Source organism: Galendromus occidentalis, unplaced genomic scaffold (genome assembly GCF_000255335.2).
Source record: "Galendromus occidentalis unplaced genomic scaffold, Mocc_1.1 scf7180000076543, whole genome shotgun sequence".
NCBI classification, from domain to species: Eukaryota; Metazoa; Arthropoda; class Arachnida; order Mesostigmata; family Phytoseiidae; genus Galendromus; species Galendromus occidentalis.
Window position 1 is genome coordinate 366,599 of NW_003804532.1, and position 133,874 is coordinate 500,472.

A 133,874-nucleotide genomic window follows, 5' to 3' on the forward strand; every position below is an offset into this window, starting at 1 on the left:
AATTCGGAGTTTCTGTCATGTGGTCACGTGCGTCTGACTGAGCCGAAAGTTTTTGATCGTCAGTGATCGGGAAGCATAGGACATCATCAATTTGGCAGTTTGTGTGATCTGTGTCTCCTTGAATCTGGAGGGAACGTGCGTCTGATCGAAGGGGAAATTCGACATCTGATTGGCAACTTGAGCCAGATGAATATCATATACTGCCGAGTGATCAGGAAGTTTTCGCAGAAATTCCCTCGAGGGAGAGGGAATTTTTCCCAGGAGCGCGAATGTTTCTCTTAGACCCGTTGCTTATCTCATTCGAAGCGAAAATCGACGTGAGCTGGATATTTTACCCACTGACTGACTCAGTGCGGGACAAACACGACACGCAGAGAGGAGCAGTCGAGTCAGTCAGCGAGACCTTTGTATAATACGCCGCTCCTCACGTCCATAACGATTCTCCTTTCCCTCGAGAGCACCGGGACTTGAATGGGCGCCCCCAGAAAAATGCCTCCGCCGTTATTAGGGATCATTGAGCTTCTTATTGTCGTTCTTTCTCTCAAAGGAGAATGCCTTCTCCATTCAATTTACACCATTAACATTTTTCTCACATGCCTCTCAAAGTCGTCAAGTTCCGTTGAGATCGGTACGATCCTGTCGACCGGAACGGAAGAGGAGCTTTGAGAAGAAAATGGGCGTTTCCAGCCTCGTGCTCAGACTCTACTCTTACTCCCGAGCGATGACTTCATCCGGAGACTCGAATCACTTGCTCCCTCGTCGGCGTCCGCGGTGCTCTCGATCTTGAGCAGTCTTTTGTGCCTGCTCACGAGAAAACATCGAGTGGGGCCGCCCGCAGTCCGAGCATATATTTCGTGTGCCTCCCCGTGTTCGCGGACAAATCCGGTGCTATCCGTGAGAACCCCCAGCGGTCGTTGGAGTCTGCCAGTCTATCCGAGCGAAATCCCCGAACGTCGGACCGTCAGTATACAGTCGATTCCCATGCCAGCGGATTTCGCGCCATGCGCGCATCGGGATCCGCACAGCCCAGTTTTGCCTTTCTCGTCTCGACACGGTGCCCGACGCGCCGAGCGTTGTGAGCTCTGCTGCCATCGGGGCAGCCGTGTCGATCCTCTGACATCTTTCTTATCGAGGAGTCTCTCCGTGGGAGTGAGGCATCCGTCTCGCCACCCCTCCAGCGAGGCTTCACGGCACTTTCTCAGCTCGGAGGCGCGTGGTGCAGCTCCTTCAGATCATCAAGGGCTTTCACCTATTTTCCCTACGACGCCAGTTCGCTTCGTTGATCGCGAGGCGCATGTTCCCGGGTAACCTGACGGAGCCTAACGACTTGTTATATCTAGCACCTGCAGGGAACGACGGCTTCCTAACGGGACCCCTTTCCTGGTGGGAATTCACTCACGGGAAATTGCTCACTAAGGCTCGGTGAGTCCGGGATTCGGCAATCGGTGCATTAATTCGGCGTCAAGTAATGTCGCTGGAAGCCTTCCTTCTACTGAATCCCGTCCACCCGGTCTCGGACCGAGATCGCTACGAGAATTGTTTTCCAGCCCAGGAAGTTGTCAACAGCCCCGAACTTATCTAGATTCTTGATCGCTTCACTCGGGAGAAAGGTTTTCGAGAAGCTTGCTGACATCGGACGGCTCGATTTCGGGAAAAATACACAGGACTCTTGAGTTGTAAGAGGCGGGTTCCCCGATCGGATTGGAAGCTCGTAGACTCGGAAGTTTAGTACTTCATAGCAACGGCGTTTGGACTTCTAGTCGGAGGCGAACGATAGAGCTCAGTCGATTTGATCGCTTTCTTTTCAGACAAGGCCTGAGCGCTCGAGCGCTGGGAGCGTCCCGTGTCCAGCTCCAGGCTGGAAGTACGAGTGAACGATCTGAACGTCGCGTGCACTTCTCACGCGAAAACTCGCTTCAGAGAGGAATCAATCATTGGATGGTCGCTGTGCCGACCATAGCTGTGCATTATCAGGCCACGGTAGCATATCAATTATTCAGGACAGACCATGTTCGATATTCGTTGAGGTGAGCTCTCAGCGTATGCATAAGACATCGGAAAGGAAGATGAATAGATGAAGGTGCCGGCGTCGTGCCATTATCCAGTGCCAATGTCGTAGACAAACATCTGTTTTCAGTTTCAAGTATTTTCCAAGAAAGGCGGTCGCTCGTCCGTATGTGGTTTGCGGGTCTGCGGGATCCTCTCACCCATGCCGTTTAAACCACGAGTTGCAAGTCATTATAAGCGCTCGGCGAAGAAGAGATCCCATAGCGGTTATCGGTGTAGCGACCGTGCAGGTCCGTGTAGCGACAGAAATATCACCGGTGTAGGGAACAACTTCAATGGAAGAGACCCGATAAGGTTCGCCCTCTTCCTCATCGCTCTCTGGATCGACTGATAAAAGGTGAGCAAACCGGTCAACTACATCGGCGCAGGGCTTTTCTAAAGGGTAATCCATACTAGAGAAGTAAACTTCTTGATCCTCTGTTGCTTCCACCTTGTGGTCAAAAGCGGTCGAGGACAGCCACTTCCGCCGCAATGCCTGTCCCAGGCCGCGCATCACGCCTGTCGAATCGGCGAGCCTTCCCGAATTGTCGGACCAACGAATCTCCCAACTGAATCGGACTCCGAATCTCAATAGGGGGGATCGCGCGGATCTGGAAACTACGGCGGAAATCGATCGTCGGCGAAGGTTTTCGAGCGAGTCTCGTTCTAGCGCATCCGTTCGATTCGATTGCGAAGACAGCCGATCTTGTGAAGACTGTCACCTGATTGCTCGATTCCCATCGGAGCTGTCGACGGCCATTCCTTGATTTCCTAACCGAAGCCTCAGCTATCGCATCGAGAAATCGTTGTTCCTTGATATTGTCAGCGTCGGACTCGTATTAGGAATTCCGCTTCGGTACAATATTCACAGCAGCGACGTTCTCAGATTGAATTCCAGCCGTGGGAAGGTGTATCGATTCTTCTTTGCGCGCATTCCGCAAAGTCAGACGCGGAAGCACGTGCTCCAAGCCGTCATCTTCAAACGACACAGACGCCCCTTTCTCCTTTCGATTCCCCCGCATTGCAGGAGAACCATTACTTCCAGCAGGAGAGCGCGGTTTGGTGGCAGATCGAGGATCAACCATCTCTTGAGATATCAGCCGAGTGGGATCGGCGCACGCCCTACCACGAGGTCCACGCTCAAATTCTGTTGGAGTTTCATAGGAATGGAAAGCCATCAAGCAACGGTGGGAAGCGCAGATGGTGCAGATCCAACGGTTGAACGATGAAGTCCCCAAAAGCAGCGGATTCCAGCAGGTGAATTCTTCTGGATATTTCCGATCCCCCGGGTCTCCCACGTGCCTTGCCGAAATAAGACGTGTGTGCCCGACACAGACAACGAGTGAGTCGTTCGGGGAGGCCCACCTGGAGTCGGAACTCCCCGGCACATACGGGATTCTTTTCTTCGATTCCGGGGATTCTCCAATACCGGGGATCCTCCAATACCATCTCGATTGCAATATTTATTTCGACTGAGTAAGGAGGACGCCGAAGACGGTGAACGCAACGAAGGTCTTAGGAACAAGAGCTCACCATGTCAGCGCCGAGAGATGAATTCATGTCGCGTCCAGAAATTGATGCCTCACACCGGTGTATCGTCCACGTTTCACACTGAGAATAATTCGCTGCTCCTGGGAAACGTGTCTGAAGTAACGCGGCATAGCCTAGAATACAAGCTGTACGTCTATTATAAACTAACCCGTCGACTTTCCCAATGGGAAAGGTCCTCCGTTCTTTCCACTCCCATCTCCTTCCAAATGTCGGAAGCTTCCTCGTGGGACGCAACAGAAGGCGATTCGCGTGCAGTCGCCAATTCGCTTATTTTCGAGCATCTACCCCATTTCCGGGTCGCAGATGGACTCACTATGTGTAATGACAGCACCTGTTCCGAGAGTAGATAGGAGGCTGCTGTGTCTTCGGACAAGCCCTCGTCCATCCCGTGTCAGATTGTATTATTGAGCAGATCTGTGACATGTCGAGCGGCATCCTGATTCAAGCCAGGATCTGAACGAGAGTATCTGCTCTCCGATCCTCTCGGAGATCAAGTTTCCAGCGACGCTCTGTCGGATGTTGACTCTCGCGACGGGGAATGGAACTTTCCCCATAACTCTATCCCCGATCTGGCTCTCGTATCTCCCGTAAAATCCTGAACACAGATTTTTTCTAGCTTTCAGGAGGATTTGCCTGGAACCCAGCGCCGCGCCTCATGATTGAATACCTTCATGCACAAGGCTCGAGGGGATAACAGTCCATGGCGAGGATCTGTTCAGGTGGAGAGAAACTCAATTGCGGCAATTGCCAGTAAGTCGGCTTCCATGAGCCTGGGAAGCATGGACGACAGAAAGGATGAAAACCGCAAAGATGTGATCTCAGTAGAGCTCTCGATTCACGATTATTCTGATCACACAATTCCTCTCCTGCACCCCGAGCTTCATGTTCGTGTGAGATCCATCTCCCCCCTTTGCTTGACATCGTAGCGTACACGCTTCTCCGTCACACAATGAGTGCGGCCTTGGAACGCCACTGCAAGCTTGAATGGAAGGGAAGTTAAGCCATTCATTCTTGGGATCAGAAGACACTTACTGGAGAGGCTTCTTCGCTGGCACCGCGAGTTCCCTGCTTCCTCTCGTGCAGCTTCTCCGGTCGCTTAGTTTCCAAGTGCTATCATTCAAGTGCGACTTCAATAAGAGAATTCTTTACCACCGCAAACGGCCCTCTCGGAGCGCAGCGGAATATCCTCTCTGCTTTTTCCAAGGGGTTGCTTTCGGCAGCTTCGAATCGATGGCTGAGAAGGGATGTTGCTTTCGAGCTCATGAGACAATGGGATCTGCGACTCTGACGTGTAACGAATTCTTGGATTTTCTCTATTGAAAAGAGTTCCTCCGGAATCGACTCAGCATTCATGAAGGCTCAGGTTCCTCAAGGGCCCGCCCTATCGGATGAAGCGTGAGACTTCGCGCGACTCCCTCGCCTCATCCACGGATCAGACGGATTCGTCAAGAAACGGAGTTTTCAACCCTTACGCCGAGAATCCTAATCGGTTGCTCAACTATCGCTCGGATTTATTATTTTATTCACATTTCCGGCTTCATCTCGATACAAATAGAGACACTGTTTCAAAACTGGATTTATCATTGAAGCCATCCACTCTCAAACAAGCCAGAGTCGACCTCGGTAGGGTGCCCATCTGACTCAACGCTCTCGGCTCTCCAAGCATCGATCCCATCGGTGAGTAGGAAATTGTGAATACTTCTGAGCTTTCGGGGATTTGATGCTCCATGGGAACACTAGTGAAAACAAGATCGCTGCGAATCGTCCCTTTCATCGAGGGATCATAAATAAATAAGCGAAGGCTCCGCGATGCCGGACGAATCTGACAATATTAGCTTCGCATTGCGCGTGCGGAATTCCACATGGCAACCGATCGGCGCTAGTTCCAGAGATGAAAAAGCGGCCGTACGATTGGTGTCTCAACCCGATACGGCCCCGAGACTCCGCTTTCTGTTGCGAAGCAAGGCTTTCGAGATTTATTTGCTCAACACACTTGGCTGAATGGTCAGGCGGCGAAGATGGATGTTGGTATGAATGCAGGGTGTGTGTTTGGACAGATCGTCGAACATAGGAGTCGCGGCTGGATAGCTTCCAATCATACCGCCTTTGAGGGCTGGAGGAGTCTTCCTGCGGAAAATCAGTCGTCTTTCTCCCCTGTAGCGGGGGCGCTCCGAGTGTCCAGTCGCTCCCACACTGGATCTGAATATTCAGTACAAGTCCCTAAGCGACTTGTGTCCGTCGACCGTGTCGTTGAGGGAGATTTCGACTAGATTGAGTGAGTCGGATTTCCCGAGACGCCGCAATTCACGTCTCGAGTATGGAGCACTGGAGTCTGGTATTGCACGGGCCATCGAGATGGACTCCGGAACCTTCGACATGCTTCCGCGAAGGAGGGATGAGCAATTAGCGGGACTCTTCTGATTCGGCATTCAACTCCGAGATACGAATGTTCACGTCGCCTCGAGAGACTTGTCATGCGTTCTCTAGGATCCGTGCTTCGCATCAAGCATCTTGGAGCTCTCTCGTATCACAGCTGCACGCGAAGCTTTCAGCGAAGTGCCATGAGCACAAGAGCAAGACCCCCACCTCGGTCCAGAAAAACAGCGAGGAACTACAATTCCGGTAAGTATGTGCTCGCCGCTCCCGAGTGCTCATTGCTGTCGCCCAGAAGGATCAAGGGTGGCATTGCGTGTTTTTGGTGTGCTGAGCGTTTCGACAATGGTGATTCACTCAGGGCCTTCTTCCTTGAGGACGCATCTCGTGAGCTTCATTGAATTGATGATGGGGGAACTTCGGATACGCACAACTCGAGAGTTTCGACTGGGTGCCACAGTACACACTCGAATGCGTCATCCCCGACTTTATTCCTGACGAATATATCAACCCCATTGCTTTCCCCGCTCAGAAAGCTTGAAAACTCGATTATACCACCATTGATCATCCATAAACATTGATTGCTTCGAATCCGGTCGGATCACCCTGAGGTCGTCGAAACTCAGGGAATATATGTCACCGCGGAGACTCAATGAAATGAGACAACATCTCCGCGGTGCCCGTACGCGAGGACGTCGCCCAGAATGACTTCCGTTTCAAGGCAAGGGTCCTTGCCGTGTAGCTGAGAAGGGTGATGTGTGTTTTATCCAGGCCAAATGATTATGGATTAACTCGGAGTCATCAGCAGTTTGGCAGGAAGAAATCTCCTGCCAGAGCGGAAGCGGGAGCCCGGAGTCGATAGAGCAGGGCCGAACCCGAGCATTCTCGACTGTCTCGATTCTCCAGCCACTGTAGCAAAGGGTGGAGAATACCGGCCACCTGTGTTGCGGTCGGTATTGGGCGAACTGCAGTATTCTTTGTCAGACTTCTCTGTAGAACATTCCCCGATATTCGATCACGATGAATGTAGGAATCTTCGATTAAATCACAAATGTACAAATATCAAATGACCTATGGAATGTTTCTAAATATCGAAAGTCCGGAGGGAGATGCACTTAGGTAATCGAATCGGATGAGTGATGGTGATCGGAATCCCATGGAGCTCTACAAAAACCTCATTATATCACCGACTCAATTATATGACTATTTTCCGACGGGGTTTCGAGTGTACACTGTATTTTGTAATCGCCGCGAGGGGGGCGGGGCGAGCCCTTTTTTTGAATCGAGCTTCTGCGATACAGAGCAAAGGCTGGGCTTACAATAATTATTGTCATGGGATAGATGGTCTCCCTGCCGGGCATGATAGAGAACGGCCGGAGGTGAGTTGCGAACGAGGGTGAGAAGCGGAATATTTTGCATCGGTTGACGCAGGATTGTAGCCTCGGGGAACACGCATTCTCGGAGCTTCATGGCAGTCCATCAAGGCCTTCAGAAGCTGAAGGAAAAATTAATGATGAAATCGCATCGACGATAGCAAGTACCCAGTAATGTAGTATCCAAGGAAGCTCCTCCGCCGAGCTTCTCCATTTCCTAAGGCCTTCAACTCATTGTAAGAAAATTTTGCGCACACCCGGAATTTCCACTTTCACTCTCCGTCTCCCCCAAAAGCTCCTCGCTAGCATCAGACGAAGCTCGGTATGAGTACTTCGAGAGTGAAGAGCAGAGCTGTGCGCCATGAGATTTTTGTCGGCGGCGGCGGCGGCGGTCTGGAAAACGGGCGTCGGCGGCGGCGGCGGTCTGGAAAACGGGCGGCGGCGGCGCGTGCCGCGGCGAGTACGGCGCACCGATGAACCCGCGGCGCGCCGCGAAATAGGTGGAACGCAGATTCGAGAGTCCTCCGATCGCGTCTCCGAAATTGTCGGGGATGTAATACTATCAGGAATGCGCGATACTCCTACGGGTTCGAGCTTGAACGATCAGTCTGAGCTCTCAACGACCACGGAGTAGTAGATCGAGCTCCACTCCGGAACGTATCGTCTCATCCGAATTCGATGTCCCCGCATCCTCGTGGGCGCTCAGTACCTCGGACAGAGTTTTCAATCCCCCCGTGACTTCCTGTCACTGATCATGGGAATCGGGCGCGGCGCGCCGGCGTTCCGTCGCGTCGTCGTACGCCGTCTGCAGGTTCCGGCGGCGGACTCAGGAGGTCGGCGGCGGCGATTGCCGGCGAATTCGCGGCGCGGCGCACAGCTCTTGTGAAAAGCGAGCACCGCTGGTTATCTGTTCCGGGTCCCGGCGGGGTCCATTCACCATTCAGGATGGTCCCCCTTCATGACCATTCCGAACGAACGTTACCTCTGGCGATAGTCCGGAGCGCAAACCAGAATTCATCCTCTATCCTCGGATTGGGTGCGCACCATCGGATAGCTCTGTAGATCGGGAACGGGGAGTGTACTCAAGACGCGAGAAGTGTCGCGTCGGTATTAACGGGAGTCAACTTAGATCGATAATATCTTCTACGGAGCAAACCATACATTTATACAGACAGGAAGACGAGGATCTCCTCGTCGCGGATGCTATTTAGTGGATGTGGCTTTCATTCTGATGCCGGCGAGAGAGCACCCACAAAGTCAGGATGTGAACTGGTCAAACATCGTCAGCTCGACGAACTTTATTCTGGTGAAATGCACGACGTAGGTAAAATAGGTCTAGGTTTGTAGCGATAGCTTCCGAGCGAGATCGCAGATTGATAAATAATAATCGTTTCCCTCGATGGAGTGACCTCCGACAGCTCGGTGTGCTACTACTTTGTATATGCTCAGGAATCATACATACAAATGTACCCAGTGCCGAATTCAGGATTTTGCCGCGTTGAGGCTAATCTCATGCGGCCGCCTACTCTGATCAGGGACGGGAAGGGAGGCTCTCTAGGAGGATGTCTCCAGAAATTTTGCCACCCAAGGCTATAGCCTCCTCAGCCTATAAGGGAATCCGACACCGGATGTCCCTCTCATGTCGTCCACATCCCGCTGGGACTACGATTGGGCTAACACAACGGCGTAACTCTCTTCGGGTCCAGTGTAACACCGTGTTTGTAATGAGCGTGGAAGTGTTCGAAAGGATCGTAAGGTGGAGGCCGGCGGTAGCTGTTCCGTGGGAAGAAGCGATTCAAGAAACGCACACAGAAATAAGTCGTCAGAGTCGTCAGCAGCGCAAAGATGAACAGGAAGGAGAGTAGTATGGCGTTACTCTTGGCCGCGAGGTCCGTCGGTGTCAATTCGTAATTCAAAATGCACGATTCTGTGGAGCGAAGGAGGATCATCAATTGCACGCGAATCGAAAGCACACGGTTCGAAACACTGGAAACCGACCCTCATGGCAGAATGACTGACTGCTTCATGAGATCGTCAGAGACAGTGGCGGATTGATCGACTATGGAAACTTATTACGTTACTACCTTTGTATGCGCAAAGGCTGTATTCGTGGATGGACGAGGGTAGTTCGCCCTCGCAGTCTATCTCATACGATGTCAAGTCAAATCCTGAGGGAAGTCCGATCGGTTGACAATCAAAGTCGTAGGCTTCTTCGGGTCTCTTCGGTACCTCTGTGGGAATATTCCGTGGGTTTGAATTATGCAAATATTCACCTTATCCGCTTGATCGCTCGTGGTGGCAGAGTACCTACGCATGATACTCCGGGTGAGAATTTGCAGCGGCCAGCCGCAAGACCCCCAGGAGATTTGGGGGAGGGAGATCAAATCTTTGAGGTCGAGTGTGGGGAAAGAAGTGTGCAACCTGCCATCAGACCCTCAGGCCACTTCCGATACATTGACTTGAAAGTGACTTTGAGGTAATCAGGAAAAACTCAAATCTTTCTATCTCGATGTTGCATAGTGAGTTCCGCTTGCAAGTTCCCGAGAATAGAAATCGACTTCTGGTGAGAATGCGCGGAGGAAGGGAGGGAGGGGGAGAATGAGCGGAGAAGATTGAATCCGGGCCGAGTTGAACCCCTGCTCCGCAGTCCCACAGGCACTTTGGGACAGATTCCTGAGGGAGAACTATCACGAGCCCTGCGTCGAACGCTCAGATGCGACTCAAAAACTCCTTGCCGGGTTGGTGATCATGGCAATACAATCAATGTCAGCGGAAGTTTCCGCAGTCTCGTCTCTCGTTCAACGATGATAGGTCACGGAGCTGCTCAGCATCATCGCTTTCCACAGTTACTGTGGCCGGAGGGAGGGGACGCGACACTTTCACTCCACATCGAAATCCCGCGAGTCGAGAGTGAGTGGGTCCGACGTAAGAGATCTAAAACTTTCAGCTAAGTCGAGGGTACCTTGGTTTCTACGAGACGTCGGTGTTTGTTCAGTTTCCCGTAATGATCGTCAGGCCTATGGAACAATGCTTCGAGCGAGCACTCCACTATGCGGATGCGATTGGAGGAGGCCACCGCTCAAGAGGAAATCAGTACCATGATGCACTCCAATTCGACGAAGCAGAACTTCGCAAATTATTCCCAGTGACATTCCTACTCACGATGCCGTTTCTATCCATAGGATAAAGTCGTTCTCCTCCAAAAATCGGAGTCATGTAATGGCACGATTTAGGGGAACACACCGCGAATTTAGTCCCAATGCGCGAATAGGGAGCTGTTCTACCGATAACATTTGTCCCCTGCTGGCGACGTGCTTATTCCAGTGGACTTTCGAATGAAAACGAGTGAAACAATGGGACTGAGAGGTTCCTCGTGATAAATTTGCGGATGCGTCGGCTGTGTTCAACAGGCTCAGCCACTGAAATGTATCGGAATAGCTGTCCTAGGCGAATAGCTAGTAATAACACTTATGACTGAATGACTCATAAACTTACGTTTAGCGAAGCAAACAGCGGCGTGCATGCTTCGTACGCAGTAATCTCCTATACATCGCATTTGGGGGCCCCGAGTGTACGGATAGTGACTGGATCTCGCTCCCTGTATTCTGTCGAATCTGAGAAGTACGCTGCTGATGTCCTGGTAGCCCTCTTTACGCATGCAACGACAAAAGTCCTTAGGAAAGATTCAACCCTATCGGTTTCTGAGGCCTCGTAAATTCTCCTCGTTGATTCATCATTCATTCTATTTTTCTATTCTATTCTATTTTTCTCTAAATAAACCGAAAGGTAATCCATTCTATTGTTCAATATACGTGCCTAAATATTACCCCTACATGCGACATTTTCATAACTCGATTATTCGTGTACGAAATCTTGCTGAAACAGTGTTCCGAATCAGGTATTTCGTCACTACAGTATAATCGCGCGGGAAGTTTTCATTCCGCATTCGATTTTCATCTTGATTATTCAGATCGAGGATTTGAAGCGGAGCTCTGGGCACGATGAACTATGTAGTACATAGTTTGATAATAATGAGCCCTTCATGATCTCAATCTGGCAGGGAATGATTGCGATCCTAATTGCGGGTAACAGAACCTGCAGCATGATTCAATCAATAGCGCTAGCGGAGAAGAGACTTGAATTTCATTCGACCGAGCGAACTCTGTTCCAGGCGCATTCTTAACGTCGTGTAAGCGATTGAATTCATGCTGGCTCCGCTCCCACCGCTCTCATGGCCTGCACATTCTCCCAAGCTAACACCCGTACTCCGACAAAGAAGCCTACTGCGCGGCAGAACACACGCTAATTTCCTTGAAAGTTTCAGTCTTCGACCGGAGACAGTCCCGGTCGTTCGAATTCCTGCGCGCTCACTACTCGACTTCCAAGCGATTAGACTGACATCAGGCTCCCTGCCTTCCAAGCGATTCTATTATGTGCTCGGAAAAACCTAGTAGCTCTAATAGGCAAAGAATAATAATCGATACTCATGTAAAAAGTTAATACCTGAACATTTCGCAGGGTTGAAAAGGCCACCTTGCGCGAGGGCGAACAACGAAACAGCACTGAACAATGAAAACGTCAACATGACTGGAGAGCCCTTAATGGAGTGTGAAACACGAGTAGACGATCGGTGTCCTAAACTTCTGCCTCGACCTCGGGGAGCCAATCCCGGACTGTCGAAGCTGGCTGCTCGCCTGTCTGTCTCTATGACTGCCTTTCAGTCCGCGCCTTGGATCGCTCGCTCGCCGGTTCTTTTGACGTTTGATCGCTAGGCTGGCCGTAGCGAGGGCGAGTTAGGGAGTGCAAGGCGTTCCAGCAACAAGCGTCTGGCGATAATCTGGAATACATATTCACGATTTTTCTATTCGTGCCGAGTACTGGCTTCTCCCACTTGGGTTTGCGGCCACGCTCTAGGCAGATGGAGTATCAGGAACAGATCAGCTGAGCTGAGAAGTTCTGCTCAGGCTCTCACGATGCTCAGAAGTCTGGAAGTCTCTCTGGCGGGATGTGGAATCTTGCGTGAGTCGTGATTCAAGCTAAAAGTTACGAGAACGAGCTCAACCATCGATAAACCTCCAGCGCTGGGGGAGGTGATGTCAGTGATTGCGATCCCTGAATGTACCCGATACGAGCTGGCATCCCTCGTTGAACTGATGATCGTGGTCCCGGCGAGGTGCTACATCAGTAAACTTTCGCAGGCATCTCAGAGGGATGATTGCCTAACGCCGGAATGCACCCGAGGTCTGGATGATTCGGCTATGCGTCCGGACGGACGCAGTGCGGAATGGAAACACCCCTCACGTAATTCGCTGTTTTGCCCTTGGACGCAGCCTTGCGGGTCAGAAAAGTACGCTCGGAATTCGATCGAGACCCCAGCGCCAGTGGCGAAGAACTGTTTCCCGAAGAGATGAGTAGCTAGGCTCCATTCCGCACTGCGTCCGTCCGGACACATAGCCGGATCATCCAGACCTCGGGTGCATCCTTGCTGACGGTTTCGGAATCAAGAGGACATCGATCTCAAACCACCGAGAGAGATTTGTCCGCTTCGCTCCGAGTTGATCTTCCGAGTTGATCTCGAGGGGAGTCCAACAGGAGGGAGAGAGGATTTATCAGGAGAAATATTCCGGCGCATGAGCGCTGTGGAGCGAAATCGGCGGCATGATTCCGAGCTGAGCAGAGCAGCTCGCCACAACACCCCGAACCCGCACACCCGAGTATCTCGGTATGAGCCTCAGGGGTCGCGTATTCCCTCGGGTACCGTCTACAAAGCAAAGGTTTCTGACGCTATCCGGGCTAGATTCGACCACGTTTCATAGAGGCACTGAAAAATCTAGAATAATCGGAATCTAGACGTACAGCGGGGAAGAGTCATCCGCCAGCTCACCGTCGATCATCAACGTGAGCAGGTTTTAGGACTTGTTTGCTCACAGCGGTGTCTGTCTCGGCGAGTGCCGCGGAAGATGCACACACGGGATATTGCCTAAAGTCATCAGAGCTCATCGTTGTTTGACAATGCCACGATCGTACACTCACCAGCGCTCAGATGATATTGTATACCCAATTCGGTGCAATATGAGTTTGCTTAGGGCCGCAGTGTAACTGCATGCACGCCTCTATAACAAATCTCCAGCAAACTCGATAGAGTGGGATGCGATCCGAGGGAAGCTTGATGTTTCTCCAGAGAGCAACTCTCCCCTCAGGGGATCAGCGCGGTAAACGGATATCCGAAAGGGGCTCAAGTTCCAGCTCGAAATATTGGCGAAGTACCTCGATAACTCAGAGGCGAATTCTCTCGCTCTCCTCTACATAGAGCTCCGACGAGTCTCCGTAGAAAATCGTATTCCTGAATTCTCGACTGACCACTTCCTCGATTCTTTCCGGTGCAAACCTGATAACAACGTCCCCCGATTTCGAAGCGGCATCCCGGGAGCGGGCGACCAAGAGGAACTGATTGTCCCTTCCAAGGGCACGGATATTCCACATATGAAGAGGTTGAACCCTTCGGCTCACGGCAAGGAAAGAGGACATCATCGAGTACATCGGGTGTTGAGCAGAGAAGCACGAAGTCACCCGTGGGCAACCGTCAACCGTGTCGCCCGAGGTCCTTCACAATACCGTGGCCAACTGGGCGTTCTCAGACCCCGCCACTTCCGCGGCGAGTCTCCCGGGGTCCGGCTCAATTGTCGGGCGTTCGATTGGGATTCTGATAGGAGAAGAGGCTGTCCCTGAATTCGCACAGGTGTCTCGATTTTTTCTTCAGTCCTCCCCCAAAACGGGAGCGGATAGAGTTAGGAGTAACTTGGATGATCTGCCCTGTGGAAGTCTCGCTTGCGTTGCCACGACTGGTGTTCCATACTCCCCGCGAGCTGGTTGAAGTCCCGAACTCCTTCCCTTTCTAGCGGAACAATTTGGTCCAACTTCGTTCTCGATTCTTTCCCGAGAAGGGTTCGGATCGAGAGAATCAAAGCACCCCACGGATCGAGCTCACCATCCATTATACTCAGGAGCTTGTCGCCATCTGTCCCTTTCCAGAGGTCACCGTTTCGACGATTAGAAAAATAACGGTTCTCACCTTCCTCCTGGAACATAAACTTTATTGATGACATCATGGTTAACAGGCCTTACATTTGTTGAATAATAGAAAAAGAGAAAAAAATGGGAGGAACACGCAAAGGTTGCGGTGAGCATGCGTATACGCAGTCCGAAAAGTATAACTTGACCCAACTGAAGTGATTGGGCATCGCTTGATAAAAGATTGGAGTCGCTTTGGAGAAGCATTGCGCCTACAATAGGTCCGGTTTCAAGGCACAGATCATTGTCCAACGCGCATTGAATCATTGACAATCTTGTGGACTCTCTTTCAGGCAGGAATGTCTTTACAACGATCTGGGCTTTGAGACCAAAGAGGGAACAGACGCATGCGTAGGGCGATGAGTCGGCCATCGCCGCTCTTCATGGCTCGAGATTCCTCGTCCGCCGGATTGAGCACGTTGGGAAGATGGGTATTCACTATGTTGCGCGAGTGTCCGGTAAAGCCGAGAAGAGCTGAGGCAAAGGTCTCGAGAAGTTCCCGGGACCGCAATTTGGGTTATTATCTGAGACGCACGAATGTGATCGGGATGCGGGAGGGCCCCTCCCGAGATCTCCCGGCAGCCCTGTCCACGCACACTCGCTGCTGGCGAAAGTGTGGTTTAAAGCTATAGCTCCCAGTCTGGGAATCAAGGTTTTCAGGCGAAATCCATAGAGAGCTGTCCGTGGAGAATCGGGCGGGGGAGCGCGATGAGTGGTTCTGAACGATGAGAAACACGGGAAGGTCGACTATCTATCGGTTGGAAGGATCGAATGAGGAAAGAGCGGGGGCCAGATACATATTGTGGGAACGCGCGGCACTAGCTTATGCGTAACTGAATTTTTCGTCGTGTTTTATTGGGCAAGACGTCGTTGGCGAAATTCGAAGGACTGCGGAGTCTTCGTCAAGTTTCGGAGCCGTGAATGAGTGTAACGAAGTCAATAGCAGCTCGTCATAGCCATTGTTCCCTCCATGCGAGTAAACCAAAATCGACCATTCAGCGATCTGACACTGATACACCGGCATTGCCCCCATGATCACTCATCGAATTTTGATATTGTCTCCGAGGTGGACTTCGAAGAAGTAATGCAGATCTCGGGCGAGTCGAGTTCGGATCACGGAAGCAGCAGCGCGGCGTGTACGGCTACGAGAGCTAGCGTGCCTCCCTCCATGAAAAGCTTTCTTCGAGAAAAATCAAGGGAGGACTCCGATTTGGTTTCGGATACCAACACCAGAAATTCCAAGAGCTCGGCGTGCCCTAGGTGAGGAGGAAACTGATCATTCGTATCTTGGGGTGTCGTACGACGTCCAAGTACGACTATGGATTTAATGCACTGCATGATTGCCTTGCCTATACCTCGGGACCCCGAGACTCGGAGAGATGTCTCTGTGGAGTTCATCGTCTACGGCGATGTTCACAATCATTTGAAAAGTTCGAGTGCAAAAATTAATCTATGGAGGAACAGAAGCACAGCGTTATATAGTATGGCAACGAAGTAGTGAGTAGCTACTTTATTAGGCGCACAATATTTGCTCGTATACGCCCCGAGAATCATTCGGACTCGACGGAATGTCATAGATGGATCACAAGAGAGTATTCGCATCATTTGATAGACGACGTCACCCTCCGTCCCTCCGAAATCCGTGAATTGAATCGGCGGGAAGGCTTATCACAGCTGAACATTAAATATAGTGGATTGACGAGATGGAGATAAGTTCGGATCGGGTTCTTCGAATGAGATCACTGTGACGCAATAGGGACAATCCGATGCTGGCTTAAGATGGTCGCTCGCTCTGACTGAGCAATGCAACATTTGCAGAACGTTTATAAATTCTCCGATCAGAAAGAAAAGAAGGAATCACGCAAGCACGCACCCTCATTTGTGGCGAAATGCTGATATTGTTACATTCGGAAAGTCGTTCCTCTATTTCCTCATCCTAGCCGAGGCTCGACCACTACCTGGATCCGAATATCACCAGCGGAGTAGTTTCCACAACTCATCTATCTGTTCCCTGCGGAGCGTCTGTGAATGAGATCTTAATGAGCAGAAACCAATCCAATCCATCTGCATTCTCCGACCTGAAGCCACAAAATTCTCATCCAGATGTCCTGAGGCGGAAAAAAAATTCTCGCTCGGAGGCGATATATCTTAGGTATATGTATCGCGACCTCGTCCGATCGTCGGAGACGACAGAAAAGGGACAACACCATCCGACTCTCGTCTTGAAAAGGAGCATCCAATTCTAGACCAGGAGCTCAGTTGCGCACGTGTTCTAGTTCCGATCGAGTCTCTCCTTCTTCTCATGCAGGTATCCGTAGACGAAGGGCAGTAGTTCATCGATCTTTGGGCGCTGCTAGGAGGCTAAAGCTTGCTGCTATACGACCGAGTGCCTGCTTGCCGAATGTTTTTTTCCCTCCATGCGTTTTTCTCTTTTTGACACCGCGCGAAGATTACGTAAAACGTGCCCTCTCCGCCAGAGGGAGCTGAAGGCGACCAACCAGCCGCTCGATCGATCGATCGAAGTGCGTTGCCTCTGCCAACCCAGTAACCGAAATTTGAGCAAGAGGAACGAACCGACGATTCGAAATATGTTGAAAACGACCCCGTCTCACTCGGGTTCTGGCTGCAGTACAGCCACCACCTCCACCGCATCAGCTGTCTATCTTGGTTCGGTACCTGTGGAGAGGTGACATTGGTTTCGCAAAGGATCTCGCTCGACCGCAGGGTCCTCGAAATCAAGCCGGACATCTTCACTACGCCCGCGTCTTCCAGTCTGTTCTCCAGAAATCTTCCGTTGACACTTCGCCGCAACAGAAGTCCAACCGATACCGCAGCCTGTACCCTCCAATCGTCCGCGATGGGAAACCACTACGACGATAACCCACATGAAGTGTAAGTTTCGTCCTTTCAGAACAGTGACAAGATCGGATGGAGAGCCGCCATTCTCGATCGCAATCTGACGGGTCTGTATGGAAAATTCTCTGTGTGCTCGTTAGACTGCGTGACTCCATGGGGATTGTTTGACTATTTACATAGTCGCGCGCGTTTCCTCCTGCCCGTATTTATTTTTCTGGGTGGTCTACGCTCCCTGATTGCTTCAGAATGACTCGCCGGCTCGCCAGCGGATCACTTGAGTGTTGACATCCGATTTGGAGGCATTTTCCCCTCGATGGTGCATATGGCTGTAAGCAGAACGGGGCGAATCAGATTCTGATCGCTCAGCTGAGGAGGCTCCCCCGGCAAGGGAGAGAAGCCATCGTGATTTTTTTTGCGGGATTGCCATGCTTCCGCCACACCGGATATGGCTAAGACAACGTGGACTCGATACGTAGGTAATTCAATTTTCCGGAACGATAAACCTAGGAGAACTCCCCGGATCGATTCGGCAAGTATAGCTAGGCCCTATCTTTCCGAAGTACACGATGGCTCGCGAGGGATCATGCCACCACCTATGTCTCGGAGTGGAATGTCGGAATGTCCAGTTACTTGGACGCTTGTTTTCATCGGCTCGGATCTAAATAAGATCGCTGAATTAGCTGCAACAGCTGTTGCCGCAGTGGTAACACTGTGGGGTGTGTCAGCGGCGCTCCGTTATATGAACACCGGAACCAGCGACCAGCCGGTTTCACCACTGCACCACACCGAGCATAATAGGAAAACTATGTTGACCCGCACTGGTCTACTTGTCGAATTTGTTCATTCGTTCGCTTCTTCGTTCGTAATGGCTCGCCATCAAGTGCCGATTGGTAGGCAGATCAAAGACATCCGAAAAAAGAACCCCAGCACTTGTTTCTCGTTAGATCAAGTTTCACGCAGCAGCAGCGGCATCCTTTCGTCATCACAGTCTGACTGACTGACTGAGAAGGCGTTTCCGAAGGCAGCGATATTCACTGCCTCTTTCGGTCGATCTTACGTCACCGCCGCCTAAACTCATCAAGTATTGTAAGATGCCATTCCGAGCGAGAGCGTCACCCTCCGCGGGTCGACTGTGGGTCCTTCGGTCGGATCGGGTGGTCCTCGAATCGGTGTTGAGATTCTACGCGTCTAAGTACACGCTCTGTCAACCTCGCGACGTCTATGCTCTTAGCGTCACGGCATTCATCCGTGAGCAAGACGCGCATACAAAGTAACGATTCGGCATTCCGCGCTGAAACGGAACCGCTTCCTCCTACAAATACATTCTATAGGTAGGGTGACAAGTCATTGTCGTTCGTAGCCCGAAGTCGGCACAGGTGTACATACTCGTCCGCGCTTGCCACCTGAAACTCAACTCCGCGAGTTCGTCTAGCGAGCTTTAAGTTACTTTTCCTCTATTCGTGCATTGCGCTGTCACCGGCGGTTGCGGCGGATGTCACAGTCGAGGGTCCGAATGGCAGGAAAGGCAAAGTTTGGTGAAAGCAAAGCCTCCGATCGGCAAACTTCCATCGGCCTTGGGATTTCCACAATTATTCTCATGACAAAAGCCGCGGAATCTGTTTCACAACACTGATGCGGGGGAACACTTGCTCGGAGAGATTCTGCCTTGAATCCCGGGCTTTCCTGTCGAATCCCGCGTACCCTTTATCATGAGCAATCCATTTCAATGTGCATTTTGACGAAGCCTCCGGCCTGATACCACCCGCAACAGTCGGACTCTTCGGGTAAACTTGAGGGAAGCAAATGACCACAAGCAGCACTATTCCACGTCTCCGTTCTTGATGCATCATGTGCAGCCGACACTGTTGCATAGCATCCATAACATCCATACGTCTTGACCTATTTACCGAGACTGGATTGCATATCTTTGGAATTATGCAAGGCCTCCACGGTCGAAGCCAACTAGTCGGGAAGGCGGGAATGTGAAGAGGGAAAGACGGGAAACCTGGCGTTCAACTGAGAAGCTCACCTCGAGGATCGTATGCGTATCGTTGACCTAAGAGATATTGGCGGACCGATTTACTCCGTCGTCTCGGGGACCAATCTCGGATTTCAGTCGATGCGCTCATCTCGATCCGTCGGATTCCATTCTCTGGTTATGCAACATCCATCTCTATCCGTCGGCGTTCATTTACGGCGGATCGGTGAGATGGTCGCCTATCGTGCCGACGGCTTTGTGAAGCTATATCAGGGGCCGGGGCAGGGAAGACACACCGAGATGACACACGAATACAAAACCAGTATGCTATATGCACGTGAGCGGCGATCACTTCTCACTCGTCAATGTACTTGGATCGTCGATGACAGTATTCAGCTCGGGCAGACACATGCCAGGCATCCGAAGCAGGCGTTATCATTCGAGCACAAGTAATCAATTTGCGCTCTGAGCATTGGGAAAACTGCAGCATCCTCGTCCTCCGACTTCATCTCCGTGAGCGCTTTGGGGTGGTCGTGCATTAGAAACTTAGGAAATGCAGGGTGGACCCTAAAGTTATCTCGTGATAAATGGAAAACGAGACAAGAGAAGCTCAAGCGAATGCTCGAGGGGAAGAAGCGATCGGCGGGGGAAATCTGCTGCCGATTCCTCTCACAGAAAGCGTCTCCCGCCATGATACGATCGTTGCCTCCGATTTCGTCGCGGATCAGATCGTCGCTTTTCGGCGAGAACGGGATCATAGGTTATCTCTCTGTTTTTGAAGAACCTTTCCAGGGCTGCCTCTTTCTGCTGCTCGTCTATCTATCTTTCTGTCGGTCCGTCGATCCGTCCGTCTGTCTGTATTTCTGCCAGACCGCCGAGGAAGCAGCAAGTCCGTCGATGCCATTTCTCAAGACCAAAGGCAGGCGTCTGGCTTCGCCACGAAGACAAATAGAAAAGGAATCTGTGTTCGAGAGCAGGCACCTTTTGTGCGGTCTGCCCTTCATTTCCCTCCTCTAACTGACAGTGAATGGCTTCAGGCATCTGAGTAATAGGGATTCTCGTGGACGAGAAATCATTTCTGTGTATACATTGTGCGCCGCAAGATTCATCAAAAGCTGCGCAGCTCTAAAGCTGTTACTGTCGGAGCTGCCGGGAGTGAAGCTCGACGGGGAGGGAGCGTCTACAGCTGTGGATATCTACAGGAAAAGGAAGACAAGGACGGGCAGAAATCTGTCGCCGGGAACAAGACATGGCGCTCTTTGCGGAGGCGGCATTCAGCGCTTCGACGAGTCAATTGAACGTGCAGAGCGAAGAAACCTCCTGTACCGGTGCGGACTTCGTCAGCGATCTTCAGTCTCTGATGATCTCAGAACTGCCCAGGTAGACGGAAAACTAAGTTTATCGAATAGAATTTGACAAGCTAGATCCCCAAAGGGATTAGGAGCGACCAGGACCGCCATGATCGCGGATATGCGGAGAAAAATGGGTAGATTCGGTTTTTTCAGCGGAGACAAGGAAATTCTGCGGTATGACAATCGAGAAGTCTCCGTTAGTGATCCCATGATCTTTCTCGGACTTGAGCCCTGTCCTAATCAGCACGGCTGTTTTTCATTGTCCTCTCCTCCGAAGAGCCGGAGAACAGAAATTTTTCCCACTCAGCTGGCACCTGTTGAAGAAGGTGCCGGAGCCGCGCCGTATGGAGGAGAGGCCAGATGAATCTATGAGAATAGGAGAAATCGACAAGCCCAACCATGATTATTATTGACGGCCACCGTACAAACCAAATAAGAAAGCCTCTGGAAATTTATGCTGAGACGAAGCTTGGGAAGCATTCGGTGCGCCATGTGAGGAGGTGAGAGTCAAAGGGACCCTTTCCTTTTGGGGGAGCGAAGTTTATCCGAATGAGGAAAAATTGTGTACAACTCCGGCGCGCCGCAGTTCAACCGACGTGTAGATGATGTACTGCTAAACATTCATCTTTCCGTGCCTGGATCACGTTGTTTGTTTTCGTGTCATCACAAGTTGTTGTGTGATCAATTGCGACCAGAGACAGCAACAGCAGAATGTCAAACGCGCTGCCGTCACCGGGCCCGAAAGCGAATGCCACACTCACGTCTTTGTCCACATCCTCGACGACGTCCGCGACGACAGCACCGTTAACATCATCCACATCAGCGATGACGACGACCACGACAGCAACAACAACAAAATTGACGACGACCACAGCGACACCGACGTCAATAAGTTCGCCCACGATTACTGCTGTTGAAGTCGGAGTCCAAAATTCGATCCGTTTCGCTGGCTTTCCGAAATGGTATTTACCGGGTGCACAGAGTGTTTTAGGATAGAGTATCGAGTTACATACTACATACAAGGCTTGCATTTTTCCGGCGCCTCAGTTTTGGCCCTGTGCGAAGTCGAGCTGTCAGGACCCAAGAATCGAGCGTACCGCGAGTGACATTGGAGTTCATCTCAGATGCGGATCTGGATGACGTTCTATGAAAGCACAGGACGACGGACTCGGTCTAGCGCGCTCAGGGTTTCGGGAACCCGATCGCTCTCACGAATCCAATCCTTAGCGGTATAGAAGTCCGTGATACCTCGAATGCTGACCGAACCGGGGCGGAATCGTGTCCGAGTTTGAATTCCCGGGACGATATCTCTGATTATGAGTCTCGGCTCCGTCTACACTACATCATTCCTGCATGATGTCGGATTGAACGCGCGCCGTGTGCCGAAGCTCGACGGGCCTCGTCCGTCATTTCGGTGTAGCTTCCCGTGAGCTATGCCCACATAATGTAGTGACTTGGTGGACTCGAATTGCTAAAGCGACAGCGATTGCAGCATCGACTCGCAGAACGAGCTGATCAGTTGCTCTAGGGCTAGGGTTGGATCTACTTCAGTCGGGAGCGTCTTTAGCGATCAAAGAACTATCTCAGATCAGAGCAATCAGAAGGCAAGCTTCCGAGTCACAGAGTGATTCACGGAGGCGTGCCGTCGCTCCAGATTGTTCCAACCTGGAAGGGATCAATCCACCGGTATCGATTATTATCCCTCTGGCCGCGATCGAGTCGGTATCACCTTTCCAATTCATGATCAGTGATCAGCCTCATCGAAGGAGCATCGGAGTGCAAGTCAAGCAATGCCATCTTGCTCCCGAATGATCCTATTGAGATGAGGACCTGAGCAAGATTCGGCTTTTGCTGTATCCTCAGACGTGACTCTCGGCATGATTTCATTGCCAAAATTCGGATAGTTTCGGGGAGATGAAACAGATTAGCCCGATAAGCCAGCTCCGCGCGCAGGGATCTCGTCGATCTGAATTTCGCGATAATATGAGCGCGATATTTCGTTTGCCCGCCAATCTTCCCAGCCGGCACAGTTATTTAAGATCGACCGCCTTCTTGATGTCCATCAACGCCGATCCTTCCCTGCTTCGAGCTGTGAAAGAAACAGCTCCAAAGATGCGGAACTCCGACTAAGCTTTCGTTCAAAACGATCATTTCGTCGCAGGGGCTGTTCTCGTTTATCGCTCATATAAATTATATTTTAAATAATCGCTGTGTTCAGTGTAGTTGTTCGAGGAGAAGTGCAAGCCCCTACGTTTACGGGCCCGGAGGCAGCCGTAGATGATCCGTTGCGGAGCCTGCTTGCCCGTGGCTCTCATGATATTCCAAAGCGCCCAGCCGCACTAGTTTGAGCTCTTGTTTCATAGGGGCCTCTAGTTTCCGGAACACTGTGAGTGGTCCCTAAAATTAGGTATTATAAACAAACCTCGGCATTCTGGACGAGGAAATGACAAAATTCGGCTTCCAGCCCGACGGCTATATCTGACGCCGACGACACGGTACAAGCAGCTGCATATTCATGAGCGATTGCGAGCAGGGACGTTCTTACAATGTGTGCCTACCGAAAACAAGACAATCTTCCTCGTCTCAAGGGAACGTGCGGATGGCAGGATGAGTCTCTCGATTCGAGCTCAGAATCCCTTACAGGTCGTGCTTTCGGAGTTCTCATCTCTCGAGCTTAGGTGGAAGTCCCCGAGAGACGTCCCCTTTCTGTGAAGGAGCATTCAAATCTCTGCGAGAGATTAGATCGATTCCCTCGTAATATTCAATCCTCTGCTCGCTCGTCTCGGATTTCCCCGACGAACGCGCAATTTCGCTTCGTTCGACTAATTAGCCGTCTCGGTCTCGCGAGATTCCGATTTTCGACTTGACGCAACATTGAATTGATTTCGGGAGCATATAGGCGATATCAGACGCGATTCCGAGTTTCCTCGAGATCTTCCCCGAACACTGAGGCTGTCAGCGAGTCTTCCCATTAGATACACGGTGTCGACTCATGGGTCGCCGGGCTTGCATGAGGTCTAGCTCCGCCTACACCGAGGGCAACCACGAGAGCTTCCGTCCCCGATTCGGATTCGAGTCGCTGACGGAAATGGAAATTTTCGCGGCTCTGGGAGCATCGCTCCTCGGGGAGGATGTGGCTCCTTGGAGGAAACGGGCTCCATCGCTCGAGCGCAGCATTTTTGATGCGAAAGAGTCATAATGAATTTTCTATGAGTAACAAGTTGGGATGAATCGGCTACGCGCTCGGAAGCCGTCGACAAAATCAGACTCGTGAGTTTGTTTCGACGCGCACCGCGCGCGAACAAAGCTCAGGTATTCGCAGTTTCGTAACTATGGACCTCTTCAACTGTCAAATGGAAAGTGAGGACGCTCATGTTCGCGAGTGTGTGGGCGAACTAGATTTGACAATGGGAAAGCGAATTCGACGATGGCGGCGGACGGGCGGGGACAACAACAGCGGCTGCGGTGACGGGCATGAGTTACAACAATACAGCGATGGGGAGAACTTCTCGAATGCTTTGCGAATGTCGTTACGAGCTCGCAAACTCCAGTCAGTGGGTACGCACCCCTGGTCATGCGCGCGGCACATCTTGCTGATATGCAAGGACCGGAATCTATGAATTCAGTGCGAATTCCGAGGAGCGACCCCCAGTGCTGAGTAATTGGAGGAACTTTCCTGAAACGATGCTCGAAAAATTATGCATGGAATTCCTCAATTCATCAAGGACTCTGATTCGAGATTCGCCTGATCATGCATACGACCTGAGAAGACCGAACGATGAGCCGAACTTACTGTCTGAGCACTGTGCACGATTCATTGATCTGGTTCCCGAGACAGAACTGTGGGAGACTGCATCCGCTCATTCGTGGGTAGGTAATTTTGATAGTGGATAGAAGGAGTTCTGCTTCTCTCCGAAGCTCTGAGAGCAAGCGTTTCCTCTCGAAAACCGAAATTCAGCGGTCACGGCGCTCGATAGGTCTCAACTCAGAGAGACTGAACTCGGAGAGAAATGGTTGACATGACTCTTCCTTCAATCGACATCGATGGCTCCCGGCTTGTTCGGAAAAGCTCCCTCGTCACGAAATTGAACGCTCGATTGTCGAGATGTCTGTACTGAGCTCACGGCAGACGTTCGCTAAAATCCATCCAGAGCGCCGCTCATTCATTCGTTTTTCCGTACGGACTCTTGTGAGACAGCCAGAGCCTGACTGAAAAACGATTGCGGAAACTTGTTCCGAGGTCCGAGTCAGTCTTCTGCTGCTCCTAACGCAGAATCAGCAAGCCTGGGCTAGTGCAACTTCTCAATACCGTACGAAAGTCGAGGCCTCTGGCCTCCATTATCGAATCCTAATCAGGCTTTTTCCGCTCGAACGAAATACTCGCATTCGTTTCGCTGTCATCGGATGCCAGGAATGGACGCATCAATAGGCAGGATGCATGTAGCATTTAGGTTTAGAATTCCTTACTCTGATGAAACTTCATCTTTGTGATGATCAGGAATCAGAACTCTCTATCGAATTACATGCCGATCAGAAGCGATAGACATTAGCTTCATACGCAAAAACTCTTTCTGTAGGACCCCTCGTAGACTTTGAATCGCGCTCCTCGAGATGGGATTACGCTGAGACGATGGGAGTGCATCAAGGCCACTACATGATCGGGGCGGGATTTAATGAATGGTCTGCAGGAGATTTCCTCCAGGCTCCCTTCACCAGTGTTCAAGGGTCTCGGGAAGAGGGTATCCCGTCCTCCTCGCATTATTCCTCCCGCTTCCGACGCGGATAAGCGTGGGGGGATCTCGAGCTTTCTGATGCTTATGCGATGTCGCGATTTCACATTCCGATTCCCATGTGGCGGATTCGAGTTCACATCTCTTCATCGCATTGCCCTTCGCAACGCATTCGATCTTTGGAGCATATAAGAATTCCACGTATTCGAGCCATGAGGGCTGATCTTGCTCTGGTTCAAAGCAGCAATTCTCGGAAGATCGACACCTCGTTTCCGAACACGGAGCATCTTCGAATGTCGCTCTTAAGTTTTTCCGGGGAATCTACTTATCACAAAAGGTCCCATGGACGCCAGATTCGGTCTCCGACCAATGATCATCTGAGCTCTCTCAACGAGCATGATCATTGGAGGATCGGACTCAGGTCTCGGCAGAGCGCCGGGCTTCAATTCCATTTGTTGGGCCGAGAGTGTTTGAAAACTTCCCCCTGATGGAGGCTAGATATTTCATTGGAGAACATTACCTCATAATTAGGTCATGTTGGTAATAATTATGTTGACTCATAATTATTATGAGTGCGAATGGTGCGGTGATCGGAACTTAGCGCGCTCTGCTGTCACCTGACGATCCGGGACTAGGCGCTTCCCCAATATATTATACTGCCGTCAGGGCCGTTTGTTTCCGTCCTATATCGATTTCTTGAGTGGTTGACAGCCGTGAAAAGCTCACCGCCTAAGAACGGCGTCACTCATTTAGTTTATGGGATCTCGAATATGGTTGACAACTAACCTTTCGCCTCAAGGTGTGTTCGGAACGGGACTCTCTCTGCCTAAGTGAGTTTTGAGTCCGGCTTACCGAATTCGGCCCGAGAACGACGCAAAAAAATGGAAGCAAACTGGAGATCGATCGACGATGCCAGAGGATAGTTTCTTGTGTTAGTTTTGAAAAAAAAAGATGGCTGACTCGAAGATTAGCCTCTTGGCGCGAGAATGCGACTAACTATGTGGGCCTGCAACCCGAGCTCCCGGCATCCATCGAAGTAGATTCAGCCCGAGTGATCCGGGCAGGGAGCAGGAGTTGCGCGGCCATGACCAATCTGGTATCCAGAGCTCGTGGAGATACGCGGAGCTACGTGAACGAGCTTATGGAGCGCTATAATCAAGCGATGCAACAATAGACTAGGGATCCCGTTCCAGAGGGGTCCTCTACCCAAAAAATTGTAGGGTAGAGGACTTTGACATTGACCGGTGCCGGACTCTTCCTCACTCCTGCTAACATTCGTCCCCTTAAGCGGGAGGATCCCAGAAGTGGCTGATTTCCGAATTATTATCGAACGTTGATATCCTCACTCACGTGAACGATGCAGGAGATCTGCGGTAGAGGACTTTGTTGAATATGCACAGACCGCTTCGGAATGAGCACGACCTGTGACGAATCCTTTTGAATACATTGCGAGCGCTCTGAGAAACGTCCCATTGACATCGTTTGCCCTTTCTGATTTTACAGGCACTCTCCATGGTGGAATCGGCGTACCCGCACTGAACGGACCCTGTGCGGTATAGCTTCAGTAGCCGTCGCGATGTTTGTGGCAATGGCAGTTGCCCTTGCGGTCGTCGGGAGCCAGTATCAGAGTGCACTCGGTGAGTCTCGATGGCTTCAGAAATTTGACTCGTTCCTCATTTATCCAAACACTTTGATGAGATATCGCTCGTTCCCCGCACCTTATTTCCGCCATCCTAGAAATTGGATGCTCGGTCTGTGTGTGAGAGATCATTTCGACCGCGACGCCGAAGCCACATGCTCGCGGATTTGTGTCTTTTCGATTTTTTGAGACTATAACTTTCATCATCGCGGCCGGAACTCCGGAGAATGTCGATGTTCGAAGCCGTTGGTAAGCCATTGACATTTCAAAAGGCTTCCGTACGATCTTGTGGGAATGCGGTCTGGTATCTGCGATCTCGATAAGGAGCCTCCATAAAATGCGGGATTTTGGTGGCTATGGCTGTGGGTCAAACCCGATACCAACCTCACTCATCAAGCAAAGAGCTTGTATAATTTTCTGAATCTCCGGACCGCTTGCGTTCCTTCTCCCGTTCGCGGCAGACTTGACATCGCGGAACTTCGCTTGGCTTGAGATAACAAGTTGCTGTGGCAGCTGCTGCTGCCGTCGTTGTATCCGAGAAAGGGAAGCGTTCCGAGAGTACGAGAACAACATGCGATGAACTCCACAGAGCCGGGTTAGGGGGAGGGGCTTCTGAATTCGTATTTCAGCAGAGTGCTCCCTCAATCTTCAGCGCGCCAGGCAGCCAGCTAGCTCGAGACCGGCGCGGCCGTCTAGCTACTCGACAACGGTGCAAGTTTGAAAGAAAGACGTGACTTAATTTTCTAAGTGACCAAGATAGCGGTCCAATGACACCGACTTAGAAACATTCATGAGAAGCGTGCGATCAAGCGAGCCCAGCCGAGTTGCATTGCAATTTTGCAAATGAAACAAACACTCGCGAGCACGATTGGTAGACGGCTCCGCGTGTCTTGTTCCCCCTAGCGGAGTGGAGGAGCTGCAAGTTGACGATTTGACGTAATGTCCGAATAAGTGAAGTGTATGTACTCGTCAGCTGCGGACGTTTTTGTAACGTGCGGATGAATAATTCGTCGACGCGCTCCATTATTCACGGAAGCAGAGAATTATTATGCTCCGGGATAGGTAACAGTTTTTGCTTCAGACGGGCAGCATGTCTCGGCGGAAGAATTCGAATTATTTTCCTCCTGTTCGTTGAGCAATTCGCGAGAGAGCAATGGACCACTTTGACTATCAAATCAAGTCGGTGGATCTGAAGGATTACTCATTCTTTCGAATCCGCTCGGGTTGCGCAAGCGAAGCGACGGACGCGCTCCCGAAGTTCGGGAAGACGATAGTCAACGTTGTGGGATTTCGAAGTTTCGGCATTAATTTGTTTCGAAAAATTTGTTTCAGCACGCCGATCGGTTCCGTATACCGTTGGAGCTAGTAGTCTAATAGCACCGCCCGCTACTAAAAATCGAAACTTCGAAGCTCTCACAAATCATGATGGGCTTTGTCTTACCGCTGGCTGCGTGAAAGCTGCCGCTCAAATTATCGAAAACATGGACGCAACGGCAGATCCGTGCACTGATTTCTATCAATTCGCTTGCGGAGGCTGGGTTCAGGTTAGTTGAAAGGATCTTCTCCGAAAATCACGCGCTGCGATTGTTGATCGCCCGCATCGAGATGCTGGGCTTCGCCCAATGCGAGAATGACCTAATCCGAAAGGAAACTATTGCGGAAAGCGTCGTCGAATGTGTTTCAAGTTGGAGAGATGATGCATCTGGCCGTCCTTGTGTGTCGTAGGGCGTGCCTGTGGTGTTCGACGGAAGTTCTATCAGCAAAGTTTGATCCGTCTCGTGGCTTCCGTTGCCAAGTCGGCCCCATGTTGCGGCAATAGCTCGTCGAGCTCGTCATCATTGCTGATTTCTCTGGGACCGGCTCTTAAACGAAAACATATTTCTTTCAGAGACAGAATATCCCTGAGGACAAGTCATCCCTCACGCAGTTCTCGCTGATTCAAGATGAGCTCGACGCTAAACTTCGTCAGGTTGTCGAGAAACCGGTTGATAAAGCACGAGATCCTCCCTACGTTGTGAAACTCAAATATCTCTACCAAAGCTGCGTGAACACAAGTGAGTGAAAACTTAGGCGGCATCTACCCCGCGGAAGATCAAGCGTTCGTTGATCCAGGGGATTCGCCGACTCAACCAGACTGTAATAATGAGTTTTTGCTCTCGCTATATCTCGCAGCCCATCTCGACAATCTCGGTGAGGAGCCTCTGCAGAAGATATTGCGAGACCTCGGGGGTTGGCCCGTCATCGAGGGCAATCGATGGAACGAATCAGCATTCGACTGGCTTGACATTATCATCAAGTTCAGGGACCTTGGCTTCTCGCACGATATTATTTTTGACCTCAGTGTTATTCCCGACTTCCGAAACAATACCCAATACCTGATCGACCTGGACCAAACTTCTCTCGGACTCCCAGAACGATCCTATCTTCTCAAAGGTCTGCTAAACTTCCTCTCCCGTCTTTCCTCATGAACTTATCGAGATCGTCCGTAGACTCATCTAAAAGTTTAGTCGAAGATCGGCATGAATGCTCTCCACGGAGATAAGCGCTCGTCTTCTCAAAGCATCCGCTGAGTTTCTGAATCACCCCCAGGAATTACTGATCCTGCTGTGCGAGCCTATTTCAAACTGATGACAGACGCCGCCGCTCTCCTCGGCGTCAAAGATGGAGCTGAAGCTCGAAAGGAGCTCGAAGAGGCTCTCCAATTCGAGACCACTCTAGCGAACGTGAGTTCTCGAGTCGAGAGAGATTTGCGATGAAACCGGAGCGGGAGCTATTTAGGAGCTTAACATAGAGTTCGAGGGAACACAGAGTTCAAGCGCGCGGACGGTCGGGAGTAGAGTTGGGGAGAAGACACTGTTTTTTCAGACATTCGATCGACTGTCATTTCCCCCAAATTCAACGCCATGACGGTAGCGGGGCATCGCCGATGTCGTCCTATGAAAGATACACGCCTACGCTGGAATAGAGGGAAATAGGAAGGGAGCTTATTATTATTCATCAGCTCTTGTCAAGCTATTAAACAGACGGTAATGACGGAACAATAAAACGTCCTCTCGAACTGTAAGCAGCTCCCGATAAAAAATTCATTGCCACAAATGCTGAACGACCTCTGTACGATGCACGTGCGTGCATCCAGGCACGTTTAGTGGTGAATTATCCACGAAGAGGCTTCCGCAACTTGTTGAACGAGAGCTTGATATGAGCTCCTTAATCGGACTATCTGAAACATGGATGATGATGATGATGGGAGCAGGGGTGACGACAATTCCGCGCATGCTTCCGACCTGTTGACGCATGACGTCATGACTGTTTCGAGTTCGGAACTCAGAGGCCTTTGTATTCCTCTACAGTACTCGATTCCACGAGAAGAACGTAGGAACATATCAGCACTCTACAATAAGATGACATTGAGAGACCTCAAGAAGCTCGCGCCTTCCATCGAGTGGGACACGTGAGTATTGGGAAATTATTCGGCACGAGTCTCGCCTCGAGCTCCCTCTCCGGCGAGCTCTCTGAGTGTAGCATAGGAACGTAGACTTCACGTGTAGTTATATTTCAGCTACTTCAACAAGCTCCTCGTGGATCCCATTTCGGACAATGAGCAAATCAACGTAGCCGTCCCTAAATTCGTCGTGCAGGTAGCAGATCTGTTGAATACGACCGACAAACGAACCTTGGCAAACTACATGGTGAGAGAAGATTAAGCACTGCATGTCAGAACCAGCAATCGTGACCTGCGATAATTTCCTTCTCTGCTCTGAAGCTATTTCAAACATTCGGATTAATTAGCTGACATGACACAAAGCGAAGAGTAACCATTGCCGGTCGGAATGATTCTCACGTTACAATTCCAATGACTGCAGATCTGGCGTGTGGTACTGCAGTCCTATGCAACTCTTGGCAAAGCATGGCGTGATCGACTTCTGGAATTCAATGCTGCTCTCAGCGGAAAGGTAGGCGCTGGCAGTGACGGATGATGCGACAGAGGAAATTTCTGTCCGCTCAGGAAGAAAAACAAATAATTTCCTCGGAAAGCCGATTGGCTGATACATTGAGCCAGAACTTACCTTGGAAATTTCTTCCTGCCACTTTACTAGACGAGGGAGTCGCCGCGATGGGAACAATGCATGACGTCACTGACCGGATCGATGGCCCTATCTTTGGCAAATCTCTACGTGAAGAATTATTTCCGTGAAGATTCCAAGGACTCTGCGCTAACCATGGTCAAATACATCACCAACGAATTCTTGAAAATGCTGAAGGTGATTTCGAGTGTTTGATTTACTGTGTCACGCTGATTCGATCGATCGGATTTTTCTGTTCTGCTGCCGGGAAATTATTCATCTCCTCTCCTACTTCTGATACAGGAAGTGCCATGGATGGATCCCGACACTCGCCATCGTGCCAAAGAGAAGGCTGAAGCCATCGTTCCTTATATCGGTCAGCATCAGGTTTTTCCTCATTCCATTGTGAACACATTGAATGTTTCTCTCAACTACGGCGGTTTGCGCTCGAAGACAAGTACGAGGGAAACTCTCGGGAGGAAGATAAGCGCTGTTCTGACTGAGATTGGTATTTTCGAGAAGTGCTCCCCGCTTGAGGGAAAGTCTGAATTGATTTGCGAGAAAATTGCAAGTTTTGCTGTCAGCATATGCGGCCGACGGATTTGACGACTGAAAAGCAGGCGTTAGCAAAAGCTAATTCCCGTCACTTTTCCGCCGGAGAAAGGGCGAAAATTCCGCCACCATCAACAGAATATTGTTCTACTCGAGAGCAACGAATGAAGAGAAAACACTCCGCGCATAGAACGTTCGAACCCAGTCCTCACAAAGACCAAGTCTGCGTTTCTTACCTCCGGTGGCGAATAGTCAGACGTGAACAATCACTCGCTGGCGTACGTGTCCTCGAGCCTTTTCCGCCCGGACTCCAAGCAGTTTCATATATTGCTCATTCTTTCCGTTTCAGGCTATCCATCGGAACTGCTTAACGATACACTGCTCGTCGAACACTATGAAAATGTTACAATGGCGCCTGACGGCTACTTTTCGAACGTGATGCACCTGCGCAAATGGTCGACGGACTACTCCTTTGGCCAGTTGAGGAAACCCCACATCAAGGTAAGGAACTCGAACAGTATTAGCTGGCGGCGCAAAGCATAGGCGAAGCCGGCTGGCGGTAAGCCGTGGCCTCGCGAACGACTTCAACAGTCTAAGTCCCGCCTTGACGTATGAATACCGGGCTACATGGCCGATGTTTATTTCGCTCACAGGGCGAATGGAAAAAGCATTCCCAAGTAGCCGTTGTGAATGCTTTTTACAACTCTCTGGAGAATTGCATCGAATTTCCGGCCGGCATTCTTCAAGGCGCCTTCTTCGCGAGGGATCGCCCCAACTATCTCAATTTCGGTGCCATCGGATTCGTTATCGGACACGAGATAACTCACGGCTTCGACGACAGAGGTCGTCAATTCGATAAGGTATTTAACAAAATTTCGAGAATGTTCTCAGGTTGCTTAAGAAAGTCGTATCGAATCAACTACAGGTTTCATACTTTCTTCTGGTAGGACGGGAATAATAAGAATTGGTGGGAGCATGCGACCGATGAGCGATTCAAGGAGCGCGCTCAGTGCATCATCCATCAGTACGGAAATTACACCGTTCCCGAAAGCGGATTGAACGTCAATGGAATCAACACCCAGGGTGAAAACATCGCTGACAACGGAGGGATAAAAGAAGCGTTCAGGGCATATCGACAGTGGGAGAAGGACAACGGACCCGAGGGCGCCCTTCCGGGTTTGGACTATACCCCTCACCAACTGTTTTGGATTTCGGCAGCGAACGTATGGTGCGGAAAATACCGTCCCGAGGTCCTGCGGCTCAGGTAGGGAGATTCAACACCATTCAATGAAATGACATCCATGGATCGCGTTTCTTCCTCTGAGCATTTCTCTGTCATCTCATCTTCAGCACTCAGAATTTAATAGTTCTTCCGTTCGCTCTCCGCAGGATCATATCTGGGTCACACAGCCCTGCGGCGTTCCGAGTCATAGGGCCGATGTCCAATGCGCCCGAGTTCGCAGAACAATTCAGCTGCCCTGTCGGCTCCCCAATGAATCCCAAGCAGAAGTGTACCGTGTGGTAGACTTGGCCAGATCTCTGAAGCACTCTCGAGGGTCAGCTGCTTGAAGAGAGAAATCTTTGATCCAGTCTATTTATGGAAGTAGAGGTTCGTCGAATCTGAATTATATCTTCCCTCTCTGTAATTATTTCCGTGATTCTACGATCGCTGCCGCTGTGTGGGAGGGCAGCGATTTTGTGACAGTCCAACAAGTGACAGCCGAATCGAGACAGATGCTAATATTGTAGTATATGTTGTACATAATCCTAGACGACTTCATCGATTAAAAAAGCGTGTAATATCGACGATGTGACCGATGGAACTTGAATAAAGAACGCGTCATGTCCACCAGAACTATACGCATGAACCGTGAAGAGCAATTATTTTTCCGACGAGGGGGAGCCGGATCCCGGTCGCGGTGTCTCCGGGATTGGAACGCCGCGTTCGTCTCCCGGGGACTCATGAGAGGACTCTTCGAGCCAACCTTCGCCGGGGTCTAGGCGAGAGCTGGATCGGAGATATCGAGCTTTGAGTCACGATCATGGAGGCTCTACAGTTATGAAAAAATCAGGGACGATACGTGCCCTATGACTCCTGAGCCAGTAGACGATTATGAATGTTGGATTGTGAATTACGAAAATGGACACCATGGATGTTGAATGTCGGTTTCGTGTGATGTCGGAGCAATGGCGCAGCACATATCCATGTGAGCACACGAGCCCCGTGCATCGTCACGTGAATCTGACCAGGCATTGATCCTAATGGAATACGATCGCGGTTCCGAAACATGATTCGAGCCAATCGGAGCAGTGATGACAGCGCGTGAGATGAGAGCTGGGAACGAAAGAGAGTTGGGGAAAAATGTTCTTCCGCGTCCCTCAGCTGCTCTCTAGCTGCTTTCAAAGCTCCTAACCGTAAGACCTTTTCTCTCAAGGCTGTACTCGACGGGAAATGACGGATTCTAGCGAGAAAGACTCCGGGTACTGGAATCAGGCATTCTGCGCACGACGAGGAGTTGAGTGAGTCTTGATGGACGTCTAGAACAAATCCACTCGAGTCGGGAGCCCGAGTCACCCACCTCTCATGATGGGATGACCTTTCGTCACCACTGTAAAAAGTGACACCATTACCGAAGTCGGAGTCGGATAGCGAGAGGGCATGCGAACCTTGCTGTCAGTGAAGGAGAACCTTCACTTATCTCGAAATCCGGCAGCGAAGACTCTGACAATGATCCTTAATCCGGGGTCTAGTCTCGAGGTATCAAACATATTCGATCCGCGATATGAAAAACGGAAGTCGCTCAGATGTTCATCTGGGAGGCCAAAGCCACTAAAGCGAGATGGGTTGCCAGGTCCGGAGTCTAGCCCTGTTTCGGAAGCTCTAGAGGCGCCCCTCCCTCAATATATCGTCGCATCAGTCGGGAGGGCTGAGGACTGAGAATGTCTAATCAGAGTCGTACCGGCCGAGCTCAGCGTGTGTCGGCAGTTGGAGAAACTCGGGGCTGCGAGAACGTGGGTCTCTTGTGCTCCGAGCGGAGCCTTCAAGGGAATCAAGCTCCGGAGCATCAAGCCGAGCATGTCAAGTGGATATCTGGTTCAGATTGCCCGAGACGCGAACCTGAGCCTCTTCTTGACGTACGTGAAATGATAAAGCTCGCGGGAGAAATGGAAAGCAAACAAAACAGGCGATCAGGATTGAAGACATCTTGCGCATTCGAAGAGCGTCGCGATAAGAAAGCTGTCTGGTTCCGCTGGAAGAAGCGTATCCAGTTTGGCTTTGGGATTGAGCTCTAGCGCCCCGTCAGGACTTCCGTCCGTGATGCTGAAGAATCCAGAAGTTTCAGTCTGGGATGCGATAACCCAGCTCTGCTCTGGGGCTCGATAACTCAATCTCACGTGGACGCGGAAATATCGGTATCGTCCCATGTGTTATAGCGGGAGCGCTCCGGATGCGGCGCGGGAAAAATCAGTTTCAATGTCTCCAAAGCATCCTCTGGCAAGGGTCAAATTCATGTGGGGAGAGGATGGGGGTGACAAATTCGGAAGCTCGTGAAGCGAATATCAAAATCAATCAATCAAGCTTGAGAGCTCGACAGAACTTTGTCAAGCTTGACACAGCTTGAGTTCAAAAAGCGACAAACGCGTTCAAAACGCAACAAAGCTCCAAAATCCAGCCAAGGCTCGATGTCCATCCCCAGTCGATGCGATGAGAGCACACCATTCAATCGAGGAAAATCGGGCTCTCCCAACACTCATCCAAGTTTCCAACAACCTCGAGGCTCGTTTGAGCAACCTAGAGCTCATCAACATGGGAGCCACTTAATCAGCATTAGACGTGTGCCACCCTGCAGAGAGAGCTTCCGAAAGTGCTATTAGTTGTAACTAGGCATGTCAAAGAACCGCTTATTTTGAGAAACGCGCCGGGAGAGCCGCGGTTCAAAACCGCAAAGAACCGCGATTCCGCTACCAATCGATTTCTACTGTTTCTCTGCAAACGACGCTCTCGCCTCCTCAGAGGAGACGTCCGTGCGTGAATGAATAGCAAAATGTATCGCTTCTAGGATGAAGTCTCTGTCAATGAATTTTATGATGATTCACGCCACACTATTCGGCTCGAACTTGATTCCTTTCACAAACCTTCGAATTCGTATGCTTTCCGCAGCATGAATATGCTGTCCAGCGTACTCGGTTTCAACCTCGCGCGGTCCTTACCTAACAGAAGGCGAACAATACTAAAATCGCGATCCGGCTGGACCGAGGTTGGCAGGACAGCCGATAAAATCTTGTGGCACAAAGTGAGGAGATAGAGGAGTTTGAGGCCTCAACCCCGTCCTGATTGACGTCACGGAGCTATCGAATCGCAGTACTTATCTAATTCGAAAGGAAGAGATGCTATAGGATGGAGACGATGGTCGTCTTTATTCACGATTTCCATCCCTGAAACGCACAAATTCAGAACTTGCAATTGTTCGCAACATATACTTTTCTCATGAAATTCTCGAACGATGTCTTCCCTAGGTTTATCGGGACTCATTCGATGCGTCCGACGGTTTCTCACACTCAAGCACCACGACCCACAACAAACAAAGGCAGCTGCCAAAACTTTTCCCCGCTTTCGCCAACGTATCTCTTCGCACTCCGGGTGCACGTAGCCTCGCTCTGCGCGCCGCGAAGGATCCCCGGCTGATACGTCGAGGACGATATATCTGTAGGCCTGCCTACCAATAGTTACGAACATGTCGCTCTCGACTCGGTCCCGAGATCAGCTTCTGCCCGAAGCGGTTCTCGCGGTTCTGGAACCGCAAAAAAGCCGTTCTAGAACCGCAGAGAATCTGCGGCTCTAGAACCGCTGACATCCCTAGTTGTAACGTCCGGGCATCTCCCTGCAAGGGAGCTAAGAAATACTATGTGAAGAGTGAGCAAGTCAAGCGTGCCGTGGAGGAAATGTTCTATTCGAGCAAAATCTTGCGCTATGCAGTCCCTCAGCCCCAAACCGGAAAGCTCCGAGTCATCCTGGCCGGATTCTGTCGCACCGGCGTAGAAGAATGCGTTTTCCACAGTGACAACAAGCAGTATACGAGTCTCGCGCACACTCCAGGGCGCCGCCTCATGAAAACGTCGCTGCCGAGCAGAATCCTTGTCAGAATGGCTTCCCCTAGACTATTGATGTTGACAGATCAGAGGAATGGTTCACAGCAAGAAATCAGCTCGAACGCCGCCGTCGGCGACGCGTCGTGAACTTCGCTCTACGCGAACCTCTTGACGGCGAGGCATGAGCAGGGCATTCGGAGGAGCTGTCCCGCGAAAGAGCGGCGGAACGCGACGCGCTGATAGGTTTCTTCCGTAGAGACTCGCGATGGATTGTGTTTTCAAATCGGAGCTAGTGTTTTCACTGAATAGCACTCATTGCTCGTTCTTCGCGATTCTGTTCTGAGTCGATAGACGTGTCATTATCCGTAGTCCGACGTGGAAGCCGTCACCGGAACGGCAAAAGGATCGCGACTAAAACAGAATGTATGCTGAACGATCCGAGTCGACAATCCGAGTTGCGATGCACTGTTGACTACAGCCGGAGCCTTGCCCGTAAGCAACTTCAGAAGGACCACGTCCACCCAATTCGACAGGAGTGCCGTACACAGTGAAATATGCTCAATCGACCACTCGGATGATCGGCAAAACCGCGACAGTGGTGAAATTTCTCAGTGCCGGAAAATCACCATGCCTTTAGCATCATTTTCATCCGCTCGATGGTTCTAGAACCCGTTCGAGTGACCAATTCGTTACTAGACGAGCTTGAACAGCGCTGCTTTTGAGAAACGAGCGTCTGAGAGCATAATTATTCAGGGATGAATGATAACCAGGTTTTGCGAAAAAACGCGAGTTCACCTAAGACCCGCGGGATCCCCCCCTCAATACCCCTGGAACCGCATTGATTTGCGGTTGTTGCTGTTCGGAGTAATTCCTTGGTCCTCCCGAACCGACGATCCCCGCGAGTGCCGAGACAGGTCGAGGAGCGCCCCGATAGGGCGCCTCAGCTGGCGCCCAAACCATCCTCTCAAGGATTCGAGGTCTTCAGGTGTGCGGAGTCCAGAAATCAGTTGACTATAAGTGTAGGAGTGGCGTTGTTGAGATCAATTGCCCCGCAGCTCGCAACGCTCTCAATCTTGTATCTGGGCACGGCGGGCGAGCACCGGAGGAGAAAAGCTCTCTCGTCTTCGCTTACTGAGATTAGACGCTGCGCTTCTGACACGCGAAATTGTGAAAAGCAGCTGGTCAGAACACTGAGTAGCCCAATGGCCTTTTTTTGCGGGGCCAGGAATAGAAATGCGTGTTGCAGACCGTGCACAGCGCCTCACGGTACTGTGGGAGTCGCAAACCCACTAAAAACCTAGTGGTTCCCCAACCCCCGCTTCCGGGCGGGGGCGCCGCTCTCATGGACGGAACTGGGTTAGCAATACTTCGCCCAATAGACCTACCGGCCCAAAACCAACCGGGCTAGAGACTGGACGGTCGGAAGGGTGCTCAGACTCGGTCGGAGCTTTTCCGACGTTTCGAATCGCTAACACGCAGCAATTCAGTATGGACAGCTATGGATAGTCATGGATTTTCCTAGATTGAGGACTAGCTCACTCAATTTTTTTGCTCTCTAGTCTCCTGCCCAGTTTGAAGGTTTTGTCCGAGTTCGTCCGTTGGCCCAATGGATTTTAGCCCATTCATCCTCCAGGAGCAAGACCCCGGCTCCCGGGGAAGTCTCACGTCTGGGGCGTCCGCGTGCGCCCAGGGGCGCCAATTCGGAATTTTCGTGTCCTGATCTAATCTTGATTCTTCTGGATCACACATGGAGACAATCGGATCCAACATAGATAGCGCGGAAACTCGCCAGTGGATCCGAGAACTCGCTCATGCGCGCCCTGCAACCAGCGCCGTTTTCGAAGCAGCCGCTATTGCGGCACCGCTCAGCTCTTAGCGCGTTTACCTTGAGGTCGAAGAGTTCCATTCGACAACACCGTGAATTTTCGCAAAGGTCAGTTTCCTTGATTCGTTGGTCTTTCTACAAAAGACGGTCATGTCGGTCTCATTAGATGGAAGTCATCCGGACCTGGATTGAGAAAACTTGTCCGATCGAGGCTACTGATCTTTCGTGGAGCTTCGGAACTATTCGCGCTGCGGGGATCGTTCGATCGTCGGGAACCTGTCAAGAAATTGCTTATATCTTATGAAATGTCACTGCTCACAAGGCTCCGGGTCGCCCCATCCCCGACTTCCGTCATAGCTCACATTAGCTTCTTCACAGATGGGTGTGATCTGGCAGGGAACTAAAGCCGCACTGTTCTGTGGAGCTGCTTATACCCTAGCGAAGGCTGACGTTTGGGGCGACAACAAAGCCACGATCGAGTACGTGAACAGCAAATGCGAATCCAGTGACAGGTAAGACGAGCAGTATTCGTGTTTGAATATCCCGGAGATACTTAGTACCAGAATGTAGTACCTGACAACGATCGCCGGACCTCATTCGAGAGTCATAGCAGATCCAACTTTCTCAGAATCAAATATTACAAGATGATGATCCCGAGCTCCGCTGAACTGAGAATCCGGTTTGCGGACTCATGGAATAATGGTGTGCGTTCGGTATTCTCCTTTGTTGACAATCTCCCAACGCATACTGTCAACGCGGCATGTTGGACCTCGACTCAGGTATGGTTGCTGCAGCATCTCAAGGAAACCGTGTATTCCCGAGACCCGATGGACTTCAAGCATTCATGGATGCCGCCGTCGAGATCGGTCTCAGAAAGCCTAAACATGCTTTTTCTTATCGCTATCAGATTCAACAATTGGCCGCGACCGTAGGAGAATCGAAAAAAGAATCCTCAACAGCCCCGGCAGCACAGCAGGAAGCTGCCAAAAAGAAGTGAACAAATATGTTGTTTAGTTTTTCAATTGCGGAAAAATAAAAGAATTCTAGTGTCTTACGTGCTACCTTCGATTCGGACAAACGCGAAGAGATGAAAAACAAAGTCGATCGTAGAGCTAATGCTCCGGAGAGCCGTCAACTCATTAGCGCTCCCTGCTCCTTGAAGCCCCCGACGCCGACGTGACGACGTAGATTGCGACTGTGGGCCAGTAGCGACTGATTGACCGAACTCAGCGAGCTCTTGATGGATCGACTCAATGAGGAGGACCGGCGTCCCTCCATTCTAGGCACCAGATCGCGCGAGACTCCCCTTCTCCATCTATATATATGCTCCCAGCAGTTGCTAGACCAGGACACTCGGCTCGATTTCTGTGTCGAATAGACCGCAATTTATTCTTCGGAACTCGACCAGTCCTTATTCCGGAGGAGTGCCAACCCCCCTTCTTAAATACACGTACTGGAGTTGACGCGCTCCGATCGGGCGCAACGGATTAGTTGGAGTCCCCAGCTTCCTTTTGCTCCTTCAACGCCGCGCATAGTCGTTTATGCGAGGGCCAATCCAGTTTCTGACATTCTTTATTACAGTAAGTAACCGCCTGAAAGCAATGACCGGCATAAGAGTGTCTTCTCAGGCAGAGGCTTCCTCCATTTTTGCCACCGTATGCATCGAGTGTATTTTGTTGTCGCCTGTCCAAGAATATTTCTTTGGGAGCCAAGCAGCATAAGGGCAACTCACTTTGCAAGCGGAGCAGCGGCTCTCTGCTCCTGTTTCCCAGCAGGTGTTGCAAGCCCCAGTATCTCTCGCACCTGGATTTTGAAATATTTCTTGTTGGAATCGTTCCGCCAATCGTGCAAAGATTCGTGGTTACGGCTTCGTTACGACTCGGAAGAGAAGAGTTGCATAAAGTTCTCTAACCTAGGCACAAGGCTACGGCCCCGTCATCGGTGACAGGGGCTGTCTGCGAAGTGTGGGCGAGCGTCATAACCATCTGACGGAACACCGAGCTCTCGTGGAAGGGATAACTCCGTACGCAGCTCCGCATGAAATCATCCAGGTTCAACTGGTTGGGAGAAATTCCTCGATCAGAGTATCAGTTTTTTCCCGTTCCCGTCGGGAAATCATTGAATCCTGAGCTGAAGACAAACCTTGAAACCGTCAGCTGGACGAGGTTTCAGCCAATGCTTGAGTACCAGGGCCGGTTCCGTATTGCTGACATGCTCCACAATGCATTTGAGAATGTGCAGCTTGCCTGACAGCCACTCATTGCAATGGGTGAGGAAGTAGGTATCACTTAAGGACTTCAAAACGGAAGCGACCTGCGAGTTGGACAATATCTTGGTCAGAAATAGTAGAGGAGTGCAGGAAAAATTGTTCCGTGTGAGATGGGATCCGCAGAGGTTCTACAGAGAGACCCTATCCCTATAGCGTGATCTCTCTGATTTTCAGACACTCGCAGAGACGAGCTCGAGGAGAGAGCGCAGAGTCAATCTCTACTAGACTCCATGGGTGCGTGGGCAGGGATGCCCCGTAATTCGAGAGGATATTCGAAGATCTGGACTCACCTTCATATTCATCAAGGTGGTATCTCGTAATCTTAAAACTACTTTGACAGGATGAATATTTAACTCTAGAATCAAGGAACGCAGCGGATCTATCTCATCCACCGCGAGTCGGGCTTCTTCGACAACACCTGCGGGCACGAATAGATTCATCAAAGGATGAGTGTAAATGTTTCGTCAGCGGTCGGGGGAGCGGGGGTCGGATGGCTAGAGAGACTGCCGACCAAAAGCTATCGGAGTCACGCGAGGAAGTCTTACCCTGGGGCTTAGCGAAACGTTCGATGTCCGCTCGCGGCACAAAACCCTTGATGACTGACACAACATCTTTGAGGCCAACGAATGCCGCCATTTCAGCCGCCGTTCGATTGACCTGATAACAATCACACAGGACTGAGTTCTGTTTCCCGATTATCCCTGCCCTGCATTTTATGAAAACGGACCAGAGACAAACCTTGTTGACTGGCGTGATTTTTGCACCGGCATCGAGGAGGGTTCTGACCACCTCGAGATTCCCTGATAGGGCTCCAAACATCAATGTGGTATAACCTGGGATGGAGAAACGATGGTGAAATAATTATTCCTGTTCTTTGCAGTTATGTTTCTCTGATAGGGTCTTTTCTCCACCGTGTTCTCCATCCATGATAAGTTGATGAGTGGTTCTTACCCTCGGAGTGATTCGAAGTGTTGACGTCGGCCCCATGTTTCAAAAGTAGCCGGACAAGATCTGCGTTGCCGCGAAACGCGGCTTGCTGCAGAGGCGTGACTCCGTGAGAGTCAAGCTCTTCGAGGACTCCCTTGTCCCCTGTAGCGAGAGGGGAATCGGATTGGGTTCGCTTACCTCGGGCAGAATGCTCGAATGTCTCGACGATAATTTCGCTCATATTCAAAGCATCAAAATATTTGTACGCATACCCCCTGCCAGCAATTCCTTAACTTCTTCCAAATCGGGATCCTTCTGTTGACATAGAGTGTTCAAAGACATTTTCTCTCCGGTCGATCCTGCGTCTCGTGGATTTGAAGCGTGGTCTCCTTGAAAATTCTCCTCATTGTGATCACATGCTCCTGACTTCATAATGGAGCTCGTGGAAAGATCCAGAGAACGGATACTATTCCGATATAGAGTCAGAGACTCTGACGGGTGCGACCGATCGCGGATAGGAGAATCGGGACGGGACTCGGCTCAGGACTACGATGCCGTGTGATTTGAACTCACCTGAATTTCAGAAGAATAGCCGAGCTCTTCCGTTTTTTCTGTCGGAAAATATCTCGAAACAAGCGAGCACAATGATGAAGCAGATGATCAGACTCTCTGGCCGCGACAGAGAAATTTCGAATGAACGGGACTACGGTACTCTCAGTCTCCTCCGCGTTGCGAAGTAAACAGTGCGCGAGCAGCCCATCGAGCAGAAATCCCAGACCGAGACTCCGATTCAAAACTATAGGCGCGCTCATACTGACTGAGCAGCTGAAATGCGGCTTTCCGAAAGACAAAAGAGCTCCCGACTGTTGAAACCATATTTTCGCTAGTCGTTTACGGGAATCGTCCGTGGCAATCATGGCCGAGGAATTGAAACTACCTAATTGACACTCGAGGCTGGTCGAAGCGTCGCACAGTGGGGCAGAATGCGAAAATAGGTTGAAAAAATTATTTTGCTGTTTTTTTCAAATCGTCCAAGCTCACCGATAAGGGGGTGATGATGAGGGCGACCAACCCTCGCAGTCGGCGGGATGGATTCGAGGCGGGCCGTATGAACCAGGGTAATGATGGGGACATGACCGAGCCACTTGGCGTTCTTCTCCAAAAAAATTGTACGATTACGACAACTTCCGTTGTATCTCCGGCATAAGATGGATGCGTGTTTACTCAAAGATCGTCTTAATGATGGGGAGTCCTCAATCTCGAGTTCCACTCGGGCCAACAAAACCTTCTCGAGGAGATCTAAGTTCCTCCCATTCTCGCAAGCAGGCCAATCATCGAAAAATTCGAAGCGAGACACCTTGATTTGTACACCTGCGAGAGATTCCAGGACTCAACTTCTGCATCGAAAAGCAGGGTTTGAGAACTGAATCGGGAAGAGGAGAGATCGGAGAGCATTTTTCAGCTTCTCCCTGGAGGAAGACTCAGGAAGAGCGTGTACTTCTACCGATGTGAAAGTTGACACATATCCCGAAGAAATGACAAGTCTTCATGAAATTCCCTAGGTATCTTAAAGATCTCATATTGTCCCCGGATGTTGCATTGAACATTCATCTCGACTCAATCAAGCTCACTGGCAAGTTCTTTCTCCAAATCGACAGCTTATCTCGTTTTTTTCCGCGGAGCACTCCAACGACCACTTCAACGTCTGGATCGGGAGGCGTTTTCAGAGTCACTTCAGCTGTTCGTTACGCACTCGTGGATCAAAATATCGACAAGATTGATGTGCCTCCCGAGTTTCAAGGAGTCGATGAGGATGTTCGGCGCTCAAAAAGCGGAATCGCTGACTTGAATTTTTTCCTCCTATTTTCGCATTTTGCCCCACTGTGCGTCGTCGATCGCCTCAATCAGAACCCCTGATAGGTTCGGCTTCGGACAACAAGCGATCCCCGTTTTATTCAACGCTTTTGCATGTTTGCATACAGAATGCCAATCAGATGAGCTCATCTGATTTTCGCTCTCTCACGGGAAGTTCCGTCGAGTTAGTTTCAAAGCTGAGAATCGAGAGAACGATCAGCTTGATGAACGTCTACATCCAGAGCCTTCTAGTGTATCTTCTCCTCAGTGTTTCTCCCCAGCTGCGCTCTCAATCAACGAGATCAAAGTCGAGAGCTTCTGGGAATTCGTCTCCCATTCGTATGGAATGATCATCTTCTTCCTCGACATTGTTCGCGGAATCTTGTCTCTTCTCCTCGTCATCTCTCTCTTCAGAGCTATCCCCGAGGATTTTATTGACCCCGCGCGGCCTGGAAACTCCGAACACGTCTCCTGGTTTCGGCAGCTTGACACGGATCAAATCGTGCGGTATGTCTAAGGGAATGAAATCTGCGAAAGCAATCGGAGGAGTTAACAGAACTTATCAACGTTGTCGATCCCCTCTTTCGGCATACAGCTCGTGCTGCTGGAAGCGACTCCGGGTTTAAAATAAATTACTAATGAAAATGGAATACCCACGCGGCTTTTTGCGCACCGGCTGAGGGACTGAGTTTGATATCTGCAGCAATTCGTTCTCTGTCAACTGTCCCACCGGAATTTCTGCGGTATTCCTTTTAGACGACTGCATGCGCAGTCTGCGTATTTCTTTCAACTGAAGCAGCAGATCGCGGAGCTCCGTGTCGGGCAAGCCATCCAACTCATGGAGGAGGGATTTAATCCTCAACGATCGCTCCGACTCATCGGAACCTTCCGCCGCCAGCATGGCTCTGGTCGCACCACTGGCCGAAGCCACATGACACAGCACAAGGAAAGAAACCAACAATTCTTTCATCACCTTCGCTTCGGATTTCGAATTCGTAGATTGACACTCTTCTCCGGAGCACAATAATCACCGCTTTAGCTGACCCAAGGAATGAGTATTTTCGTTCCGCGGGGACTTTCCGCGGCACGCGACATGCATGTGTCGAAATGTGCGCTTGCCGTAGCACGGCCTTCCCACGAGGCGACCGTCTCCAGCTCCCAATCGTTGACCCTGAGGTAAGCATCGGAGAACCTTTGCATCCAGACAGATATTCCTTCCAGGCTGCTCGGAGCCTCTCCTCCATCGACGAGTGGCGACAGAATGAGTATTGATGAGAGTAGTCTTCGGAGGTATAAGTTTATTCGGGACAATAAATTTCAAACTCGAAAACATCGTCAGAGTCGAGAGTAGGTGAGAAGATTTGCAGCGTCTCACGCCCGGAGCGGTGGTCGCGCGTTGCAAATAGAAACCGCTCGGAATCGAAGTTGCGCTTGTGTTCGTTGCAAGGGAGTAACGAGCCTCCACGGAGATATCACGAAGTGTATAAAGCTTTGTACAGTTATGACCAAAGTTCGGTGAAGCTATCCGACCGTCTACCCGGATCGACGTCAGCATTTCCAGATCGTGGGCTCAAGGTTTCACATGTTGCGATTGGCACTCGAGAATAACATGTTTCACGCCGACAACCCATTGCGATACCTGAAGACATACGGAAAGACTGAGATCGGAAACAAGTGTCGGATGCTGAGGGAGAATCCACCAGAGACATATTTCTCACGTTCTCGAATACGCGAAAGACTGACCTCACAAGAATAATTGACAATCAGGGCCACTTGTATGCGATTCGCGTCTTCGTAGTCGCAGGCACGCAGTCCTAGGAGAAAAAAACGTTACTTCGTGGCTTTTTCGTGAGGTTTTTGAGAGCGTCTTCAGCTTGGTACGGGAGGCGTCGAATGCCGGCCAGACAACCCGCTGAACCTCGAGATCTCTTCCCGCATGTGGTCCCAGGGTCGAAGATGGGAATCCACTTTAATGCGATACTCACTGGTGACTAGGAGGTACAGTAGTTTTTTCGTGGGTTCAGAGAGTTTGCCCTCATTCCATTGAGATCTCATGATGTCCAAACGTTTCCTTATATCCTCAAACTTCCGTTCGCTGACTTTCTCCTGGACTCGGCTCAACATATCTGACAGGTCAAAGGCATAGTGTGTTATGAATCGAGAATTCCATCCTCCCCTGACTTCCGACTGCTCTCAATCAGAGCTTTGATGCACTGGAGCGATTGGCTCTTGACTACGATTGACAGGACAGTGGAGCCGACCGATACTCACGAGAGAGATCTGAATTCACTTTTTCGAACATTTCTGTCGAGTTCAGATCGGGAAGATCGCTCGTGTCAACCTTCCCCGATGAACTAGGAGGACTCCCGCAGGGAGGCGAGCAACTGGCGGGATGGAAATCCGGGGGTGTGAATACTGAAATCAGACGACTGGAGTCACGACGGGACCTGCACTAAGACTATTCCCAATTCTGCCGAGGAGATAAGCTTCGACCGCTCCTCACCATGGATATCGCCCGTCGAGACAGGTGGTGAACTTGGGATTGAGATGGGATTGGACGAAGCAGGCGAAGTCGGAATCCCCGGCGTGTAAGCCACTCTCTTGTTCAATCGAGTTCTCGCACGGGGTTCGCTGGCTGCGTACGCGGATTGAGGAGGATCGTTCCATGCCCTCTCGTGATTTCCTGGATGCGGGAGGGATGAAAAAATCAATCGTTCGAATCAGGAAGCCATTCATTCAACTAGCGGAAAGTTTGACTGAAATCATGGAGCAGAAGAGCTGGCGTCGGCTTCCGAGCCCATACTACTCTATCAAATCATCATAATCATCATTATATGTCCAGGTATGACAACCGTGAGTCATCGCCACCTTGAAGCTGTTCTAGCCCTAGCCGCTGTCGCAGCAAACGTCCACAGTCCGCCCGCACAGAACCGATACGCATGCAACTTTTGCTTCTATCCGCAGACATTAGTATTCGAACCATTCTCGCATTGAGAATCCGACGAATAGCTCCCGCCTGTCTGATATAGGAGCCGGCTGTGGCCACGGACGGATGCGATGAAAAATCACAAAATATCGCATTCAAGCCTGAGCTGTCGGTCGAGAAGCAATCGGGACCGGAAGCGAGTGTTCCATTCAGTAGCTTGAAAAAAAACGGGGACCGTGCGTTCTCTCTCGTGACAGACTGATCTCACAGACGACGAAAAACAGTCAACCAATCGGTTCATCTCCCCGGTATACGTACGACTCGGCAACGATTGTGCCTGGAAGCTAGTCTGAACTCGTCGATGGAATTGACGCACTCAGGAACTTGAACACGCTCCGTAAGACTCACCACACTACGGCGGAGGATGAGCTCGAAACCGAATCAACTCACCTTCCCGCATGATCGACATTGGAGCGTAGAGCCCAGAATTGCCTCCAAATGGATCTGACAACGACGCGTCGTGTTGCCTCTGCGACTTTTCTGAATTCTGGTCCTGTACAGTTCGACACCCTGCCGGACAAGTTCTCCGGCAGTTTGATGATATTTTTTCTGTTGCAGCGCTGTGTGGCTTCCCCGGTGGTATGGTGAATGCTGGAAGAGCGCGGGGAAAATGTTTTCGTCGGCGCTTACCCTCGCACATCCCTAGCCGAGGCAGTTCGCCCAAAGAGCAGACGAAGTCCGTGCTCGTGAGACAGTGCAGCGCTCTGATCGGTACGACGGAGCCGACTCTTCGGAGAAACGCGGCTGAGGGCTTTCAGATATTACGGCGGAGGAATGAAAGTCGAGTCCCACGAAAAACCTCACCCAGGAGCCGATGTTAGTCACACGTCGTCCCGTTCCCTACAAGTTGATGGCAGCAACGACCACCTGCGCCGAACTGCCTCACCTCGCCGTGGGACGGATAGTTCTTTCCAGCTGACTCCCTAGGGCTGTGCCTAGACGATCGGCAACATCATCGCCACCATCACTGGCAGCGAGGAGACTCAGCAGCCCAGCTGTGGAACGTCGTCCGTTTTTACGGCGGCTCTCCATAGAGAAGAACGTCTTCCACCGAGTCGTGTCTGTTCCGTCCGTCTGAGTTGATCTGAAGTGTTGGAGCCATGTAACGATGTTCTTCGATTCGGATTTTGTTTCGACTAGCTAGGGATGTACTTCGGTGGTGGCTGTTCTTCCGAACACCAGTGAAAAGGTCTTTTCTGTTCACCGACTAGACGTACAAGTTTCTCTACAGAAGGCATCGCGATGAGGAAATTCCTGCCAATGGTTCTGCTTCTTCTTCTGGCGGCTGTGCGCTGCCAGGAAGCTGGGCCTGATCCTGAGGAACTTTTCAATGACACTGCCTGTGAGTACAACGATCGGCTTTCGAAGCGTGATTTTCCGTGCTCTCGCATGTACCCGGTGTGGACAGCCTTGAATCGATAACATGTGATGATTCGGAGGGGATTTTTTTTCCGAACTTAAGGTTCTCCATTGTTCGAGTAGGGAGGATTCCGTTTTGGTTTGCGGTCAGCCGCGAACGTGAATACGAGGCTTTTAGAGAATAAAAACTATTTTCACGAACGAGACCGAGCATTTAGTTGGGTCCCTTTCGCCGTCGAGCTTTCATGAGACGCGGATGACAGCTTCGGCGAAATTTATGAAGACCATCGCCAGACTAGTCTGATCCGCTGTCTCGGCTCCGTGTATCGGCTTCGGAACCGGAGGTGGCAGAGCTACGTGTACTAACCGGTGTCCGCGTTTCGTGAGCGCCTTTCTTCAGTGCGGCTCTCCCGGGCTTGCTCACGGAGCGGAGAACTCACGAAAGAATGGACTAGCGAAAGAAATCGAGAAAAGCATCTGCCCCAAAGTTCGAAGAAACTAGAGAGGCGTCGTGATCGGTCTTTGATGTCGAGTCACTTCTTTGAGAACTTCTGCGAGGGCTCGAGTCTAGCTCAGGGCGAAAATGGATTTGGGAGGGCGGGCGTGTATCTTCCCCCCGGTGTTTGCCGATGAATTCCAAAGCAAAGCTTTTACGCCAAGAATCGTCACGAGATGTTTCAATGTTAGTGTTCGACGGAAACGGAAACATTTTTCTGCAGCGGCGGCGTTCGAAGCGACGGTGGCTGGCGCCGCCGCCGCTGTTTCTGCGGCTTTGACTTCTCATTACTCGATCTCGTCTCGAAGATTCTGCTGAATGGATTACTCCGAGCGGCTAAGCCGCTCCTCTGAATCCATCGGAGCTTGACACACCTACACGGTCTTCGTTTATGAAGGCTCTCAAGTGAAACATACCTGATCCGAAGATGGCGTATCGGCAGACCGTCGGATCGTCGGGTTGCTCTTTCAGGAGAAAGTAATCTGTCCATTCCGCACGTGATATGGACAGGTGCGAGTTGTTTTTGTCTGGATCCATGCTCGTGGAGAAGGAAGAATAAATATTTGTGGATCGCGCATTCACACTCCCGAGTCGCTGAGCGAATTCGGATGATGCTCGGAACGCTCATCGGAAGTTCTCCGCTCTTCGGCCTTTCTCTACTCGGACGGAAATATACCTATTGATGCATATCGGCTTGGAGTCTCAAGGCAAGGAGGACCAAATCTGAATGAGACGTGGGTCAGAAGAAGGACCGGTTAGAGTCGAAAAATGGGAATTACTGATTGAGAAGCTAGGAACTCCCGGCGAGGATAGATATTCCGAATACTTAGCCGATAAGCTTCCAGCCTGCGAAAAAGCAAACGACTTCTGTTTGAGTGTCCCAGAGCATCGTCTATCTTTATGGCTCCGATGGCGGTAGATGCGAGCTTCGAGCGTTGCTGTTTCTACATGAAACCACACTCGAGGCAGGCAACGCATGCGATAGGAAGTGGCAAAAGAATTCGAAACGGTCGCTATGAGAGCGAACTCATACAACTCATAAACCTGTGTGATCGCATGAGTGAAAATGATCGAGAACGAGCGCCAAAGAGTTTAACGTCGTTTGTTTAGAACGAACATCAAGTGGAACTCGGAGCGCGGATTCCAAGGGATCCGGCTCTCGATCAATTTGATCCAATTCGAAACGAGTCCATCCCAGCCGACTGAGATTCCATTCATCACTACGGTAATTACGTCGGTGCCGAGTTCAAACACAGAGACCCGCGGGGCTTCAATTGGTTCAATTACCGTCTCATCAGGTGCAATAATCATGGTGATTAGAGGCGTAGAGTCAACACCGATGCTCACACGACAAAACGGGATGTCTGGTTCCTGCTCGACGATTTGTCGAAAGCGCTCGTGAATTAATCCAAAAATGAATGCAAATGCATACTGGCCTATTTCGAACCTCGGCACCGAAGCGTGATGTATGCTGCCGGTTCTGCATCTGTCACAAGCCCGACTTACAAGTCAACAAGATCGACTTGAGAGTCGACTACAAAATTAAGGATGGCGCTTACGGAGGTGGATGCCTCACATTCCTCCTCTACATAGAAAATTCTTATCTCACTGTCCCGGATACCTATGTTTTCCCTGCCGTAGGACGCTAGATGTTCGATGCCCGGGAACCGGCTCTGAGTCATCGCGGTGAGCGCATTATTCTCCAACCGAAGCTACGATGAACTACCTCATTCCTCATGACCGAAACTATGATATTGAATTATCTGCGGTCGCACCGCTCCGGACCACTTTCGTGTCTTAATTCCAAGTCCGCCCCCGGTGCTTCGGGCGCGCTCAAGGATTACCTCTGCAGAGTGTCGGACCGCTTTCTGCACGAGGAAGTGTCAGCGTGATTGTTCGGATATCGGTCCTCGGAGTCGACGTCACCTCCGCGGCACGGCAATGTTCTTGGGAACTGCCCGACGATATTCATAGATTTCTATTCTTGGTCGGTTTCATGCAGAAAAAACGCCTCTTGATTACTCTACCCTCGTCGAATCGTCTCATTCAGCTCGACCGAGCTAAATGAGCGGCTGCGTGCGCCCGCGTACAACGCTCGTATGTACGATTTCGCCGTTCTGCATCACATGTCAAAGCTGAGAAATCTTTGTGCGCCGCGAGCACCTCATCGGGTCGGTGTCCGGACCAAATGGTCGGTCGTCCGAGCTCGAGCGGCTTGCCGGCCACAGACCGGCAAGTTTCTCAATGCCGGCGAGTACAACCTTTTCACTGCGCCATGCGAGATCTCCTGAGCAAATCTGCAGAGTTTCCGCTTAGAGAAGTGTCTACATTCCGTTGTATCAGATTCTCCGTGACTGTTCGATCATCTCGGGTGCAGTGTTCATGAAAAACCGCTTGAAATATGGGTCGAATCGCAGTCTTGTGTATTCTACGCCACCACCGACCAGCGGCATCGGCAGTCGACACCTAGTCGACAAACTGTCCTCGCAGAGAATGTTGTCTTCATGAGCGCCGCGGGCTTAGGAAGTGAGTCGCGCTCGAGCTTCTCCTTCAGACGAGCTTTTCCGTCATCGCTTCAATGACTGGTCGATCGGTGATGTAATGTTGTATCCGAAGATCGCGCCTAGAATAACATTCTTCACGTTGCTCCCGGAAAAGCTTCTGGAAGTGTTACTCGAACTGATCCCAGAGGGATTGATCGTTTCTGGTTGTCAGCCCAGTCGCCGATATAAGCATGATGATTCTATTTCGCGCGTGACCCTCGACCCATTGTCACACGAATAACTTTCCCTCTTCAAGAGTCGAATAGCTCGTTCGTTTTCTCCACAGAGGAATCCCTTCGTCGACCCCCTTTGGTTTGCTCTCACCTCCTCATCCGCACGCTGCTCGCCAAATATCGTTCCACGTACCTACATAATTCTGACTCGATCAGACACGTCTGGTCTGTCGTTCGTAACATACGCCCTTTGCCGTTTGAGTTTTGGGTCTCTGATCCCTTCGGAGTTGTCTCGGCGAGTTTCCCGAGTGCGCCTGACATTCTAGCTCACGCTACCGATATTGTCGCCACGGCCACTTCCCGACCGCATGGTTTCGGATTTAGTAGGACGTTCAGAAAGAAGGTTCCTCTTTCAGATGGATTCGCCAACAGCGTCGTTCTCCTGACCGACATTGGCTCTTTCATAGGCCATAACCCACCCCTGGGTCCGAAAAGTGCGTTCGACTCGAGTGATTATTTGGCGTGATTTAAATACGAGAGCTCAATATCAGATGTTTCCACGAGAACACGCGCAATCGAAATCTTCTGTACTTCAAATCCATCATCCACTCGCGAGAGATCGTTTATCGACTTTTCGTCCTTTGGTGGATTGCGCCAGGGTTCGAGTTTCTTCACAAACGCTCTCGTGGTGCTATATATCGTAGTCTAAGAAATTCAGCCAACAGGTGTTCCTGTCCGTCGGAAGGGAGTCCATTCGAATAAGTTGAAGCGAGCGACATCACTCGACGCTGTGACCTGTGACCTTATGCACGATGTTCTCCCATCTGAGTGAGAGAACAATGTCGGATTCCCCGCAGAAATCGCCGAGACTCTGGAGTAGCCTGCGCTCCGCGCGAATCCAATGTCAAGATTCCTATTGGGTATCATTGGTCCGTGGGACCGATTCTCTCAATCAGAACTGCACGCTCCCGTAATTTTTCTCCCCGCCATTGACCCGGACCCTCGAGACCATGGATTCAGCCTCGATTTCGGATTTATCGGAGGATGTCCTCCAATGAAGTCCTTTGTCCGTGGAATTAGCCTCGCAGTAGGCCCCCTTTCACGACTCTCGCGTCTTCCTCGTCAGTCGATGGCATCCTAATTTCCGATCCAAGTTTTGACTGACTGAAGTGATCAGAGATCTCGCATATCACACGCAACCCGTCGGGCCGACCGACTCTGATTGACCCCGGTGCCAATAAATTCCGGCAAAGCCATCATGTTCCCTGGAGACCGCTAACAACGTCCGTGACATTCACGCCGTGAACGACCAATTCCAGAATGGACGAGGGAAGCTGCCCAGGTTGAGTGTATCGATTGCCCCATGATGATGATGATCCGTAGCACTCATCAGAGAAGCTCAGGAACGAGCGTCTGGCTCTCTGGGACTCTCTGTCGGGAAGCTCGCTTGGAATGAACTCTTCGGCTTCGATTCTGCTCTCCTCGAGAATCGTAGAATTTTCAAGAGCCTCGCCTCCCTTCGAGTGCCGCTGATGCGCCAAAGGTAGCGGAAGGCTTGACCGCGATAGCAGGAAAGTCTTTGTGCTACGTCGAGACAATTGAGAGGGTAGCTCGAAACGCCAGTCTGCCGGCCAGCTAGCCAGCGGCTTTTCGACTTCATGAGATTATCTGACATAATGGGCTCGCTTGAAGTCTCGGCGAGTGTTCTCGCTGTCCTCCCAATGTATCGAGGGCGAGCGGAACACATCTCATTCTGAGCGAGGCTCTTAAATAGCGAGCATATCATTCCGCCTTCCCCTCGTTACGGTCTATGTTGTGGGCTTGTCAAGCGATACTTCACGCGCCCAGTCTCGTTTGATGGAAACACTGCTCTCTTTCATTAGGGGAATCCGACTTCCGGGTCTCAACAGAATTCCCCCCCTTGAATAAACGTGGAGCTCCTTCAAGGGAGAATTTTTCTAGGTAGGAATGATCGTACGTCGGAATCCAAATCGGTGTCTCCGCGTGTCCGGGGGGATCTCGGATGGAGCATGTCACCCGGGCAATCTGCTCGACGAATTTGCATGCAGAGATCGGAAGCTCCTGGATTCCGAAGGTTCGAAGAGTTTCCGGTCCGATCGGCCTGAAGGGAACTTGCCCTAGGATGCACGGTCTGTCGCCTCAGCGCCGTTGCGTCTGCCTGCGGAAATTCTTGTCGGAGTTTCATGCTCTGTCGTTGATAGGGAGACCCCTAATCCCGTTCTCTCACTCAGGCTGACAATCACTTTGCATCACGCTCGCTTGAGTTCTATGATTCCATCGAATGAACCGAGCCGAAGAGATATCGGTGCTATATTTCGACGGCCCCGATCGGAGTCTTCGCGCCACTCCTGGGTAGAGCGGGGATCGTTCCCAATACTCTAGTTTGACGATCTCCGCGAGACAAACGTGTATTGTGCCGTTGTGGTGCGAGCATCTGGCTTTACTTTGCCGTCTCCGAGATCCCTCTACGGCGGAGGGCTTCCCGGGAACGTTTCTGTTGCGGGGAAGGGAGTCTTGCGCGTATGCGATATTTTCCGGCACAACCTTCCCGTCTGAACGAATAGTTATCACTTCAGGAATTAAACCCAAGGCTTCGGAGGGAAGCGTACACACATACAGACGTATGGATCCGAGTTCTCATACTGCAATTGATTTCATTTTTCAGCTTGCGAGGTGACCTCATCTTGCGACGATGTCGAAGGCTTCGAAGCAATCAAGCAGCTCCATCGGCAGTTGGACGATGACAAATCAGGAACCGTCGAGTTATTCGAGACTGACGGTTTCATCAGGTAGGTCCGCCACTTTATCCATTGTCGACTTGAGCCGCACGATGACGACTGCCCGTATTGGAAATTGAAATGACCGAGAATCGAGATATGCTGGGAATCGATGAAGGACCCCATCATTTCAGGGGGGAACTGCAGAACCCGAATGGCAACGAGCGACAAATAAAAGCTTTCCACGGCTCGGATACAAGCATTTCAGTTCTGGAGATGTGGTTGAGTTGGAAAAAGAGTGAAGGTAAGCCGCTGAATAACTTCAAAGCTCAATGCCTCCTTCTCGAGATATCGGAGAAGCTCATCTCATTTGGAACCCAATTCTTCCTCAGTTCACAATTGGACCGTCGAGGAGACGGTCGCATGGCTCGTCGATTCCGTCGAGCTCCCTCAATACGTCAGATTATTTCACGAAAACCAAATAGACGGCGCAAAATTGCCTCGAATGGCGATCAACAGCAACCACTATCTCGGAAGCGTACTTGGAATCCGGGATCCGATCGCTAAACAGAGACTCGTCCTGAAAGCGATGGACGTTGTTCTTTTCGGACCGCAACGCAATCACAATTGGCTTAAGGACGTTGTTCTCGCGGTCGTTCTCATATTCGCCACGACGATCGTCTGGTGAGAAAAATTCGAAAATCCGGGAAGAAGGGATTTTGGAGTCTATTCGGCGAAACTCTGAGCGACTCGAGATGATTCAACGACAATTACTGAGATTGACCAGCCCCCGATCTGGACCTTCGCCTGGAGAGCCATGTTCAAGTTCTCCTGTCATCTTCCAGGTACCTCTACCGACAGAATCGACGGTCGCAGTTACAAGTACAAAAGATGATGAAAGAAATGGATTCTCTCCAGAAAGCAGAAGACGCACTCGTAGAAATGCAACAGCAATTAGATAAAGCTCGCAGCAAGCAAGAAAGCCTCCAAGAGGAAATCTCCAACAAGAGCAAGGAGGGCACCGGTCAGTCTTGCTCGAATGCGCTTGATTAAATCGAAGCTGTCGGAGAATATCCCAAAATCAATTACGAATGGAAAACAGGGAGAATAAGCCCCACATTTGCGTTCCCGCAGCCTACAGCGACCCCGACAACATGATCTACAAACTACAAGAAGAAGTTCGTTTCCTGACCGACGAGCTTGTCAAAGCCCAGAATCTCCCGCGAGGGACAGTCCCACCTCAGCTCCAGCATTGGCTGCAGCTCACGCATGAAATCGAGTTGAAGAACTACCTTGGCAAGAAGAACGCTGCGGAACATCAACTCCACAAAGCGAAAGACGAATGCGAGAAGCTGAGACGAAAGGGACAGAGCTTCATGGGACCGTTCAGGTTGACCCATGGAGGCAGCATCGATGAGATCGATACGACCATCCTCAAAGCTAGGTGAATATTTCTATTCATTCAAATCGACAAAACACTGACTGTGGTCTATCCCTATCAACGACGACGAAATGTGTCGAGTCGTATCGTCGTTTTCGTCACAGGGATTGTTGTCAATCAGTTAGCCAGACAGTCAGTCAGTCAGACACTGTGTCAGTCTATCTCGAGATGCACGGAACGCCTGTCAATCTTCTCTGACAGAAGACCGCACGTGACCTTCACATCGTCTGATGATCTTTGTTCACGAGGCACCATTTTTGAAGTGCTCTGAAGGAGTCGCTGATCCGTCTGGAGTCTGGAGCGCTAGGCACCGATATCCGAATTGAACCACTAAATGTTTTCATTTAAGGATTAAAGAACTAATTAATTTCCGATTCCAGACAAGCCCTGTCGGAGGTCACCCAAGATTTCACGGAACGATTGAATCGATGGCGACAGATAGAACGGCTATGCGGATTCAATATCGTATCCAATAGAGGTCTCGTTCATTTAGAGGCTCTTCTGCATGGTCATGCCGTGCCTCCACATGCTTATAACACGCCCACTGCCGGTAATGACCATTCCCTTCCATTTGCTCACTGACTCGATCCCTTCGGAATGTTTTCTTACGTGGCGTGTTGATTTACCCCAACAGGTAGCACAAAGAGCGTCATTTCTCGCTCTGGCAGTGAGGGAACCATGAGCGACGACGATAGCCCTGGGTCGTACAACAATAACATGAGTAGTGGTGAGTTTCTGCTTGTCGGATTCGCAGTTGACTGATTTTGGTCCGATGTTGTCATATCGCTCCACGCTCGATTGAATAATACGTCGTTCGAGATTTAGCGAGTGAATCTGTGGATGAATGGGAGTGTCCTTACTAATAATTCCTTCAATTCGTGTGAAACTTTGAACTTATCAAGTGAACCAACTTCTTCGCGGATCGACCGCCATTCTCTTGGCGCCTTCAATACAACATCAGTGCTGTCTCGAAGCTGATAGCAAGCCTCAGAGCGGTGCTGTCAGACCGCAAACATTGGAGCGGCGGCGAAGTAAAAGCTCGTTCCCGGAAGTGGACGGTACGCGGGTCATGTTGCTCGGGCCTGCGCATCTCCCGCTCAAAGCGGTCGGATGCAGTTCGTCTCGCGTTTGTTTTCCCGTAGAGCAAGGCATTTTCGTTCGATCGGATTTCTCCTCGTTCGACCCGTGCATGAATCGCATAATGTCCGGATTCCCGAAAGCTCGAATGCGACCGTCGTACATTCATTCATTCATTCCGTTCCTTTCACTTCCGATCTATGGTGCTCGGCTTTGTTTCCGTAGATTCATCGATCGTTCCCTGTGACTCCTCTCGTGACTCTGTTCCACCGAGTCATCGATCGATTGCATAGCCCTCTGATTCGTCGCCTGATTCATTGCAGTTGCATCGACCACGAGTGCGTCGATATCCTCGAAAAGCAACGCTGTCTCCCATCAGGGCCGGCGCGTCGGCATGCAGCCCCTTCAGCCGCTGCAGCCAGTGTACCCACACGAATACTTCAATCAGATAGAGAGTCAACAGGCGCTCCTCAATCATGTAACCTCACCTGGACCGCCACCGGGAGCGCATAGCTCCTTGAGGAGAGAGGAGCCAGACGGTGACCTCACACCGCAAGCCTGTCCGAATCCCGTGCATTTCCAGATGGGAGGGGATGGCATATCGTGAGTCTGAGAGCCGCGTAGATAATGTTTTCATCCAGAGGCGACGATAATCGCTGAATAAGAAGTCAGAGGTCAATGTCTAATGATTGATTGATTAATTGATCGATTGATTGATTGGCAGGCCCTCACGGTCCGAGGCGATTAGCTCATTCGCCTCGGGCAACTCGAAGTTGGCGCTCATGAAGGGAACGAGTTTCGATGGCTCGATAGACAGCCCTCTGGAAGAAGACACAAACGGGAACAGGATCAAAAATAAACGAAAAGGTTGGTTCCGCATGCACAAGTCGAGACGGAAGGATAACTACCGCTAATCCAGAGCGCCGTCTGCGGCTCCTCGGAGAACGAATCGTTTAGACTAGACCTCCAAGGCGACCGCAGGAAACCTAATCACGATCATTGACGCTTCCAGGAAGTAAACGACGTAAGTTGTGAGCGACTGAAGTGAACTAAATCCTAGCCTTTCAAACTCAAAAGTCTTGCTGTTGCTTCCTGCACTCCTTGTACCTCCGCAAAATCTCTTTCGAGAGAGAGGAGAAAAACATTACCCAATTTCGATTCCCCCCTGTTCTATTACCAGAGACTTCCTCCGTCGCCTCGGCTGTAGTTCACAAAGTGCACCGTTTTCTCTTACAGCATCTTGGAACCTTCTGGTTTTCTTCTCTCCTCTGACTCTATCTCTTTTTCAGGCAGTGCTTTCATGAATGCAATACGGAACTCCTTCACATCCGCGTCCACCCTCGTTGACTCCGAGGACAATTCATCGAGAGGTTCAACTCCAGCTCTTGAAGACAAGAGGAAGAAATCCGGAGTTTTTGGAGCCATCAAGAAAATCTCTCGCGGTACTAAGGAGAAAACCACGCCTGAGCGTGACAGCTGAAAAGCTCACTTGATGTAAATACCCCGTACTATGCACAAACAGTGTTCTTGTCACGGAATCGTCGATCATGTCGATTGACGTGGCGGCTGTGTTCAGCATCGAAAATTCGAAAAGAGGAAATCCTTTCGATGTGTAAAGTGTACCATAGAAACTCGGTTGAAGCCGTCGAGCTCCGCGAGTTGGCATCTCAACAAATCTCAAAACCATTCAGTCTCACCCGGGCTCATTATGACAACATTTCGATTGGTGAGGAGTGAGGAGCCCATATGACATTGATGCTATCAGCTATAATTTGAACAATATGCTCCAAGCCCCCCCCCCCCCACGCGGACGCGGGACCTCTAGACTGCTGTGATTATACATGCTCGTCAGGGAAGATGGCAAAGAAGCGCCTCCTCGCAGCGAACGGCTTCCGAATAGTGTTCATACTATACGTTTACATTATTTGAATCAATCGATGAAATTTCCTCAGGCTCTCTATTCCGGCGGACAAAACCCACGGATACTTCCTCTCCGGGGGATTTCTACACACAACGAAAATAGAGATGATACCCACATAGATCTGTTCCATTCAAGTCTCGGAAGACTTCACCGGAGCCTCCCATTCTGAACTTGAAATCTCGCCGACGGAGGGTATTCCGATTTCTGCCCCTGAATGTAGGATAGGTCAATCGAATGTGCAGCGGGTCAGCGAATGGTTGTGGCTCGCATTTTTTCCGTTCGATTCCCCCGAACATCTTAAAAAAATATGGATAAGAGCTGTCGCCAGTGACTCTTGCCCTCCGATCGAGTCCTAGATGGGAACTTGATTTCGTTCGACGCAGGATTGGCGAGCCTCCATCCGCGCATCTCGAAATCCTACGGTGAATAAATACGCTATATTTTATCTTGAAATTGGAGCATAATCTATTGAAGAGAATCGAGTCTTTAGGTTTGGTCTGCTTTCGAGACGCCGTGAACTAATCAAGGACTTTTTATTGACTCATCCATCAGATAATATCGGTACACTCGAATCAAAATTTCTGAAGTCATGGTATATCGTATCCTCGATAGGTTGCGCTGCTCTAAGCCCCCGAGAGAGTGTGATCGCGGCATCGACTCCGCTGACATCCAGCTCTCGGTCGACACCTCTCGCTCGCACATCACACTCTTTCAGGGAACGAATGTAGTCGGGCTTTTTCAAAGTCATTCCTATCGAAGTCAAAGATTGACAAGCTACGAAACGACGACGGCCGTCGTACGTCAGTCGAGTTTCCCTCTATGTACAGTGGCTCAAGGATCAATAATATGTTGTTGTGTGGCATCATACCTACCTAAGTTACACGATGTTCGAACCTAGTCTTACATGCTGCGTGCTCTTTTACTTCCAGAAGTCCGGGAAACGGACTAGCATCGATTTGAGACGTTTGATTCAGTCATTGAAGAACGACTGACTGCTTTTTTGATTCTAGTAGTTTGATCGTTCGAGTTTCCTCACACCTTCGTGAGAACAAGCAGAGCTTTTACAAACTATGGATTCTTGCTCAAATGGATCCGGAACGAGTTCATGGATTCCCGCTGCTCGAGGCGACCTCAAAATCAGTCAGCATTTCGCACACAAAAATTGAAGGGTACAGGCATGGGGTGACAGGCCGAACAATAATAACATACGCCTTCCGATTGGGCCTCAGCTGCCCCAAGTCCAGCACGCGGAGACACGGATGACACTCATAGTACACGGGGCGCCGGCCTAGGTTTTCGCTGAGATATTTCCACGAGACATCGAAGAACGCTCTGGGGCTATGATCCGATTGGACACTTCTGGTTTTCAATAAAAGGGGAAATCGCGTTGGTGGGACGCCGGGGACGATTGGGGGAACCGGCGAGTGAAGTACGGCATGGGTATCTCTCCTCGGATTCTCAAAGCCAATCTAGTAAACCAATCAGAGGTTCGGTAAGTCGTCTGCAGGAATACACGAGTTGATCCCTAGTACGTGTTTGTATTAGCCTTCATAAGTTTGGATCGAGAGCCCAGTCGGAAACGTTCGCAGGGATTCGATTCATATTTTCTCGCTATCAGAAGCAAATTTATTGTGGACAAAGAAGGAATACGCGAATAAATATGTACACGACATGGAAGTTTCCGAGGCTCATCGTCGATTTTCCACCGGATAAAGATTCCCCTTCTCTGCGTCCGCTACGGAGTACATGCGCGGGTTAAGATCGAAATCTAGCTCGATATCATGGCGAAGTTGGCGATCAATCGCTCGTCATCATCATCGTCCCGCTCTAAGTTATCTTGCTTCTTTGCTGTCTTGTATGCATGGCTCCCTGAAAATCTTTCTCCCGCGGGCTGGAGCACTCTAATTTGGTTGGTAGGGAACAACGTAGGTGGCAGGGAAATATCCTCGTCGACTTGCGATCTCGCCTTCCCACCAGTTGGGATCGGTGCGGTCGATAACGGTGATGATTTCTCCGCGACGGAACTCGAGCTCGCCGGCTTCCTGAGGAGTGAAATCGTACATGGCGCGGACAAGACTCTGGAAAAGAAGCGCTTTTTTAGAGATTGCGCCCAGAAAACGGAGACCAACGACCACGCCCATGCTCCACCGAGCGAAGAGTTCCGATCTCTGCTCCTAATGGTCGACCACCCTCACACGGTCAAAACACATACACGTTGCGAGCGAACTCGAGTGTGGGTCTTGAAAATCGCTTCGTCTCTGTGGGGATAATACTAGAATTTCCGGCACTGCAGAGGGCTTTCTCGGACCCACCACAGGAAAGCCTGGTAGGGCAGGAGAGAATCCCCATCAACGGCTTCGGGATCGAAGCTTCTCCGGGCCTAAGGGTCCATTCCGGATGACTCATTCCCTGCTTGTCATCGTTACACCGCTCGTCGGGCTGAAAGCTGTCAGAGCTCGCTACTTCTAATTATGACACAGCGGATCCGGAGCTCCCCGGAAATCGGAGGGGAGCTAGGTCGTGTCATAAATGATTAGGGCGATATAGATGCGGGAGATGAGAGACATGGGGAAGTGATGGAAGTAGAATGTCCGATTCCGTCGATGGATCCTCCAGGGAATAGGGTGGAGCTCGAATCGGGGGTTCAAATACCCAAGCGAGTCTCGCGAGGTGAGTTCCACAAGTATCAAAGAACCGAGTCGATGCCTGAAAAGGCGCAGCCCCTCTCTCCCGACCGTATCGTTGCTTTAGGCGACGATGGGAATTTTCTTCTAGAAAATTCATCGACAGACGGGGGATAAGACGGATCCTGATTTCGGATCAAGCGGGACTCATCACAGACTCTACGGGTGTTTTTGGATGGCGCATAGGAATCCATCGATTCATCGACGTCCCATTACAATGGGGGAGGTCGCCTCTCATCCCGTGACAAATCCTCGCACCATCTGCGGGAAATCAGAATGGGGCCTCAATATCGGCCGAGGAAACAGACGAGAAATCTTTCGACGTGCAAACATAAGCTAGGCATTTAATGAACATCTCCTCGGGATCTCTTCATTAACTCCTCGCGGCAGAGACTCTGGCCCGCCCTCCTCGGACAAACCGCATGGATTAACGCTCAACGGAAGAAAAACGATGAAGGGGTGACACATTACCTCTCCTACCTCATCGGGAAGCATGTCCCTGAGCTTGATGATCTGAGATCGTGATACGGAAGACGAACGGTGATAGTCGACCAGTTCGTTCAGAGACGGAAACTTGACAACCCACAAGAAGAACATGCCGGTGGTGTCACGGAGGACCTGGAACGAGATAGAGTCATCCTTGAATAAGTTCACACGAGCGCATCGTATGCTACGGACGGATGCAGGGCTTCATTCTTATGTTACGAGAGAGATCTACGGAAAGGCGAGCGAGTAGGTGCAGCACAAGATGTGGGCACCCGCTCGTCAATTCGAACGGCTCGTCGGCTTCATTCCACAGGGGAAATCAACGCGATGGAGGAGCAATATGATGGAGATTGCAAGCCATTTGCTTTTCGACTTCGCGCTATTGTCGGTGCCTTTGTGTCGTTGGGCTATTCTCTTCCGTCCTTCACGCGTCCCGAAACAACGCCCCAGGCCACAAAAGACGAAAGATGGCCACCGACAATGCGACGAGACGCTAGGCAGCTCTGAAAACATGCACTGACACACCCAAACACTTTTCCCTTGGCAAACGATGTCAGTCTCCCGAGCGTAGCTAGTAGCTGGAAATCATCCACCACGTTCCCTTGTCGAAGTACCGAGCACCCTTCTCCGCTTCGAACCCCCCCCCACCCCATGTTCAGGGCTTCGGGGTATTTTAGAGTATGCATCTCGATTAATCCCGAGAGTTTCGGCACCGCCCGCCTCTACTCCTGGGTCCGAAGTCGCTCATCGGACATCTCTTAAGACCTCAATCGCGATTCCGTGAAAAAGACTATTACCTTGAAGTGTTGGACACCGTCCCCACATTTGACAGAGAGGGAGAAATCCCCGGGGCTGCTTTCACTGACGCGGATCAAGAAAGCTCCTTCGTGCTTGTTGCTAAGTAACTTCTCTGCGTCGGCACGCGTTATGCGGCCGTAGTACCTGCGGGGACGAAGTCATATCATCGATGCAGAAGAAACCTCTGCGATTTATCCGAAGTAGGTATACGTCAAGAAGATGGCTCTGGGAAAATCCACATTCGAGAAACCTTCGAGCGGAAATGCGCCCCGAGAAGTCGTCGAAGCAAACTCTTCTTACCAATCATGTTTCCTCATCTCAATGTAGTTCGAGGGGATGAGTCCTTCCTTGCCGTCGAGCTCTGCGCGATACCAATTCATATCGTCCTCCATGTTCAGCACCTGTTGATATGAAATCAGATCCGTTAGGATAATGCGTAAGCCCACTGCCTAGAACACACACTCAGCACCACACAGACATTGATGGGATGTTTGCCCTTCGGTCCCGAGTACACACTTGTTGCTCTGTCTCGGACAACGGAGCTGCCATTTCAGAGAGAAATCTCGGCGAAGGATCGATGGCGGGCAGAGGTGGTTCGTGTTGTGAGCCTGACTCCGTCGGAACTTTTGACATTTGCTCGAATCAGACCTCACACACATGCCGGCCACCCCCTCACCCGACTCGACGGCCGGCTGACCGGCCAGTGAGCCAAACAGTCTACACAGACCGCAGTCATCTCCCGCCATTGTTGTTGTTGTTGTTACCGTTTCACGTGTCGTGAGACTATTATTTCAGTCGCCCTGAGGAAGAATGAGCGGCACCGTCGTTCAAAAATGAAAAACACTTGCCGTCGACCCACAACAGTTTCGCACTTTGTCCGCCGGACATGCACTTCAGGCAGCGAGAGACAACACGGAAGTGACGGGAACGTTTGCAGAGAATTTTCGCGACTATCCCTTTTGCAGTCAGTCGATGATAGGCATCTAAATCACAGATTCCAGCGATGGAGTAGAAGACGAAGATGATCCATACGGAAAGTGTTCAAGCGAACTCTCAGCGGAGCGGCTCTCAGCGAAAGAGGCATGAACACTGCAGACGGGAGGGTCCATTTCCATTATTGAGAATCTGACGAATCAATTCCATTCAGATCGATCCGGGCGGGAGTTTTGCTCCAGAAACCTTGGTCCATTTGAGCTCAAGCGGAGGATGACGCCCAGTTCGGCAGCGATCGGTCGGGCGAGCATTCTGGGGGCTCCCGCGCCCGGAATCGGGGTGATTTTATTTCGGAAACTCCCCGACCGAAACAACAACATCCAGAAGTCTCACAAACTCCCCAGGATGAACTGAGTCCCCCAAACTCTCCAGGTTCATCTGGGATCCGGAAAATGGGCATATTCCCACTCACTCAGGGTTTTCGAATCCAGGGACCGAAAATCGGAATAGACAGCTTTCCGAGGGGCAAGACTTTCTTGTTTGTCAAACAGGGACACGGTACGCTTGAAGGCGATCCGAGGAATAAAAAACTGAAAAAAATCTTTTGTGCTATCCGCTCGAGTGTTCGATTCGGAAATAGTCAGCCTCACTAACAAGCTATCGTTTTCTTCATCGCCAGCTCAGTCGCATCAAAAGGGAAACTAATGCTCCAACCTTGCTGTAGCATCTTTTATTGCTAGAAATCGCGAATTCCGCGAATATCTACCGAGCGCGATGACGCCAAAGCTTGAGGATGACTGGATGGCGATCGTCCCTTGACTGCTTCCAACATTCTCGTCTCCGCAACTTGCGAGGAGTGAACTTGCTCCGATACAGCGGGCTACTTGAAAGTGTTCGAGCGAACCGTCACAGTAAACCCGTATGAGATTCTGCTCGAGAGCTCACCACTTTTGCCGCAGCCGCCAACAAGACACGGCGGGGGTTTCTATTTTTAGCGTCGCTCGGATCCCGTCATGGAACGTGCCAGTGGAGGAACCCATCGGACTTCGCGCGAGCCGACTTCGCTGAGGCTTAATCATCCAGCCGAATCCATTCATACAGGCTTCAAGATGCGGACAGAAGAAGTCTGCATTGCATCCATGCAATCAATTAAGAAACCGCACAGTTCTCGAAGCTCGCGATGCGGCGCCATGAGACCCAGCCCAGCCCGATATTCTTCTCTCGCGAACGAGCGTTCCATCCCGTACCGGAGTTTCCGATTCAGAAACGAGAAGAGAAATCAGAAATTCCTCTCCACGGCGAAGATGGGCGTGATGCAGCCGAAGCAACCGATCGATGAAGCACCCGGAAACAGTTTAGGCCAGAAGCGCTTTGGGTTTGACAGCCTTGAGCAGTGAGGCGTCCAGGACATGACCTAGGCTAGATAAAACCGTTTCCAGATTATGATGAGTTCTGCATAGTATTGTTTTAGCCAAGCTGATTGTCACAAGCCTCTGTCTCCTCGAGTCCTGCCGTCGGCTATAGATATCTGCTCTACCCAAGCTCATCAAGCATTGAGTTGAGAGACGGCTGTTGGTAACGATCTCGCAGATGTGGCTGGCGTCGGTCGCCAGACTTATTATCTAGTCCTGACTCATGTAGAACACGTGCCGAGCGCTTCTGGCCATCGCCTTCGGAAAACCATGGTCACCACCTAAACACTCGGAACTTCGTAAACCGAGAAAAGCGAACCATGCTCGACAGATCGAGTAAACAAGGGATCCTGTCTCATTTGCGCTCCGCCGATTTCCTCGAATAAACACCGTGCCGCTGTTCTCTAAGTCAAGGAAAGGACAGCTAGGATCCAGTTCGCTCGGGTCGGAGCTCTGTCGCGTACGTTGTTCCGAAAGCAAGAGCCGAGAGTGTAGAGTAAGTTTAGGCTGATGTTTGAGCCAAAATCGAGCATTTTCCAACGAACGTTCCCATTGACACCTTGATTGGGTAGCTCATTACTATTGGGGAGCCCTAGGTCAACCATATGAAACTCTCTTCAGGCGTCATCGATACGGCTATTATCTTAGTCCTGAACTGGAACACCTGGGATGTCCTTCTTCCCGAACTGTATCAGGCAGAGATGGACAGGGTAAGAGGGCCATTCCCTACGGACTCGGTCTCATCCTTCCGATTTCGCTTGCAAAGCTCCCATTCTCCGAGGACAAGGCTTTCATTTCGAGCTCTTATCTCATTCCGAAAGTGTCCTTAGCGACTCGATCAAATATCGCGGCGGCAACGGTCACGGCGATGACCACAAACACCGAAGGGGGATGCTCCGATAAGATCGCTTCTCAGAAGACTAACGTCATCATCGCGACAAAATTCCGAGTGTATATCGGAGGCGAACGGAGGAAATCGACACATACATAGATAGTGAGTAGATTCCCGATCTCGCTTGTAGGTAGGTAGGCTGGTTGGCTCGCTCGTCCGCCGTCCATTTGGCCGCTCGGTGGCTCGCTCGACCGACTCATTTCTCGAAAAGAGCAACCAGAAAAAGGTCGACAGCGTAGTAATGAGGAGGCGCTGTTTTCAAATGCCCCGTTTGAGGTGGGGTCCACCAACCCAAGCCTCCGTCGATACTTCTGCTGCCAGTCGCGGCGGCGGCGGTGGTGGTGGTGCTGACGCTGCTGCCAGTGATCCTGGAGCTGGTGTTTCTGACGCTGCTGCCGAACGTACCCCCAGCCTCCCGAGCGCCTGAGCAGCGAGCGGCCGAGCGATCGACATAAAAAATTCCGAGCACCACGCAGTGTCCTCCTCCATTCTTCACCATCTATTCCGCCCGGGAACCTCGAATAACTTCATGGTGGGGGTGTCGGAGAAGGGGCCCAGGGATGGGAGGGCGAAGGGGAATTCTCCCAAACATCCGAAAACTCGATGCAGCGCTTGCACGAACGAATTCCCGAGTTTTGCGGACCGGCGAGCCTCCGAAAGAGCGGTGGATCGCGTCAAGAAGCACGCTACAAAGATCGACCCACGAGCGCGAAGGAACAGGGAAAGTTCAATGTGAGCCGAAAGGGAGATCGACACGGATAGCGGATAAAAAGTGAAACCATACGAGGCAGCCTTCCCCATGAATCAGCAGACGAGTGTACGCTCTAATAGCGTGCGAGCGATTCGGAGAGCCTTCTCCCCGAACAAGTGCCAAGAGGCGGTGTCGCTTCGTGGGACAAGCAGAGTTCGAACCCGAATGATTGTTGGCGCCATTCAGCGAAAGCCCGGTTCCAGGGCTCCGCGTCGAACGCATCGATGTCGAACACGCCAACCGATTTCGTAAATGCATTAGGCTCTCTTGGATGAAGCTAAATGAATGTACTCGAGAAAGGAAGGACACCGTCCGCACAGAGAGAGGAGAGGGATCCGAGGAACAACGCGTTCCGAGAAGCCGATAAAACCCTGACATCGACTTACCTTAAGTACTTGCGCTTTTCGGAAGCTGAGCTCATCACAGGCGGTCGCATTGAAGTCGTGTTTGGCAACAGCCTCCATTCTGTCGGCTAACGGGTTGAGGCGTTTTCACTTCTCTGTCTGTCTATCTCTGGCCAGGCCTATAGCCTACTCCACCGGTCCGTCGTACTTGAGACGTTCACTAGGCGTTCCTTGTTGTTGCTGGTGCCGCTATCGCTGCCGCTGCTGCTGCGGCTGTTGTACTCCGAGACTACAGGGCCGGCAGCACTCGAACAAGTCAATCAGCACGTCGCACAGCGAGGAGACCGAAGAACGACGAGACCACAGAAACGACGGGTGGGCAAACGAAAACGCTGTATACGGCGAACACGCACCTCCGGGACTCACGGAACACACTGAACAGCGACGAAACTCGAACGTTTTCGCGACCGTCCGAAACACGTCGGACCGGATGAGACCAACGGGGACGAGAAACGAGAAACCAAGCGACCAGGACGAGATTGTGCCCTATCGGCGTTTCCACTCGTCGTTGACTGGCCGAGGACGCAGACGGTATGCGAGTCGGTGGGCTGGCCAAACACCGTCTTGTACGAATGCACTTGTTGTGAAGGCACTCTGAGCGATTCGTCGCGACTCCGGCCGGATCGAGGAACGCTCCGTTCACGGGAAATCTACTGACAGCGGGACACAAATAACGTAGTTCACCACCACCTACGACACAACAACACCACCGAAGGAACAGCACACAGCAGCGCACTCACCAGACCCTCGCTCGCTCGCTCAGTCAGTCCGTCGGCTCAAATGCACACACCGACCGCTGCAGCAGCTCGCACAGATCCGGCAGAGGTAAACAACACACAAGATGGCGATCGTCGGCCTCCAGTCTAGCGTTGGAGAGTCTTCTCCTCAACGGCAGCCGCGCCGTTCGCCCGCTAATGTCGGACCGGTCCGCCGTAGACGCGCTGTCCCTCGGGAATTCGGGAATCGAGGACCGGAGAAACGGCGTCGTTCCGTACTATGAGCTACGCTATGATCATATGCTCATTCGAGGATAGGTTAAGACTACGAAGGAACGAGAACTAATGAAGTTCCTCAAATCGAGTTCCCTCATCAGTGTGTGGTCAGTGTGGTCGGCTGGTCGCAGACGAATGTTTCCCGGTCGCTGATGATGATGGTCTCTGCTTCAAAATGACGGAACTCAGGGGTTTTTTATTGCCCCCCAGGAAGCGCTCAGGAATAGGAATGGCTGCAACCGGAAGCAATCCCGAGAATTCATGCGACCGAAATGCAGCATCTGAGTATCAGATAGCGGGCCCCCCTCGTCTGGAATTCCGACGGTCCAGGGAGAGAGTTCCACAAAGTGTCTTGATTGACGAATGTTACTAATTTCGGTCCAAGATATTCCACGAGCCCGCTCGATGCAGAGCAGGCATCTCCGCGATAGGCGTCTGACTAATCATGGGACGGCTTCAGATAGCCGACATAAGGATGAGAGTCCCTTGGTTCGACGTGGGAACTAACCTGCATCATGATCTGAGCCCCGCCCCGCCCCGCCGAGGAACCCCTGATGGAAGCGGCCGTGGGTTGACATCCAATTCTTCACTCGAACTTCTTTCCCCTTGCGGTGGCTCTCCCCTCAAGATGAGATTAGATATATCTGAGGAAGCAGTAAGCGGACCCTATATCTCGATCCGCGCGAAAACTATCTCGAAAACCCGCGAGCTCGGTCCACCGGCTCACAAACGGCACAAGAAAACTTTTCATATGACCTTGCTCATCTCAAGTCTCTCTCCTATCAATGCGTGCCTTGACTCGTTCCGCTGTCGAAATCTGAAGTATGTAGGTCCTCGAAGTCTGCACTCGTACACCGGACGGATCGTCCCGGGCATATCGGGCATTAGAGCGCAAGAGGGGAATTCATCAAATCCAGCGAAACTTGGGGTCGTTTTGGCAAGCTTTAGGAAGCTCAAGAACTCCCACCTCATAGAGAGGTGCCTGGGAGTTCCGAAACATTCAGCTTGTGGATGGGGAAGCCTGCCAGTTTCCCGAGTTCTGTGAGGCGGTATTCCGGGAGCGAGTTGTACCCGTCATACGAGCAATAAGACTACGCTGGGGGTATTCGACTACATGCAGGAAATTTTGGAGAAATCGCATGTGGAGAGGCTCAGTGAAATAAAGAAGCGCCGTCTCGGAATGTGGACGCATCATTTGCGGGAAATGCTCGAGGGAGGATGCCGCCGGCGACAGAACCCGGTGCGAGGATCACAGACGCGACTCATCCACGGAGCCTTCTCACTCGAAGACGGAGGTACTCATTCCAAGAGAATTAGCAGTCCTATTCCTCTCGTCGAGCCGCCGCGCTCAGGTGGGAAACGTTTCGCTGTTCCTATCGCCTGCTTCAGACGCGAGAGAGAAGCTCGTCGGAAATATGAGCCATACATGTGGTTCCGAGAGTGAGAATTTCCACATCATGATGGTACGTGGCTCTGGGCTATCCACAGGACAGCGAGCACGACCGGTAGAAATCCGATGCCCTCGATGCTTCGGAACAGCACGGCTCTTCGCTATCGTGCCAGCTCATGGCCCAGAATATCGAATCGCTCTCGGGCTCGGGACCTAGAGAAAACTTCAAGGAACGAAAATCTGACTAGAACTCCGCAAGTCGTCATCGTTGCCTGGTATGTCTCCACGAGCTATCTCCGAGTGCTACTCGGGTCGTCGACTGTGATCGGGAGACGACGCGCCGACGCACGCGACAAGAAGAATTTAATCGGGTCTCGAAGTATTCCTACGAGGCGGAATACTCGCTCTTCAGAGGGGAAATCTTCCGGACTCTCGAATCACGGTCTCTTGAATGATGAATCCCTGTTTGGCCGAAGGTTCGCGATGCGTCATGCTACTGAACAACTCGCCTCGGTGACCCCTGTCCGGAGGAGACCCGGAACTCGTCGCGCGGAGAGAGACAGACATGTTTCGAAAAGCGGAGAGCCGGAGAAGTTCTTGCAATCAGGCCTCTGTGATCAGTGATCAGACTATGATTAGGACGGAAAGTAGTGGAATCAGAAGCTTGGGCAGCCCGTCGGCTCCTGAAGGCGAATAAGCGTCCTTCGAAGCGCGTCTCTTCATCCATTTTCACCTAAAATTATATTCGCCGCGCATGCGAAGCGAACAAAGGAGTCGCTGGGGTATTCAAGGCCCAGTTGGATCGAGAAATTGAAGATGCTCGACGAACATCCGAGCTGAGGGAATTGGAGCGAGATGACCTTCTTCCCGCCCTCCCCGGCTCATACGAAGCTAGAATTCACGGACAGACATCAACTTCCCGTGCCGGCCTTTTGGGGCTGTGGGGGAGCGCAAAGCTCTAAAGGTTCTGACGAGAGCACGAAGGATGAGAGAGAGGGATAAAATTGAACAAATGTTGACTGAGCATTCACTGGTTTATTCAAGAAGATGTGCTGTCTAGAAGTTAAAGTGGAGGTCTCAGAGCGAGGGCATCCGAAATCGTTGCTCCTTCTTCACATTCTTGGCATGTTCTGCCAGTTGTTGAAAGATGTCACATCGCCTGACCTCCTCCGGAGCTTCAACTCTCCCAACGCACCAGTAATATAAATCCCACTCGTTGGTCGTGCTTCGGTTAATGAGCTCGTCGTAGCTCCGAAGTTGATCCGCGTTGAACTTGTCGAGGTGCTCCTTCGCGAATGTACTCAAAAGCAAGTCGTTCTCCAACATTCCTCTCTTCCGACTCTGATAAAGAAGTCTTGCGCGGAGTTTCTCGACACTCTCCGTAGATCCCGCCTGAGCACTGTACCAACTCCTCAGCACTGTGGGCAGGACCGATGCACGTCGAATCATTGTCAGGAGTCCTTATGTCGTCCTCGGGGAACTACCGAGGCACGAAAAGTCCGAAGCGCACCGAGTAAGTAGCAGATTTCCTCTCCGCTCAAGGTCTCTCACACACAGTCTGTTAGCAGACGACGTTCGATGTCATCACAGATGATCCGGTGTGTTCGGTATATCCGAAAATTGTGTTGATCATCTGGACGGCTCTCGATCGTCTACCTCGGATATACTAGGCAGCTGGCGATCTTCTTCCGCTCCTATGTGAGAGTTGAGACGAGTTGCGTGGTTCCAGTATCCCTGTGAGCATCCATGGCCGAATTCGAGGCTCCAGTGAAGAAAACAATCAAGCACGCAGGCAGTGGACCGAAACCGACATTCGAGGATGGAACACGCATTACATTTCACTTCAAAACCCAGAGAACAGATTCCGACGATGAGAGTGATTATATCGACGATTCTACAGCGCTCAGAAAACCTATGGAGCTCATACTCGGCAAGGCACGTCTCTATAGAACACTGTTCCTTATCATGCGGGGTAGTCATGTGAACCTTTGAGTCGACCGCGCCATAACTGATAAGTCTAGCTCAGAGCTGATGGGTAGACAGCATTTTTCAAGCAAAGCACCGCCGTATCAGTATGGCTCATGACGGAAACGTGATGCGGTTCAAATGAGGGGACAACGAAAATTCGCTTTTCCAGGAGTTTAAATTACCAGTTTGGGAAGAATGCTTGAAGTCGATGGCACTCGGGGAGGTTAGCGAATTCATCGTCGATAAAAGATCGTGCATCAACTATTTTCTCGTGGCGAAAGCCTACCGTCAATATGCAGGTGAGCATCTCAGGTGCCTCGAATTCACGTCCTTCTGCGACCTCCTGCCGGATCTCGAACAGTCGGCGCTAAGAGCTCTTTTTCCAGGCATCATGGCAGCTCCAGAGAGTCATCACTGCTGCGGCACGATGCTCAAGGAAAGAACTGGCTGTCCGAAACTGGATCTATTGCTGGAAAAACCGTGTGATCTGAAATTTATCTTCGAACTAGTCAACGTCGAGAAACCTGGCACTTACGAGAAAGAGAGCTGGAGTATGACTCCGGAGGAGAAGCTCGCGAAGGTTCCCGTTCTCAAAGAGCAGGGGAACGAAGTGAGTTTCGCTTTTCCGAATAAAGGTTTTCAGCCTCCGCGAACGAAGACATCCGAATGAAACCCGTCGACGTTCTGTTTCAGCTCTTCAAGCAAGGGAAAATCGCAGAAGCCGCTCAGAAGTATTTCGAGGCGATCAGCCACCTAGAAGCTCTCCTGCTGCGCGAGAAACCTGGCGGCGAGGAGTTCCTGAGCATAGAGCTGATCAAATGGCCGATTCTTTTAAATTACGCGCAATGTAAACTCTCTCTCGGCGAGTATTACGAAGTCATCAAGTGAGTTGAGCCATCGGGACACGCAGCTATCCATCCGACGTTTCTTTCCATCGCGAACCTTGGCCGCGAAAGATTCACGGCGATCACACGAGTATTCATTCTTTCAGGCACTGCAGCGACATCCTCGCCAAGGATCCGAAGAACTCGAAAGCTCTCTATCGGAGAGCCAAGGCCCATATGGGGGCCTGGAACCCTGATCTTGCGAGAAAGGATTTCCTGAACCTGCTCGAAATCGAGCCCGCTCTGAAACCCACTATAGAGAAGTGTCTCAAAGATCTCGAGCAGGACGAGAGGAAGAAAGACGAGCGAGATAAGCTCATGCTGAGAAACATGTTCTCGAACTGAGTATGCGGAGAGGGATTCGAGGTTTTCATGAGAAAATTGCCGTGTTCCATCGAATGTAAATATATAAGTCTCGAACCTCTCTGCAGTAAATTACTATATGTAGCAATTTTATGCACGGTGCAATATCTTCGAGATCATCCGCGTATCAGGCCGATGAGGATTGACGGATTTCCGAGCATCGCTTCGAGAGGCTCACAGGCTCCCTCCCGGTCGTATTATAAGACTGCTTCGGATGCTTCTGAATCCGGGACTGAGGGTCTTCCTCGACCTCGGGCCATGGGATGACGCAACTTCTTACTCGATGAATGCTGAGCCGTCGGAGTCCGGCGGCCGACTTAAAAAGCCCTCTCCCCCTATCATTCGTTACTCTCACCCTTTAATGTCTGTAATCCGGGATATGTTCGGAAAATAAAGGGACCAGATTAAGATACTCTCGAACAGCAAGTGTTCGGCACCCCCTCCCGGTTATTACGCGTTTGTGCCTCCGGAGCTGTACCACCAAAATGTGCCCCGCCTCACCTGCCGTCCGGGTTTCCAGAGGTCCCCCGATATGGCAATAAATATTGTGAGATCCATTGTCAGCCCCCTCCCTCCGTGGTATGACCAATATATGCATGGTTGACCATCCCCTCAATACACGCTCGTTGAATATCATTGCTCGCGATGATGTTCGAGAACCTCTGGCTTACACCCGGGACAAATACTCATCCATGGCCTCATTTCGGATGCTCGAGGGTTGATTGCCTTGCCTATCAAATACACTATGAAGTGAGCTGATCTTGGGGAGAGCGGCTTGCCCTCCGATAGGCAAGAGCTCCCACGGGTTTCCTACGGGGGCTCCATGTACAGCCCAAGAGGGGCGCACTCAGCGAGCGAATCGTCTTATCATGAACAGGAAGAGCGAAGTGGAGGAAGAAATTCCGCATCTCTAGTCGCTCAGAGCATTCCTGAAACTTATCTGCTCTGCGCGGCGTGAGAAGCTGAAAACGACCTCAGCGATGAGGCCGATCAACCGTAGAAAAAAACTCGACACCATGCTACGCTGACTACTTTCACCTCCTATCCCTCGGCCACAGGCTCATTTCGCTCATGCTCTTGTGCATTTTATGATACCCTCCTCCATAATTCAAGAAATGAACGTTTTATGACACGTCTCTTTATAACGGCGCTTCCCCGTTTCGACCCATCATCGGTAAAAGTTGCCTGCAATACGCCGTTGAAATTTCTCCCTTGAAGACACTGACAAGTAAACATTCTTTTTTGAAAATGACAATCACCAGGTTTGACATGCTTTTCTGAAAGTTTCCGAGCCCCGAAGCAACCCCGAGTCTATTTTCCCTGCTGTCCTGCACTTCATACCCCTTCCCTGCAGGCTCCGAAACCCGGAAAAAACACCATTTACATCGAAATCCGGGATATTTTGTTCGGATATCAATGGGAATGAGTCTTTCCGGGCTTCGGAACCTGGGGAAAAAACATTTCCATCAAAATCCGAGAAAAATATCCCGGATTTCAATGTAAATGGTGTTTTTTCCGGGTTTCGGAGCCTGCAGGGAAGGGGTATGAAATGCAGGACAGCAGGGAAAAACGACTCGGGGTTGCTTCGGGGCTCGGAAACTTTCAGAAAAGCATGTCAAATCTGGTGATTGTCATTTTCAAAAAAGAATGTTTACTTGTGAGCGCGTAATAACGGTTATGAAAGCTGATCATGTGAGTTTAAAATGGTTCAGTCTCATCATCGACGAGGTGTTTTCGAGATTGAGCGGGAGAACGGCATCGAGCACGTGAGTCGCGACGATTCAGTCCCTTGTTTTGATCGCCCGCGGGGTATATGCGACCCGGAGGGGAAGAGAAAAATCGGGATATGGGAGTGATTGGATAAGCTTCATAAATCTAATCGAATAGCCATAGCACGCATATCGCTCGAGGACAAGCTCCACAAAGCTCACTGTCCCTCCCCGTGCGTGGAGAGGGTCCATCAGTTGGTCTCGAAGTATTATATACCGCCAGCAGTGAAGCTACGAGGCTAGACTATCGGATCGGCGTGATTTGACCCTTGAGATGCGTTTCCTGATTCTTGTTTTGACCGTACCGGCGGTTTACTGCGTCGAGTGGACGCGTGTTCCAAATGACTGGCCAGTGATCGGGGTCCTGATTCAGGAGTTTGGTCCCCCGAATATCAGTTACATTCCAAGTTCTTACGTGAAGTTCGTTGAAGCTGCAGGTGCAAGGGTTGTACCGATCCACATCAACCGCGACGGCGCGTACTATCAGAAGATCCTTCCGCAACTCAACGGAGTGCTCTTCCCGGGAGGATCTGTCGGAATCGAAAACTCTGGCTACGCGATAGCCGGCAGAGTGATCTTCGAGTATGCCTTGCGCGCGAACCAAAGAGGAGAGTATTTTCCGCTCTGGGGAACCTGCAACGGTTTCGAGATGTTGTCCTTCTTGGCAATCGATGAAAACGTTCTCACTCCTTGTAACGCTATGAACGACCCGCGGCCGCTGAAATTGACGCCGTATGCTAAAACGAGTCGACTCTTCGGAGGGCTCGAAAGCGACTTGCTATCGCATCTCACCAAGGAGAATACGACTGCCAATTTTCACGAATATTGTTTAACGATGACGAATTTCACGAAGTATGGAATCAGTCAATACTATGATCCGTTGTCGACTAACCATGATATTGATGGATTGGAGTATATCTCCTCGATGGAAGCGAAACATTATCCTTTCTACGCCGTGCAGTTTCATCCGGAGAAAAATGTCTTTGAATGGGTCAATAGGGAAGGCCATTCGAATATTCCGCATACGGAGGGAGCGATTGAGGTCGCCCAGTTCTTCGCTCGTTTCTTCATCGATGAAGCTAGAAAATCGAATCACAGAATGCCGAGTGACATTTTCGAAAGGGAATCGATTTACAATTTCCAGGCTGAATACACTGGTCACAAATCGGTGTTCATGCAGACGTACTTCTTCAATGAATGAGCTCGTCAATCTTCAGCAGTCCTGGATAGAATTCGCAGTCGCTACATGTCCTCTTGATGAATAAAGACCATCGCGACGGAATTCGGCGTTTCGTTCGTTTCATTCGTTTCTAGCTCGAGCTCAGAGCCAATTCAAAAGCCTCCACCCGCGCTCTTGATCAAGCCAATCACATGAATTACAAATGTTGATCGAATGAATATTTACGCAGAGACTATCGCTGATCCCGATGAGATCTCGCTGTCCCCTGAGGAATATTTCCGAGCAAGGGAGGGATTCTCCGGGACTACAATCAGGCTGCAATGAATTGATGATGTCGAGCTCTTTCCCTTGCGTGGAAACACACGCGATGGATTGGAGAAGATTCCAATTCGAATATAGAGGCTCCTGTTGGACAGGGGTGACCGATCCTCGACCAGGATCATTCTCCTCGGAGATGATTTTTCGGAAGCGATTGCGGGACGTGCGGGTTACTCCTGCGATCGTCTGCAGGTTTCCCGTCTTCTTGCGAGTCTCGACGCGGGGCAGGGAGACCCTAGACTTCGAGGAACTCTGTTCTTCAATCAGCGAGCGATGCACAACCAATCCGGTGAATATGAGGTAGAAAATAGAGTCAGCGAGGAGACGCCGTCCCTAACTAACTACAGGTCCTAAAACTACAGGTCCCTGTGTATCCTCCTCTTAGTTTCAAGATTCCCCCAAATCCCCGTCCCCACATCTGTCGTCCTCGCAAGGGAACCGCACCGTTTCTATCGTGATGGATGCCGGGAAGAGCTGAGACGAGCTTAAGTTAGTTGCACTGCCGACCACTTTCTAACGTGGAAACGTCTTCAAGTTTATTGGACATACAGACCTGGGGTACTTCGTCCTCGGAGTTACGCAAGAGATCCGCTTCTGACGCTTGATAATTTCGCTCCCCGAACACCTAGAACCCCGCGGTTTGCACCGTGGACCGGGAAATTTACGGCAAAAGCTCCTCCACGATTTTGGAGCCGCGTGGAGCCCTAGAACTCATTTAACTTGATTCGTGCAACCCTCCGGAATCATTCGATTCTCGCATAAATAATTGCTCCACTCTGTACGTAGGCACTTGATTGACCACAAATGCTTGCCCGGCACAGCCGACGAGTGCCGTCCTCGGCGCTACTAATTTCATTTCTCGAAGCCATCATGGGGGAAGTTTTCCTGAAAACTCGGTCGAAGCGGGCGATCCGCAATGTTTGCTGCGGTCTCTCCCGCGATCGGCGACATCAGTATCCCCTAGTCATTGTTGAGCTATGGGATTGGACTAATGGTGCTGGATTGGACTGTAGTATGGTAGATTGGACTTATTCATGACGCGATCAATGGCTTCGTAAAAAAATCGACGATGCATACTTGGTTGAAATACTTGGTGCAACGGCCGCTGGATAGGCACTACAATATCACAATTAATTGGTCCGCATTTGGAAAGTCCGAAACGAGCCCGGAAATCGACGCGCCGCCCAACGATCTACTTGGGAACATCGACGCGAGTACCGCTCCAGAGTCAGAGTTGATTCACTCGCGGCAACACACGATGATATCGAATGAGGAACACTCTCTGAAATCAACTCCGGGTCAACATCGAAGAGCGGAGAGCCTGATTTATGACACCTTTGCCGAGGAGTTGTCCTTCCCGGCGATATATCTCGGATGCGGTCGATTACAGGGGAAGAACTTCGCGCCACTGCGTACAGCATGCCCATGTCTGCGATCCGACGCTATGATCGACGAGTAGGGACACCTCAACACGAGCTTTATATAGCCATGAAGATTCTCCGTCTCCGCGTCCGGGACGGACACTCTTAAAAAATGTGCGCGAGATAAACGATAGACGTTTCCACGCCATTCAATCAATAGTGCTTGAAGCACTACCCGTTGCATTTTATAGACATCAACCGGAAAGGTTGATATCGAATGACTGAGAAAAATGAGCTCTCCAGCGAGCGGAATTTTGGTATATGAAAACTTGTCGAATATTTTTGCTGTCAGCCCGACAGTTCCCGATCGGACCGCAAGGGACAGAAACTCCGGTGGCGCTCGATGTTCCGCGTCTGGGTCGCTTTCGAGCTCCCCGTGCGTTCTTAAAAGCCAAGGAATGCACTTCAAGACATCGGAAGAGGGAAAATCGAGAGCGGGATAGCAACTATGCCATCTAGATGAATTCTCATAGAAAGCTAGAAAAGAATCCGAAACACCAAGAAGCGCGACACATCGCCCTGCTCGCTGCGATGGGATTGGACACCTTAGGACTCATCTCGTCACAGGATTCGATATGTTGAGTTCTGCATAGCCCTCTGGATTGAGTCCCTCACGGGGGATTTAGTGCGTACCGCGAGCAAAACAGCTCCCGTCACCCCGCTAGAGCCGACATTATGTTACACATTTTGAGCGAACGTTTATCGCCATCGTTCAGCTTCTGGTGGAATGGACCTCGGCCCGGCCTCCCGAACCAGCACTCCAGCGAGAGATGCGGACAGAGCTGCTCCGCTCCGAACCCATCTCGCGACCCACCCCTGCGATCTACCGGAAGACCCGAACCCATCTTAGTTTGAGGGTTGGGAACGTCCCGACGCGCATGCCCAACCCAACTACCCTACTGACTCCTGCTTGAATCTAGCTTTCTAGACAGAAGGAAAGGACTTGGATGTATTTTTTAAAAAAATCTTTATTGCTCAACGATGAACGCGGACCAGCCGCGAATGTTGAAGATGGTGACCACAAACCCTCAACCCCAACCCACCAGCTTACCGAGAGATGATGAACGGCCTTTTTTCGGTCGTAGCCCAGACCAAAATCCCTAGTGTTTGTATATACCACTGAACGTTTAGAGCGTGTGAGGGTGAACGTCTGTATCGATCATGCTGTGCTGCATTTTGTTCAAGTCTGTTACCTTAGCTAAGTGTATGACCTCCTTTTCTTCGGTAAAATGTGCGTTTCGTTCGTTTCGATGATCCTCGCAAAAGAGCTCTCCGGAGAGAAGCCCCATAAAAAATCTATCTAAGGGGTTATCTAGGTCGGAGGTATAAGTTAGTGAAAGAGGTTTCCACACCGAAAGGACAGAGGGACAGAGCAGAATGCTTTCTGGTTGAAACACCCGAGATCAGACCCGATGGGCATGTTAGAAGCGATCGAGGACTAGAAGCCATCGGAAAGAATCGGGTTTCTTTCCTAAGCCAAACGGCAAGAGACTAGAGATCTGATCTCGGGTTCGCGCATCAACGCGGCGCGATACGTACCATGACTTTGGGGACTGGCCTGGTACGAAGTACCAGGCAGGGCCGTAGCACCGGTTCCTTGAGGGAAGAGCGAAGAGATTGCGTCCGTTGTTCCAGTCGACAGAGAAGAAGCGCCCGATGCTGGCACAATAGCACCAGTAGGGGTAGCGCCACCTTCTTCCAGCGTGATGATAGGCTTAATGTCTGCAAAAAAACAATTCAGGACCATGAGCGATTTTGCTTAGAAGGCAGTTTGAATTTCTCCTTGGACCGAACTGAATGCCGAGCAAGAATTTTCGGAGACACATACCCAGTCCGTCGGGGATAAGAGTGTTTTCCGGTCCAGTCGAGTTCAGATCCGTCGAGTTATTGTCGGCGCCGTGATCAGCTGTTGTCATCGAGGCCTCCAAGAGTCGGGTGGGTTCGAAGTCGGTGTCCTTTGCCGAAGAGTTGGGTCCGTTCGAGGTCGTCGTCGTTGTGTTAGCCGTCGTAGCATTGTTGCCGCCAGCCGCGACAACCGATGACAGGGATGAGTTATTTACAGTGACAGCATTGTTTTGTACATTGATGGAAGCTTCCTTTGATTGCTGCTGATTGGACTGCTGCTGCAGGGAAGCCTGAGATCCGTCGTCCAGAGATGTCGCTCCGTCCATCGACGAGTCGTCATGCTCCGTACGGCTGGCTTTGGGCACAGATTCTTCGGAGTCTGAATGGGCGACGACCGAGTCTGTGCTCTTCCTGCGCACCCTTTGACGTTTCCTGCGTGATGATGTTCCAGGACTGTCTGGTCGCTGGGTGACAATCGCATTAGGTTTGTTGTCATCAGACTTTCCTCCTTCTCCCGTCACCTCGGCTAACCCCTTGATTTTCAGGGCTTCGGCGGTTTTCAGCAGCGTCGGGAGCTGCTCCTGAACCACATTCACCTCACCCTTGTACATGAATTCGACTAAAGCTTTGAGATCGGCGTAGCGAATATCTTTCAATATCACAATGGGGTGCTTGCAGGGGTTCTCGGTGAACAGGTTTTCGAAGAACGGACTGCAGGCCGACAGGACCACTTTGTGGGCCTTCACCTGACGGCCTTCGCAGCCTATCGTAACGTCCACCAGGCTTCTGCTCGACAGTAGGCGGTCGAACACCGTCAGCATGTTGGCCTGGTGATTGTTCCATTTCAGGCAGAACTGTTGGGCGTTTGTACCCATCTCGACGGTCTTGTGTCTCTGAAGATCACAGAAAGAGGAAAGTTAGCCAATGGTCCACGCCCAACAACTCCACGTAAGCCTAAGGCCTAGCACCAACTACGCCTGACGCCCAAGATGGCGGCGTAAGCGTCTCTCGAATCTAGCACAGGATTACACAAGGATTGCTAGAGAGGCCGACTGAGAAGAGCCGCGAAAAGTTCATAGTAAATAGCGAGATAAAATTCGACTTCTACGGAGGAGGAATAATCGAAAACGGAATGTTCGCTTACCGGCTCAGCTACCGCAACATTTCAAAGTGGGCTGGCCTGAGAGTTGTTGACTGGACCAACGCTTAAGGTAGATTGACTATGGCTAGATCTGGCTGGTGCTCTTATACGGAAGGGCTGTGGACGGCGGCGAGTTGGCGGCTAGAGGCGGCTCTCCTGTGCGGTCGTCGGGCAGCAACGCCCCCTGGCGGATTCTAAGCGAGTTCTTGATGGACTGATGTTGGACTGAGAGTGAGTGAGTGAGTCTGTGGTAAGGTAGGACATTCAGCGTCCACCTATTCCGGGGATTCCACTCCGACACCGAGCAAGGGCGAGATGTTGCTGATCCGGAAGGAGAGAGAAATGACTCACGGCGACAGTGATCTCTTTGGGAGATACCTAATAGGAATTCGATCGCGAAATAGGGGTCGGGTTGACTTCTGGAGGTCGGTGAGGCCGGACGGGTGCGGGGTTGATTCGAACATACATCGATCGCCTAGGGGGGCGACTCAGGGTCCTCGAATCATGGACGCGCAAAATTCTTGCTCGTCGAAAATTAACGAGGGACTTCGCAGCACCGATTCGCGAGAGTCGACTTTATTCCAGAACGACTACGTATGTTCGGGCTCAATGAATTACGCTTTCTCGAAGACGGTTCCATTCGAGGTTTGCTCATCACAGAGCGGGTCGTTAACGGAGATGGGAGTACTTGAGCGAAAATCGATGGTGGAGATAGAAGCGAGCGAAGGTTTTCACCGGAGTCAGCAATCGAACTTCAGGCTCTCTGCTCATATCATCCTCCAATCTCTAGTGATACCTTGATGATGAAAACGATAACCTCAATTTCTGCAGTCATTGACTCACGAGTATTCAATCGGAGAGCTCTATCGAATCGAACTTTGGAGACCGCGTGCGGCCATCGACGATTCTCAGTTACTCAGCCGGGCATACCCCCAAGACCCTAGCTGGGGAGCTCACCAGTGGGATCCTGACCGGTCGAATGAAGTGTTGAGATTGAGCTCTTTGACTACGTAACCCTGAGATGACATACCGTATTTCCTCTCACAGGAGGCCATGCCCTTCTCACCGGGCATGCTCTATATGACGGGCATGGTTTCGGGAATCTCACCCAGACGGGCATGCTCTAATTAAGGGGGACTCTTCCGACCCTCTATCTGACGGCCACCCTCCGAGCATAGACTCCAGAACGAGCAACACTCGGGAAGATCAGAAAGTTCTATCCGGCGGTCCTCTGTTGCCATTACGGACCCCGGAAGAGTCGCTGAATGTTCTGCGTCACTGACTTTTCTTTGGGAAAGTCGATTTTAAAATGGATAAATCTCACAATCTCAACTGGAATGATCTTATTACTCCTGATCAACGAGCACGCCTTCAGAGCTTCTGAACGATGAACGGGCAGGCCCCCTTATTAAAGGAAATAGGGCAATCCTCGTGGGTCTATCGAGCTGTCAAGAAGAATGGGGTGAACTTGGGGGGACTTGCTGGAGCGCTTTGCGACTCCTTCCGAATGGTATATCTCTTCCTGTATCGTTGGGCATCCGGAGGATAAGACCACGGGCGGCACCATGGGATCGACGAAGCAAGCGTCTAAGAAAAATCTGAAGAGAGATCGCACATCATTGAAACACCCAATGATCGAGCTTCCAAAGGAAGAGTAGGATGATGAGAGGACTACGAGCGGAAAACCGCAAACGATTCGGACCGATCCGCACCGATCGACAAGGTCGACACAAGTCGATTATACGATGGGAGCATCCATACTCAGAACAGAGACACTTCGACGTTCCGTCTGTATCGCGTTGCATCCCCAATCCTATACTGTCTTCTCTGCGACGATTTTTTTTCCCTTCACAAAGCAGGGTCCCGGCTGCTACGCGTGATGCATCTCTCTACTTCTACGAATCCATTCGCTAATATCCTACAAATGTCACCGAACCTTGTCTGAGAATTCGATCCGACCGAGTCCGGTTCCAATCTCAAGAGACGCAAGCTCCGTGATTCTATGAGCTTGCCGTCACAAGGTTACCCAAACCGCCCCGCCCAACGATGATTTTTCTGGATGTCCCGTGGTCGGGGAGTCCATTGTCTCGGATCGGCTCAAAGACCCCTGACCTAATCGTACCTCGAATATACCAGAGTACCGAGTTGCGCGCTCTACCGAGAGCTCATGCAAAGTTTGTAGTCCACCCGGTTAAGCTCAGACGTCCTGGTTGAAGATTCCGGGCGGCCACGTCGTCACGGGGAAGGTCCGCTTTCGGAATAGAGCAGCGGGGAATGAATACCGCTAGACAACGCCGACGCCTATGTTCGAAATCTCGTGGAACAGGCGGGGAAGGCAATGCTAATACTATGCATTCCCGCTCGAGCACTGATCCCAATCGATAATTCCGCTACTAATGATGCCCCCGCCGACGGTTTCGCACTCCGGAGAGAGAATCGGGACGTCGATTGCCGCAAACACTTCTCCGAAGTTCTCCACACGGGGGAGCTCGGCGACTCTCAATCGATGACGAAGCAATTTGCGAGACTCCATCATCACCATGTGGATGAGAAGGAAAGTCTTCTTAATCTTACCCTGCCCTTGAGGGGGCGAAACAACGAACGTATGGATCGAAGGACGGATTATTCTCTCTCCTCTCGGAGAGAGACCGTATTCAGCGTATTCGGGAGCGTCAAACTCGAATCGATCGAATTTCTCTCGCTTGATGCAGTCTGAAGTCAGGCGATGAATCCTTGTGGATAGATCCGAAACTACCCACCGGAGGCCCTAGCCTGACTGGCCGTTCCATTTCGGGACAAGATCCATTTAACCCCGTGGAGTCCCTGATTTGGGGAGTTTCTCGCTCGCCCTTATTGGAAGATAGCTTTCGCTTTTTTGGAGCCCTCATCCGCCTCAAGCGCGCATCCGTGGCGGAGGGGCCTCATCGTCGATTTCGGTCGAGTCAACCGCCAAGTTCAATAACCGCCGTTGCCGACTGGAATACACGCCGGCTTGGGAGCGTCGTCGCTAGACTCGGCGGTCTGACTAACCGCCGAATGTGTCGCCACTCGCCAGAATGGCGCCTTCCCTCAGCGAAAAACCTGTCCAAGGCGAACAAAACCTTCCGTAGGAGAACTCATATCTCGCGATACATTTTAAGGATAAGAGAGGATTTGCAGATCCCTCGGAAGAGTTCCACACACTCTAGGAACCTTCACAGGCAGAGAAGTCCTGGATTTCGACGAATTCTCCCGATATACCGATACTCCTCTCAAGCGACGCCTCGACGCGGGTAGATACCGACCGATAAATGACAGAATTACAACAAGGGGGAAATTCGCTTCGGAAAGCTTCCATCCGACCCTGCTATCGAATCGACGGCTCTCTCGAACTCCCAAGTTATCAGGCGATCGTTCCTTTTTGCAATAGACCCTATCGAAATGAAATTGAAGCCCCTCGATCACCGTCCGCTCATTCCGACTGCACATATCGTTCGGAGAGACTTGCGGCGTATCCATACCCATCCTGCTCTCTGGCTTGAGAAATCGAAATCGTCTCTGGATCGGATACCGTGCAAGTCTCCCTAGAGAGAACATCGCGGCGCGAATCATTGTATCAACGACTGTCGTTTTTCCCCAAATAAGGGGTGGTAGATTTCAACGCTGCCAGGGCTGCTTCCTTCCCTTTGGGGATACAGCTATTCAGGTGTCGATTTCGAAATTTCGAGTTGAGCGCTGAAAGGATTGAATGGGAACTCCCCGAGAGGAAGACCGTGAGAGGAACCTCAATTCGAGGACAGTGAACGGTGGAATTCGCGAAATCTGCAAGTCGCCAACATGTTGCCCGAAGATAATGATGTTGATTATCTTTGCCTGCCGACGAATTTTAACTGGGCAGTTTCTTCCACGTCGATAACGATTCGGTACCTCGAGCCTCGAAGCATCGTAGTGTATTATCAGAGTCGTAGGCCTCGCGGATAATAATCGCTCCCGAGCTAGATGGCGAGACCAGACCGAAGATTTCTCGGTACCGCATGTGCAGAGCATGCGTAGATGGGGATGTAGGTACAGAGATGAGTGCCGCTCTGTGACCAAGTTTGATGTCGGTCATTCTTGTCCCTATGGAACGCTGGTATGGATGAAGAGTTTCATAACCGTGATCACTGAGTGACTCCGTGATGATCGTCATGTACTGATACGGTTCCGGTCGATTGACCGAAAACTCGAATCCTTCGACGTCAGAAGGGAAGACGGAGGATACCTCGCGCTCCTCGGGGAGGGAAGAACAAAGCGAATAGAAATTGATTCCAGAGATCCTGCGAAAGGTTCATCAATACGTTCCCACCGAAGCCGAAGTCAATTTCTCCTACAGCGAATTTTCGGAGGGTTCGTCGTTCAGCATCAACGACCGCGGAGAGAACCCGGGAGTCACAAGCAGGGACGGTCGCCGCGGCGAATATCACAACTAATCCCACACAGGGCAATCTTCTTCCCCGAAGCGTAGACCCATCGAGCGGGCTGGCTTCCCGCCTGAGGGGCTCCTCGGTAGCCTCGGGAGGTGGAGCGGGGAACGGAGTTGTTCGAGAAGAAAGTGGCGAGAAGCTTGAGTGGACTATTCTGCGTTGATTAACGGAGTTCTGCTCACAACGGAAGTAGGGGGGACAAATATCATGCGAATTGGGCCGCTCGCGGATCAATGTGTGGATGGATGAATACTAGAACCGCCCTAAAATCGGGGATCGTGTCGACTGTTATTTGTTGTCGGAAGCACGTGCGCTTTTAGCCATCGAACGGAGTATAGAACCTTTCTCGCGTGAGAACTATTTAATATTTTTTGAATGTAATTCCGTTGCTCCTCGGATCGAAAAACTGCGCTGGGCTCTGAAGGCATGTGTTCGTTGCTGGAGCCTTATGCCACGCTAGCCGTGGCAGGGGAGATGAAGTCCGCCGGGGGACCACTGTTCTCCGCCGGCCCTTCTCTGGATACAGTCCTCGCGAGTGTTTCCCCATCCTCGGTGGCCCTACTGAAACTGGAAGATTCGCGTCCGTCGCGATACTGGTTCACCAAACCGACGACTCCCTTCACAACAACCGCTGTCTGGGATGCCACAGCTGGCAAAATCGTCTCAGCGTCACACGGAAAGGTTTGTGATAGCTCTCGGTGGAGTGCCTCGAGGATAGAAACATACTCACCAAGATGGAATCTGAAAAACTTGTCGAATCTTCCAGGTCCTCGCGTGGACAAATTCAGAGAAAGCCACGCCCGCCCCCGTGGCAGAATGCCCGTCAGACGTGCTCAGTTTGCTGCCCTTAGAAACGGGGCTGGTAGTAGTTTGCAGAAACGGTCTCGCGTTCCGACTCCACTACGACCGACCCAATTGGAGTGTGCAGATTCCATCGTCGATCAAGGGCAACTATAGTTGGGCGGGTTCGCTGAATGAGGGTGACGTAGCTGTGCTCTCGGAAGACTGTAAAAGCGTCGTTCGTTTCCCGGTTGACGACGCTCCGTCTAGAGTCGTCGTGAAAACCCCGGCGAAATTCACCATAGCGGCTTGCTGTATACACGAGGGTACGCTATTCGCGGCTAACATTCAAGGGAAACTGCTCAAGATGCGAGATGGAAACTTCACACCTACGAAAATCGACCTCAAAATGGAGAAGAACCACCTGACAGCTATACTGAGCTGCCAGGAAAATTTGCTCATCGCCAGTGAAACGATGGTCTCTCTGTGGGATGCAAACTTCGGATTGGTGAAAAACACTTTGAAGATTTCTTTCACTCCGTGGACGAATAAGTGCGTTGTGCTGAATAATCGAGCCTTATTCGCAAGTTCATCGCTGATGGTCTTGCCAATCAAAATTCAGAAATTCTCCCTGGCCGGTCTCGTCGGCTCGAAGAAGAAATCCGAGAAGAAAACCCCAATTTGCGTGGATGTTTGCGAGTCAGTCGCCGCTAACGTGTCTTCGTGGTCGGTCGACGATGTGCAGAAAATCATGCACGATATCGATGACCTCTCTGAGCAATTGATTGTCAGATGCTGGAAGAGATTGCTGGAACTTGGCGATCCGACTCAAAACTCGAGGCCCCTATATAAATTGATCATTTCTCGGCACAACTGCGAGGAACTGACTCCTGTACTCCACGAATATCTTTCGCTCGAGGAAGTACAGAAGTCGATTGATTTTGTCGCTTGCTGCATGGCGGACCTCTCGCTAGCTCAAGTGAGTCGAGGCCTGCTAGAATCATTGATGGACTGGGCGTGCCATCTAGTCGATGCCCACCGGAACGCTTTGAAAGTTAGTTTACGAGCTGATAATGATGCTTCGGAGACTTGTCTGCTGAAACTGAATCAGAGTGTTTTGCGGGTTCAGTTACTGACGGATGATCTGCAAAGTTGTCAACATAACATCAAAGTGTTTCTAGGCAAAACCGACAAAGTCGTGGCTCCGCGGGAGAAATTGTATTGGGTGGAGCCGTTCGATTTTTTCAATAAAAGTTGAAATTGTTGTTCGTATCGATCGAGGATCGCGATCCCCCCTCATTTATCCGATTGAGACCGGGCTGTCTGACTGGGGTGAGATCTCAAGCTCTGCGGTCTCCGATCTGGCTAACAATGCGCGCTACAACCAGGAGTCCCACGCGGAGGGACGCGGAGGGCTCTGCTGAATTGAATCAGAACTCGTAGGCTGATCCCGGGATATCTATGAAAGAATTTCCGCATCGAATGTTCTCGGAAAACTCGGAGTCTTTCTGGAATTTCGCTCGAAGAAAGCGCATTTCCCTCGAGCATTCGAGCTATTCCTTCGGCATCCAGCATCTCGTATACATTCAGGATTCAATATCGCGCCGTCGGCATCACTTGATCTTTCAGAGGATACCGGCGAAGCTTCAGCGGGATGTCTTCTTTGGACGACTCGAGGGCCGCTTCGTCGGTCCGATTGTAGGCCGCGCGGAGCGATGCTCCTACGACCCCCAATTGATGCAGAAGTGCGATGCGCGAATTTCGCTCCAAGATTGAGATAGATCGATACGAAGATCACGGTTTATTGAAACGAAGCTCATGGTCGCAAACATCCCGCCTCTGGAGCTCTCTAGCATCGCTCGCTCTCAGAATCGTGAACCGTCCTTTTTCGAAGAAAGAGTCTGATGCTGAAGGAATAGATAGGGGCATGAGCAGACCCGGCCAAACGTGGCGCATTGTGAAGTCGTGAGCTCGAAATCGAATCAGGCTCGACATTAGGCGTTCCAGCAAGTCGACATGATGAAGCCATACGATTCGTATGCGGAAAATCCATTTTGTCGATCAGCGACATGTTTGGAGTCGCTCAATGACTCGAGGTCGATCAGTGGTTCTCGGAGAAGCGGGTTCCCACCCGTCTATCGCGGACTTCGTTGAGCTGCGCGGGGTTCTGCGTGTCCCGGCGATACCCTGGACGGCGATCCACTGGCAACCCCTCGGTACGGGGGTCAGTCATCCCGCCGAGTCTCGAGGCCTTCGAAGTTCGATGCGAAGTCCATGATTCGAGCCGAGCACTCGCATCAGAGAGCAGCGTCCAGCTACTAGCCTGGCCCGAGATCGAAGTCGATCCGGAAGTCCGACTGCGTAGAACGGCACTGATTAATTATTATAGCGACAGAACAGACGATCGCTCGACGAAGAGCGGTCGCCTCCCTCGAATCGCTCCGTCGCTCATCTTGTATGTCTGACCGGGATTGACAGCGAGATGCTTCTCAGCGGGGGACTGTTCGAAACTGATCACCTCAACTCTTCGGTTCTTTGCCGAATGATTCGAATCCGGATGGTTTTCCATCCTGAGGGACTTTCGATATCGAGAGATCTGGCATTGACTTCTCGGAAGCTTCGAGAAGCTGATGATTCGCTTGATTCACTCGTTTAGTCAACTGCTCAAACTGCCTCTTCTGTTGAGCTTCTCGTTCCATTCAATCCATTGTTATCGTTCCGAGTCGAGGTAGTATGTATCGAAGTCAGATTTTTTCGAGATTACTGATCGATCTTGCATCGATGCTTGAGGCTGCCTCGCATGATGAGCACCAGCGGACGCGATCGAAAGCTCCCTGTTCCAGCCCCTCCTAGAGGATCCGAATCGAATCCAACCCCGCTCAGAAGGGGACTGGTGCGCGATGAACGAGCCGAAGAGTACACAGAAGTTCCGATGTACGGGACAAGTTAGCTCTCCGAACAAAGGATTCGCAGTATGCGGCGGTAGGGAGCCATGATGATTAGAGTCAGGAGGGGGCACTGCCGAGAAATAGTGCCGTCGATCAAGTCGTCGGAGGATCAAAACCGGGACCCGAATCGGAGGGAGCGATTTCAAAACCCCTGCAAATAAAAATCAACGAGATCCTTTGGAGGACGACTCGTCCGGGATTCAATTCGGGGACGTGGTTGCCCTTTCTGCTCCGGAGAAACGTCGATAAATTGCGACGAACGTCCCCGCCAATAAGGAGTGGCTCGATGCGAATCGTTGTTGGTTATAGAATCTCGGTTCAATCACCAAGTGCGGGTTGGCTAGACCGAGCACCCAGAAATTATCGCTCGTAGAATCGAGCCGCCTCATGTCACAGCCGAAGCAATCGAAAGTTGCGATCGGAACCCTCAATAGTCGAAAAGAGCCCAATCTCGGCGATGCTTGATGCCGCCGATCGAGCTGCAGGTGGACGAATTCAAGTTCGTTCGATTGCGTTGACCTGTCAACGTGACGCTCTGCCTCGGATCCCCACGGACGGTCTTCGAGAGTACGGGAAATCAGGAAAAGGGGGGATCAGGAGAGTTTCATCTCCTCGGAGCAGTTATGAGAATTTATTTCGTCATCTCTATCTTCGGTATCCGGGTCCGGTACATCGTTATGGGCCGACCCCAAGGAGTGATGCCGAACTTTCGTTCCACACGCATATCACAGTCTTCTTGTAGAAATTCGTCTATTTTCTCGAGTATATCGTTCTTCCAACAAAGCTCGTCGATGTCTTGGAAAAATGCTTTCTTCTCCTTGCGCATCCGTCTTGATGCGTTGCGATAGCACTTCCATGTTTGGGGTTCGATAACTAGAAAGTCACATTTCGAAGCGACATATTTGAGGAACATTTTCAGGCCATCGTCCCCGTAATTTAGGTGTATCCACATGGTTACAGCGAAACAGAAAGCCACATCGAAATGCATCGCGAAACCGTTCACTCGATCCCGATCTTCATCACGCATGACATCTATAGTTTCAAATTTTATATCCTCAACTTCATCCGAAGACGTCCATTCTCGGGCTTTCTTGATGAGGGCCGGGTCTATGTCGAACCCGAGCGTCGTCAACGGTTTCCCCAGAAGCTTGAGGTGTGAGTGGAGTTCTACCGTCAATTCGCCGGAGTTGCAGCCGATATCGAGAGCTCTCAAGCTCTTGCGATCGCTGAGTGGAAGGACCCAATCGGGCGTCAACAACTTCAGTCGTTTGCTGATCGGGTTGAATTCGTAATAATTATGGAAGTTGCCGAAACGAGACGTGCCTGGTGAAAAGAAAAAACTTGAGCATGATGCTATCCCGCAATTTCATTGAGCGCATACTTCAGAGTTAGAATTCAGGAGCCTTCGTTTCGTGAGAGTGTCCTAACCTGCTCCGTGGGAAATGAGCTCGATGGTCTCATCGCATGGGGGGATGTTGTCTTCTATTCTCGCGGCGCCAATCATGATCAGGCACGATATCGTATGTCGCTATTCTACTTCGGAAACAGGAATTTCTCGATTTTGGTTCGCAAGGGGAATCAGTTTCGCAGGGAACATTTTCTCGTTACGAACTATCCGGCATAATTCAGCGATGCGACTCGTCGATGGTCTTCTACTAGAAGAGGGCAATTTATTCTTCATGTGTCGATGACGGTCTGGCGGCATTGCGCGGGCAATTCGGCTCCGCTCCGAGTGTCGCCTGTCGAGCGCTCATGTGAAACAGATCCCAAGGCTTGTCGACATGCTTGGACCTCTCGAGCATATGCATGCCTGGCTGTTTTGTATTGCAATCACTCCGCTGCAGCGGGAAATATCCTGCTTCCGAAAGTGGAAGTTTCTCTTCGTGCAATGTTGACATCCCTCACATAGAGAGATAGCGTCGGAATGAGAGGGAGGCGAAAGCACTGAATTTTTTCGAGTTCTTCATCGAGTTGTTCGCGGACACCAGATAATTTATTCCAATCGTCAAGAAAATCCTCACATAACCAAGAATTGGGTTTCGCTCAAGGCGTCAAAGGATTCAGATAACACTCGACTTCTCCCGCCCTCGTAGGTAACAAAATAAAACGTCTTCGGAGCTTTCTCAAGATCTACGATTGCAACCACTATACTGTCTCCTTGACAGAAAGACGGAACAACAAACGGGGACTGACGGGGTCCGCCGCGTATCACCTGTGAAAGATGAAGAGCTGTTAGATAGACCAGGGCCCTGGCATGGAGTGCTAGTCGACGTGATTCGAGTTGATTCCATATGCGTAATGGATTGGGGGTCGGCTTAATAATGAAGAGTATGATCGAAAGAATAACTTGAAACCTCGTACAGTGCTCAGAGTGTGGAAAGTGTCTCCGCTGATGATTGTGTACGTGTTCACGTCTCGGCTCACGAGCAACAACCTCTTGCCATTAGTGAATGCGTAGTGAATATCGCTGCAGGGCATCGTAGCCCAGGCCTGGAAGCCCGAGGAAGTTCTCTGAGACAAGAAACTAGTGCCATGTCCAGGATAGTGCACTACAGCGCCATGTTCCGGGACGACGAAGAGATCCGCGCACGCGTTATCGAGCGGCGCTTTTCTCCATGCTGGACCCTGATACAAATCTTTTTCCTCGCTGCTGAGATCTTCGAACGGATCGGCTTTGTCAACCACCTTGAGCAGAGATCCATCACTCAGCCACAAGACGATCGGACGCACGGATTCATGGACTGCGATAGCTTTGAGCGAGTGCGTCATCTTGAGTTTGTCTCCATCGATGAGAGTCATTGTTCCATCCTTGGCTATATTCACTCGTCTCTTGGTCTTGCTGTCAACAATTATTGTCCTGTCGCTTTGGGGCACTTGCCAATTCTCCTCTATAACGCTGGTGCCGTCGAACTTCAAAACTTTCCCGCCGACAGCAACATATCGGTAGATAGAGACGAAGGCATATTTGTCGACTTTATGCTGGAGCTTGGTGAGGTCTTTCTTACGCTCGGCGTCCGATCCCGCCCACTGAGTGAGGAAGTCTTGCCAAATCTCGTTCATGTACTTGATGCGACCTATACAGCCTCTCACGATGTCGAAGTCGATATCTTTCAAGACCTTTTCAGACGCTGAAACCTGGATGCAGTGACAATAGTGGAAAATTCGCAAGTTTCGAGACATTTTTTCATCGAATCGAATCGCAGCATGCAATTTTCCATTCGACGCACCTGTCTCACATTTTCGGTGACCCATTTCTGCATTGCATTCAGAACGAATTCGCATTCGAGGGCCTTGGCAACTCTTAAGTCGTGCTCCAAATTTTCAACATTCACTTTCAAATAACCGGTGTAGCACAAATTGACCAATCGTTTTAGAGCGTCGATTTTCACAGGTATCGAAACTGGCTTCGACAAGTCGCGGGCACACAAAGTCGCCAATATACACCTGAAACACAGATCTCGCAATCGGAGAGCTTGAAAAAGAGCACCGTGTATGCAAACAAACGAACAATGATTAGAATTTTTCCGTCTATGAGTTTCCGGTGTCTGATACGAGATCGGAGCTGGTCTATCTCCAAACTCTGCTGAGACATTCGCAGAAGCCCCGACCCCACGTTTCGCTACCTGTGGGCTTTGAATTCCCCGTCTGAGCAAGTTACAACCGCATCGCAGAACCGACCGTCTCTCCTCTGACTGTAGAGCTGAGCCATCTGGGACTCGGGGAAGCGTTTGAAAGCGATTTCGAAACCATCTTTCGCGTCGAACTCGGAGCTCGACGAGTTCTTCGCCATCGTCGGACTTCGTTGTCGGCGAGGCGGGACAACTTTTCAGGGATCACGAGACGGGAACTCGGAGCTCATGACATGAGGACTCGACGGTTGGATGCACACACTCGAGGGGTTTCCCCGAATCCTGAGGATCTCTGTGAGGATCGAAACTTGCTGAATCATTTTCAATCGATGATCCAAGACACGGTCTGGTCTAGTCTTCTGAACCCACAATGTTCGGGAGTACCCCACTACGAGTTCTGAGTTCTGAGCGATAAACTCATGATGACTAAATTCTCGAAGAGCTTCAACATCTAATTCAAAATTAAGGGATTCCAAGTCATCGGTCAATTTGGCGGAATCATTCCGAGTTGCCTGGATTTCCAGGTTAGAGGCGGCTCGAGTTACCAAGAGTCGACTGTACCACATCCGGAGCGCACCGTGTATGAATGTGGGCATCACCTCTCAAGAAACTCCTTGCGATCGCACGCGGATCATAGTAGATGACTGTCTCGGCATAATTAGGCAGCGGCCGAAATTCTACATCTCCGGTGTTCGACGCGAGACCAGAAGAAGCAAAGTGTGCTCAGCCAAACGCTCCCATCGGAACATCTAAGATTTGAGGATCCTGAGGTCGATGCCCTCGTCTGAGTTCTGTGATGTCGGCCCAAGTATGCACTATGGCATAGGGACTACGAGCGGGTGTTGAGACACCGGAGCTGACTTGGAATCGGGAAGCTGGCTCGACATTCGACGACCGGCTGTCTGGATGAATTGATTGAAAGTGTTGCGATCCGAATTCCTGGTCGCCTGCTCCGCTCCCTTCCCTTGCTTTCAGAGACGAACCCTCCCCGTCTAGTGAAGGCACCGCTTTAGCGGTGCTCAGTTGTCCGCGCCGAACGTATGGGGCCGCGAAAGAGCTTCCTCATCTGTGCCCTGATCGTCATTCTATCAGGTGAGCCTCCCAATCTAGACTGTATGCCTCGATTGCGCTTGACGCTCTGAGGACAGAATATTAATTACGAAACTCTAGTCGACAATGGAGAATTTCGTGATTGCTGCGCCGAGTTCCATATGGACGGTGCGCATTAAAACGCATGTGCTGTCCACCACAACGGCAGGTCTCTCGTGCTCGGTGTCACAGATCCTTTCAAGTGTTTCCCAACAGAATAATTTATCGTCGACATGGTTGTTAAATAACTCATGACGAGCATGAATATGCGGCAGAGAGTCGTCATCCGCTCTCTCTATCGTAGCCCAGTGTTCAATTGAGAGGAACTTGCGGCCGTACGATCAGATTCTGACGGCAGAAAAGCGTCGTTTCCCGTTATCCAATGACATGATGAATGTTGAAATTATGGCTCGTCAAGGCCGTTGGATGCCATTAGCGAGAGAAGAGAAGGTCGGTGGACCTCAGCTCTGGGCGCTTCGTCCAGCTCATGAGAAACAAAATCAGATTCGACGGATGCATGAGCGGGGATATTTCTAAAAGGATCTTTCGTCTCCCTTTGCAGTGGCTGAAATATGGGCAGCAGTCGAGAAACATCAGGGACTATATATCGGACGGATAAACACGTATTCGCATCAAGTGACCGGATCGGTCTACGCTGTGGATGAATACACACTCCTGATCAAAGGCTTTTTCTACGATGGTTTAGGCCAGGACGCGTTTTTCTGGGCCGGCTCATCAATCCGACCCAGTAACGTTGGTTTCATCGTCCCAGATGAAGAGGGCAAGTAAGTTCGATTGCTGTGGGGGACGAGAGGAGCCATCGCGGAGAAATACGCACGAACGGTGCAGACTTTCTGGATGGAATCGAAGGGAGTGAAGTAAGTTCCTCTCCACAGAACCAACGTTCTGGAACCGTACACCGATAAGGATATCTACATACGCTTGCCGGACAAGCGGAAGATCACGTCGATCAAATGGCTGGCCATCTGGAATTTACGCGACAACGACAACTACGGAGACATTTACCTACCCGATGGCTTCGAGCCTCCGGCACCCCGGAAACTTTCAGAACTGACGCGCCAGGGAGGAGGCGTCAAGTCGGGAACTGTCGTCATCATGGACACAAAAACTATTCTGTTGCCTCACTTCCACTTCAGCGGTGACAACAACGGTTCGTCGAACGCTACATTCCTCGGGCATATACGATTTCGATTCCCGAGTGTTCTCACTCATCCTACTCTCCGCGCAACCGCGAATATTCTTATATTTTCATTCCTCCCCACAGATACTTATTTCTGGGTCGGTCAAGGAGCTCAACCCAGCAGTGCGGGATACAAAATACCGGACGAACAGGGCTAGTGAGTTCGCTTTCTCGGATTTGACGCATATTCGTTTGCTATTTCGGACCCGACCCTGAACATAAAGGGACAATCTTGCTATGATATTTATTTGAATTCTGCAGTTTGAACCCGATCCGAACCTATAGAGGAGACACAATTACCCTGGTTCTGCCTGGTAAAACCACAGTCTTCGATATAGACTGGTTCTCGGTTTGGAACGCCAATCTCTCCATCAACTACGGATCCGTTCAAATCCCTCATGGCGAAGATATTCCGCCTAGCACCCTCGAGTTCTACGTGAGTTCCGTTGGTTTCCCTCTCGGTGACAACAGGTCCTAATCCCACGAGGAACGCAACGCCTGCCGTGCCGGAGTCTCTACTCAAGTAGCCCTTGTTACGATTCTCTAATCTGCGATCCGCCGAATTTTAGCGACATGAATCCCGTTTGCAAAACTGTGAACAGCTACATTCGAACCTGCAACTCCGTTGGGAGATTCAAGGGAGCTCGATGACATTCGAGCTCACCGGTCCGATTGGTAAGATTCAAGTTCCCTCCCAAAGCACCCACTCCCTCGTTCACATAACAGAATTAGAATCTCGTCGTCAAGGATGATGCTAGAAGAGCTCTCATTCCAGCCGACGATCATTACTTCGCCCTCGGACCTTCGGGAGATGAGAACTCAACGCACACCCAGATGCTGAATGCAGACGTCGCAGTAGCTTTCGTGGACGGTCCGTACGGTCAAGTCATCGACTACAAGATTGGCGGTATCTTTCCCTGCAGTAAAGTGCTCAGCAGCTATCAGGGAGTCTGTCCTGACACAGTCGTCGGGGGCGTGAACTCCTATCAGATCCTCACATTCAGCAAAAAAGACGGAATGACAACAATAATTTACCGACGAGATGTCTTACCCATCGGTCAGTCCCACCTCCTTCCTGTACACCAGAATATTTTCGGTCCCACAAGCACTCTGAGAGAATCTAAAACTATCGTTCCTTGGCAGACGATGCGGGCGATCGGGTTTTCGACCTCTCGAATCCGACAGCTATCGCGTGGGCCATCGGAAGGCTCAACCACAAAAAAGAGCCTCTCTTCCATCACATCTATCCTAGGGGAGACGTTTTCGTTCATTTCGGATCGAAGACGAAAGTCGACACCTGTGTGGACTTCATCAAAGGGTGGCCACCTCAGAGATCGAATGAGCCTCCATGGGGTCCGTTTAAGATCGTCGGGAACACGGTGACGCAATTCATCGCCCGAGTCGGTCCGGCGGGAGGATCCAGGGGGTATTCTGGAATTACAGGTAAATTCATTACTGAGCTCCGATCCGTGGCAGCCCTCCGGAACCCATGATGATCAGTGATCATTTGCACTAAGGGTGATGACTGATGACACTTGAGGGAAACCCTATTTTTTCAGGTCTTCCCTCTCCGGGGGTGTCTTGGTACATCAATGGTCTCTTAGTGCCGACCCTGTATTTGAAGAGAGGTCGCACTTATACGTTTAGAGTCGAGGGCGGGGACAACCCCCATAACGGCCGGTATTATCATCCTCTGTACATAACCGATTCACCGTATGGAGGATTCGCTCAGATGACCGAGGCCGAGCAGAAGGACTCGAAAATCTACGCGGGAGTGATTTTCAATCGCCAGGGCAAGCCCCAAGCGACTGCAGGTGAGAAGTCGCTTTCAGTCCATTGGACGCTTTCGAACGACCATCCTATCGCTCTCCGCTTGAATCCGCTCCCCCTCGAGCGTCTTATCGGGCTTGATTTTCCAGTGGGTCGCCTCTGTGCTTGGGTTTACAATAGCACTGAGCCGAGACAGGCTGACGGTTTTCCAACCTTCCCCAAGTATCGGAATCAGCTCAGACTGGACTGTGACGACAGGGCAACAGCAACCTTGCAATGGACACCCAATACTTCAACTCCAGATGTTGTTTACTATCAGGTGAGTGGAAGAGGCTTGAGTTATCGAGTTGTCTCTGCCTGGCCGCCTTTCGATCAAAGTTAAAAACCTTAACCGTCTCCCTCCTCCACAGAGTTACACGACCAGCAATATGGGAGGGAAGATTTATCTGCTCGACGAATTCTCCGCAGGTTCATCATGAGTTTCCTTTGTGCGTCTGTGCCCGAAATAAATTATTCATCCGAGTGAAGAGATGCTCGACTTCGAATGAGAATGACCTCACTATCTCGGCCTATGCAATTTTATTTCTAGTCGAGCCGCTTGCGAGGTATGGCTTCGTTAGTAGATCCGCGAAATCATCCCGCAACGTATGAATTGGGGAGTTTCCGTGTCGCCTGTTCGACTCTTTCGAGAGAGCGCCATGGAATTTGCCCGCGAGGAGGGAGGCGCAGAGCTTTCCAGATGCCGTGATCGATGCCTCGCTTCCGCGGAGGCCTCTCTCACAATAGAAGCCCGGCATTCCTACTGATCCAAACGAAATCGGTCGCAACGCCGGCCGGCTAATCGGATCGAGGGCGAGCTCCTAATTCGGAAAGCTCCCTCCTAGGTATCAGTGGGTCACCCTATGCGCCTAAATCTGACGCATCCGCCGCTTGTATTGAACTAGTTGTGTCTCGCTAGCTGTTCGTATATCACGAAGTTCGTAGACGGACGAGTCCCAACGAGGGTCGTCAGCCTCGATCCAGTATTCGAAGGGAACGGGAGAAATGAGGAGGAACTAGTTTCTATGGCTTTCTCGAGGACCAGAACGATTTATGAGTTTGAGAGAGCGGATTGAAAGACTCTGAAGAGTGATTCATCCAAGTGCATTGCACGGGATGAGCCTATCCGTCGGTATGCGAGTGTCTTCTCCAGGGGCGGAAGTTGTCCGATAGTGGACGTCGTGCTTCCGAGACGAGGAGAGGCCGGAACAGGGTTGCAAGATACGGAGATTCCATTTAGGGGACTCTCGTCGGCGAATCGATGCGCTATGGAAGCGAGAATGGAGGGGGAAGCTAGACTCCAAGTGCAACCTTCACGATGAGATATCAACACGATCGAGGGATCTCATCTCTCATTTTGACACGGCCTTGGTCACGGGACCTGATTTCCGTGTGATCAGCTCGGATATCGGCAACGAATGAGATGGAAAACACGCTCTATGGTGTCTCGGATTTGTCGAGAAAGTTCGATTGAAGTAAATTGTGTTCCGAACTGCAACGACGTGTTTCGGCGGCGAGACTCTCTCTCCTTTGGGGAGAGGATGAAAGCTAGGAGCAGACGAACTATTCGCATCTCACGTTCTCTGACAGGCGATATTCCATCGCTCACCAGAAGTCGAATAGATTCTACAATATCTCCGTAGCCAGAATGAATACTCAGTCTGTCGTCCGGCACGATAAAATTGTGAGGTGAGTAACTCTCCTGTTCACTCCTCGCTCAGGGGAGGAAGCAGAGAACGCCCCTGGAAGTTCCCGGAAAGTCGGAAGATTCCAGGGTCGACGCTTGTTTAGATATAGTTTCCGGTTACACCGATCGAGAGTTCTGAACCCTGGTCATGATTTTGGATCACTATCGTGAGCATGACTATTCCTAATGCTTGGCACAAATCCTCCTCAGGTACAAACCTCCTTCTCCTGATGTGGTCAGCGGACCAGGAGCTGTCGATCCCATCTCGGACTACATGAATGTCTTAAGCATAGCTTTCTCAATGTTCGGTCTCATGATGAAGGTCAGCTCTGATTCGGGGTGGAGACTGTAATTCGATGAGGAGCTTGTTTCACTGCAAGGCTGGTATTCTGGAGTATGTGGGATTTCCTCCTTCCCGCCGCTGTACGGATACCTATGATTTTTCAGATAAAATGGTGTTCTTGGATGGCTATTTTCTGCTCAAGCATCACCTTCAGCAATTCTAAGAACAACGAGGACACCAGGCAAATCTTCAGCAGTTTCATGTAAGATCGTAGCCTACAGTGCGTTGGAAATGTGAATAACCAGGGAGCCCTCGCCAGATCTTTGTCTGAATTCAATAATCGAATCACATAGACATTCCCCTTGTTCACAGGCTTTCCGCGTCAGCCGTGATTATGACTTATCTTCAGAACCCTCAGCCGATGACCGTGCCCTGGCTCACGACGTAGTTCCAAGAGTAGCGTCAGTTTTAAATATGCGATCATGTAATACATCAGCCATGTCTTCATAAGCTCAATCGTATTTCATCTGAGTACGCGTTCGGGTTAGAATTCAGGCTCTTCTAAGTCTACTCGCGATTTTTTATCGGAGTGAGCAGAACGGGAAACTCCCTCGAATATGAAAATAGATTCGTACACGTCCCGCCCTTTGACATTTGCAGCCATCTGTATATAAGTACTCTGACGATTCGGGATTTTCTTGGACTCGAGCTCGAATGAGCCGAGACATGCTAGTCCCACCGTTCTAGAGATACCGATGGTGTTCGATGCGGCCGGTCTCGGCCGGCAGGCAATGATGCAGCTGTTCAGTCGATGAACCTCACTCGGGACTGAGCTCGGGAATCGCGTGGGAAAGCTCTATAAGCTGTCGATGTTTGTTCCGATCCAGAATGCTAGTAAGAAGCGTTATAAGAATATTCTACTTACATCTTCCAGAGCACGTTCGAATATGCCTATTTGTCAGAGTCTCGATAGGGCTTCCCCGCCCTCTCTGCAAGAGCCCTCCTCGCTCCGATTTCTTCCCCCTGAGCAAAAAGATCCACTTCGACTTCGAGTAGTAGCGTTCCACCCCCTCATGCAGATACCTGGGTAATATCGAATTTGACAGGCTATAGAGTCCGGACTGCGGGATCCGCTATAGGCCTTCGTATGCCTGGAAGTTGGACCGGAGCCTGTCGCGGATGGACAAATGTCATTGGCCCTCCCCGGGGTCTGCTCGCGCGCCGGATAAATAGGCCGACTTTATTTAGGTTGAAAACCCCGCTTCGACGGAGCAAATACTCGCAGCTTCTATCAACAGTACCGTCTCGACGTTCAGCTCCCGATTTATTAACCTACACCGCGAACTCCGGTCGTCCCTCTCCCCGTATCCGGTTCTCTGATTGTGATATTTCTGGCAGGTAATGGGGATTCCATCATCGAATCGGCGCATTCTGAATTTTGAAGACGGCACCCGCGCCTCCTCTTAGTATCCAGCAATAGTTCGGTGCCTCCATTGTTTCGTTCTGTTCGCATCGTAAGTTCTGGAACGACGCGTCTTCCAGACAGACGGACGAGGGCATGGAGATGGGGGGGGGCGTCGGTTTCCTAATCCTCCGAGCTACGCTCATCCACGAAGGCTTGCCACGGACGTCGAATAAACATCGAGCGATAATCTCGGGTACACGTCGGCGGCGTCTGGGTACCGGACGCTGAGCTGTCGTCCAGTAGGTCGAATTATCATAGTTTTCAGATAAATTAGAGAAGCGTCATACAGGGAGTTTCAAAGTAGAAGGGGGAACGATTCCCTGATCCGTATCGATTGATGTTGCGGACATCTATTTCGCGCGATGTTCAAGATAATCCTTTCTGACATCGGAGATTCTAGGGGCCGCCTCGATTGGGAGTGTCGGAAGCCCTCCCGGAGGCTTCTTCAAAAGCTGTGAGCTCGTTGTCGCTTGCTGAAGATTGCGACTGAGAGCACTCGATCTCTGCAGCTGCCTGAGTCACTGCGTGGGCTGTAGCCGACGCAGGGGCGATCATAATCGGCGTTGATTAGACCCAGGCAGCGCTATACAAATTCTTCCATATGGCATCTCACTGACAATAAGAACTCGATATCGATCAGCTCCATGTGATTGCTCTTCCACGTACTTCCCCCAATTTTACCCGATTCCCGAGCAAGATCAGCCAGTCGAGCTTGTATCAAGCGCGGGCCGAGCTGGGTCCATAACGATAGAGCTGGATATCAGGTCGATACGAAGACGGAATGTTGAGCAGGCGGTCAGTCTCGAACCCGGGCGTGTCGGTTGTCAATGGTGAGGGCGTTCCTCGCTTTGGTGAAGGTCTCCGGGGGAAGAAATTGTCATCGCTGAAGCGAATCTAAACAACATTGAGGTCCAAAATGCTGGGATGCATTTTTGTAATGCCTGCGTCGCACATCCACATTTCCACCTTGCAGCCCTTCTCCTCCCATCCTGCGACCCTCCAAGGCTCCAGTCGGAGCGAGACGGAGCTTGAAACTAGCCTTTTAGCCATTTTGAACTCGAAGAACCCCGGCGGGCCGGACGCCGCAGCAGCCCTGGCCGAGTTTCGAGCTCTGGACGAAAGCCTTCGGAGACGGAGCCTCTCGCAGCGCTCACGGGTCCCTTATTCGGCATTCCTTCGCACATCTCCTTCTGTCAGGCTCCATAGTTGAAGGAATATTGCGCACACTGATGCAGTCTTGCCCCGTTGCCTTGTGTCGGCTCGTCGGATTGCCTATCGAGAGAGGATACGGCCGACGACGGGCTGCTGTGAACGAGATTCGCGTCTGGGCAAGCAGCTGCTGAGCGGATTCGGAAGCTCCAATCCATCGCGCTTGGCTTCTCCACAGGAAACAGGGAACGGTAGCTGTAAATTCATACGCACGTAGGAGATGAGGATGCGCGCGACTTCCCGACTGGATTACCCGACAAGTGTGAGTTCGAGTGCAGATCCGACTTAGCGGGACGAAAGTCAGAACGTTGAATATGACACGTGAAAAATACAAATGAAAATTGTCGTCTGATGGCCATACCGCGCTCCGCTCCTGAGTCTCAATTCAGAAGCTTTCGATTGTTGGGACGCTTGAGACTCTATCGATCTTGAAAAAAACACGTGTCGACAGAATTAACGAACGATTGAAACCCTCCGCTGTGCAGGCTTCTCGCAAGTGCGCTAACACTATTCGGATGAGAGGCGTCGCATGAGAAGTTGCTGAGTGATCGTATGCCTGCAGGCAGCAAGATCACGCATAGCGGCAATCTACAACTAATGTTATGTCATGGAAACTCGCTGGTATCGGACGATACTACTTCACAGCTCACATCGCAGCTTTCATCGATACGGAGGACGAGATGTTTACCAGAGTTCAGCTACGTTTCTGGATTCACGATGCGGTTGTTTCGAGAGAGGAAAGCTCCTCGAGCATGGAGATCGAGGCACGAAAAGATCCGGAGCCCTAGGAACGTCGTCGCCCTGGATTCGAGAGCCGTTTCGCAAGAGACGGTGACAGCGAGAGACACACTTGCGACTCGGGACACAACATTTTCGGCCACGAGTAGATTCCAGATCAGGAATACAGGCTCATGAATTCACGAGGATCTCCTCAGCCTTCAGAGGCACGAAGGTAGGAATCATTGAACTATCTCTCCTTCGCAGAGGTTCAGAACTGCAGATTCCTCGACAATGTAGTCAGATGATGATTGCATGAAGGGCCAGACTTGGCTCATTTGAAATTTGCCCCTTATAGCCGCAGCCGCCCACAAGGTCCCGGAAGCGTGCACTGCAATGCTTTTCAATCACCTAGGCAAGCCTCGAGCATCTGCAGGTGGAGAGCTCGCATACGCATATGCTCTATTACAATGTTTCGCTCGAGCTCACTCTTCCTTGCGTCATCCGAGTCGGTCCTCTGGTAAACCGTTACCCTGTCTGAGTTTACATAGCTCTGGAGCGAGACGGGCAGATGGTTTCCGACATTGCTGGAGTATCGTTATGAGCTCAGACTTGATTGAGACGACAGAACAGCAGCAGCAGCAACCTTGCAGTGTCCGCCCAACGCATCAGATGTTGTCCACTACTTGGCATCAAGCGACTTTTCGAAGGGAAGAAAGCATAGGTATCCAATTTCATTTGTTCGCTGTCACTTAGTCGGCAGTGGAGGAGTTGGCAACCCCCACCTCTCACCTTCACAGAGTTTAACGACCTCCGATGTCGGACGAAAAAGTCATGTGCTCGACGAAGGCTCCGTCAGCCTATAATGATTTTTTCATCTGTCTTGGAGCAACGCGAATGCACTTTTATCATTAATTTCATCATCGTGAGGCTCGGGCTCAAATTGGAATTAGAATTCCGCCACCTGCCGAATTCGCGATCCCTGTCGCCGTGGGGGAGTTCGAGAAAGTCCGCGAGCGTATGCTCGGAGGTTTGAGGTTCCCCGATTCCCTCGAGCAGGTGCTTGGTAAGAGGCAGCGATGTAAACCTCTGAGAGAATTTTCCGGCGGAGAGGAAGACGCAGAACTGCGCAGAGGCTGCAATCGATTTTTTGCTCCGTCAAGCTCACGGCCTCTACCAGCATTAAGGCCAGAGATTTTTTCTGACGTCACCGGAGCTTGTCGCCTGACCGCTTATGGTAGACTGCTTGCATCAGCGGATAGACGGGCATTAGGCTACGTGTCGAACGGTCGTGGGGAGCGTCTTAGAGAAGGAAACTCTGTCTATCTTGGGTCTGGGGACCGGGGAGAGAACCGAACACTGACATGGGATGGGAGCGGTGAAGACGTCAGAAGAGGTCGTTCTCGATCAGCTGATCCATAAGCCTTGCAGCGGAATAATTGGAATATCATTATTGAGCGATTTCTGTCGAGTGTCCTGTTGAGTATCCTATCTAGACTCGGAATCGGAGAACTCATCAGGAAGTTACCAGAAACCTTTCTGCATACATTATTATAAATTGAGAGTGAAACGCAGGTGGTTGTGCGGATAGCTTGAGCTCGACATATTGAGATATGGCTCTCTGCCCTTCATTTTCCAGGATCCATCATTCCAAAAAATATTCTCTGGAAACTTGGAGTTCTTGCGCCTCCCCGCGACGTTTTTGGATTCGATTGCATCTTCGCGGGAATCTTGTCAGGTGCCCACGATAAAGAAATAACATCAACACCCACTGAGCTTCACAACGGGCTCGAAAGGTCGAATCCTAGTAGTGTCGAACTTGGACGCTTTATTGCAAATTATCGCTGGGAGGCCGAACGCGTTGGTGGTTGACGCATCTGTCACCTCTGGAAGCAGATTTATCTAGCGTCCTCTTCGTGTTCCGATGAGCTTCCGCCTGAATTACGACAGTCATTCCACATTTTATCCAAAATGTCCAGAGTGGTGCCATGGGAACAAAGAGATTTATTTCCCAAAGCTCTCTCCGAGATGGACCACGAATTTTTGAACTGGGAGTACAGAAAACGGGGGTACTTTCCAGACCGGAGTGTTCCTCTGCACGCTGCGGCAGATGCCGCGAGCATGAAATAGTCGTTCGAAGCAAGCGGGGGAATCCGTATAATGGACCTTGCGCTTCCGATATCCCGATGGAGAGAGGAGATTCGGGCTGTAACGTTAAGAAGAGATTGGCTTTATCCAAAAAAATCAGAATAATGTTTCGAAGCAGCAACTATCCATGAGACAGCACTCCCTCGTCAGTTTTGGTTGGAGTTCCGACTGGTGGAATTCGACTCCGCCGCCGAAAACATCCAGACAAGGCATTCGTCGAGATGCTCTCAAGGCGTCCGGACGACTCACTACCTTAACCCGCCATGAAGCCGATATGGAATCCGAGCGCGAATATCGATGACGTTTGGGAAGGAAAACAGGGTGTTCCGGACTGAGTATATAAATAATTTCTTAAAATAGATCTTTATTGGACTCTCCGTACTTTTTTCTTAATAAATTAGCGCCAAGCATCCGCGAGGCCCAAGCTCCGAGTTTGTACAATCATCACTGTATGTCTTCAATTGGTTTCTGCTCGACGTTGCCCAAAGATGCATCTCGCAATTTTTGCAATCTTCGTCTCTCTATAAATTTATCGAAATCTTCATGAATAATTTCATTATCGGAAAGGAAGCCCTGCGAACAATTGACGATCTGGATGGCTTGCCACTGATAGTGTAGGATGGCGCCAAGAAACTGCCATATATTCAATTTTGGCCATAGTTCCGGAATGAATTCCACAACGGTGAATCCAGTTTGCCACAGAAGGAAATCGGATAAGCGAACTTCACCCGATGTTCGTATCAACAAATCCGGATCAGGACTGTCCTTAGAATACATAGCTGACGAGAGCAAAGCCTCATTGAAGTTCCTAGGCTTTACAAGACCCTCGCTGGCGGCTGCCAGAAGGTCCTCGATGGCAGTGCACATTTCCTCGCGAGCCGTATAACTCAAGGCGATATTCACGAAACACTTATGATGGTCTTTCGTCTTGAGCATGAGCTCCGCGCATAATTGTTGCAGAGATACCGGCAGATACGATGTGTTGCCCAGTATTCGAATGCATACCTGGTGTTCGACCAGGGTCTCGTGGTCATCCAGCAGGTCTCGGAATTTCTCCTCGGCCAAGTCGAGGAGAGCGTCGACTTCATCTTTGGTGCGTTTGAAGTTCTCTATTGAGAAGGCGTACACAGTAACTTCGGTGACACCGAGCTCCCGACACCAGAAGAGAACCTCGGATAGCTTGCTGAAGCCTTCTTTGTGACCATCGATGGTTTTCCTTTGGACTTGCTTGGCATACCTCCGATTGCCGTCCATGATAAGAGCGACGTGTTGAGGAATCCGTCCCTGAGCCAGGATCCGCATAGCGGTTTTCTGAAGCCACGAAAGTTCATAGTTTCGGAGAAGGCCTTCCCTGTCGGCCTTTTTCATTGGCATAGTCGACGATTTAGAGGCGGGTTGGCTCGCGAGAGGAGGACAACGCTTCGATGTTCCAGTCTTCACCCCGCACGTCGCATGCTAACCGATTAGAGACTTTATAGTTCTCTGGAGTCCACTGGAAGAGAACGGGATACTGTCGAACAACAAGCACATGACGTGTATCGGCGGCTCGACTCTCCGTTCGTTTGGGGAGAGGATGATATGGGACTCGCCTCGACTTCCTCCGACTTTTAGCTCTGTCGAGCTTGGCGATTTCTCCTCTTTCAAATTTGAGTTTCGGAACTTGTTTCGCCCGAGAATCCCGGGGTTTTCAGTCGAGTTAGGTTATTGACATAGATGAAAGATTCTCGAGGTTCCGATTGCCCGTTGCTTACCGGGAAGGAACGCTCGCAGCGCCACCGTCTCGGAACGGGAGCAAAGTCGATTCTAGCGTGCGAATCGCCGGTCACCCGAAACAATACGACGAGTGCTCGAGAAACTGCAGAGTAAATTCCTCTGAATTTTCTACTCGTTTCAACATCTGAACCAACAAGCGAGCTTGTCTCATCACCGTGAGTTCAGATCCCTTTACTGCGACCGCTTCCACGGAAACAGCGCGATTAGATCGAAATGCTTAGAATGGTTGTTGTGCGCGTATCCACGTGTGGGGACCGCGGTAATAGCCTCAGTTAATGTTCGAAGCCATAGCTCACCGATCCGCTGGACGATTTCCATTCTTGGAATTACTCCCGACGACTCGGTGCATCGGAGGTCTTGCTCGGCTGACTTCAGGAAGTCTGTCCGTTTCACCTTCATGCGAATTCGCGCAAGGAGTTCGGTTGCATCAGATACCCTTTTCCGGCTTCGTACACATTGAACTTGGTAGAGACGGAAGCCCTCGGAGATTTTCAGTCATTTCACCGCGAATGTTCCGGTCCACGAAACCTTCCGATTCCGGACCGCGTAATAGGAGCCTATTGAGTGTGTGATTGCCGTAGTAAGCACTGCAAAGTTATCTTACGCTTTCACAGATCCAGAGCGAAATGGCCGCAAGTCAATTATTCAACATGCTCGGAAAGCTCGGCCTGGGCGTTGCCGTCGCGGGAGGAGTTGTCAACAGCGCCTTGTACAACGGTAAGTACCCCTGCTCATTTCAAATCTGGACGGAATAATATCTCCACCAACTGTGCCTTTCCGGATCCTGAGAAATGGCGGTACAGTGACACATGGGGTAGAGGCCACCTCTATAATCAGACCACTCTTCCCGAGCTCCGAAACTATAGGCTTCCCTGTGAGAGGGCTTGCCCGATTGGACACCTGAGTAATCAAATCATTCTCTGGATTCTCCGGGGCGGCCTTATAAGACAGGATTCACTGTACTCGGAGGAGTAGGAATTGTCTCTGTCTCGAGTCGAGCGTGCCATTCCCGAGAGATACTATTAAATTTCGCCTGAATGCGACTAAATATCCTCCCTGAAAACGGCCCTCTTTTGCAGTTGATGGCGGTCACCGGGCGGTCATCTTCGACAGGTTCGCCGGAGTCAAAAGCACCGTCGTGGGGGAAGGAACGCACTTCCTCATTCCTTGGGTCCAGAAGCCAATCATCTACGACGTACGCAGTCAGCCCAGGAACGTGCCCGTCATCACTGGTTCCAAGGATCTTCAAAATGTGAACATCACGTTACGTATCCTGTTCAGGCCTTCCGCGGAGTCGCTGCCGAAGATTTTCTCCACTCTGGGCGTCGACTACGATGAGAGAGTTTTGCCATCGATCACAACTGAGGTCCTGAAGGCGGTCGTTGCGCAGTTCGACGCATCTGAGATGATCACTCAGCGAGAGTTGGTCAGTCAGAGGGTCTCTGAGGAGCTAGTCGAGCGTGCCACGCAATTCGGATTGATCCTCGATGATATCTCTATCACTCATCTGACCTTCGGTCGAGAATTCACCCAGGCCGTAGAGCTCAAACAAGTTGCGCAACAAGAAGCCGAAAGGGCGCGATTCTTGGTCGAGAAAGCTGAGCAGCAGAAGAAGGCCGCCATTATCTCGGCCGAGGGAGATTCCCAAGCAGCCACGCTCTTGGCTAAAGCATTCGCTGAGGCCGGAGATGCCTTGGTGGAGCTCCGACGTCTCGAAGCCGCCGAAGATATCGCCGCACAGCTCAGTCGGTCGCGCAACGTCGCCTATCTGCCTCATGGACAGAACACATTGATCAATCTACCCGCAGCTTAGTCGTCCTCTGCAGTCACGGACGAATCGGTGGGCGGAGACAACATGATTTTTCCTCGTGTGGTCCCCTCATGATATTTTAGACGGATAGAGAAAACTGCATCAAACGAAACTAATGTTCATTAAAGTTGCATTGTATACTTAGAAGGACGAGCCTCTTCATCAGACTTTGGTGCTGAATACAATCGGGCTCTGCGATCGAGCTCGAATGCGACAGATCTCCGGGAGCTCCTCGAGTGATGTCAGCGGAGAAGGTTCGGTCAAATCTCTCGGAGGTCTCCTCTTGGTTTCAGGAATTCGTTGAGTCGATCCGAATCGGGAAAAAAATCTCCTCCCTCTCTGTAGATGATTTCTTTCACAAGCTCTTGCTTTATTCAGTAACGATGACGGTCGCATCGGCAGCCTCCGCATATCACAACGAGCGTCAATAGTGCGATCCATTTCTGGGATTTTATTTGATATTCACAGATCCCTCCGCCAATCCGATCCGGCGCTGTCCGATCAGAAGGGGTCCGTCGAAACGAGCCATTTCGAGCCCTTCTCACCTTGAGAATTCCGAACGATGGGTGAGATGATAAGCAATCGTTCTTCTCTATTTCCGACTGTAAGCGTCGGTGTATGTGTAGTCACTACTGTAGTACAAGTTCACAGTCTCTACTCACTGGTCGTGCTGTTGATCGATGGAGGTTCGGTGGGGCAATCAATTTCATCGGTCCGATCCTCGCAGTCGATGTTTCCATCGCAAATTCTTTGGTCTTCCTTTATTGCTCTCAATTCTTCAGAGCAGGCTGGGAATAGTGGAGAGTTTCATTGCATTCATGTTCATGTATCAGAGACTCGAGGCATACAGTATATACATTTCGGGAACCTCACCGGGTCTCTCGATACAGTCTTCGGTTCGCAAGCGATAACAATTGATCCTCGGACGGATCTTCTCGGGTATTGATGAGTCGCACTTGTGCAGGAAGTACTCACAAAAACTGCGACAGGGGGAATGGATCTGGAAGAGAAACGATGCAGAGCGGCATCGATTTGAGCAGCGTCGGAATTCATCTGACAGACGTCAGAAAAACGCAATTTCAGAAGTCCCTAAACAGGAGGGATGAATAAAATAGGAAATTCTGTCTCATGGTCACGAAAATCGACGAAAATCAATGGACGAGACCTTCAGTTTCGTGGTGGGATTGCATTGCGGTTGCAGGAGACCACAGAGGAGATTCGAAGCGAGCGGATAGCATTCCCCATCCATCACTTCACGGAACAAGCTCAAATCCCTATCGAGGTCTCTGGAGTTGTTATGACCGACGAGATTCGGGAAACCTGAAATACTGTCGGTCATATCGTCGACATTTGGAACCTTAGAACCTCCCAAGGCTCAATCGAAAGAATTGCACGATTCCGTCCAAGTATCTACCTGTGTGATTGTACTTCAGGAAAGGAACACAGGGCTCAATTATGTACGGTTCACAGGTTAGCGCCACACTGGCTGGTCGAGAGGAGCTCGCGCTCTCGGTGATAGTTCCAGGTAGCGTGTAGAAGAACGTGTCTGGATCCAGCGTTGCGATTTTTCTTCTGTAGACTTCGGCTGCAGAACGAAGAAATTCCGAATCAAGCCTTCCCGTCCCTATCAAACCTATCCGCCAGCTATCGACCCCTAATGCCTACAACGGAAACTCACCCCCATGTATAATGGCCAGAACGGCTGATGCCGTGAGTAAAATTATCGACATGACTAGACAGAACGTGGTGAAACAGCAGCATAAACAGTTTGCTTCCGTATCTTGTTTTTCATAGGTGGACAGACTGACTTCGTTGAGCTCTGTGGAGGTGTCCTGGTTCTTGGAAAGAGATTTCATCGCTGCTCCCGAGGACGACGGCTCGTATATCGACGACTCGTGCAAGAGCGTCAAGTTCGATCTCTCCATGGGTAACTGGAAGGGTAGAGAGGGAGCATGAAGCCGTCGAGGATTCCTCTGAGATTGAGTTGTTTCCAAGGAAGAAATCGTCTGCCGGAAAGCGATCGGAGGGTACTCACGCTGAACGCAACATCGGTTTGCGTTGGAAAATTGAGAGAACTGAACAGGTGATCACCAACGATCGGAGGTGGTCGCTGGGGTCGGAAGGCGACCGTATTTTTTCCGGGAATCGGTCGGGGCAGCCCCCGGGGTGGTCTGGCTGGTGGAGACGCGAGCTCTGAGGGGCAGGCGACCAATTAGTTTCCGCATCATCATCGTGGGCCGCGAGGCTGATCCTCTGATGCCGAAGCCGTAGGCAACATAAGCGGTTGAGAGTCAAGGAAAGAATGAGCATCGTCCGTGTCTAAGGGGCTTTGTCGGTCCTAATCAAATCCCAGAAGTACACTCTTAAGCGTGTCTGGAATGGCCCGTAATAAAAACCGGTGGCTTGATTCTAGCGGTGCTCTGATCCGATTCATTACAAACGACCGTTATTGTGTGCTATTCATGAAAAGAGAGTGTGCGCCGAACTCGCCAAGTAGGAGCGTCGCAAGCCGTCAGAGGGGTGATGGCAGAAGCAGCATCACCACTACGTTACTAGGTCACTTGAAGAAGAGTTCTTTCGCCAGCTATGCAATGAAAGACTTCTGAACGAGGAGCATAAAGGATCCCGAATGGCCGTCGTTCGTCGCTTGCTTGAAAGGAATCGCATGTTTTGTTACGATGATGGCCTGGAGCCATCGCTCGTGGTGGCTGTTCAGATGAACTAGTCAACAAAGTAGACAGCGGGTGACTTAGTCTGTTCGCCTCCCGCGACAACTTCAGAGCGTTATCAATCTCAGTGAAGTCAGAATTTGTCTCTGTCGTTGAACTGCGCACGTCGTCGATGAGAAACGAGATCTTCTCCTTCGGCATGAGGCTCGTTCTCGCGAAATACACTGTCGGAATAGTTTCCAGGGAAATGATGACGGGGCGCGCAAGGCCGGCCCAATCCGCTCCGTATCACGAAATCCTACTCCTTTAGAGGACAGTTTTCCGGTGCCGACGATATTACGGGCTTCCTGGGCTGGGACTTCGTCCTTATGATCAGAGCTTTGCGCTAATAGTTGCTTCCGTAGGGAGCTTCCGCGAGGGAGCCGTTTTCGGAAACCGTCAGGCCGGACTCCCCCGTCGATTTCAGCGATATCGAAGTGATCGATGGGGTGAAGAGAAAGTCCTCTCCATTCCGGACTTGGCTGGTGTCGGAGCGTCCATAGTGAGCGCCACAAACCAATCATGGTCGTTTCGACCGGTTCCCATCTCCCCGTTTGGGGATGTTTTCAGGGTTGACCGTTCAGTCGCTCTCGCGGGGCGACAGACTGACTCCAAACGCCGGGGGATGGACGTGTCGGAATTTTCGGACGAAAATTGTCGCGCCCGTTCTCTTCTTCCGATGCCGACTCCTCCCATTTGTCGTTCGGCTGGTCAAACTTCCCAAGAATGGGAACATGCTGCGAGAACTTCGTATGTCGCTCTGTTTCGCGGAGCACAAGCGTCTCTTCCGGACTCTGCTCCACTTATTGCGCATTCAGCGTCTGTTTGCGGAGCTGAGTTGGCGAGTCCCATGCGAATATATCTTTTTTAGCTTCCCGAAAGTGTGGAAGTTCATTTTCTCGAATTCCATACGCCATTCCGGAATAATGAATTCGGGCGAATGAATCCTTGCCAAGAACGGCTTTCGTTGAAAAATTACGGAATCACGCTAGTGTTCACCACGGCTGGCCTCTCGACCGTTTGAGCCATGGAAACCTCAAGTTATCATCCATCATATATAAATAATATAACCACAATATATCTGCTCCGATATTGCGGGAGCCTCATCGATCGCGACCTACCAGGGATTATCTGCAGCGCATCATCATTGGTTTCTGGGAACATGTAACCCTCACGCGGTTTCCAATTCCACAGGACATTCTTGCTCGTCCGTTTGACCGGTGATGCCGGGGGTTGCCAGTGAGGGAGTGCCAGGAGATTCAGTTCGTCGAAACTCGGTTGGTGTTCACTCGGATTCAGGCTACAGTCTCGGCCCGGATCGAACTCACTACCAACGGGTCCCGGCGGGAGGACACGTACCCGGGACGGCAAAGACGGTAATTTCAGGGATCGGAGTTGTTCCGTGCTCCTGTCATCTTTGGTAGAGGGATTCGGGATATCCATGGCAGTCGTTCTCTGTCCGGGGAACTGGCGAACGGGGCCTAGTCTTCACGCATCGGGAGAGTTTCACCACAAAGTAATTCCGAACTAGCGCTCGCGAGCGGGTCTGGAGCGGTGGCCATTCGCGTCGGGGAGAAACATTGTTCGTCACGTATTTCGAGCGAATGATCTGAATGGAATAAAGCTGCGTGAAGATGCCGCTGTCGACTGCGGCGAAGGCGGGTCTCCAAACGCACGCCCCACTCGTGAGCGAGAAGGAATTTCGAGCGAGCGGAAGGACAGCGTTACAACTCAGGAACTTAAGGTGTCAGCCGAAATGACGAAAATGTGCGAAGTCGTCGTCATATCCATGTACTTTGACTGCAAACTTGATGTGTTTTGCTTTGACACAATACCGAAAATTGCTCCAGTAAACGCATTGACTCACTGGGCTGCGGGCAGCTGGCTGGACTTCGGCGGTCGATGTATACCACAACGGAAACGCCCCGGAAAGATAAGGAGGTGATCGCTCGTTTGCCCACGGAAGGTGGGGTAAAAATTTTCTTCGAGAATAAATTATCAGTCTCGGGAATCTGAAAATGGGCAGATAGAACAAAGGGGGGGGAGGGGGTTATCGGGAGAAAATTCCGATTCCCGAGAGTGGTTATCCAATACTCGAATGACACCATTGGCGGTTACTCCGCATCGGATCGGGCGTCTTCTACCTCGAGGCCCACTCTTAAGTCGTGCGGCCGCAGCCAAGTCCTGTCGAACCCATGCGACACGCAGTGCTCCCGAACAAAAGGATCGCAAGGAACGGATGCATTGAGCGAAGCGGATTTCAAAGTGCTCAGCGAGCCAGCTTCGGCATACAAGTGGAAAACGGAAAAGGTGGGGTCGGAAGAGCAACAATCACAATGTTCCCTCAATAGCCGGACGGAACGCTAAACAGAAAACGTCGCCTCCATTAAGTAGAAACGGATTTTGTATTTCTTTTATTTTCCTCGTCGTCCCCTCTCGATTATCCCGGGCGTCTCCCAAGATCAGTTTACGATTCGCTGAGAATGCGTTCTATCGCGCACATCGTCCCATTCAACGCGAAAAACATCGGAGTAGCAATACCACAACCTTTGTGTCATGCTCCCGTATCTCGTGATGACGCGGTGAGCAGCTCAATTCGATAATTGAGTGATGATCATCGTCTAGTATCGAGTTCGGAGGCAGAGCGAGGCGATCCGACCGGGGAGCCCGACGTTCCTATGGAAACCTCCAGAAACAAATAGGTTGCCGGTTGGAGTGTGAATCGCGTTGGCGCTCTTTCTCGTTAACGATACCACAGTGAATCCGAATGCGCACGGAGATATTGTGCCGACCCTCAAAAAAATCTCAAAATGACGGCGAAGAGACGGGAGCTGTCCAGGGACATGAGAGATTTCCTCGACAACGCGCCGAAGGAGTTGCATTCGCTCAAAGAAGAACTATCCGAGTGCAGAGCTGAAATTGAGAAAGTGGTCAACGAGAACAAATGGCTCTTCAACGAGTTAAAACACCAGGTTCAAGTTCGCCTGAACTCAATCGTCGATTATAAGAATAGTGGTAACGCCGAAGTTGTGACAACCCTCCAAGAGGAGCGGGATGCTGCTTTGGAGGCGAGGGACAAAGCGGTTAGATTGTTCGAAAACTCCGTCGAGGAAATGTCCCGGATGGACGCTGAGTTGAAAGCGAAAGCGGAATTCGTCTCCCCGGAAGACTTTGAAGCCGCCGTCCTGAAACTTCGTGAAGAACACGTGGTCAAAGTCGACTCGCTCGAGCGCCAGTTGCACCTGACGCAGAAAGAACTCCGTAGCGCTTCGTCCTCAGTGCATCAGCTGACTTGGAGACTACTCAAGGATGGGGGCACGACCGTCGACAACAATCAGATGAAGATAGGTGATATTTTGCGTGCAATGGAAAACCTCCAACGACAGTACAACGATTTGGAATTATCGTATCAGAATCTCCAATCGAAATGCGAACTACAGGAGGACCACCTGGAAAAGAAGAAGACTCGATGCAAGGAGCTCGAGACCAAAGTTGAGCATTCGAGGGACCGAAACGAGCAGCTCGAAGCTCAGTTATCGCAAGCTTTGCAACACGCCGAAAACTCAATCCATACCGCGGAACTCGCGGTGAGCGAACGCAATACGATGCTGCATCACGTGCAGGACCTCCAGAAAAGTGCTGCTCAACTCCAAGCTAAACTCTTCGAAAGCAAGAAGGAACGGGAGCGGCTCATCGCTTCGAAGGTGGAGAAAATAAAGTTACAACTCGAAGCCCAGCTGGCCGATGTGCGGTGTCAGCTGACGGCATCGCAGGAGAAAATCGAGACCCTCAAGGATGAGGCCAACCGAGTGTCGAGGGACCGCGATGACCTATCGGAGAGGCTGCGGAAAGCCCTCGAAACCGAAAGACTCGATCGGGATCAGCGTCTCAAAGAAGATAAGATATTCCGCGATAGCACAATGCAAGAAGTGATGGACAGGCGACGCGAGTTCCTCGATGAGAAGGCAAGGCGAGAAGTACTCGAACAGAGATACAATGAGAAATGTGATGAAAACAAGAGGCTGTCAAGAAAGCTGGGCGATGCAGAAACGGCTCTCATCGACTTGAAGAATGAAACGGCACGCATTCACCGATCTATGACAGACTTGAAAAAAGAGAGCGATAGGCTTTCCGAGGAGAGACTGAAGGTAGAAGAGGAGCTCCGGAAAAAGCAAGAAGAAGAGAATGATCAGCTCAAAACTGAAATTCATCGACTGATGAAAAAAATCGAGCTCTTGGAGAAAATTCATAATCAGGTTAAAGAGGAGTTCAAGAAAAAGATAGTCAAAGTGTACAAACGGGAACAGAAGTACAAAGAAACGGCAGAATTCCTAGAGGATCGGATGAAGAAACAGGCTGGCGTCTTGACAGGTTGAAGCGGATACGAGCGCGGCAGAAATAAAAATTATAGATAAACCACTCCAGTGACGAAAAATAGCGATTCCTGGGTAAACACGTAATTTTCACGGAAAACAAGCGGCTAAGCTGTTTGAAAAATATATCTCGACCTCACTGAGGTGATTGCGCATCGATGGGGAAAGTATCGGGGTCCGTTCGGGGAGGCAAAGCGCCAAAAATTGGTTTGGTGTCAGACAGACATAGCGATTTTATTATATAGGGAGATATAGGCGGATTCTAGCCAAGAGATGACGATTACCAGGAGGCGAGACTTATTCCTTGACCGGGGATTCAACGTCGCACCTTGCTGAGGGTTCTCCTTCAAGAATGCGCCGAAACAAGGAGCCGACTGAAGCTGCGATGGCTCCGTGCTCGAAATCGAAAATTGTCGAATGTCAGAGTCCGGGACTATGACAGTTATTTCACTCTTCGGAATTCAATTGAGGTCACAACTCATGAGCTGGAGTGAGATTCGAGGTCATCGACAGAATCATATGTCAAGTTTTCGAGGGGCGTAAGGGCATGCTGCTAGTACCTCGATCGACGGATCGGGCCTGAGACAGTCTCGCCGGCAGATCGAAAGCGATCCACGGAACTTCCCGGCGGGGAAATCGGAGAAATACTGACAGCCTGGTATGAGCACGCGAGCCCGCACGTAATGCCGAAATTTCGCGCTCCGCCATCCCTTGAGGCACGCCAGAGAAGTTGACGGGGTCCCCCGAACACGAATCGTTCGCGTCATTAGCATTGATTCAGCATGCACTGAGCAAAAGCTTCATCCTAGCGAAAGCGCTCTTCCAGCGCAAACGAATATGAGACCACTCAGGGTCGCAGGTACGGTTTCGGAGCGCCGCAGAGTCAAGCTGGAATATCTACTGGCTTTCAAGCACCGCCGACATCGCGGTTTCCTCGGAAACCTCTTGAGACTCATCAGAGAAAGCACGACAGGAATGGCAGCTCTATACGAAGAGGACTCACCGCTAGGAACGACGTACAAAACTGTCGTGTATTCTGCAATGTGCGCTCTGACCATCTATATGTTTTGGTACGCTTCGGCAGACTATTGGAAATTCGCGGTCAGTACGATAACCGAAATCAAGGATCGCTCCGTGGAGGGGCTCCGCATGCCATCGATCACCGTGTGCAACATGGACGGATTCAAGAGATCGATCTTCTGTGCTGACATATACCGCAACCTCACGAGAGAATTGTGCGATCTCGAGGACGAAGTGGAGTTTGCTGGAAGATTCATGAATCTTTACGGAGATCAGATGTTACAGGAGATCGCGGATAACTCCGTTTTCAGCCGACAAGATCAACTTGTAAGCTGCTTCTTCGCCGGCAAGCCTTGCGAAGAGCATTGGTTCCGCGAAAAAATCGTGTCGTTCCCGAGATATGGAGAGTGCTTCTGTCTGTTTTGTGATGAGGAAGATGCGGGGAAATACGGGAGGGTGCGTGGGAGGGCTACAATCGACGGCGGTTTGAGTCTGGTGCTGAGGTCTCATAGGAGCGAATCTATGAAGTCAGTGAAAACTCCGGGCTACCTTGTCATGATCCATTATCCAGGAACGATGCCCGAGGTGAATTCGAACGCCGTCTATCTGAATGGAGGTACTACTACGACCATCGGTCTGAGTGTTCACGTGTCCCGCAGACTGAGGGAGCCGTACGTAACGCGATGCCAACAAGAGTACCATGAGGATATTGTCGACACTTTCGGCGCGTATGTCACCCAAATTTGTTTCAAAGTCGAGTACGCTCTAGATTTCTTCAAGCAATGCGGTTTCACTCCCGAGGTCAAAGCTCGAAGCGATTATCTAGACACAGACGCTCTGTGTGAAATGCATCCCGAAGCGAAGGAATGTTGTCGGAACCTCGACGATCGAAACGTGCGGAACGGAATTTGTCCGCTGGTTTGCACGGAAACGACATATTCGAAACAGGTCTCAACGAGCGCGTGGAGGTTGCCTAGTGCGAAAAACGCGTCTATTTTCTTTAGTCGTCTGAAGCTCTATTTCACTTCGCTAAGCTGTGAATACACGACTGAAGTTCCGTCAATGACTTTCGTGCAGCTCATCAATCTCGTTGGAGGTTATATGGGAATGTTCGTGGGATTCTCGTTTCTGATTTTTTTTGAAATTGTCGAAATCATCATCAGAACTTGTCGTCTACATCTTCACGGGTAGGAGGATTGTAAGCTTGCGAAGGATAACTTATTCCGGGAACGGTCTGTCCGAACTCCGGACTGAATTGAAGTTTCTCGTCCGATTCTCGAGGAGTCTGAGATCGCTTGCAGTATTCTTCGAATCAATCTGAATTTCGGAGATTCGCCCTGAGCGGACTATCATGAGTCGTGTACTCTATTTGTGAACGTCCTTCGTGCAACCCTTCTGCTGAAGGCTACATGTCATTGTTTCATTTCTGACAGCAGGAATATGGATTCGATGTCGGAGACTTCATTGGACGTTCGGTCTAGAAGAGGGCAGACCAGAGAAATTCTGCAGATTGAACTCAATATCAGAATCAGCGCTTAGCACGCAACAAACTAGACGCGGATTCCCCGTTTCTCCCGCCTGCCTATTTGTTCGAATTATCCCTGTAGACACTGACCTTGCCCTAGCGTACCACACAATGAACCACAAGCATTTTATCAACACGGCCACAGCGAGCGCCGGCAAAACGTTCGAAAACCGGTGGAGCAAGAAAATTGTTCTCCGGAGCCTCCCGGACTCGTCTAAAATGTCACGGATCTTCCGATCTCTGGTGCAGATTTCCCGTTTAGGGACACGCCGCGCGAGTACAACGAGAAGAATCAATGTAACCAAACCGGTGGTCGAGTTGGACGGTGATGAGATGACGAGGATAATCTGGGAGTTCGTGAAGGATCGTCTCATATTCCCATATGTGGATGTCGACTGTAAATATTATGACCTCGGACTCGAATACAGAGATGAAACCAATGACCAGGTAGGTTTCAGCTTCCAATATGATGCGGGCGATTCGGTTCGGGTGCGCGTGACAACTGTCGCTCTGGTGTCTCGTCGTCCCTGCACGGTCTCCCTCGGACGGCGTCCCGTCTTTATTCTGCGGTGTCCTCTTGCCGAGACTACCGACGCCGGAAACCGTCGCCACAAACCTAGGGGTAGAGCTGAGGCCCGGGTCCACTGCAGCCACACTTCAATTTTCGCAAAGGGATGGGATGGATGAGGACTCGGAGATCACCCTTGGAGCCGAATCCCTCATATCCGACCCTGCTGGATTAATCGCAGCATATTCTACAATGTCACAGGATGATCGACTCCTCGTAGATACTCGATTCGTGCCGATAAACGTCGCTCGATACGTCACATTCCAGGTCACAATAGACGCCGCCAATGCTATTCTCGAACACAACGTCGGCATCAAGTGCGCCACGATAACGCCCGATGAAGCTCGCGTGAAGGAATTCAACCTCAAGAAGATGTATCCAAGTCCCAATGGAACGATCCGGAATATCTTGGGAGGCACTGTGTTTAGGGAGCCGATCCTTTGTTCGAACATCCCGCGCCTGGTCCCAGGCTGGAAACAACCGATTGTCATCGGCCGACACGCATTCGGAGATCAATACAAAGCCACAGACCGTGTGTTCGGGAAACCAGGCAGACTTGAAATGGTCTTCACCCCCGCAGACGGCGGTGCGGAGGAGCGCGCGATAGTATATAATTTCGGAGATGGGGGGGTCGGACTCTGCATGTACAACACCGATGAATCGATCAGAGGCTTCGCGCATTCGTGTTTCCAGTACTCTCTGATGAAGAACTGGCCTCTGTATCTCAGCACGAAGAACACGATTCTCAAGGCGTACGACGGTCGTTTCAAGGACATTTTTCAGGAGGTTTACGATGAAAAATACAAGTCAGACTTCGAGAAGCAGAAAATTTGGTACGAGCACCGTTTGATCGATGATCAGGTTGCGCAAATGCTCAAGTCATCCGGTGGTTTCGTGTGGGCCTGCAAGAACTATGACGGCGACGTACAGAGCGACATCATTGCCCAGGGTTTCGGCTCGTTGGGTTTGATGACTTCGATTCTGGTCTGTCCCGACGGTAAGACAATAGAGTCCGAAGCAGCCCACGGAACCGTCACTCGACATTACCGAATGCACCAACAAGGTAAACCCACAAGCACAAACCCTATCGCGTCCATTTTCGCCTGGACGAGAGGACTGTCGCATCGCGCTAAGCTGGATAACAATGCCGAGTTGACGAAATTCTGTGAATCGCTCGAGAGGGCGTGTATCGATTGCGTAGAGAACGGAGAGATGACGAAAGATCTTGCAATTTGTATACATGGTATGAAAAATGTGCAAGAATCGCATTACCTCAATACCATGGACTTTTTGGAGGCGATAGCCGCCCGCCTCGACCGCTCGCTGAGATAGACTGTAATGAGCTTCAGAATTACGGAAGTGTGTTGACTATAAGTAGATATACGATGAAAATATTCTAGAATAAACGAGATGCAATGGTGTGCCGTCGTGGATAACGTCTTTATTTACTTTGTGAATATCGCAATCACGTCGATAGTAAATGTTAAGGGGAGGAGACCTCTTCAACAATCGAAAATCGATGCCAAGTGTGAGCAGCGCAGAGAAACCACATCATAACAATCGGATTCGTCTTGATTGGGTATCGGTCACAGAAGATCACAAAAGCAGTCCGCTTATGGGGGAACACAAAATTGTGGTGAACTCGAAACCCGGCTTGGAGCTCGGGTCAACAATGGATAATTTCAACAATCGTCCCCACATTCGATGATATCGAATGTTACGGCCATCACCCGTAATATTCGCATCGGTCAAAGATATGCAGAAGCTCTCAGCCCTAATATTGTTCTGACTCATCCGAGGGATGAGTTTTTTTTTATGCATTTATATTACTCTAGTGGAGAGCTCTAATCAGGGTGACCCTGGGCTTAACGAGAATCAAAGTTCTCTTCCCTCTCAACTGAAGATAACCCCATAATTACTTCATTATCATCGTAGAGGGCGAAACGTGAGATCCGTCTCCCTTATACTGAAAGCAAGAATGAACACAAAATGCGTCTCTGTCGAGAGAAAATTTCTCGCAGAATACGATGGGTAGAGCCAGATTCAGAAGTCGCGTGTGCAGTGAACGAGGAATACTTGGACAACAACGTCACCGTTCGAAAATAAACCCGTTGGAATGCCGAGTGATCAGATATCGTCGCCGCTAGACAGGTTCTTGTAAAAAATCTGTCTACTGTGTGCCATTCGATCTCATAGCGCGATGTGTAGCCTCCGTTACGGGGTAAGTGACGAAGCTTGAGGGGCCGATGTGTCATAAACGTTTATAGGTCCCGAGATGGGCATTGCAAGACGGACAGCGGTGGTCAACATCTTGACATTCAGGGATGCAGCAGGGAATCAGGCAACAGCCCCAGAAGCAACTCAGGAGGATCAACGCTGAGCACAACAGATACGTCAATAGTCCCGGTCGCACATGAGTTTCTGGAAGAGAAAATGAAATTTCCTCAATGAACGATGTTATCACTGAGTGCGGGCATCGGGGGTGATTCGGAATATCCGCACTTTCCGTCGATGGCTTCAGAAATCGGCGTGGCCAGAACGAACACAGCGGGGGACTCATGGATAATCAGGATGACATCACAGAACGCGCCTTTCTTTGCGAAGGCTAGCATCGAATGACTCACTCACCTGTCATGATCAGAGCTCCACACCTGCCGCACGTCACTTGCTGAGAGTGCGGTCCCATGCGCGCACGGATGACGTGTACTGAAATTCAATAAGTTCACTATCATGGATACAGCCTATGAGGATTGAAAACGCTGGAAATGATGATGAATTCTTCGGCTGGCTCGCTCGCTCATTCTATCCGAAACCATCGTGGAAACATTCTCATCTCAGCGATTCGGGAATTTAGCTGGAGCTTCGAACCACCAAGTACATCGAGTCGTTCTCGAGCTCGCCTAATCACTTGTTCGGGGAGCTAGACTGCTAGACATGTACTATGCGGGCTCTCGATCGATGAAACCTTCGAGAGATCTGTCGTAGGTGAATTGCGAACCCAGTCATCTAATCTTCCCAGCTTAGAGGAATTCGCCGTCTGGTCTGAAGTAACTTACTGTCCACTCTCGGAGGTACGGTAACCCCCGGAGCCGCAGGCTGGGGAACCGCTTGTGGTTGCGGAACTGCGAATCCGGGATGAGGGGTGTACGGCGGCGGAGGATCCATGGGAGGCATTTGAGGATAGAGGGGCGGTTGGCTGGCCTCGGATGCAGCGGGAGGTGCCGACGCACCTAGAGTTCCAGCTTTTTCCATATTCAAAGATGGCACTGTGATACGTATTGGGATGATTTCGAGTCCGCTCTGAACAAGGAGTGAGAGATTTTCCCTCGGCCACCTAAACAATCACACACATGCGGACGATAGCGACGACCAACTGACTGAGGGGAGGGAAATTAGCGGCGCTCATTCCGATTCGGCTCGCATAATTCAGAAGTCGAAAACTGTTTTCTCTGCTTCTCTGTCTGTCTATTTCTCCGATGGTCGAGATACTGTTCTACGATGATTCGTAGCTCTAGCCTCAGGATTTGCATCAAATATTTACTTAGGTAAAGCCGGAGAGTCAGAGGGCGAGGAGGAATCCGATGATTTCAATGATCTTTGCTGGAGTTGTCGGCTGTATGGGGCGGTCTCGTCGACTCTCCTCACACCCGCTTCCACATTGAGCCGAAAGTTCTTCACGAGAAATGATTGAGTGCACATTCGCGCGAGCACAATTTTCCTTTGCAAAGTCCGCTATGGATTGAGAGCAAGTCTGAGTGAAGGCTTTGGTGAAGCTGCTGGAAAATCATGGGAGTCAGCAGCGAACGCCTCCCCTGCTCATCAAAGTCTCCTTAGGAGACACTAACTTCCCAGGGATATCTCCCGGATATGCCCACCCAAAGACAGGAACGGGAGTCGTATTCTGAGACAAACAGCTGCGACGAAGCTTAGAAGAAGAGGTGAGTCCACGGTCCAAGCTTCCACGAAGCTCATGGAGCACGTTTCGCGATAAGCGACCAATCAGATGTACCTCAAAGTTCCCTCGAGAAATAAATCAGCCGGGAAGAAGGTCGAAACTTCCGAAACCAGTTTGGAACCCTCGTTTCCGGAGGATTTAGCTGAGATTATCTACTTCCGCTATTCAAGCTCTCATGCGATGTTCAGTGCACCCACAGCCTCAATCAAACGACGAGTACGCCGCCGATTAGCCGCCTGAATATCACGTCGGTTATCTCAGCTGTACTGACTCCGTCGTCTGCTAGGAGGATGCTTAACATAAACATTCTTCTGCCTGTGTGTGCGCTGCGCGACCTGCGGCTACCGGCAGCTGCCGCGTTCGGCTCACCCAAGAGAAGTGAGGACTGAAAGACACTGTAGACCTTGATTGAGTTACCCGAAGAATGAAAACCGTATCGTTGCCGCCACGTTCCACTGCTTGTCTGGATTCAACCGCGGCGGCTTATAAAGAAATCGTCTAATCTCTTTGCAGGATGTCCCAGTTTCTTCGGAAACTCCGAAGTATTCCGACAACGAACTGGATCGTCGGAATTCTCCTAGCCTTGGGGTCCACAGCCTACATCTACAGTCCCGTCGTAGCGGAGATTCGAGCGCAACAGCTTCGGAAAAAGCAATCTGCGGACTCAGAGCGAACAGAAGATAGCTAGAGGTGCGCTCCTCAAGAATTTATCGGAGGCATACCATGCTTCCTACATCCTTAGTCGATACCGGTCACGAGGATGAGACGGGTTCCTAAGATGCTCTTCCTTTCTAGTCGCTGCATCGAATTCTACGAGCCTCGGAAATCCCCCGAGTCGCTTTTTGCGGATCGAATTCCAGATCTACGGATCGGGCAGACGCGACGTCGGAATGATCTTGAGATGACGGACTCTTTAGAATAAACAGACTGGTAATCGAACTTGTAATAGAGTATCCCTTCTCTAGTTTGCATCGAGTTCATCCCGCATTGCGGGGAGATGCAATGGAATGGAAAAGTGCTGAAAATCTATCTGGGTACTTCGGAAAATGAATAGGTCTCCGCCTATCGATCTTCATTCGGACATGGTTCGCATCACAGTCATACCGCGTCATTCGCATCGTTCATTCAACTGTCCAGACCGCTTCATGGGCTCCGAGTTTCGCACGTGCGACATCGGAGCCTCCATGGTGCACGCACTTGATGAGCGAGATTTGATTTGACTCCAAGTCATTCGCTTCGATGAGCTAGTGATTAGGAGTCCGATATATCTCGCTGAATTCTACGGGGGCTTGACCTGACTTGAGAATCAACATCCTGACTCCATGATAAGTCGGCGTAGCCTTCTGTCCTTGAACACGCTTCACCATCTCGGAGATTCCCACATGGCTCTTACGAACCGTTCGGTCAAGGCCTTGGTGCTAGCGCCCGATATGGCTAGCGCTCCCCGGCCGGGAACGTCCTTGATTGTTCCACAGATGACGAGGGGATACGAAGCTGTAGTTCAGTCTTGCCGCAAAGGAGTATTGCATGAAGATCCTAGCTTCTCATGGGCGGGGTCATACACACTTGCAGAGTCAGCGTCGAGTTCTGGCTCAGCGTCATCGATTTCCGGGCTCGAAAGTTCCGAAAGTCTAACAGATAATCACCATTGTTGTATGCTTGTCTTCCTCTTGGAGTTCTGCAAGCTTCTGGTGGTGCGCAACGTCTTGAGCTCGGATCCCTCTGGAGTTCGGCAGGCATCTTCTTACGATCGGGCGGAATGAGGCCCTGTGCACCATCAAGAGATTCAGGATCTGGGACTTATCAGCTCTTTATTGCATGCAGGAGGTCTTCGGGCAGAGCCTCTGGATCGAAGAATTATGTACTAATTGACAAATGAGGCTAGTGTAAATCAAAGAACAAGGAGCGAATGACTGCCTGAATCGAGTCAGAACTCGACCAGGTATCACCCAAGGGAACGATGCCGGAGCATAAGTTCCGCCAGTCGTTCCACGAGGGCTGTTCCCAGATATAGATAAAGGTAATCCCGACTGAAGGCGAGCCGCCCGCTTCTGTGCAGAGCAATGTCCGATGGGGGCTCCTTTAGACCTACCCCTATTATCGTATGCTTCCGGGTGTGCCACCCATGATTTCTTCGACCGCTTGTCCATAATCGCAACCCGAAGCTTCGATCCTGTCACCTTCAAGCATGATCGCCAGCGCCTTGCGCGTCATAACCTGGAGGGCTATATAAAGCGTAGCGGGGGATCATGAGATTATCGCTCTGGGTGCCCGATGTATAGACGTGCCCTTCGTCTCTTGCAGTGTGAACGTATAGGTTATGGGCCTGAAGAATAAAGACAGACGGCCCCCACGACACAAGCCGGAACAACGGCGAATTCCCAGTGGGGTAGCAACAGATGCCTTACTTGCACTCGGAGCTGCGACTTCACGATAGAGCCGTCGATCCAGGAATGATGATGAAAAAGAGCCATCTCCACCGTCCCCGAGAGAAGTTAAAGCGGGTCGACTGGAGTATAATACAGACGAGACGGCGAGTTGGGTCGTCGTGTAACGAGTGAGCGTTTAATTAACTTCGTTGTTGTATATCTACGCTAAACAGAATGGCGGCCCGGGCGGTCTGCTACAAAGTCACAACCCACATGACTGGAGAGACCAAGCCGACTTCAACATCAATCCGCGCAGCCTCGTGGTTCGGATAGCTTGGAGCAGCGAGGAACTGTTTTACCTGGAATTCCGCGATGGAGGAACATATCTTCATCCGTGAGTTATGGAAATACGTTAAAGGCCAGAAGGTAGATGGTGGATCCATACCGAACCGAAGGAGCAAAAGGGTCGTCCATCCCGGGTATGAAGAGTAGCCTCTTCTTCTTGATCCGAGATGCAGGTTTGACCCACGTAGAAATAACAAGGGAGCTCATCGAACAGAGACTCCTCAGTGGAGCTGACCGGCAAGTGGCACAGGAGCCGGGAACTGCGCTCCTGAGATCACGATCGGAACGAAGTTTTCGTATCCTGCAACAGTGAGGCTGATGTGGTCCTAATGGAGCGATTAGAGGTCGGCGCTCATTGAGAGGATAAAATATACCCACCAGGGATGGACCCAACAGTTCATCTCCGGGAAGCCTCTTGCACTTGTGAGAAGCTAGGTATTGCTACTCGAATACGGGAAACAAAATGATCGTTATCTGCACGAAGGGCGACGGACAGGAGAGCAAGGGCTCCGTAAACTTCGAGCAACTCCCGGAATTGTCGACGACGACTCAGTCGGACACCGATGCAGACTGGTTTATCGACTCCGGAGCTCCCATGACGGGATCGAGAATTTGTTCGTCAGCCTTGACAGAGGAGCCCGGTCCGGACTAGTACCAACAACGAACAACCAGATCACGAGGTCTGCTGAGGTAAGAGACGCTCTCCCCAGCTGTTACGTTGATGGAGAGTGCCGCTACTCGATGCCACGCGACGTATTGAATGTGCCTGGGCGTGGAATAAGTCTGATGTCAGTAAGACAAGCGTACGGGCTATGATTCATAGTGAGCTTCGACGGAGACATGTGCGAGATCAGAAGCGATCTTGGTAATATTTGTGAAGAGACTAGTTGCTCTCACACTGAATTGTTTCGATCGCATGTCTGCTCACTTCTAGCAGCACTTGTAGTCCGTGATGGTATCTCAGCGACTCGTACGATAGCTGGCATGGAAGGCTAGCACATCTTCATGCAGAGGCGATAAGGTAATTAGGTAGCTGGAAAACTCATGAAAGGAGTCAAGCGTCAAGTTCCGACCGGAAAACGTATCTGAGGAGCTTGTGTTGGTGGGGAAGAACGGCGTCCGAAATTCCCGGAACCACCGTCGGTGACGAGAGCACAGCTATTCACTATTAGTCACTAGCGACATAGGCGGCTTGGAGGCTGATCAAAGTCTTTGTGGTCCTCGGTAGTTCTTTGTCATTGTTTCTGCCGATGACCGCGCGAGGATGACTCTAGTAGCTTTCATGAAGCAGAAGTCGCCGAATTTTGAAAAACTGGTGCACTGCATACGGGACGCTGAGTGCGAGCTCTGAATCTGCTTTGCAGACTGCGAACTGATAATGACACGGAACGCTTGAACAGGAAGCTGTCGTCTTCCCTCAAGGAACACGGCATCCAACAAGAGACTGCGGTGGCAGTGGCGTACCGTGGGGGTGCGCTTGGTGCGCTCTATCCCGGGCATCAAGGCCATCGGAGCGTCAAGGAGCACTGTCCGAAGAATGCAGGACGAATTCCGGCATATCATCCTGAACAAAATGTTCGGCCCGACAAAGCCCTGTGGACCCTGGTGAAGCGGGCTATGTCAATTAGGACGGACGCGGGCCTCGACGCAGGTTTTCGGGCTGAAGCGATACCAACAGCTTGTCAAGTGAAGAATTTGTGGTCGACAGCTCCTGTGAGGGAAACTTGGTTCGGAAGAAAATCCAATTTCAATCCCTTACAGGCATTTGGTTGTCTGACCTATTCTGTACCAGAGGAGAAAAGGGGAGAGAGATTCATCATCGTTGGCCACTATCGACAGTCCAGAGGTTATCGCTTGGATCCGCTCGAAAATGTTTTTGCAATCGAAAAAGCTCGGAATTTGTATTTCGGTGAGACGCTAGTGTCACCTTCTTTCATGCAGAAGATACCAAGATTTGCCAAGCCTAGACTCAGATCGCAAGTGGGGAGTCCGAGGCCGAACCTGATGGAGTCGGAGCGAAATGAATCGAAGTGAAGAGGGCACGAAGTGACAATGTGACTGAATTCCTCAACAAGCGAGTCTCAACCTCATTGCAGAGAACGACATGACACACGAAACCGCTGTAGAGTATTGCCCACAAGAAAAAAGGACCGACGTAAAGAGCGGTGCGAACCTTGACAGGAATAGCAAGGGCCATGTTAACAGATTCTGGTCTGCATGGGAGTTCCTGGTCGGAAGCTGTTGGCATGTAGATCGAAGAGCTCGAGCCCGGCGACAGCTACGGTATCGATGTACCCGACGGAAGCAAGGTCCGAACGGAAGCCTGCCTAAGTCCTTGCGCGTTTCCGGATGTTTGGCGCATGCAGACAAACCCAACCAGAGGAGGAAAAACCGCAGAAATGCATATTCGTCGCTTATCGTCAGAACATTTTTCTGCTTCGCCAGCAATAATGACTCTCCGTCCTCGATAAAGGTGCAGTGTCGGAAGATGGAAGCCCGAAATGGGTATTCCAATTGAAAGGAGCAGTGAGGGAGAAGTTACAGAATACATAGTGAGCGAGGTTTGCTGGGAGAGGTTTCGAGCAAACGATAGGAGTAGATTTCGATGAAAACGCCCTGCGAGCGCCACTCAGCGTGCGTTGACTGGAAAAACCGCCGATCGGCTCCATGTAAGATGGAGATCAAGGAGCTTACTTCTTACTTGTAAGAAGGAAGATACATGAATGGAACAACCTACCATGTTCCAGGCGGAGGATAAGGTCTGTAAGCTTATGAAATCGCTCCACAGATTGAAACAAGTGTGTCGAGTCTTCCTCACTGAATCAGTGAGGCGGCCAGAAGTGAAATCATCGCTCGGGCCGATTTCCTTCCGTGATAGGAGAGTCCTCTCCAAAGGGGAAGAGACGTGGAAGTAAGTTTTCGGAAGGCTTTGTGAAGGACGCGAAGCGCTACAATAATTGGGGGATTCCAGAGTATACTTCGGAGCCGAGCGAGGCGACATCTGCGAGAAGCGTTAGAAGCTCCATCAAGCGATCGCGGCGTGGAAGCGCACGAATGACCAGCAGGCATCCGGGGTTTTAGAAGAGATATATAGTCTCATTCTCAGGCCTCCCACGCTGGACCGCTTTCTGACGGTGGATAAGCCCCCCGATTGTAAAAAGCCCCATATCTATTGCGAAAACTGTTATAGCCGAAATGAATTAATTTCGTTCGCGTACCTGGAAAATTTGTGTGACCGCGGTATTTTCGAATACATCCATGTGACTTTCTTCCTTATACCTGGACATTCATGCACTGCTGCCGATCGAGATTCCGACCTAGTGCAGAGCAGAAGCGGAACTTTACTGAGATTCCTGGCTCAGGGACGTGGATCGAGAAGATAATCCAGGGAACTCGTATCTCGGAGCCCTTCGTGGTCCATAACCTGAATTCCCCGTTATCTCCCGATCTTCTGCCGATTTCAAATACAGTATAGATGCGCTTATCGGAGCCATTTCGGATCTAAGCCATTCTGGACCGAATAAGTGGTCGGTCCGATAAGGCGGACTGAGGGAGGGAGTGGCCGGAATCATCCTTCTCCCGCTCCGGATCGTGTGTCGGACTCGGTTAGGTATTCGGATTGAATTCTCGAAATACCGTGAATGTTCTGATAGAAGGGCATGTTCGTCTATTTTTCAAGCCTCCAGAACCTGCCCGCTCGTTAGAGATCGCTCGTATCTTGGAGGCTGCCTCTCTATTTTTCTCATTCCCCAAGGTGAGGTCGGAGCGGGGTTTCGTTTGAGAACGAAGCCGGCGAGAATCGAAGTGAAGTTCGTGGCCGAATAGCGAACTGCTTTTCACAAATCCTCCGCTACGAAATTCCGGCGACACAAGGTTCTCTCAGAGAAGAGACCCTAGTCCGATTCCGCAACCTCTATGCTTCCTCCGAAAGAATCAGACGTCGCTAAGATCTGTACCTATGGAAGTGATGGCAATGTTTGGTCAGTCCTCACGAGTCGAACCTCGGAAAGCTACTCTCACTCACTCAGTATAGAAGTCACCGCGTTGAAGGAACATTGAACCGCATCATTCTCTGGATTAATTTCATACGACTTGGTTTTTCATCAGACATTTGTGTGAAGGGGTTAGAACTCCGATTCTAACTGGGAAACGCGCCCGAGACGCGGGCGAGAGACCCGCCACGTTTGAGGGAAGTCGGTAGGTCCCGTCGGATGAGCTTCAACCGCATCCGTAAACGGATGCGCAGTTCCGTCGCTGTCACTGTTGCCTACTTTGATCTCTTTCCAGGGTCCTTCTGCCGATTATTCGATTATTGGATTGGAAAGTTGGATAATAACGATGTCGAGCCTCTCGAAAAGTTCGCCGCCCTCAGAAGCGTGAGTTTTTCCGATACGCGAGATCCGGAAGAGTGTTCAAGCGGAAGCGTGTCTCTCGTCAAGGCATCGGGAGAACCGTTGCGTCACATCCGATGATCGTAATGAATGACGAAAAATATCGGGGCAGCTCATTCCTGTAGCCGAGGATATTACCCGCCCTAATCGAATATTCGCAGATCCGATGTCTCGTACATGCGAAGCTCCTCGCCGAGCAGGCTGCTTGAGAAAATGCCGGTGGTTGACAAGTCTCGCGAGAAGACGGCGGCGCTCCTGATAACGTTGTTCAAAAAATTGAAAAAAGAATCCCCAGAGTCAATGAATCCGATGCAATATTACTGCAGAGAGCAAATCCTCCTGACAACCCAAACAATGCTGCGAGGCATCAACAAAGACAAGGTATTTGAATCAGAGTTTCGCGGCCCTAATCTGCTGTAAGAAAGGGCTATCCTGGATCAGAATCGATTATCCTGTCCTCCGCTCCCTTTTGAGACCACCCTCCCTCCGTAGCCTAAAGCTGAGATGGAGATTATGGGGTCCCTGACCGAGAACTTGGTTCTCCTCCATTTGCGAGTTCTGCAGCAAAGCCCAGTAGCTGGGTCTTGGATGGCTGGCAAACTGTTCACGTTCGTCACAATTTTAGCTGATATGGCTGATAAGGACGAAGACGAAGATGAGGACGACGATGACGAGCCTGAGCTCATTGATTGGAACCGCTTAGCCGACCATATGGAAGCCGCAGCAGCAAAAGTGCGTCTCATGATCCTTGAATACGGATCATCATCCTTGAACACTGGATGTCGTGAGTGGTACTTTGTTCTCACAATGGCCCTTTTCTATTCCTCCCAGTTCAAAATCGAGAAATGGGATATGAAGGACTTCATTCCCTCGCTGGAATCTTTGAAAGGAGATAGGCTGTTAGGCCAGGGAGGATTCGGCCGAACGTACCTAGGACGTTACCTGCCCAAAGACTTCGAAGTGTGCATCAAGGTGGTTCCCTTGGAGAAGTTCCAGCTCCTGCGTCATGCTTGCGCGGATAAAGTGAGGTTCCCTATTTTTCATTCTTGATATCGTCCACCGATATTGTCTGATATTGTCTGGAACGCTTTGTTATATCACCGATGACCTATCGTCCGATTCGGAGTCAGCTTGAACCTGGAGATCTGTCGTAAATCCTTCTGTTGTTCTTGTGACCGCTCGTGCCTCGGTCGATGCAAGTTCTCCCGAGGAGCTTCTGCATTCATGGATGAAATTGTGCCCGAAACGTCTCATGCTATCTCATGCATTCTAAGCACTAAGTGAAGAGATCAGCGAATACCTCATGTTGATCAGGTCTCCTGTCGGCGCCGCTCCTATGCCGGAAAGCTGTGATTAGTGCAGGCAGGCTCCAAAAATGTCCCATGCCGATCGACGATAACCGCCGTCTCTCCTCACCCGGTCTCGCAAACTCCTGAAAAAAGGGAAACTGTTGTTCGAATCTGTCACTGGATGGGGCAGCCAATGCTGTATGTTCCGAGTCTGAATCACAGTGATCGAACGAGGGCATTCGGCTCGCTCCTATCTGATTCTCAGCCCAGGAAAAATATCGCAGCAACGGCATCCTTGCGGAATGTTCGTGCAATGATTCCTCGATCGATCCTGATGGAAGATATTCTAACGCATGGACGCATATTGATCCTCCTGCCTGAGGTACGAGCCTCTCATGCTGATAGATCGTAAGATGTATCGAGTCGATGGCTTGTCTTATAGCTCAATCCATACGGGATCGAAAATCTATTACTTGGAGGGAGCGCCGTCTGCGAATCGATTCCACTGCCGGAAGCTGTGAAACAGGATGCATCGGGAGCAGTGAGCTTCATCGATCCCTCGTCCAAGAATATTTACTACCATTTCATCCATAATCCATGTCTAATCTAGAGGTATAACTGACTTTTCCATACGATAGCGATACCTCTGGATAGGAACTTAGTATCCGGCTTCCCGCGAGTCCGGATAGGCTTCGTATTCATCTTCTTCGTGAGGGTCCTTCGTCAGCAACACTCGTCGAATGGTGTCCCTTCCTCATCACTTATGAATTATTACTTCTCGTGAGGGGAAGACGGTTTCTTAAGAAGGCTAAGACAGACTCGTGTCTTTTACACTCGGAGGCGATAGAGCTCCGCTTGGCCTATAGGAGTTCTTTGCCTCCATCTGGACTCCTCACCCCTCGTAGGAACTACCCGTGTGCACACTCCGGACCTTCGAGTTCTGCAAAGGTCTCCCCTTCTCAACTCGTTGTCCAGATCAGAAGGAGTGTCTTCGTCCAAAACAGCTCTCCGGTAATCCTAGCCGAAGCGAAACTTCCCGGAAACACATTAAACTCAAGGATATGCTCGTTTTCTTCTGATGCCGATATGATCTGCAGCGGCCATCGGATTCGAATTCTCCTTTAATGAACGTCTCCATCGACACTGCATCTGACGAGTCCGGTCGACGGGAGCAAGGACAACGAGTCTCCTTTTCTCGTTATCTTTTCGCAGTATCGAGCCAATTAGCGAGACAATGCGCTGGGAAAAATAAAATGTCCCGATGACCAAATCGAAAGTTCTCAGGACTTGGGGCGCGAGTCGAACGAGCCGAGGGCGATGTCATTAAGTTTGTTTTTTCTCTTTCAGCTCGTGGCCTGCATGACCCGATGCGTGTTTATCGTTCAGTATTTCGCTGTGTTCCAGTGCCAAAACGCTCACATCACATTGATGGAACATGTGAGAGGAGCAGATCTTAATCAACTGATCAAGGTTTCGCGGAAACTAGAGCCCGAAACTGTCCGCGGACTGGCCGCCCAGTTATACATAGCACTCGAGTATCTGCATCTCCACGGTACGTTTGTACGCTGTGTTTGTTGTTCTTGGAGGAACGAACGAAATGATTTCATCATCACTCTTCGATCGATCTAATCACTGTGGTTTTCAATGCCACCAAGAAGGAATTGAATTCAGCAATCGCCATGACAGGCGATGGCCTAGCCCAAAGACGGAGCGAAGCTCTGTAGTGTTCCATTGCCACTCGCAGTATCTGTCCATTCGTCCGTCCCTTGCTCCGTCGGTCCGTCCGGCGTCGTGCCAGTTCACTACATGGCTTACGAGCAGGCAGGCGGGCGTGCGGACGGAATATAGACCATTCGGTCCACGTGCCACCCTACCTCTCGTAGCGCCGAATACTGTCCGTCCTGTCGACGTCCGCGCACGCCCCAGCTTCTGTCGCACAGAAAACATGACGCGAGGCGTTTGATTGACATGAGGTTTGTCGTTGGAAATGACATCTCCTGAGAACTGCTCCCGTTTCACATGTCGACGGCTGTTCGGCATCGGTGACGTCGACGACGTTTACCGTTGCTTGCGTTCGACCATCTTATGATCATCATCAATATGCGTTGGGCAATATCGGAGCAGCATTGGCGTTCGCGTCCCTGCCGTGTTGTCGCAGCGCTAAACAGCGGCTTACTGTGAAAAGCCCCGCCCCTTGTCTTCTGGGTGGCTGTGGGTGGACGAATTCGGCTGGAGTCGTATGTGGAAGCAGAAAACTTCGCTCACCGAAAATGAGGAGTGTCCGACCAGGGGTGTAGCCGATCTACTCTCAGATCCTCGCTCGTGGCTTTCTTCACCTTGGGTAGACGAAGCCGTTTCCGAGAACGAGCGTCCCCGATTGAGGGAATCTCGCGAAGCGGCTTCCTGCACGATCAACACTCGTGTCCTGGCGGTGGGGATCTTGCTACGAAAGAATATTTTCTTCCGGACCTTGAGATTTCCAAAGGGAACGCGCGTCTGTCGTTCTCGAGTGGAGTCATCTGCCAACTTTGACAATCCTCCCATCGTAGTCAGAGCTCTGAACGATGTTGAGCTGTCTTGTGACGCGTCTTTTCTGATAGCAGAACAAGAAGGGGGAAACGGTCGTTTCGATTTCACCACAGCGTTTCATTATGGCGAATTCTCCGATGATTTCTCGTCGCTCGCATCTGATTACAGACATGGTCTTCTGACATGGCCATATCATGATTTTCTCTATGCTGCAGGATTCATTCACCGAGACATGAAAACGGCGAACATTCTCGTTACCGCCAAGGGTTTCTTGAAGCTTATCGACTTCGACACCTCAAAAGTAAGTGGTCTGCGAAGCATCCATCGTTTCACCCCTGTTGCCCGCTCGTTAATGTTCGTTGAAATAGCCTTGTTGATGACTTCGTGAGCGGACCGCCGACATTATCTCGATTTAAGCGATGTAACAGTGTTGTTCATGCGGAAGGTCCGATTTTCCAGCACTTGAATACACCCATGAGCTCGATCCGTCTAGGTGCAATATTTCATTCGAGTGATTCTCGAAGGATTGATTCGAAGAATTCGTCGAAATTTTCTGATCGGAAAAACTGCTCATTGTTTCTGACGAGCCACTTTACATCGTCCGTAGGTGTGCCTTGCCCACAACATCAGGGCTCGTTTGATGAAGTGCTATTTTCAACGAACCGCCGGCGAGTTCTCGGACAAGGAAAAGGCCGGAACTCTGGCGTACAGGAGCCCCGAGGCCATCCAGAGACATCACTATGGAAGAGCCCTCGATTGGTGGGCAATAGGTGGGCAATCGATCGCTCCCAGATCGGTCGAAGCGTACGCGATGCATCTCGTCCTCGGCCCTGATCGACTTTCCGGGATCCTCGGTTTCCAGGTTGCGTGATCTTCAAATTGACGACTGGCAAGCTCCCGTTCCGCGGACAAGATCTCCAGCTCAGAGAGAAGATTCTACACGATGCACCCGACTGGCCCGAAAAACCCGCCGTCAGTAGAGATCTGAAAGTTTTCATTATAGGACTGCTGGACAAGGATCCGCACAAGAGACTCGGCAGCGGATCGTATGCAGAATTGAGACATCACGAATACTTCAAAGGTCCGTTTCGTTTCGAGAAGAGCGATCCCAATCATCTATCTTGGCCATTTCCACAGTCATCCGCTTTTGGATATCGGCTGCATCGGAATGACTGCTACAGCTGCTCTTGTTGGCGCCGTCGTTGTTAGGTCACAGTCTTCGAATGGCTCTTGAGCGACCCTCGGATCTTCTTGTTTCCCACTGATAGCCTGCCACGTACATTTCCGATTAGCTTCTCCGGCATTCCGTCTGAAGAATGCGAATATGTGACCAGGGAGACCGTTTCTCTCAGAACAAAGCCCCAACGATTCATTCATTTGATTTATTGTTGGAAGGGCTAATGTTGATTGCTCATTCCACAAAGTTTCCTATCTACTGTCCATAGATGTCGATTTCGCGGCTCTTGTCAAGAGCAAGGGGAATGAGACTTTCGCAGAGATGCCGAAAGAGTTCTACGTGGCCGAAACATTCATTGCGAAAACCGGGCGGAAAAAGAAAACGGATAAGAAGTTACTCGAACTGGGTATGACGCGAATTCAGCTTGTCCCCCACTCCGACTCGATTTTGTCCTCATATGTCCGACCTCAACTATCATTGGCTGAAATTGATACGCGCATCTCAGATGAGTGCGAAGACGCCGATAAAAGTCCCAAGTCCCTGCTCACCTACGTATCTGCGTCGTTCGCTGGTTTGGTCGCGGAAGAACGCGATCTCGATCCACCGAAGCCAGAGAAAGTTCTGGAGGAGGAGCTTCTTCTGTACACAGAGAAACTCGCGTGTCGGTGCGAGGAGCCCACGACAAAACTGGATATGCAGATGCTCGAGGTCCTCAACAA

General features: G+C 50.9%; 23 protein-coding genes and 1 long non-coding RNA gene across 25 annotated transcripts in view; 14 read left to right on the forward strand and 10 right to left on the reverse strand.

Annotated features, from left to right (window-relative positions):
* Positions 1–8,600: 8,600 nt before the first annotated feature.
* Positions 8,601–12,091, reverse strand: LOC100906149 (uncharacterized). The gene is made up of 4 exons (XM_003739466.1): positions 11,847–12,091; positions 10,839–10,991; positions 9,428–9,574; positions 8,601–9,270 (listed from the first exon to the last, which is right to left on the reverse strand). Exons 1-4 carry the CDS (start codon positions 11,926–11,928, stop codon positions 9,017–9,019), a joined length of 636 nt encoding a protein of 211 aa, XP_003739514.1. The 5' UTR covers positions 11,929–12,091; the 3' UTR covers positions 8,601–9,016.
* Positions 12,092–21,469: 9,378 nt separating this feature from the next.
* Nep2 (M13 family metallopeptidase neprilysin 2) lies at positions 21,470–33,447 on the forward strand. The gene is made up of 15 exons (XM_003739519.2): positions 21,470–21,562; positions 26,834–26,967; positions 28,302–28,513; positions 28,858–29,023; positions 29,142–29,402; positions 29,559–29,692; positions 30,320–30,420; positions 30,529–30,658; positions 30,833–30,922; positions 31,067–31,231; positions 31,337–31,409; positions 31,935–32,086; positions 32,239–32,445; positions 32,533–32,849; positions 32,975–33,447. The coding sequence occupies exons 2-15, from the start codon at positions 26,907–26,909 to the stop codon at positions 33,108–33,110; spliced, it is 2,205 nt and encodes a 734-aa protein (XP_003739567.2). The 5' UTR covers positions 21,470–21,562; positions 26,834–26,906; the 3' UTR covers positions 33,111–33,447.
* Positions 33,448–38,550: 5,103 nt separating this feature from the next.
* Positions 38,551–39,551, forward strand: LOC100906292 (uncharacterized). Its single transcript, XM_003739467.2, has 4 exons — positions 38,551–38,609; positions 38,880–39,013; positions 39,130–39,280; positions 39,409–39,551. Exons 2-4 carry the CDS (start codon positions 38,880–38,882, stop codon positions 39,496–39,498), a joined length of 375 nt encoding a protein of 124 aa, XP_003739515.1. The 5' UTR covers positions 38,551–38,609; the 3' UTR covers positions 39,499–39,551.
* A 437-nt stretch (positions 39,552–39,988) lies between these two features.
* Positions 39,989–42,412, reverse strand: LOC100901902 (ankyrin repeat and MYND domain-containing protein 2). Its single transcript, XM_018642117.1, has 10 exons — positions 42,271–42,412; positions 41,970–42,086; positions 41,722–41,859; positions 41,509–41,603; positions 41,316–41,427; positions 41,061–41,188; positions 40,644–40,814; positions 40,414–40,558; positions 40,234–40,304; positions 39,989–40,093 (listed from the first exon to the last, which is right to left on the reverse strand). The coding sequence occupies exons 2-10, from the start codon at positions 42,037–42,039 to the stop codon at positions 39,989–39,991; spliced, it is 1,035 nt and encodes a 344-aa protein (XP_018497633.1). The 5' UTR covers positions 42,040–42,086; positions 42,271–42,412.
* A 1,212-nt stretch (positions 42,413–43,624) lies between these two features.
* LOC100906435 (uncharacterized) lies at positions 43,625–44,466 on the reverse strand. Its single transcript, XM_003739468.2, has 2 exons — positions 44,209–44,466; positions 43,625–44,079 (listed from the first exon to the last, which is right to left on the reverse strand). The coding sequence occupies exons 1-2, from the start codon at positions 44,450–44,452 to the stop codon at positions 43,841–43,843; spliced, it is 483 nt and encodes a 160-aa protein (XP_003739516.2). The 5' UTR covers positions 44,453–44,466; the 3' UTR covers positions 43,625–43,840.
* A 376-nt stretch (positions 44,467–44,842) lies between these two features.
* Positions 44,843–47,082, reverse strand: LOC100906579 (steroid receptor RNA activator 1). Its single transcript, XM_003739469.2, has 6 exons — positions 46,928–47,082; positions 46,055–46,234; positions 45,823–45,966; positions 45,537–45,677; positions 45,295–45,365; positions 44,843–45,190 (listed from the first exon to the last, which is right to left on the reverse strand). The coding sequence occupies exons 1-6, from the start codon at positions 46,944–46,946 to the stop codon at positions 45,122–45,124; spliced, it is 624 nt and encodes a 207-aa protein (XP_003739517.1). The 5' UTR covers positions 46,947–47,082; the 3' UTR covers positions 44,843–45,121.
* A 737-nt stretch (positions 47,083–47,819) lies between these two features.
* Stim (stromal interaction molecule) lies at positions 47,820–58,355 on the forward strand. Its single transcript, XM_029113297.1, has 13 exons — positions 47,820–47,879; positions 53,795–53,918; positions 54,041–54,150; positions 54,239–54,530; positions 54,692–54,870; positions 54,981–55,290; positions 55,668–55,837; positions 55,922–56,014; positions 56,190–56,345; positions 56,688–56,967; positions 57,089–57,231; positions 57,377–57,388; positions 57,654–58,355. Exons 3-13 carry the CDS (start codon positions 54,123–54,125, stop codon positions 57,842–57,844), a joined length of 1,854 nt encoding a protein of 617 aa, XP_028969130.1. The 5' UTR covers positions 47,820–47,879; positions 53,795–53,918; positions 54,041–54,122; the 3' UTR covers positions 57,845–58,355.
* Positions 58,356–59,896: 1,541 nt separating this feature from the next.
* drk (growth factor receptor-bound protein 2 drk) lies at positions 59,897–67,457 on the reverse strand. The gene is made up of 5 exons (XM_018642146.1): positions 66,628–67,457; positions 62,554–62,654; positions 62,253–62,397; positions 61,441–61,587; positions 59,897–60,363 (listed from the first exon to the last, which is right to left on the reverse strand). The coding sequence occupies exons 1-5, from the start codon at positions 66,703–66,705 to the stop codon at positions 60,187–60,189; spliced, it is 648 nt and encodes a 215-aa protein (XP_018497662.1). The 5' UTR covers positions 66,706–67,457; the 3' UTR covers positions 59,897–60,186.
* Positions 67,458–70,630: 3,173 nt separating this feature from the next.
* LOC100902339 (AH receptor-interacting protein) lies at positions 70,631–72,538 on the forward strand. Its single transcript, XM_003739523.2, has 5 exons — positions 70,631–70,962; positions 71,165–71,294; positions 71,382–71,605; positions 71,689–71,879; positions 71,987–72,538. The coding sequence occupies exons 1-5, from the start codon at positions 70,774–70,776 to the stop codon at positions 72,222–72,224; spliced, it is 972 nt and encodes a 323-aa protein (XP_003739571.1). The 5' UTR covers positions 70,631–70,773; the 3' UTR covers positions 72,225–72,538.
* A 1,703-nt stretch (positions 72,539–74,241) lies between these two features.
* On the forward strand, positions 74,242–75,293 carry LOC100907015 (gamma-glutamyl hydrolase-like). Its single transcript, XM_003739472.2, has one exon. It carries the CDS (start codon positions 74,286–74,288, stop codon positions 75,210–75,212), a length of 927 nt encoding a protein of 308 aa, XP_003739520.1. The 5' UTR covers positions 74,242–74,285; the 3' UTR covers positions 75,213–75,293.
* A 2,587-nt stretch (positions 75,294–77,880) lies between these two features.
* On the reverse strand, positions 77,881–79,993 carry LOC100906870 (protein bric-a-brac 2). Of its 2 annotated transcripts, XM_018642144.1 has the most exons (3): positions 79,920–79,993; positions 78,759–79,668; positions 77,881–78,652 (listed from the first exon to the last, which is right to left on the reverse strand). In XM_018642144.1, the coding sequence occupies exons 2-3, from the start codon at positions 79,648–79,650 to the stop codon at positions 78,402–78,404; spliced, it is 1,143 nt and encodes a 380-aa protein (XP_018497660.1). In that variant the 5' UTR covers positions 79,651–79,668; positions 79,920–79,993; the 3' UTR covers positions 77,881–78,401. The 2 variants fall into 2 exon arrangements, with proteins under 2 accessions (XP_018497660.1, XP_018497661.1); XM_018642145.1 differs by having other exon boundaries at positions 78,759–79,931.
* A 4,433-nt stretch (positions 79,994–84,426) lies between these two features.
* LOC100902484 (uncharacterized) lies at positions 84,427–86,396 on the forward strand. Its single transcript, XM_003739524.2, has 2 exons — positions 84,427–85,039; positions 85,125–86,396. The coding sequence occupies exons 1-2, from the start codon at positions 84,785–84,787 to the stop codon at positions 86,394–86,396; spliced, it is 1,527 nt and encodes a 508-aa protein (XP_003739572.1). The 5' UTR covers positions 84,427–84,784.
* A 2,314-nt stretch (positions 86,397–88,710) lies between these two features.
* On the reverse strand, positions 88,711–89,732 carry LOC100907161 (probable RNA methyltransferase CG11342). Its single transcript, XM_003739473.2, has 2 exons — positions 89,515–89,732; positions 88,711–89,409 (listed from the first exon to the last, which is right to left on the reverse strand). The coding sequence occupies exons 1-2, from the start codon at positions 89,588–89,590 to the stop codon at positions 88,718–88,720; spliced, it is 768 nt and encodes a 255-aa protein (XP_003739521.1). The 5' UTR covers positions 89,591–89,732; the 3' UTR covers positions 88,711–88,717.
* A 3,023-nt stretch (positions 89,733–92,755) lies between these two features.
* knk (cytochrome and DOMON domain-containing protein knickkopf) lies at positions 92,756–96,310 on the forward strand. Its single transcript, XM_003739525.1, has 11 exons — positions 92,756–92,807; positions 93,367–93,589; positions 93,701–93,975; positions 94,090–94,162; positions 94,267–94,441; positions 94,575–94,680; positions 94,781–95,062; positions 95,149–95,448; positions 95,565–95,819; positions 95,925–96,094; positions 96,186–96,310. The coding sequence occupies exons 1-11, from the start codon at positions 92,756–92,758 to the stop codon at positions 96,252–96,254; spliced, it is 1,980 nt and encodes a 659-aa protein (XP_003739573.1). The 3' UTR covers positions 96,255–96,310.
* Positions 96,311–97,398: 1,088 nt separating this feature from the next.
* On the forward strand, positions 97,399–98,289 carry LOC100907304 (protein Asterix). Its single transcript, XM_003739474.1, has 4 exons — positions 97,399–97,503; positions 97,712–97,823; positions 97,949–98,046; positions 98,157–98,289. Exons 1-4 carry the CDS (start codon positions 97,463–97,465, stop codon positions 98,230–98,232), a joined length of 327 nt encoding a protein of 108 aa, XP_003739522.1. The 5' UTR covers positions 97,399–97,462; the 3' UTR covers positions 98,233–98,289.
* A 5,364-nt stretch (positions 98,290–103,653) lies between these two features.
* Dhdds (Dehydrodolichyl diphosphate synthase subunit) lies at positions 103,654–104,847 on the reverse strand. Its single transcript, XM_003739475.2, has one exon. The coding sequence runs from the start codon at positions 104,695–104,697 to the stop codon at positions 103,768–103,770; it is 930 nt and encodes a 309-aa protein (XP_003739523.1). The 5' UTR covers positions 104,698–104,847; the 3' UTR covers positions 103,654–103,767.
* Positions 104,848–104,932: 85 nt separating this feature from the next.
* Positions 104,933–107,053, forward strand: Phb1 (prohibitin 1). Its single transcript, XM_003739476.2, has 3 exons — positions 104,933–105,251; positions 105,711–105,813; positions 106,176–107,053. The coding sequence occupies exons 2-3, from the start codon at positions 105,723–105,725 to the stop codon at positions 106,907–106,909; spliced, it is 825 nt and encodes a 274-aa protein (XP_003739524.1). The 5' UTR covers positions 104,933–105,251; positions 105,711–105,722; the 3' UTR covers positions 106,910–107,053.
* A 507-nt stretch (positions 107,054–107,560) lies between these two features.
* LOC108865259 (uncharacterized) lies at positions 107,561–111,057 on the reverse strand. The gene is made up of 7 exons (XM_018642120.1): positions 110,736–111,057; positions 108,942–109,099; positions 108,585–108,837; positions 108,321–108,491; positions 108,072–108,226; positions 107,780–107,906; positions 107,561–107,694 (listed from the first exon to the last, which is right to left on the reverse strand). Exons 1-7 carry the CDS (start codon positions 111,055–111,057, stop codon positions 107,561–107,563), a joined length of 1,320 nt encoding a protein of 439 aa, XP_018497636.1.
* A 1,367-nt stretch (positions 111,058–112,424) lies between these two features.
* On the forward strand, positions 112,425–113,990 carry LOC108865260 (trichohyalin-like). Its single transcript, XM_018642121.1, has one exon. The coding sequence runs from the start codon at positions 112,425–112,427 to the stop codon at positions 113,988–113,990; it is 1,566 nt and encodes a 521-aa protein (XP_018497637.1).
* A 972-nt stretch (positions 113,991–114,962) lies between these two features.
* LOC108865261 (acid-sensing ion channel 5-like) lies at positions 114,963–116,198 on the forward strand. Its single transcript, XM_018642122.1, has one exon. It carries the CDS (start codon positions 114,963–114,965, stop codon positions 116,196–116,198), a length of 1,236 nt encoding a protein of 411 aa, XP_018497638.1.
* Positions 116,199–116,658: 460 nt separating this feature from the next.
* On the forward strand, positions 116,659–118,522 carry LOC100907736 (isocitrate dehydrogenase [NADP], mitochondrial). Its single transcript, XM_003739477.2, has 2 exons — positions 116,659–116,979; positions 117,368–118,522. The coding sequence occupies exons 1-2, from the start codon at positions 116,752–116,754 to the stop codon at positions 118,430–118,432; spliced, it is 1,293 nt and encodes a 430-aa protein (XP_003739525.1). The 5' UTR covers positions 116,659–116,751; the 3' UTR covers positions 118,433–118,522.
* LOC100907876 (lipopolysaccharide-induced tumor necrosis factor-alpha factor homolog) lies at positions 118,520–120,434 on the reverse strand. The gene is made up of 3 exons (XM_003739478.2): positions 120,157–120,434; positions 119,729–119,806; positions 118,520–119,521 (listed from the first exon to the last, which is right to left on the reverse strand). The coding sequence occupies exons 1-3, from the start codon at positions 120,350–120,352 to the stop codon at positions 119,352–119,354; spliced, it is 444 nt and encodes a 147-aa protein (XP_003739526.1). The 5' UTR covers positions 120,353–120,434; the 3' UTR covers positions 118,520–119,351.
* A 926-nt stretch (positions 120,435–121,360) lies between these two features.
* On the forward strand, positions 121,361–122,005 carry LOC100908014 (uncharacterized). Its single transcript, XR_145278.1, has 3 exons — positions 121,361–121,433; positions 121,569–121,745; positions 121,851–122,005. It is a non-coding gene; the product is annotated as an uncharacterized LOC100908014 (long non-coding RNA).
* A 6,368-nt stretch (positions 122,006–128,373) lies between these two features.
* Positions 128,374–133,874, forward strand: part of LOC100908115 (serine/threonine-protein kinase PKH2) — a 9,617-nt gene continuing 4,116 nt past the window's right edge. Inside the window, exons 1-9 of the mRNA XM_029113298.1 lie at positions 128,374–128,541; positions 128,653–128,892; positions 128,992–129,183; positions 130,797–131,001; positions 132,194–132,279; positions 132,586–132,748; positions 132,841–133,059; positions 133,424–133,561; positions 133,661–133,874. The exon at positions 133,661–133,874 is cut by the window's right edge and continues 36 nt beyond it. Coding sequence (XP_028969131.1) covers positions 128,374–128,541; positions 128,653–128,892; positions 128,992–129,183; positions 130,797–131,001; positions 132,194–132,279; positions 132,586–132,748; positions 132,841–133,059; positions 133,424–133,561; positions 133,661–133,874 — 1,625 coding nt within the window. The remainder of the gene's footprint in view (positions 128,542–128,652; positions 128,893–128,991; positions 129,184–130,796; positions 131,002–132,193; positions 132,280–132,585; positions 132,749–132,840; positions 133,060–133,423; positions 133,562–133,660) is intronic.

Bases quoted from the DNA above. Each gene is read 5' to 3' on its own strand.
- LOC100907876 (XM_003739478.2), bottom strand. From the start codon at position 120,352: ATGGAAAAAGCTGGAACTCTAGGTGCGTCGGCACCTCCCGCTGCATCC. The intron at 119,807-120,156 runs GTAAGTTACTTC...ATTGAATTTCAG, and splicing joins CGTACCTCCGAGAGTGGACA to TACACGTCATCCGTGCGCGC. The intron at 119,522-119,728 runs GTGAGTGAGTCA...TTTCTCTTCCAG, and splicing joins TGGAGCTCTGATCATGACAG to AAACTCATGTGCGACCGGGA.
- LOC100906149 (XM_003739466.1), bottom strand. From the start codon at position 11,928: ATGTTGACGTTTTCATTGTTCAGTGCTGTTTCGTTGTTCGCCCTCGCG. The intron at 10,992-11,846 runs GTATTAACTTTT...GCATGCGTAAAG, and splicing joins CAACCCTGCGAAATGTTCAG to AGGGCTACCAGGACATCAGC. The intron at 9,271-9,427 runs GTAGTAACGTAA...TTCGCTCCACAG, and splicing joins CAGCCTTTGCGCATACAAAG to AATCGTGCATTTTGAATTAC.
- LOC100906435 (XM_003739468.2), bottom strand. From the start codon at position 44,452: ATGCTGGCGGCGGAAGGTTCCGATGAGTCGGAGCGATCGTTGAGGATT. The intron at 44,080-44,208 runs GTGGGTATTCCA...TTGCTTTCGCAG, and splicing joins GCCGGTGCGCAAAAAGCCGC to ATTTCATTCCCTTAGACATA.
- Phb1 (XM_003739476.2), top strand. From the start codon at position 105,723: ATGGCCGCAAGTCAATTATTCAACATGCTCGGAAAGCTCGGCCTGGGC. The intron at 105,814-106,175 runs GTAAGTACCCCT...CCTCTTTTGCAG, and splicing joins CAACAGCGCCTTGTACAACG to TTGATGGCGGTCACCGGGCG.
- LOC108865259 (XM_018642120.1), bottom strand. From the start codon at position 111,057: ATGGATATCCCGAATCCCTCTACCAAAGATGACAGGAGCACGGAACAA. The intron at 108,838-108,941 runs GTGAGTACCCTC...CTACCCTTCCAG, and splicing joins AAACCGATGTTGCGTTCAGC to TTACCCATGGAGAGATCGAA. The intron at 108,227-108,320 runs GTAGATACTTGG...ACAGTATTTCAG, and splicing joins CCTGAAGTACAATCACACAG to GTTTCCCGAATCTCGTCGGT.
- LOC108865261 (XM_018642122.1), top strand. From the start codon at position 114,963: ATGGCAGCTCTATACGAAGAGGACTCACCGCTAGGAACGACGTACAAA.
- LOC100907736 (XM_003739477.2), top strand. From the start codon at position 116,752: ATGTCACGGATCTTCCGATCTCTGGTGCAGATTTCCCGTTTAGGGACA. The intron at 116,980-117,367 runs GTAGGTTTCAGC...GTCACATTCCAG, and splicing joins GAGATGAAACCAATGACCAG to GTCACAATAGACGCCGCCAA.
- LOC100906292 (XM_003739467.2), top strand. From the start codon at position 38,880: ATGGGTGTGATCTGGCAGGGAACTAAAGCCGCACTGTTCTGTGGAGCT. The intron at 39,014-39,129 runs GTAAGACGAGCA...CAACTTTCTCAG, and splicing joins AAATGCGAATCCAGTGACAG to AATCAAATATTACAAGATGA. The intron at 39,281-39,408 runs GTATGGTTGCTG...TATCGCTATCAG, and splicing joins CATGTTGGACCTCGACTCAG to ATTCAACAATTGGCCGCGAC.
- Dhdds (XM_003739475.2), bottom strand. From the start codon at position 104,697: ATGCCAATGAAAAAGGCCGACAGGGAAGGCCTTCTCCGAAACTATGAA.
- LOC100902339 (XM_003739523.2), top strand. From the start codon at position 70,774: ATGGCCGAATTCGAGGCTCCAGTGAAGAAAACAATCAAGCACGCAGGC. The intron at 71,606-71,688 runs GTGAGTTTCGCT...GTTCTGTTTCAG, and splicing joins TCAAAGAGCAGGGGAACGAA to CTCTTCAAGCAAGGGAAAAT. The intron at 71,880-71,986 runs GTGAGTTGAGCC...TCATTCTTTCAG, and splicing joins GAGTATTACGAAGTCATCAA to GCACTGCAGCGACATCCTCG.
- LOC100907015 (XM_003739472.2), top strand. From the start codon at position 74,286: ATGCGTTTCCTGATTCTTGTTTTGACCGTACCGGCGGTTTACTGCGTC.
- LOC100907304 (XM_003739474.1), top strand. From the start codon at position 97,463: ATGAATACTCAGTCTGTCGTCCGGCACGATAAAATTGTGAG. The intron at 97,504-97,711 runs GTGAGTAACTCT...AATCCTCCTCAG, and splicing joins CGGCACGATAAAATTGTGAG to GTACAAACCTCCTTCTCCTG. The intron at 97,824-97,948 runs GTCAGCTCTGAT...ATGATTTTTCAG, and splicing joins TGTTCGGTCTCATGATGAAG to ATAAAATGGTGTTCTTGGAT.
- LOC100906579 (XM_003739469.2), bottom strand. The intron at 45,366-45,536 runs GTGAGTATCGCA...TTTTTCTCCTAG, and splicing joins ACTGTACCTCCTAGTCACCA to GACTGCGTGCCTGCGACTAC. The intron at 45,191-45,294 runs GTCAGTCTTTCG...GTATGTCTTCAG, and splicing joins TTGTCAATTATTCTTGTGAG to GTATCGCAATGGGTTGTCGG.
- LOC100906870 (XM_018642144.1), bottom strand. From the start codon at position 79,650: ATGGGTACAAACGCCCAACAGTTCTGCCTGAAATGGAACAATCACCAG. The intron at 78,653-78,758 runs GTATGTGTCTCC...GTTTTTTTGCAG, and splicing joins TCTTATCCCCGACGGACTGG to ACATTAAGCCTATCATCACG.
- LOC100902484 (XM_003739524.2), top strand. From the start codon at position 84,785: ATGTGTTCGTTGCTGGAGCCTTATGCCACGCTAGCCGTGGCAGGGGAG. The intron at 85,040-85,124 runs GTTTGTGATAGC...CGAATCTTCCAG, and splicing joins TCTCAGCGTCACACGGAAAG to GTCCTCGCGTGGACAAATTC.
- LOC100907161 (XM_003739473.2), bottom strand. From the start codon at position 89,590: ATGATTGGCGCCGCGAGAATAGAAGACAACATCCCCCCATGCGATGAG. The intron at 89,410-89,514 runs GTTAGGACACTC...TCTTTTCACCAG, and splicing joins GCTCATTTCCCACGGAGCAG to GCACGTCTCGTTTCGGCAAC.
- drk (XM_018642146.1), bottom strand. From the start codon at position 66,705: ATGGAGGCTGTTGCCAAACACGACTTCAATGCGACCGCCTGTGATGAG. The intron at 62,655-66,627 runs GTAAGTCGATGT...TCATATCAACAG, and splicing joins GAAAAGCGCAAGTACTTAAG to GTGCTGAACATGGAGGACGA. The intron at 62,398-62,553 runs GTAAGAAGAGTT...TCGTCCCCGCAG, and splicing joins GAGATGAGGAAACATGATTG to GTACTACGGCCGCATAACGC.
- knk (XM_003739525.1), top strand. From the start codon at position 92,756: ATGGGGCCGCGAAAGAGCTTCCTCATCTGTGCCCTGATCGTCATTCTA. The intron at 93,976-94,089 runs GTTCGTCGAACG...TCCTCCCCACAG, and splicing joins CTTCAGCGGTGACAACAACG to ATACTTATTTCTGGGTCGGT. The intron at 94,163-94,266 runs GTGAGTTCGCTT...TGAATTCTGCAG, and splicing joins ATACCGGACGAACAGGGCTA to TTTGAACCCGATCCGAACCT.
- Nep2 (XM_003739519.2), top strand. From the start codon at position 26,907: ATGTTTGTGGCAATGGCAGTTGCCCTTGCGGTCGTCGGGAGCCAGTAT. The intron at 29,693-30,319 runs GTGAGTTCTCGA...ATTCCTCTACAG, and splicing joins TCGAGACCACTCTAGCGAAC to TACTCGATTCCACGAGAAGA. The intron at 32,087-32,238 runs GTAAGGAACTCG...TTTCGCTCACAG, and splicing joins TGAGGAAACCCCACATCAAG to GGCGAATGGAAAAAGCATTC.
- LOC100901902 (XM_018642117.1), bottom strand. From the start codon at position 42,039: ATGTCTTTGAACACTCTATGTCAACAGAAGGATCCCGATTTGGAAGAA. The intron at 41,604-41,721 runs GTAAGAACCACT...TCTCCATCCCAG, and splicing joins CACTTCGAATCACTCCGAGG to GTTATACCACATTGATGTTT. The intron at 41,428-41,508 runs GTTTGTCTCTGG...GATTGTTATCAG, and splicing joins AAATCACGCCAGTCAACAAG to GTCAATCGAACGGCGGCTGA.
- LOC108865260 (XM_018642121.1), top strand. From the start codon at position 112,425: ATGACGGCGAAGAGACGGGAGCTGTCCAGGGACATGAGAGATTTCCTC.
- Stim (XM_029113297.1), top strand. From the start codon at position 54,123: ATGTGGTTGAGTTGGAAAAAGAGTGAAG. The intron at 54,151-54,238 runs GTAAGCCGCTGA...ATTCTTCCTCAG, and splicing joins GAGTTGGAAAAAGAGTGAAG to TTCACAATTGGACCGTCGAG. The intron at 54,871-54,980 runs GTCAGTCTTGCT...GCGTTCCCGCAG, and splicing joins CAAGAGCAAGGAGGGCACCG to CCTACAGCGACCCCGACAAC.